The sequence below is a fragment of the Symsagittifera roscoffensis genome, chromosome 9, assembly GCF_963678635.1.
Source record: "Symsagittifera roscoffensis chromosome 9, txSymRosc1.1, whole genome shotgun sequence".
Taxonomy (NCBI): domain Eukaryota; kingdom Metazoa; phylum Xenacoelomorpha; order Acoela; family Convolutidae; genus Symsagittifera; species Symsagittifera roscoffensis.
Window position 1 is genome coordinate 6,731,278 of NC_087070.1, and position 144,179 is coordinate 6,875,456.

Here is a 144,179-nt window from a genome sequence, read left to right on the forward strand (position 1 = left end):
AATCGGAACAGCAAGGTAGTTCGAGTCGCACGGGAACTTTTTTGTCATTTCCAAAACTGTCATATCATACCGTTTTCAATGCCGTCATATTATATTGTAACCGCTACTCAAATTGACGCAATTAAAATCTAACGCATGCTTGATTCTCGAACGCTTGTTACGCGGCAAGATGAGCATGTACTAAAAACGCTTTTTTGAGTTGTTTAAAGCAAGATGCTCCTTAGAACAATTTTTTTTCCTGGTTAAAAGTTAATTTCTACGTTTAAAACTTTAAACGCCAAAAATTTCAATGCTGCTATTTTTCCAGTCTCCATGTATTTTTCCATATTAAGACAATCGTATTTCGAAAATACAAAAACCATTTTTAATTGTCTCGAAAAAAAACAAAGGCAACCGCCGGTTTTGCAAATAACAAAAAAATGCAAATTAAACTCATATCTTTATATGATATGTAATTGATCCAATTCGACATTTGCTTGCAGTACCTGATTTTGTGTACAAAAACGGCCCTAGGAAAGCCATAGTTCTTTCTCAAACATGGTCGGATCAAAAAAATATTACAAAAATTTGTAAGGGTTATATAACTTAATTACATGATAATAGCTGTTTTTGCATAAATAATCACATCAAGGATCATTCGAGGGTTGTGTTTGTTGAGTCAGACGAAGTTATAAAATTGCATAAAATTATACCTAAAAACTTCATAAACCTAACAATTTTTTTCAAGGCTTAAATTCGATGAACGTGTCAATTGATAATTCGACACTAGTTGTTACTGCCGATTTTTTCAATATCCGAATTTATGGTAAAATGGGCAATAACGACTTGACGCGACTCGAAATAAATAATAACCGCTTTAAATGATTTGTCGTTGAATCGTTTTTTTAATTAACTGCCCGTTTAATAAAGATCCCGAAAATTTGGAATAGTAACACGAAAGCTAAGGAAAAGCTGTGACTAACAATTGACGAAATTTTGGGTTATTATGCTTTTTTATGAACTACACAAACAAAGATTTGATTATAGTCGCAAAAAAGATTATTTTCAAAACGATTATTCTACCTTACATGGAATAAGATGATTTTAGGGAAAATACAGTTGTGAAGCAACAAAACTAAATGACTAGTCTACCTAAGAAAGGATATTTACTAAAGAACCTTGATTTCTATAAGTGACTAAAATTAAGCTTAATTTGGACTGCGTTAATAAAAGGGTACAGTAGCTTCAAAATGATTTTTTTGCAAGATTTAACCGATTCCACGGAGATAAAATTCAATTTTGTTTTGTTGCAGTTAATGGGAATATAAATTTACTTGCACTAATGTAGTATAAATTTGTTGCAGTTAGTGGGAATATGATTTTACTTGCTCTAATTGCATTATAAATTAGGGGGAATATAAATTTTACTTGATATAATGCATTATTGCAGTTTGGTTCTTATTACCTGATGGAAGGCGGGGTCAAGTTTATTCAATCACCCATTTAAGTCTCGCGACCTTCATGAATATTGCACTAGGAGTTCAATTATTGCACCAGTTTTTCAAATGCTGCACTAGTTTTTCAAGTATGGCTCGAAAACATATTGTTTTTTTTTTAAAAAAAGAAAGAAAAATGAGCGTACAAACCAGGTTTTTTCTCTCTTTAGACTTTGTTGAGTTACTGTGGAAGGATCTTGTTCGAATAATACTTCAATAATCATCACGAATAATATCAAACACTGTCTTCTGTTTATATCGTCCGATAATTGGTTCTTTTGGCCCATTAAGGCTCGCTGATTTTCTTTAAACTTCCAGACGCCGTTATTTAAAATTCCCGCAAGCAATAAAAATGGCATTCGAGACATATCAACAGAGTGATATATTAGGTTTAATGTCATAAAGATAGGCAAATTTTGTTTCAATTGATTTAAAAAATGAAGAAAAAGTGTGTTTATACAGCAAAATTGTTGGCTGAAAACACGCAAACCTTATCGGTTCACAATTTGAGAAATCAAACTGTTTTGACTAGATCATTCGATACTGACTGTCTGGAAAGCTACATTCATTATTTTGATATGCTTTGGTCTTTTTATCTGCCTGTTTATTGGTTATTTTTCTCATACTTTTGTCAGCAAACGTTAGTCGGTTGAATCATAACCGCAAGCAAATCGTCGCGACTATTTCTGCGAAGACAGACAAAAACAGTTTAGCTTTAAATAGGTTAAAATAACGTCACTTACCTTTTAGATCATTTGATTCCAAAATAAATATTTTTCGAAAGTTAACTTTATCGTTTTGTATCAATTCATGAATTTGCCTCACGGCAAACAAAAGTATACATTAGAGGTGGCTTATATTTTAATACAGCTCAAGTTACAGCTAAAAATTGCATGGCGTCGAATATCAGCGTTTTTGATTATTTTAGGGCAGTTCAACAACGCCGAAATACAATAGTGCCAAAAATCAAAAACTTGTTCGAAACAGTTCCGAAAATTATTTGGAATACTGTTTTTACTCATCCCAAAGGACTGACAAGTAATTATATTCAAATGGACGGAAGTTTAAAAGACATTAATTGCCATTTCAATTGATGCCGCTTGTTGAGCAAGCAGAAAATCCCTAAGCGCGGCGTCATAGGTTTTGCTGGACAAAAAATAAACTCTGCAAACTGTCAAACTTTCTTCTCAGTTTTGCTCCAAAATAAAACAGTATCACGCAAAACTGCCAACGACTCACAGTGAGAACTCAAAATCCCCGTGTATGATCCATTTTTAAATCTGTTGAACACATTTTCAGTTTCGGCTCTGTTCTACCTCGGCACTGTTGAACGCCCCCTTTTACTCCCACAAATGGGTGTTTTTTGCAGCTTAGTAATTGTATGTGTAAAAATGAAGCAAACAGAAATTTTTTTGAGCTGATCATAGGATTTGATACCCAGATAGTTTAATCTACCAAAATAAGTAATAAATTTTGAAACAAACAAATTTTTAACTCATTTTTGATCAAACAGTGAATTAGTGAAATATTTGTTCGTGGGAATGTGATTTGTCAAAAGGATTATATGACCAAAAATTAAGTCAGCGAAACAAAATTCAGTGTTCAGAAAACAAAGAAAAAATTAAAAAATTATAAATTTTTGGAGAGTTTGAAGATCTTTCATTGATTGAAAATTTTCTTGAATTCAGCCTTTTTTACATAAAAACAGCCTTCGACTGAATTGAGAAAAACCAAATCTTGTGAAAAGAAAAAATGATTTTGAAACAATCTTTTTTAGCTTTAAAAGCATTGTATATTACGCGCACTTGTCATTTCAATTGCACAAATTCACTCTAGCTATTATTTCATTTATGTTTCACCTGAGAAAACTGTTTCTGAAAGTTATATTTCGAGTTTTAGTTGAAAATTTTTCAAAACCACTGTTTTTAAAATATGGCGGTAATGTCATTATTCATTTGACTCAATTGTTGTGTAAAAACAAAACGCAAAAACTATTTGCTTATGTGGACCAAAAATTGGCAAAAACTCAACAGCGTATTTCTAAAAAAAATGAAAAACAGTTTTTTTCAAAATTTTTTTTCTTTGCGCCAGTAAAACATCATTGAGCAAATTCAAATTGATCGTAGTGAGTTACACATGTATTAAAAAAAATGTTGTTGAAAGTATAATTCATTTGATTTTCAAGAGCAACTTGTATTTTAGGGCAATGCCCTCAAGTTTGCAAGTGCCCTTAACGAGTATCAAATAGTTGTTGCTAGAAATAAATGTAAAAAACCAAAAGTTTTGAAAAAATATCAAACAAAAAAATACGGGATCATTCGCCACCCATTAATAACTTGCGTTACACTTTCAGGATCTCAAATAAAATCTTCTCAGTGATCATAAAAGGGTATTGATTGCCAAATTGGCAATTTTTAAACCCCCGGACTTTTTTCAAAATAAAAGTTATTTGATAAACCGAACAATCATCTCGCCCTAAATCGATTTCGGGAAGGGAGGTATTTACAAATTTTTCACAAGGTAACTTTGTAGAGAATGCTATATCACCTGCGAAATATAATTAACGTCGATTTCACTGTTTTGTAGCACATCAAAGTCTATTTGGTACATTTTGCGGGTTTGTATGCAATGCATAGTTTATACAGGGTAAACTTTCAGAATTATTACATGCTTGGGAATGACTTTCTACGACTTTCTACGCCCGAAAAAAGATGTCGTAAAACAAAGCAGAACTAAAGGGGTTACCTATTGAATAATGAAGGAGTTACACCCTTTTAATTTAGACAAAGTTACAGGAAGAATGCGTTCGAGGAAGTCTTGAATGAGGATTTTTGAAATTTGCCTAAAATGGCTCGCAGTTTTCTTAAATGGGTGAAATAGCATAACTCCAAATAAAGTCCAATAACCAAACATTAACAAGATTTGTAGTTGATTCCTGGAGAAAACTGATTCTTACGACTAGAAATTCTTGACAAAGTCACCAGTTTATAAATATTTTATAAAATTGAGAAAACAGAAAAAGGAAAATACATAGTTTTCCGCTCGTCGGAATAAAAAAAAGAATCTGAAAAGCGCAGTTTGATATCTGGTTTAAAAATATTAAAGAACTCAGTTTCTCATTTTTGAGGGTTATTATTTAGTAAATCATTCATTTTGGGAACGACCCTTTGAAATTTGAAATCGGCCCTTTGAAGATTTGGGAACTACCCTTTGAAATTTGAAATCAATATCTCTACAAACTCGATTTGATTTAATTTCATGCCCGAACAATCAAAATATTAAATTTTCTCTTGAGACTTTGGCATTGGTGACAGTCTGCTGAATTGGAACCACGTGTTCACTTGGTATTTTCAGGGTGGAGATTTCGTTCACAAGTGGTCCAGCTACCTTTTGTAAGTCAGAAACATTTCATGGTTTTTTGATCAACTTTGCAAACGAACCAAACTTTCGATTGAGAATTAGATAATATCACTTCCGAATTCGAGAAGAGCTTAAACTGAATTAGCTCATAAGACGCAATAAACATGAATTGTCAGATTATCTCAGAGAAATAATTCGAAATTTGTTCAAGCTTTTGATACCTAACTAGCTAGCCTAATTCCAGTAATCAATCAGCTCGTAAAAAGTTACTTGTTCTGAGCAAACTTTTCAAGTGATAAAAATTTGAATAACTACAAGTTATTCCATGTTTTGAATCGTTTTGCAAAACTTTATTTATTTCGAGTCAGGCAATTAATTCAAGCAAAAAATTTTAGAAATATTTCAAACGTATTTCAGCTTAAACAGGTTCGCAAAACTTTTCTCGGTAAGCCATTCCAGTGATGCGATTTTGACACCATAAGTCACATCAAAAGCAGTTGAAAATTGTTCTTAAGCAAGACATTCAAGCAATTAAAACTTTGAAAAATTTGTGTTTTTCATACCTTGAATCAATTTGCAGCAAATTTTCGATTTGGTTTTTAACCTAATTTTTTGAAGTTAAAGGAGATAAAATAAAATGATTCAGCAAAAATTTGAATTTTTCTTGGTAAGCTATTCGGTAATTTGGAGCTAGACTAATATAGTTTTTAACAACCTTAAAAGTTGATGATTCCACGATTTTGCAAAATGCGTTCAACGTCTGATAGAGCCGGAAAATCTGCCCCTTTTCGAGCTAGCGATTGCAAAAACATTAGAAAAATTACATGAATGATTCAATATGACACATTTATCAAAGACTAATAAATTCATAAAGACGGCTGACTGTTTGCGGTTTTCGGATAATTCTTTCAAAAAAAATCTTTGTAAGTTAAAATTTGTTATTAGTTGATTTTCTGACATTTGAGTAAACTTTCGGAAATGACATGAATACAGACGGGCAGAATCGCACAAAAAATCTTAGAAGAAAACAAGCTCGAAAGCTGAAAATAGGTAGCATTGAGCATCGCCGAAGTTGTATGATTTTTATCATTTTTCTACGAGTTTTCCAATCAATTAAATTGAACTTCATCTTCTTTGTATTAACAACTCTTGCTCTAAATTTTGAAGAAAAAACTACAGACGGCTTTTTGACTGGTCTGTACCTCACATGATCTGCCTATTTTTTCATATCCAGGAAAAGAACGTCCGTTTAAATGACCAAATACCGGTGGACATAAATTAAGTCTTCTAGGATCCAGACTCGATCTACTGGCTTCATATTCTCAGCTGATTTGCTCAGTTCCGTTGTTAACTAAGGTTTGGCAGGTTTATTCACAGGACACAATTCCAAATATGTTATGTCAAATGCTCGTAGAGGTAGACTGCCCGGGATGAGGTCCACGACTTTAAAAAAAGATAGGCGCGACGTTATTTTATTGATCGGAGTTATTTTATTGATCGGAGCTCTTTTTTCGTCTCGGGGGCGTTTTTCGCGTCAAACAATTTCGAGCGGTACCACTTTTGAAGCCAAAAATGATCCGATTGTCGTAAGTAGATTAGAAGTCAAAAAATAGCAAAAATTTGGTTTTCTTCCTACCAATTAAAAGGGAGAAAATTTTAAAGCATCAAAAGACAGATATAAAAATTATTTTGGTCGTTATGCAAAAACTGATTTCAGTCAAGTTTCGAGCAAGTAAGCTGAACGAGGTCTTTTGTTAGGCTTATAATAGTCTACCTCTTAAAATTCAAATAAAGCAGTAAAAATTCTTTAAGGCCCAGTAAAACTAGTTTCTGAAGTTTATTTTCAAACCTTTTTCAGGATATGGCTTTCAAAAGTGTGAAAACTTTTTTCTGCAAAAAAAATTTAGAAGTATTTCTGAAATCTTTTTGATCTTTTTAAAATTGTTGATTTTTTTTTCCGAGAAAAAATAATTATCGAAAGTGCGCTAATTACTCATATTATTGACTATGGAGAACTATACTAAGTTCGAGAGTTTCTTTTGTATTCTCCCAACAAAAAAAGTGTAAAAAAATCTTATAAGTTTTTTTAAAATTATTTCAGTTCAAATTTTCTGTGCTAGATGCAGTGCAACCAGCTATCCTTGTTGCATTGTAACTCTTCTTACCAAAATCTATCTGTGGTCAGGACCTCGACATCATCCGCATGGTACCATTTGAACCAACTAAACAAAAAACAAAAACTAAGCAGTCAAATTTTGTGTTTAGAAATTTACTTGCGCTGCCAATGCATTGTTTTTATCAAGAATTACTAGAAAATTTACCAAAAGTTTGATCAATTAGGTGCTTTATGGTCTGAAACTGCGCTTTTTGAATCAGTTTGTGTTATCTTGGTTGAGTTTTTCTGCTACATTAAACAATAACTTATGGTTGTTGGACAAAGAAGTAATAATAAGTATTTTTGAGAAGACATTTCACGCTTCTGAAGTTTGAGCACAAAACGTTGAACAGCTGCGTAAAGCACCACATATGAACATAAAAAAATCCGTATAACTCAAGGACGTTTTTTTTCAAGATTGAAACAAACTAACCTTTTTATCTGATACACTCGAAAAAAAAACTTTTTTCTCGTCAAAAGAGGCGAATTAAAATAAAAGGGGTGCGAGCCGGACGCCCCTTTTTCATCCCAGTATATTCTAATAGCGACGGAGAGCGCTGGCCGGAAAATGCAAAAATTTGGTCAAAAACTTCCAAAAAATGGCCCAAAAATGGACCAGCATATTTGACCAGTTTTTCAATATTTTGCGTGCGGCGCAGATAGTTTTGTCCAACTAGGGTCGCTATGGTAATGTTAGAGAACTACCAGGAAACCAATGTAGTCGAATAAAAAGGTCGATAAATTTATTCCACCACATTGATTTCTTGCTAGTTCACCAAAAACACCATAACGACCTTAGTTGTACGAAATTATCTATGAAATCAGGAGCAAATTTTTGTTCTGAGAATCTGAGAATGATATATTCTAGGCTGAACCGTTCTGCATTTCTTGTGGCTCTAAGAAAAATTTAATTCAGTATTTCAGTTTAATAATAGTTTCTGATATCACCTTATCATTATATGGTTTTCGTCAAATCTTTGCGTTTTTGCAACCAAAATTCGCGAAGATGCGTAACCAAAAGTTTTATCATTACGCCAAAAACTGCTTAATTGATGCTTTTAAAATTTTCTTGATTTTATGTTTGTTTCAAGCACAAAATGTTTAGATTTAACATAAGAGACCCCCCCCCCCACCCATTGGGTCTAATCTGTAAAGCGTAAAATTGAATGAAATTATTTTCATTTAGTGAAAAATCATTAGGCGAAAAAAGTTATTGTTCCTAATAAAAATGAAGATTGAAGCTAAATGGAAGATTCCACTCACCTATTATTCGATGGGGGTTCTCAACAAAATGAATTACAATTGGAAACTTCCCTGATGAGACAGGGGACTTGGAATTTGAATGGAACCTGTCGGTACTTCAAAAGGATAAACAGGAATTGTGAAGGATGCTATCTGAGATGAGACTGCGAGAGCAGGAATACTAAAGGATTCGAATGAATGATTGACAGCAAGCAGACAGATTTTCAAGGCGATTGGTTTTAAACATCGCACGAGCTAAATTAGAGAAAATTTAATTTATTCTACATTGAAAAATTGGAACTTCAGCTCACAATGTCGCGCCGAAAGATCAAAAAAGTTGGTTATATATTAGTACAAGGTTGATTATATAAAAAAAATAAAAGGGTAACTGCAGAATTGCTTATAAAACCAGGTATGATGTTATGATCTTGAAAAGTATCTTGTTAAGCTTGAAAAGTTCCCATTTAGGTCAAATGTTGTTTTTCGACCTAGAGTTCCGTCAGCGTATTGCCCTGCTAGACCCGACTATAACTAGAGGGGATTTGTGTGGTGTCTTGTTGACATTGCATCACTTTAGCCGCTCTGACGAACCAGATACAGTTGTTACCATCCCGTCCAAATCAATAGTCGCCCCTGTATGCCAATGGGATTAAAGCGCAATAGCCAGAGGTGCCAAGGTGCATCCAGCAGATGCAAATATGAAGTCGAAAATGAAGAAAAATGAATTTGGCATTTTGAGAGAAAATTGGCAAGTTGCACTCAAGATTTCCAATTTTTTGAATTAGAAAAAAATTTTGCTCGAAGGCACAGCGCATATTCAGTAACGTATTGGGGTAGGGGGGGCATTAGGTGGGGCATAGAAGCTTTTTCTTTTCACCTCATGAATTCTTTTTTTGCTACCCATCTTTAATCTTGACCGATCGTAAAAAGTTTGTTAAATTGTTTTGTAGAATTGGTGATTCTACTGTCTTACATGCTATAATAACCTGAGCATAAGATTGATTCGTCATTAACTTAAGTAGTATAGCAAACAAAGGGTGAGGTTCGAAATAGTTCAATCTTCGAAGATATCGTCCTTCCTATGCCAGAAAACAAAATTTGACAAAGTCGGCGAACAACCCTCCCCCCACCCAAAAAAAATCGGAACTAAGAAAGCTTATGTTATGAAAATCAGAGGAGCGATACTAGAGATGATTTGACCCGGGCATGCAAAAATCGGGACCCGTCAGACCCTTGGGGGGTAAGTGATAACGGTCCCCGGAAGTGTAAATGGCCCTATCAGAACTCGGAAATTAGCGGCGGTATTGGGCTCAAATTCTAGTATGTTGAAGGCCTAGTTGAGGGAAGCTTAAGTTTAGAATCCCAGACTCCTAGGAACCCCACTTCCGGTTTTATGTCCTAAGTAAACAAACCCACCCCTAACTTTCGGAAGTTGTTTCTCGGCCACCGATGAGCGCAGGGAGCTGAAACTTGGAGGGATAATAGGTACTGGCAAGATACATCTTGTATTATAATTTGAATCAAATCCGGCGGTTGGACCGGTAGCTATTAGCACTTGGAAAAACACCCCCTTAGACCGGAAATAGGCAATTTACGCGAAATGATGAATATGGGCATAAGTATTTTATTGCGGCAATGGACATAAGATACGGACCCCGAAAAAAAGACCCCTTGTGAGTGAAAACCTTCCGGCGACTCCTTCCGGTCTTAATAACCTTTTTCCGGAAACAGTGATACTGGACCTTAGAAATGGGATAACTTGTGAATTATTAATGGGATATGAACGAAACTTGGTAGTTAGGACCCTCATGGGATCTTGAACCCAATTTTTGAAGTTTGACCCGGGAAGTTTGATCTTAAGTAGACCTTTGGGCATTTTGACCCCAAAATTGCATGGAAAGCCCCAAGATTAGTACCGGAAAGTGGCGTATTTCCCAGCCCAACCCCTGGAAATGAGAATGGGTCACCTTGCTAAAAATTAGGAGGAAAATTTATATATTGGTAATTAGAGCAGAATCCGATATAGATACAGTCTTACATTGCAACCTTGGAGTATTGGATTTAATTCAAAATGGACTTGGTAAACATTGGGTTCAGTTTAGCCTGGCGAATGATCTATTAATAGCAGTTCAACTAGACTGAAGAAAAGTAGTACCAGAGTAATCTGATAGTAATAGGACCGCGGCATGAGAGTTAAGTTTACTAAATAGTATGAATGGACGGGGATTTTACTTGGCTCTCCGGAGGTAACTTTTTGGTTTAAATTGACCCCTATTAGACGAACTACCTTACCCTGATAGCTTGAAGGGCGTGAGTGGAATAGAGTACAGATATAAAAATTAGATACCTGAAATTAGTAAGCTACCAATGAAAAGGGTCTCCCCTTACCCTTGGGAGGTCGGACGTTAACGGAATAATTAAAATAAAGACCTTGGGAGGATTACTGAGTAAACATAGCATGGTTTGGAGGTTGAGTTGAACTCGAGAGCTGAAGCTCACCGAGTTCAGGAATTTGTTGATTAGAATCGTATGACATTTGTTTGCTTGGTCAAATTGTGACAGCTACCGCATACCGGGTATCTAATAAGTGTGGAAAGATTGATAAAAGAAACCGAAGTCGGCACGTGGCAGAGTTGACAGAAGGAGGGATATAGTCTTAAAACATGTGCGGACGGTTGATTTAGGCGGATGTCAGGACTGATAGGGAATGGCGTGGCTTAAGCAAAACTAAGAGTAAGGAAAGATAAGGAATTGGAGGGTACCGGAGAGCCTTTAAGAGTCAGAACAAGGTCAGCTACTATTGAGAATAGTTGGTTCTTAATCAGAGAAGAGAACAGTTGTTAGCTACTATTGAAAGTAGTTAGTTCTCAATCAGAGAAGAGAACAATTATTGCTAGTGAGCGAGTTGCGCTGGAACCCTAGTTTAGTACCGGGTTGAACTAGTTGTGTCGCTGCTCTACTAGAGTAGGCGAGTTTTGAATCGAGTCAACCGAAAACTGATTAGCGATTGAACGGAACGTGACGCGGGCTTCAATATAGAAGTTGCTAAATAGTAGTTAGCTCATTAAGGGCACTGTAAATTGTTTTGTTTCCTTTGCGATTGAGAAATTACTCGTTGTGTCCACGATTTGCTGAGCTAGCTAGAAGCGCAAGAGGAGAGTCGAAAAAAGCCTAAATTAAGCGGGAAGTTGCGTAATCCTTATATCGGCCGATTTAGTCTAACCACCAACATAACCCTTTCGGGATTGTGGATCACATCGTGTCTTGGTGTCCCCCGCTATTACACGGTATAAAGGGGAGAAACTCTGCGGCCGTTAAGTAGAGTGAAAGCGTGCTTAGAGGAGACGACTCCCCGGAAAAAGAATCTACATGTTTTCTACAGCAGTACGCTAAACATGAGTACAAGAAAAAACCACTTGAGATCAATCCGAAAATAATAATTTTTCCAATTTTTTTTTGTTTTAGGAATTTAACACTGTTTTTTATTAGCTCAGCAGTTCAATCTTGTCAATTCGAAAGAAATAAATTTTTTGTGGCTTTTAACGCTCAATGCGCGGTGGATAGAAGAAGCTGGTGTTATTTTGAAATCAGTAGGTTAGTGGTTCGAAACTCACCATTTTCTGTATTTATCCTTTGAGGATGAGTCGAAATCTCTTTGTTAACAAAAAATAATGATGCCTTTGGAAATCACGGGTCTTGAGTAAGGATCATCAGCCTGGTAACGTCTTTTTTTAGTCTCAAGAATTTTTTATACAAAAATTTTGAGCTTAAATGCTTACGATGTTTCTACTATTGAATATAGGCAAGGAAGTTTTAATTTTCTGCGGGTTGACGGGGCACCTTAATAAATCACTAGCAATATTGTTCTAATTGATGCGTATGGTAGTCGAACTTTACCTGGCTCTGGTCAAAGGGCCACTTAGATTAAAGAACGACAGGCACAGAATTTGAATAATTAAAATCTAGCCAGGCTGAACATGGCCGAACAATTTAAAATGGTAATTTTTGAAGATCAATAAAATCCCATTTCGCTAAGCGAAAAGTTTCAATCAAGGCAAAGGAATTTGTAATTAAACGACTTCAAAAAACTAATCTCATGTTTTTTGAGTTTGACAAAGTGAATAATGATTTGGTTTTTATTGCTCTCAATTCTACCACTAATGTTACGATTTGAAAGCACATAAACATAAAGTGAGAAAGTTTTATTGCTCGTTTGGCGGGGGGGGGGGGGCTATAATTAGCAGTTTTTCTGATTTGTACCAAAACACGGTTTAACAGACTGTAGTCAGCATATGGTCTAGTTTCAATTGACCCACAATTATAAAATAGTCAAATCTTCACGAAACACTTCAGTTCAATAGAAGTCGCATAAATTTTATTGGCTTAGCAGCTCTTTGAACCACTTCTTAATAAGTGAGTTAAACAACTTTGTGCTCACTTGAAGAGAAAGATTGAAATCAAAATTGTGATTTTTTTGTTTTTTTGTCAACTTAAGTTGAAAAATGTAGCATAGATTTGCTTCAAGCGGAAATTTTAATTTTTTCTCCATGAACAAAACTCGTTTTTCTTGGTACGGAATTCATAATCTTCAAAACTTAACAAAATTTTTTTTCGCAGATAAATTGAAAAATTATGAAAACATATTTCACCACAAGACAGAAAGTGACCCCCAAAAACAAAGAAAAAAGACGGTTGCTGGCATTCAGCTTTTTTTGTTTATTTCGTTCATAATTAATATCAGATTCCGAACAATTTTATATAATATTTTTTATCTAAAGTTTTAATAATTTGGGTGGCCTCCCAGAAAAGGTCCAGATAATTCGCTGTAAATAGTAAGTAGTGATTTAATCTTATTAACCTTAGTACTTTAGTACCGTGTCTCGTGTATATCTAAATCGCAATTGATAGGTACTTAACAGACAATTAAGCATTAAAAATGTTTATTTTGGAATTATTTGATTCATTGGCATAAAAGTAACCTGAATCTGAAGATAGTGCAGAAGTAACTTCAGTATTAGTATCGTGGCAGTAGCAATACCTTGTTAGTTCTAAATTAGCCATTTCGAATTTCTTGAGCTCTGTCGTTACCCGAGAATGACCCTAATTTGCAAAAATTTGTCGCTCAGAAAATCGTACTGCTCAGAAATATTCTGCGCAGAAATATGGTAAACATAAAAAAGTATAAATGTATTTGGTAGCAGTTTTTATATATAGAAAAACGTTAAAACAACAACATCAGCAGCCAGTGTTACTACGTTGTTTTTTTTGCAACTTTGGGACGAATATTTAGGAGTGCCCTTTAATAAACTCGCACAAGTTTACGGAGAGAAAAGGTTTAGACTTATACCTGTCTTTTTTTCCAATTTTCGAAGTTTCATTTTTTGAATATCATTTGAAAAATATCGGAGCCGAGTAAAAAATATTTCATATGAGATAATTTTTTATGAAGCTGAGCGGTTTAAAAAAATGCCAAACTGAGACAATTAACTGGCGCTTCAATTCCACTTTTCTTTTAACTGGTAGCGTATCCGGCAAAATATTCCAGCTATGAAGTTAATTTAAAATGAATCGAAGTAGCAGATCAACAAGTGGCAGACCAACAAAGTGGCAGGCCAACAAATTGAAAGGCCAACAAGAAGTGGCATGCCAACAAATTGAAAGGCCAGCAAACGAAATAAGATTACCATGCCAACAAGCCGCAAAAAATATTGTTATGCAATATAACAACAGATTGTAATTGTTGTTGAGCAATTGTTACCTAAGTCTGATGTAATTTACTTAATTCTGATGTAACTTCGACTTCAAGATATGACATTATGTAGATATGGCGGTCTGCTGAACATCTTTTTGTCAATTTATAATTTTGTCAAATTATAATTTTGTCAAAAGTTTTTAGTTGAAAAGTTGAAGCTGGATAAAAAAACATCACGTCGAAAATCGGAATAATAATGCTAAATTTAGCAGAAGTAATTACAAGCAAAACTCAACGCAATTTAAAAGTTTTGCAAATGTTCGGAATGATTTGATTTTTATGAAAAGAACTGAAAACTGAAACCGAAATCAAACCATTTCAAAGCAGAATCATGTACCTGATTCATTCTCAAAGGAAAAACTTCCTCGAATAATCTAGTTTGATTGATTTGAATGATTATTAATTTTGTTTAGGTAGAAAAAATCATTTATTGAGCTCATTTTTAAGCTATTTTTGTTATATACTAAACTTCGATTTTGATGAATCATTTTTCCTTCGAAGATATAATGTGGAAAACCCAGAGTGGCCACATTGAGTTACTTATAGCCCAAAAATTTTGATGTTATTTTGCGAGCTGCGAAAAAATTAGGTTCATATAATTTCTGAATGTAATGATGAGAAAAATATATCAAAAACAAGCTAAATGGACGCAAATTTTTTACTTAGAAATGGAAATAACTAAATTGGGGGAGCATCTTTTGAAAAAATCTATTTTGAACTTCATATTTTTTATCCAAACACTCAGAAAGTAATGGTTTTTGCAAAATTTTTGGCTTTTGCAATTTCGCAAATTACGCTGCATATTTTTGCTTTTCAAAAACCTTGGTTGGGTTTAAATTTATTGGTAGGGTTTATAAATAAATACGCTATAATTTTTTAAATTGTATATTTAAACATAAGAAAATCAATTAAAACTTATTTAAGATGTATTTAAATCAAATTTCTTCAAAATCGAAAATTTCAAATATTACCTGAGTGACTTCAAACTGTATTCTAACTTCAAACTTTTGAAATAATATAATTTATTTAGCTTTGAAGCACTGGTAAAACGAGACTTAAAAGCCTGACAGAAGTTCAGTCTTCAATTAAATTTGTAAGAACAGTCCTTGTTTCTATTTAAACACATCAAGTCTGGACACTCAATACTACAAACGTAGCCCTTGTCTAATTTAATTAATTTATCAGTCAATCAAGCGCCCTTTGGATTTCAAAGCTCATTATTTACATAACCTCATTACTTAGTACTCACCTAATAAATAACCAGTTAACAAAATAAATTACTAATTCAAAATGTCTGACCACGAAGGGCGCCTTCTGTCATCATAAAAGACCCTCAAAAAGGGTATTAATTATTTCAGCGGAATTTATTTGAAAACAACCAAATTTCAGGGGTCCCCCAATTGAGCGGATCAGCCTCCTCCGTCTAGAAATAATGACTGCAGGTGTCAGCTAACTAGGAAAAATATGAGATTATTTTGAGGGAAAATTGGTCGACCTGATTTTTTAAGGCCGACTAACCTGATTTTCTGACCACCAGAATAGGGGGGCGCGGGGGGATTGGTTCGTTACTAGGTACATAATTCACTTAATTCAAATTTGTTTGACCGTTGAATTAGTTCATTATAGGCTGGCACTTTGTTAAGATACCAAAGGGGGGGGATTAGTTCAAGAGATACAAAGATTTGTTAGTCAATTTTTTCGAATTGTTTGTCAAAACACAACAATTTTGGTCCACTGTATTTTTTTTGTGCACGACGTCAGGATTAGTATGACCTCGTGTCTAAGGCTATTTTCAAAAAAAATCTGAGATGACCCACCAAAAAGAGGTTTTGCCCACACTCAGTAAAAAAGTTGAAAATCAAAAAAAAGCTAATTTTGTGGTCTGTCTCAGTAAAATTCTACAACGCTCAATTCTTATTGCTTAAATTGGATCAATGAGTTACTAATTTTGAAAGTATTCAAAAACAGTTTTAAACAATTATAATTGATTCTAATCAAATTCTTCTTCAGTAAATTTTTGATCTTTTTTTATTAAATCATAATCGAGTGTAGTTGTTTTTCATAAGTTGACAAAAAAATTTAGAAAAAGTTTTTGGCAGTTTTCAAATCAACTCAAACATATTACCTTTGTTTCTACGTTATTCTTAATGACTAATTTCTGTTCATGATGCACCATTTTTTTAACCCCCAAAATTTGAGCACTTTAATTTAATTTGATGATTAATTTCTTTGAGTTTTTTTCGCCTACCGCGTGAAACTTTTGATATATGAAACTTTGTATTGTGGCAAAATTGTGCTAACAGATTAACAAAAGATTACAAGACATCTCAGGCTTAGAAGTTTCTTTAATGGCAGCTAAATTATAATACATTTTAAAATATACTTTTTGTGTGATACCTTTTGGCAAAATCAAAGACCGTTGTTTAATATGATTGGTTTTAAGAAGCTTACAGCAAAACTATATTCAACTAAAATTGATTATAATATATTTTATTTTCTTGAAAAATATTGTTAGTGTAATGAAATATAAAGCTTTTGCATAAATAAACTTTGCACTTATGATTAATAAGTGTCTTGTATTCGGGAATACGACTTTTTTCTCATAAACAACTTTTCTTACAAGACTTACTAATTTTTCTTATATGGTTTATTAGTGAGCCTTATGAGAATCCTTCCCTCCAAGTCTAGAGGTAAGGCCGTGGCCTTATACTTTATGAACTGGGGTTCGAATATTTATGCTTGGGGCGTTTTTTTTTTATTCAAACCAACTTTATTGAAGTTCTAAGGCGAATTATCCCTCATTCGAAATCGTTTAAAGTTGAATTGAAGCAAACTGATTGTCATTTTAGTTCGATCAATATTTGATATGAGCAGTCCAAAATTTGTAATTCATCAAAAACGTAATAAGCAAAAATTATTCGAGACCAGCTAAGGGGCAGTCGGAACATTCAGGACCTTGCCCTGTTATATAAGTTATCTTTTTTTTTGCGGGTAGGTAGTTTAAGCCAAATTTATTGCTTTATCATTTTTGTTCAACAAGTCTGAGAGAAGTTCATAAGCTCTTTTTTCATCATTTTTTAAAACTCAAATAGTTATCACAAAATGAAAATAATCAAAACAAAGACGACAAAATACAATTTGAACAAAAACAGTTTGAAATTTTTTGTTTAAAACCAAAACTGATGTTTACTATATTTTTGCACGATGAGTTACATTAAGAATCCCATTGTTAAAATATTCGAAAGAAAACCAGACGCAAAAATGATTTTTGTTATAATACTCTAGTTATAATAGGCTAGTGATTTTTAATAGATTAGTATTCATGGCGATTCTTCAAACGCGTTTCAACAATGATATTATTGCTACTTAACTTGTGGATTTTCCTATCAAAGCTACTGCTATTGTGTATGAGAACAATGAACCGAAACATGAAAGAATCTTATATCGAAATTCAAAAAATTTTATAATTTATCTTAATGATAAGTGTGAGTCGTTTAGTTCACTAGGGTTTTATAGAAAGCATTTTTCACCCAGATATACCAGACAGAAAGAAGAGAAAATTTTTCCTCTATATCAACATCCCTATTTATTAATTAGACATACTATTCAACTCTGATAGTTAGATAGAAATGAGACTGGGGGTGGAGGGGGATAGGGGGAGGTGGGTCGGGGGAAGTAGGTGGGGGTAGGTGGGGAGGGGGGGGGGACAATGGACTGCTGTCCACTTTTCAATCTGCTTTTTTCACTCTGTTCCATATCTTTCCAGCAAACCATTGCTAGTCTTTCGAGAAAAAAAAATGACTCTAGCACTGTAAATACGGTGCTAGAGTCATTGCACAAAAGTAAGTCATTGCACAAAAAAACTCAAATACAGTATAAAGTTAAAATTACAATTTATTAGAATCACTTAAACTGACAAAACTTACCTTATGATTGAATGCGTCTAAATTCAAGTATTTTAAGACGAAAGAGCAAAACTACACAAAATCACCGACAGTCTACTAATGAATGATGATAAATTCAGAGTACTAAATTAAATCAAAGTAACGCTAAAGTTGAATTTTAAAATGATTTATTGTAAATATTGTTCTCAGAAATGTCCGCAAGCGTGGGTTCCGCTCCGATAAAACCGGATCCTCCAATAAAATCTCAGTATTATTAGAAGTCTGCAAAAGCAAAATAATTAAATTCTCTCAATCTCTCTTGTAAAGAGTTGACAAAAATCATTTCAAATATTTATTAAAGTGATCGCTTTTTAGCTGCAGCAGATAAAAGTAAAGTAATCCTAATTAGCTCTCCTAAGACTAAATTAAACTGGGTTTGTTGACTTATTGACTTGATTTGAGGTTTTGAGGGGGTAGATTAAATTATGCTTTGATGTGCATCGGATTTGTCATGGTAACTTTTGGGTGGAGTTTGTTTTCAAGCTCTTCTCAAGAAGGTTTGGTATTATGATTTTGGTATTTGTTTATCATTCCGGCCCTTTTGGGCGACCCTGTCGATCATTTTCAGGTTTCTAATTCACTTTTATAATTAGACCGTCAAAGAGTTTTCTCACAGAAAAGTGAGTGCCCACGACCTTAATAAGTTTTCTTTTTGCAATCTTTACAATTTTTCTTTTTTTAGTCAACGATATTCCAAAACTTTTTTTCTCGTTCCATAATCAAACACTGAGTCGTAACATTCTATCCAAAAAATACAAAATAAGAAAAAATTATGAGCTATTAATTGTATTTAATGCCCAACTGTTGGCAATATTGGTGAACTTGAACACTTTAATTGGTCAAAATCTCTAGCATTTTAGGTTGATTAGTTTTTGAACACGGTTTTTACGTACAGAAATCAATGATAAACACAAGCCCAATGTCGAAACAATCTCAGTTTTAGGTGAGTCAACTTCGTACAGATTCGTTGACCGAAAAGGATTTTGCCAACAATTTGGCATTAATATAAAGTATAAGAGTTAAACTTGAAATATGGGACTTTTTGGAATTGTGAAGAAGTCTTCATAATTAGACAGTAAACGTTTCTTGCCAACTTGTTGGTCTGCATTCAAAGAAAACGCAGTGGATTTGAACGTACTTGTCAGACTTGGACATAAAAAACCATTGAAAGATTTTAAAAGACTCGTTAAGTTTTAATAATTCCATAAGCAAATAAAGCGATGATCTATGAAGAGTTAGATTTAACTTTGAATAAGAACTCAGCTTTCCCGTAACTGGTAAAAATTCGATTTCAGATAGGAAAAATTGCTGTTTCAGAGCTAAAATTCACAATTAAATAAGGTCATGAAATGTTAAAATAACGCTTGAATAATCTTAAAAACAAGGTACAAGGATATACGGTTAAGGCAGCTCAGAATCTTCCGACCATAAACTTACAAAAACTACAACAAAAAAGTTTTGTTTTTCAATTAGCGTCATTTTTTCGGCTAGTGCAAAAAAATAGATCGGAAAGAAAAACTAGACAATAGTTATATTCGACAGTCTTAGTACAATAAGCAAATTTAAAAACACTATTTGTAGAAAAACAATTAGAAAAACCAAAAAAAAAGCAAAAAAACGATCATTTTTTTTCATATTTGTAGTTTTTTAAAATTGTTTGAAACATTTTTGCCGACAGAGGCTCATTTTCTCGAGGGGGTATTTTCAAAAATTTTGTCTAACTTTAGGTCGTCCAAATTGATTATCCGAGCTCTCACAAAGCACTAAAAAGACCCTGTCGTGGTCAAATTTTCTGCTCCGCAGGCAAAATTTTCAATAACAGACCAAAAACAGGCCTTTAGAAAACTTTTAGAGTCTAACACCAGATATGGATATCTCAAAATTGTACAAAGGGGGGACCCTTTGGGTCGGCAGGGGGTCGAATCCCTGAAGGGGAGGAGGCGTCCGCCCCCCCCTTTATCCGCCCCTGCTAACTTGTTTCAGATTTGATTTTTTTCATGGTTGATTCAAGTGCGAACAAGGTTAATCCAGATGATACTTTCTAATCTGAAATGCAATTTTTCTTGCTTATTTAGGATAGGAAAATATCCATTATGCTAACTCAAAACTCAATTTTGGCTATTGTAGTTATTTCAGTGAATTATACTTTATACTATACACTACCAGCTCTGTACAGCATCTCCCATCGGCAACTGCTGAAATCTGTTTCCATGAAATAAGGGGAGTTGCTCGATTGTCTACAATATTTGGTTTTTGGCGGTTTGTTTATTATCTTTGAAAATATTTTGTACCAAAAAAACTAATAAAACAAGGGTGGCCGGTTGCTGCGCAAGTAGAACAAAGTGTTCCGACTTATATTCATAAAAGCTACAAAAAATGTTCTTTATTATTAATATTATCAAAACTATTCAGTTCTTCAAATTAGTTTCAAAAATTTTCTTACAAAAATTTTTTTAAAAAAAATCAAAAAATGGTCTATTTTTTTGAAAACTGTTTTTAAAGTTTTTCTTGCAAGACAAATGCCAAATACTGCTTTTTAAAATAATTTTTGTATAGAAAAATTAACATGTTTTCCAGCTAAATGGCAAATTTAATAACTTATTAGAACATCATTCTGTCGAAATTCGACAAAAAACCAAAAATATTAATTAGTTTTTTTCTCGGCGCTGGGTAAAATTTTGAAAGTATCCAATGTCTTTCGCGTATCACGACTGAAAGGGATTTAATTTGATGAATCATTCAAGCCAGTCTGATTTTTAGTTGATGATTTTTGCGGAAAAAAAAGCAAAAAAAAAAAGAAAAAACTAAATTACACCCGAATGATAGTTCCTCCCCATTTTCAATGGTCGAAAAAAAAAGGATAGCCAGCTGGTGTGCAAGTAACACAAAGTCAATCGACCACACCTATTGAAATTAAAAAAATTCAAATTCACAAAGCTGCAAAAGTTAAAGATCAAAATAAACATAATCAAAGCTAAAATAATGTCACTCTAAAATGGAAAAGGAGTTCAGTGTGATTCGTAAATTATGTGTCATATAGTCTGAAAAGCAAAACAATTCACATCCGTTTTTCTCAAAACCAAGACTCGATTTTTCTCAAAAGTGCTTAATATGATACTATAGTGGACTCTCCACCATTTTTCTATGAAATTAACCCTCTTCGACCTCTGACTAAAAACCATATCTAGCACATAGTTTCATATCACTTCGTGAAGTCATCGGAACAATAAACACACAGGCAAAGCTACGCTTCGTAAATACCAGCGAGAAAGATTGAAAAATCACGTTTAGATTTTAGAGAAGATTTTTTATTGTAGGAATCAGCCATGAATTGAGCTTTTTAATTCTTTCATTGATCAAAGTTTTGGCTGTAATATGAATTTCCACTTGATTAATTGTCTGTAAGCACAAAACATCATTTGCAAAAAACATCATTTTACAGAAAAATGGCCCACGGAGCCGGATAAAAATTTAATTCTGGCAGCTCCAACGCTGCGAAGCTTCTTTGACTTAGGGTAATTTTTCCTAGGCATTTGCAAAATCAGACAATCAGACAAACAAAAAAAATCGACAGTCCTGGTGGAATGGTTCATCAAACTAAGTTTGCCTTATTAGTTATTTTGAAAAAAAAAATTTTTTTTTCTTTAAAATTTTCTCAGTGTACAGAAAAACTGGTCTCCATTTTTGCTTATCAGATGCAAATTTAGAGAATGGCAAAATGATTTAAACATCTGTTAGAATTTGTTTCATTGTTGCCGTGCTTTTTAAATATGCATGCCTTGATTTGCTGGTGACAGGTAATTCATTAAGAAACCAAACAAGAAAAGCCAGTAGCTGTGCAAGAAACCTAGAATGTCCTGACTACGTTCAATAACAAGCAGCAAAAAGTTTTTTTGTCTTCAATCTAGTGTCGTTTTTTGTACTGCGTGTCATCAGAAAACCACACAAACGCGTAGAATTTTAGTGATTTATACACAAATGACAACAGATGTCAATCGAAAAAGTGGAAAAAAATCAAAACATTTTCTAATTGTTTGGCAGAACAATTTTGAAAATTGATCAATTTACTCGCTTGAAATTAGTCTAAAAATCAAAAGTTTCAAACCGGTTTTTTCGTCCCTGGGATAATTTTGTGAAAACTTTTTAATGTCGCTTGAATCATGACTGAAAAATCTTGAAAATGATTTATCACTCAATCCGTTCCAATTATCATTTGTGGTACATGATTTTGCGTGGAAAATATAAAAAAGAAAAACTATAACACATCTGAAGGCAAAGTTACTCCCAGTTTTTAAAAAGTCGGAAAAAACTGAAATACTGTTTCTTTTAAATTTTCATCAAAATTTTTATTTTATTTTGAAAACTTCTTAAACGCCTGTCTAATTGCAAAAGGGGGAGAATAGCTACCGTTTGTAAAAATCCGCACATGCGTAACTGTTAAATTAATTTTTAGAGGGGCGGTTATTCTTTACCAGTAACCACAGGGAGCAATTGTTAAGTAGATCTTTTTTTGCAATGTTTGATGCTGCGCTCGGAACATTTTGTGCTGTTTGAACACTGAATGGCTGTCCTCGTTGATTTCTTAAAAATATTGAAGTACGAATTGTTCATAGTTTTCTAGAGTCTTTAATGAGCGTCTTGGCTGGTCATGATGACTAATAACTTCGTTTAATCTGAATCTGAACCTTGACTCCAGATGTTTTCAATCAAAAACACACTGTAAGAATTATATTCTGAACTTTATTGAGTTTCCAAGAGGCGGATTGGCAGACAACATACATGAAAATCAAGTCAGAAAAACCTTAGCACAGTTAATTTGGAATGATTGAATTATTACCAGCTTCGAATGAAATTGGAATTTTTGCGCTTTTGGGAGCCACTCTGAAATTGGCGGCAGATATAATGAAAGTGATCTTAAGATTAGTGATATTGAAAGAAGGAATTCAATTCTCAAAAAAAGGGTTGGGTTGAAATTAAGTGAGGATAAAAGAAAGAGGAATATCATGGGAAAAATGGCCTTAATAACAATAGTTCGAACGCTTCAGGCTGATGATTTTTCGTTCCTTTTAATTTTGGGATATAGACGGAAACAAAATTGAACAAAAAATTGCCTTTCGTGAACCCGCCCAATTTCAAAAGAGTTCAAATAACGACGAATCGGCACTATTTCTTTTGAATTTCATGACTCGCTTCTCTAATCAGTGCTGCAAATTTTACCTTTTGAAACTGGGGCGAAGTTTGCAAAAAGAATTCTGTATGTCGCCACATTGAAGCAGACAAACAAAAAATTGTCGTTTTTTTGTGGCTCGACTTTTTGACAATTTTCTCAAGGGTAGATTTAAGGTTTTCTCAAAAAGTGGGAGGCGGATTTTCAAACAATTTTCGATTATTTCGCAGGTCGACCAAATTGATTTTACGAGTTCTCCCAAAAAAACCTTATTTCGTCCTGATGTCAAGACAAATTTTGAAGGAGAAAAAACAGACAAAAAATGCCGTGTAGGGCACCTTTTTTTTTGGGGGGGGGGTTGACCAAAAATTTGCGCGTTTTTGGCTGAACAACCCCCAACCTGAACAACCCCCGCGGCGTCCAAAGAAAAGTTCTATGGCTGGTCGACCAAACTTGGATGAACAATAGTACGAAAAAGGGTTCCTTTGAGTAATCAGGCGGTCAAATCCCCGACGAGGAGGCGTCTGCCTTGCGCTAAATTCGCCCTGAAACTTATCATTTGTAAGTTGTAATGTATCGCTGGTGACCCGACTTTCAAAAAAAGATGTTTTGCCCAGAATCAATTTTCAACATAAGTGGGGTTTCAAAAAGCCAATTGGCTAAAATGATATAAAGTCGCGCAAAGTTTCTAATTTTCTATAAAAATGTATGTTGTGCGGCGACAAAATCCAGCTCAGTTGTAAGTTGTTCCTTCTAATGAAAAAAATCTAAAACCAATTAAATCAAAACCAAAAACCAAACAATTTAAATACAAGCAAAAATAATTACTGCGTTACTGTAGAAAAATTGACATTACACTTGAGTGGAATGCAAAAAAAATTAAAATTTTTTCAAAATAGGAAATTAGATATAAAAAAAAATTTAATGTTCATTTTGTTTTGGTTTAGCGACTGCTCCAATTAACTTGATTTTCTAGCAAACAAACTCAAAAACATGAAAAAAAACTTGCCGGCAGTTTAAGCGAAACGTTACCAAACTTACAGCTGTTATGAATAACTTCGATTTTAATCCCCATTATTAGCCGAAATGCGCTCCAAAAACACGATCAAAACTCATCATGTGTTGATAAAAATAACAAATGATAAGTTTCAGTTTAAGTGAAGTTAACCTTTAAAAAAATATTTCAACAAAATTTTCTGTTACAACCGTCAAAATAAAGATTAGATTATTTGTGCTTGTTTAGGTTTTCTCTTCAAGTAAATTTTGACTTTTTAAGAAAACTTAGAAAACTTTTTTGGCGGAACTTTTCATACAGTCTGAAGTATATTAAGTCTGTTAGTTGCGTAGTAATTGAGAAAAAGCTTTCAAGGAAATTTTTTATACAGTCTAAAACAGTTAAAATAAATCCATGAGTTGCTTAGTAAATGCGGCAAAGTAAACTTACCAAATTGAATTGAAGTCAGCTAAATAATTCCAACAGTTTTTTCTACAAAATTGTTATTTTTATCAACACATGATGAGTTTTGATCGTGTTTTTGGTGCGCTTTTCGGCTAATAATGGGGATTAAAATCGAAGTTATTCATAACAGCTGTAAGAAAAAGATTAAAACAAGCATAATTTAAGTTTATATTAAAGTTAATAAACGAAAACAAAATTTTTATCAAAAAAATCTAAACTTTTGCTCTTTGTTTTAGTAGTGACTGTTTTTTTATTCCGAATGCCTTGTATTTGATTTAAATATTTTATTTGAATAAAATTAATCAATTTGACACATTTTATTGCGCTTTTTCAAAAAATTTGTTACATGATGAGAGGCTTGAGAAAAAACGTTAACAGAAACAAACTGAACGAGCACAACTAATTTCCGTATTTCGATATTTAGTTCGTTTTTATTAAACTCCAGTTACCTCGATTTAATCGACGGTTTTATGATAAGGCCCTGGTTAAATTAATAAATTTATTTGACTTTTTTGTGTGTTTTTCTGCTAATCCTTGTCGAGACATTGGTATTATATTCCAGGAAAGTTATGATCACCGAACAGTCTGAAAATGAGAAAACGAACTGATTCACAGCAAATTTTCGGGGCCTTTTTGATTGTTTTGTCGTCAAAAATGAGACTAATATTGCCTTAGATTAATTTTTGACAGGTAGCTGACAACTTGCTTGTCAAACAAATCAAGCTAAGTAGAAATAATCATAATGGAATTATAAAAAAATATCTTTTTAATCACCTGGAAGCTTGCATTTTATTTGAAAAGAGCTTCTGATTGATTGATATTTCCAGTTTTACGGCCTAGAGAAATTTCAGTCCACCAAAGTATCTAGCACAGAAGAAATTGAGCTTCGGGCTAATTTATGGCGCCCGGCCACAAGTAGACCAACGCGTAAACAGCCAAGGCAGTAAGCAGACAAATTTGAGAACAGTTAAATCTGCTGGCTGAAAAACTGATATCTTGTTATTTTGATATATTTACTGAAATTGGTGGGCATTTTTTCAGACCGAATTTTTTCAAATTCGATTGAAAAAAAAACAACAAAGTTGCCTAAAGTTTTGGTCGAACTTTTAAGGTTGTTATTTTTGGAAAAGAAGGTAATTGCTCGGATTTTTACAGTTGTTATTTTGCTCTGTTTTTTGCTGAGATTTTTTAGGATGTTATTTTTGGGTATACCTTGCAACTTCACGCGTACTGCCATAAGGCAACTCGTATAGGATCAAAACAATAACTGTTCCGACTGCCGTTCAGTTTCTGAAGCAGTTTTGGAAATCAAAAGCTTAATAAACTTTCGAAAAAATGTAAAAATGCAAAAAAAAACATTCCTCTCCCGCAAGTAATGACTAACAACTTGTGTTAGATTGTGTCTTATGCACTCAAAAAGAAGAACTAAATCATTTTATTTCAATTTTCGCAAATTCAACATTGACTAACATATTTTGAATAGTTTAAATCAACCATCAGTGTAGACATTGAAATCAATGTTTTGGTGCATTAAATACAAAACTTTTGGTGTTTTTTTGCTCGTTAAAAACAAAATTTTTGGTGCATTACTAGCTAAATTTTTCGAAATAGAGAATCCTAGAGAAACATTACTAAAAAGAAACATTTCATTATCTGCTTAGGGATTCGACCCCCTCACCAACCTCGCCTAAAAAAACGAAAAAATGCCCAAAAGAAAACAAAAGAAAATGTGTGAACTTTTTTTTAAAACAGTACCTGTGGCGCAAAAATTTCGGTCAAAATAGGGTCTTAATAGTGTTCCGAGAGCGTTCGAAAAATCAATTTGGTCTACAAAAAAAAATTTATACAAGTTTCGAAAATTTTTGAAAATCCGCTCCCCCTCTCGAAAAAAATAATAGATCAGCCCCTGTTGACAGTGTTGCTTGAATTTGATTGGCTATTAGTAGCCAATGATATTCAACTACAAAAACTTCAGTCGAAAATGTAGAAAATTTCATTTTGGCTTTTAATAAGTTTAAAAGTAAATTTTAAGTGTGAAATGGTAAAAAAACAATTTGTAAGTTTAGTATTTCATCAATGTTCTGCAAATGAAATCTGAAATAAATTTCAAAATTTAAAACTACTTTAATATTACAGGATTTTAGACAGGTTAAAGGGTAGTTGGAAAATATACGGCTTTGCCGTGATGATACAGTCACACTTGCTTTTGTCAATAAAACATGTACATGGAGAACAAAAGTTCATAAAACTATCTCGCGCATTACTTAAATTTCCAATCAAAAAAGGCATATGATCCGGCGACAAATTATTGCATCATTTAATTATCTTGTTTTATTTTTCCTCTAAAGAGAGTTCTATGTACTTCAAGTTTTACAAAATTTTCAAAACTTACCCGAAATATTTTTGATGTTTTATGACAGCTACGAGTGTTAGTGTTGGTGTTCCTACTTACATGCGTCCCGCTTGGCATGCTGCCCTTAGCCCAATTTGAGATGAATTAATTTTCTTATATAGCAACTGAAACTCAAACTTATGCGTGCCGCATCAAAGAGACTCATTCTTTTAATTGCGCATGGTAAGCGGCACGCATGGAAGATATGAGGAAGATTTATACTTGGGGTTTTTTAAACCATTTTAGTTCATTTGGGGGCTCGATCTCTGTACCTAAGTGTGGATTGCCTAGCACGCACACCACTATGCGCCCTTGACTTTGCAAGGTGAACCGAGTCTATCTAACCTGTTCAAAGTAGACATTGATGCAGAAAGTGTAGCGCGAACTTTTTAAGGGTGGAGAATTAGCCCGCGTGCAAAATCAATCCAAATTGAATTGAGGCAAGCTTATTGGTCGTCTTAATTTTCAAGACTTAAGTTTTACCATATAAAATTTAATTTTATCGGCCTTAAGACATTGAAACGGCAGTCGGAATATTGATGACTTTGCCTTGATTCGAGATTATGTCTTTATGTTGTTCTCAAGAACTATATTATTGGTCTCTGATGCCTCCTAAATTAAATACATCTAATTTGAAGTACTTTCCCTTTAAATAGTCAAATGATACACATTAGGCAATATAGGCACTTAGCACAGCGGTAAGGCGTTTACTTTAAAATCGTCAGATCGTGTATTCGATCCCAAGTCATGGCTATGATAGTGTGTGAGGACAAGCTCTCACTTGACCTCCAGCTTCAGGTCTACCCGAACCTGACCAAATTTGGCTGCAATAGTGATACCAAGTTCTAGACGCAAAAAAACGGCCTTGAGTCACAAATAACAGCTTCACTCAGCAAAATAACACTGTCTGGAATGAGGGGAGATAATGCAAATGGACTATCCTCGACAGGACTGGTAAGGCCTACTGATAGCTCCTCTGCGATTCGCAGGAAATACAATTATTATTATTAATTATTACCCCTTTTGTTCCTTATTAGAAACCAAACCAAGTAAAATAACCCAACTCATATGCAATGCTTGAACTTATTTAACCAGCTAAAACCCCTTTGAAGGTTGCGATGGTTCCATATAAGCTTATCAAAACTTAAAAACAAAAAACAGATAATTTCCGAAATAGATTGACGTTCTAAACCATCACGGGGTTCTGGAATTCAGTTGAATCTCAAGTAAACAAATTGCACTAATGTAAATTTTTGAGAGTTTATTTTTATTATAAACTGTTTTATAAATAAATTGTAAATCTGGCTCAGTGTGGTGCTCGTTCTGGCGTTCTGGAGTTGCACGAATAACAATCGACAATAGATTATATTGAAAATTTGACGGTATCTTTTTAACTATTTCCTCCCTTTTGCAAAATTAAAGAGATTTGATGCTAAGCACAAAATTGGCATATTTTGGAAAACATTTAAAACTGCGCTGGGAAAAAAGATTTAACCAATCTGTGCGGGAGATTTTTGAGCAAATGCGGAGAAAGATCAAGGGAGGCGTGAAAATTTATCAATATAATATGGATTTTATTCAAAAACTTTTTTTGAAATTAATGTAGGTTTTTCTTAGCTTGACCAAAGTTATTTTCCAAGCTCTCTCAAACCGCTAAAAAGTTAAAACAAAAACTTGGCCGCGGTTTACAAAACCTTTTTAATATCGGTCACAGCTCAGAATTTTTGGTTCGAAAAGTTGTTAATGTTTCGACTGTGTTCAACTGGGCAATAATTTAAACCAAGGAGTATCAAGGAAAATTACTTCGACTGTGAACGACGGAAGATATTGTGAATTGAAACGCAATATTTGACAGGCTTTGAAGCGGTAAAAGCCTGAAGATAGTTTAGAAAGAGATATTCAAGCTTATATAATCTGATGAAGTTCTTTCAGAGGCATTTTCGTAGAAATTCCATTTACAAATATTTAGATTGCTAGCAGCAGAAAAATACTCGCTGGTGCGCATAAATTGGAGTAGGTTTTCCACTTGATTTGAATATCTCAATGGGGACAGTAATTTTAGCAGAAAGATAAAATAGCATAAAAGTTTTTGAACATTTTGAAAAGATGTTCAATTACATATTAGTCAATCAGATTTCATGATACTAATACTATTCACAACATTCCGGCCACCGATCTCTTATCTTAGTTTAAAAAATTGTCTGTAACAGAGCGCAAAAAAAAAGAATTAACTTATTTTTTATTCAGGTTTCTGTTGAGAATAATAACGAAAATGAATACTTATTCATGCATCTGCCACTAAATGGTCATGCCCAAATTTTCATACAGTTTTTTCAGAACCACGATATGTATTGATCTTTCAGGTTTGAAAATTTAGTAACAAAAAGTCCGCGATAAGACGTTAATTAAGCTAATAAAAGTTTATTGCTATTTGATCTATCTGCTATTTTATGCAGCCCCTATCTCAGTATTATCGTCACCTGCTTTGACACAAGTAGGCTGTCTTAGCAGAGAATCTTCAGCTCATACTATATTATTCGCCGATGCCATACCATACGCCGACGTCACAATTGTCCCATCAGACTTGAACACCCTCGCCACACTAAGGTTCTCATTTGTCGCCAAGGCTCCTATAGAAAAATTATGCGTCGCAAAATAGACACAATTGTGTCATTTTTTGTGACACCCAATTTTTCTACAGGCGCCTTGACGACAGTTTAGTTTATAATTTACCACTAGAGCTGTCTAGAAGAAAATGACGGAATATTTGTTCTCGGGGTGTTTTTTCTCTGGACAAATTTCAACTTTTCAAATAGCAATTTTGGCGGAAATTTTTTTGTATCATTCAAAAAAATTGTTGTTTTGAGCTCAAATTTTAAAATATAATTCGCCTGGAGTTTTTTGTGAAATTATGATGGTTTAAAGATTGCGAATTTGAGACAATTAAAGCGCGATTCATTTGTGCCAATAATAAGCGAAGAATTAAATTAGTTCGTCCTAGAAGTCGTTCCAAAATAAATTGAGGCACACTATTTAGACAATTTAATTGCAAAATAACTCACTTTATACTTTTCATAGTGTGCGGGGGATGATTTTCAACATTAATGAAAAACAAAATGGAAATTTTCTCATTTTTTAAAGTTTTTTTTTCGTTTTTCGAATCAACGCTACTCTGTAAAACTAATAATGCAGTCAAAAATTTCAGGGTTGTGCACTGATACAAGCAATTTTGTCTTAATAAAATGTTTTTTACAATTTATACAATTGATCAAAAGTGATTAATTGTATACAACGATGGCTGAAATTTGATGTTTTCCTTCTTGTTTGGCCAAATTGTGATAATTAAATTGCAGTGTAACTGAATTGAAATAAAGCATTTCGTTGCCTTTTAAAGAATTCGAGACATTAAAAACATTTCTTGTTCTTTAGAAAGCGTGTGGGGAGAAAAAAACTATTTAAAAAACTTGAAACATTTTTTTATTTTTTTTTGTAATTATTTATTGACCTTAAAGTGCAGCGATCATTTCCAACACAAGTTTGAGCAAAAATCGAAAATGTGATTTCAAATTTAGGCCCCGTTTGCATATGCAACAAAAAAGACTGCTCGTATCAGTGCAAAGCCCTGAATATTCAACTGCCCGTTAATTGGTCTCGGATAGTTTTTGGTAAATTAAATATTGGCAAAACTATGAACTTTAAGCTGATAACATCAAAAATGAAGTGTTGCAGTTTCAGTCGTATATGGAGCTAATAACACCAATTAGCTGCCTCAATTCAATTTGGAACGATTTTTGTAGTGGGGGATAATAAAACAAAAAGTGTTAAACATACTTATGAAATGTTCCTATAATGGTCTGCACTCTCGGCTGGACTCATGCAGATCAAAAGATTGATCACCCGCGAGACCAGAGTTTTGTAAAAATGGTCAGAATAAAAAAACAGCCCAAACAAATGTATTCCTCATTTTCTTCGAAAGTGGGAACAAATATACGGTCATATTGCAATTTTCAAGCAAGGTTTGTTTCTATCAATTTTTAATTAATTAAAATTGTGAAAAAAAATAGAATTTTTTTGAAACTTGGTGAGTTTTGTTGCTTTTTTCATACTATATGACTCTTTGAAACATTATTTGTGGTCGTAAAATTCTAGAATTCTAGTTATACTCACATATCGTATATTGAGTCCAGAAAATTCCAGCTAGGAATCGCGATAAGACGAATGTAACAAATTGCCAAAATTTTTGACAAAGCGCCACGGGGCGAAATTGTGTTCAAGATCAAATTGTACTCAAGAGAGATCGATATAATTAGACTTTAAAGCCAAACAGAGAAATAAAAAACAAGTAAGAAATAGTCGCTAAGACTTAAACTTTATGGTTTTAAAATCAACCTGCCCTACGAAGCGTTGGTAAGAACCTCCCATTCGTCTGTAAATAATGCCATGGCAATTTGCAAACTGGAGTCCAGGTATTTTATTACCAGACGTCTGAAATCAAAATAAACAAACCCTAAGAAGTTGTAAGCCTATTTAATAAGGGATCTTGTTAACTGTTCCCCTAACCACCCCCACCACCGCCCATCCCCCCTACCGTACCTAATAGCAAATTGACGCCCCCAATAAGGACCAACTCAGCGGTTAATCGTATATAAAAGTTGTACTTAGTTACGAAATTCACCCCTATTGCAAATAATGGGCAAAAAAAGGTAGCAAGATCCTTAGTTTGAAGCTTCTGATAGTGATATATTGTCGTGTAAACTAGATAATTGATTTTAAATTAAAAGTTAATTAAAATACTACTTGCCCTCTTTTCAAAGTTATAAAATATGAAATAAATCAGAAAGTTTTTATTTCCATGCCTTCAAAGTCTGAGCTTGAGCTATATTCAGACAAAGTAAAAAAAATTACCGTTTAATCAAACAAAAGGGAGGCAAATAGTGGAAAAACAAAAAAGTTGTTGACTTTCACCATAGCTTACTTTACAACAGCTTCTGAGCGATTTTATTGGCTCGATTTCAGATATAAGAACCGGCTAATAAACTTTTTTAAAATTTTTTCAATAAAAAATTTAGCTATTTTTCATAATGGTCGTTATGCTGTAAATGTTAAATCTTCAGGTTTTGCTCTTAGAAGCTGGATCGTAAATTGTTCTTTGTTTTGTTACCGACTTATTTGCCAGAGAAGAGTAGCCAGACATCTGAAGAAATTGAATTAGATGAGAACAAAAAAGCGGAAAAAAGATGTTTCGCTTGATCCGTATTATTTAAACTGGACATATTATAATGGTCGATATGGTCTGGTATTATTGAATTACTTGCAGCCGACATTATACCTTTGAACTAAAATACAACTGGGAGCTGAGACATAGTGTTTAACACAAGATTAAAAAATGAAGATAATTAAGAAGTTAAGTCCAAACCTAATTTTGGAAATTTACACTGATCATGAACTTCAACTGGGAAACAGTAGCGCTACGTTTGGCTTCCCCTGTTCGGTTCTTTGAAAGTAAAAACTGTTTTTGGAAGGAAAATAGAAAGTGTTAGCTTAATGGCTGCAGATGATTCCGCGTGCTCAAAAATTTAAGGACAGGGTTTCAATAGGCGCTCTTGTATGCTATAAATCAAGACATTCAAAAATATTACAAAGGGAATTTTAGGCGCAGATCGACATCATGGTATTTTAGATTTTAAAAAACTTTTATGAGAACTGCAAAAGTCAATTTGGTCGATCTTATAAAAAGATAGCCAAAATCTTCAAAACATTTTAAAATCTCATCTGGAAAACTTTAGAGCCGTTTAGCCAGAATAGGTTGTCGAAAAGTAGTACTAAGGGGGACCTTTTGCAAAATATTAGAAATCAACTGAGGGGGTGGTGGGTTGGCATTTATGTTTGAAAAGTAAATGAATAGTCAATTGTAGTGATGGTCACTTTCACTTGAATCAATGAATTGCCCGGCAAAACTATTATATCTCAAAAAAAAAGAAAGCACAGAATTGAAGGAAAAACCGAGCAATTTGGCGAGATATCAATTTTACTCCCCAGTAAAGTATAGCTCTATCTTGGTTCTTTTCCTGAGAGAATTTAAAAATCGAAACGAAAGCAGTCTTAATGTCTCGATTTAAGACTAATGGAGCCTAAGTGAATTAATTCTAGTCCGCTGCTGGTTCCGAATTCTGTTTTGTTTTAGGTGAAAAATCACGCTACCTTACCCTTCACAACCATTATTTCTATAAACCAAGTATTTCTAAGTATTCAGCTGCACCATATATAGTTTCCAGGAACCCATTGATATGCACCACAGCGTGTTTCTATTTAATCACGACCCAGAAAATACTTCCCAAAATTGTTATCAAACTGATCGTATCGGTGAAGAATGATAGATGTTAGGGCCGCCCCTAGGGTTGGTATCATTTGCGCCTGGCTATGACATGCTCGGAATAGTAACCGTATCCCTGATGTTTAATTTAACCCGAGATACTTTTGGGTGCTTATGGCATTTCAACTAATTCTTTTAGCCTGAAAACAAAAAAGAGCTTCAATCAAAGCTTCGATATCTTCGCTGCATAAAAAAAGTAATTGAAGAAAAGCAATTTAAGAAGGCGAAAAATGACTTTACTAAAGAAGTTTTTTAAAAAATTCTCAAAATACATATGAAAAACATAGCACTTATATCTTTGATAAGATACAAAACCAGCTGAATAGCTCAAACTAACCTACTAATTTAAATTGTAGATTTATAATATTTTTTGATGTGAACAACAGATGCAGAATTGCTTCATCACGAACACTGGATATTAATGAAATTTAGCAAAATGAAAGCAAACTAAGAAAATATGTGAAACTAAATTTACAATTTTACCCAAATAACTTACCCAAATAACTCCACCGGTACTTTAGCGAATGTATAATTAAATAACTTAGAATGGTTTAGAATACATTATATTAAACTCATGTGATATACAAGATAATTTTGTTTGAGACGACGAACAAAAAACAAATTATGATAGACGACGAATAAAAATCAAATTATGATAGACGATGAACAAAAATCAAATTATGATGTCAAATTATAACAAAAATCAAACTATGACCAACAAAAATCAAATTATGACAGCTGATTTTAAAAAATAGTACAACTAAAAACAGCCTCAGTTTTTTCAGTTTCGTTCTAACATATTTCAAAGAAAGTTCTTAAATGAACGCTCTAAATCAAAGTTTTCCAAAATCTAATTAAACCGCGAATAAGCGTGCAACATTTTGAAACTTGGCAGCATATATTTTCAATATTTGGACTTTTGGTTTAAAGTTTTTGGTGAACCCAAGAACCCAATAAACAATTTATATTAAAATCTTTTTCACTTTGGTCAAACCTTAGCAAAACCAAACAGCTATATCTGAGTGTTTCATCGTTAACCTTAATTAGTGGCAAAATTTTCCAAAAAGGGCCTCGAATTGTTTTTTTGGCCTGTTTTTTTTCAAAATTTTGCTTATGGCGCAGATATTTTGCTTATGGCACCAGCGGGTTTAAGGGGGGGGGGGTGCGGACGCTCCTTTTCAGGGATTCGACCCCCTGCCAACCCAAAGCGTTTGATATAACTAATTTGATATATCCACTTTGGGTCGATGGACCCTAAAATTTTTCTAAAGGCGCCAATATTTACTAATTTTGAGGGGGAAGCGCGCGCCGATAAAAACGCAATGTTACGGTCAAAATTGTAGAAAAAGTGCCTCGAAACGTTTTTCGGCTTTTTTTTCAAAATTTTGCATATTGCGCAGATAATTTGGCCAAATCAGGGTCTTTTTACCGCTTGGGGAGAGCTTGGAAAATCAATTTAGTCAACCTAAAAAAAGTCACAAATAGTGGAATAAAACACTATTTTGAAACGAGTTTTTCTTACATTCCAAGCACAAGATTTTACAAAACAAGCATGCGTAAATATTTAAATAGGCCTGTGCCAGCTAATGGCTTATAATTTTAAGATCAAGTGTCTTGGCTTAAAAATGTATGTGTCCAGCCAACTATCGAGCATGTATCAAGAAAAAACGGATGAGAGTTTACTACCCATTTATCCTATTTCTCGTCACATAGAAGGCCAATAATCAAAACATCTTCAAGTCGTGGTGATATAAAACAAACAAAATGATTAAAACAAAAACGTTTAAAATTGTTCTAAGAAAATTGTCAGATAGAAGATTTCCTAAAAAAAATTTTTGTTCAATAAAACACATTATATTTTCTGATAACCAAAACCAGCACAAAAACTCACCGTTGCCGCAGAGTGAAATACTGAAAACTCATTAGTCCAATTAAACAAATCGTCACATGAGTCTCTTTTGTTTCGAAACTTTTGGTTCAAAATACATAACATTTTTCATATAAAAATGCTGAATCAATTGAAAAAACTCAAAAAATAACTTCTATGCGTAATTACGATATAGAAACACATTCAATATTAATCTGGTAATTTTTTATTTATTTTTCTAAAATGAACTTTTTTATATGGCTATCTTAGACTTTTCTTGCAAGAAAGTTGTAAGATAGCAAAAATTCCGTGTAAATAGTGTAAAAAGTTTCAAGACAGGGGAACTTTCAGTAAAATGGTTAAACCTGGGTAATGAATCAAAAACGATTTTCGCTAAAATATACACGATCATCCAAATCACCCAAAAATTTTCAAATTTTTTTAAATTTTGTTCCTTGGGTGTCAAAGAAAGAACGGTTTATCTTAACTTGTAAAATTGAAGTTTGTTAATTTTGTTGCTGAAATTTTGCCCCCGAATCAACTTCTGATTGTTTGTTTCTGATTGTTAGTTTTGTTGAAAAAAAGATTAAATAATTATCAAAAAAAACACTCGCTGATACAACAATTTAAAAATTGAACTGAAATTGCAGTTACATTTCAAACTTGATTTTATGAATATCAAATTATATTAGAAATCCATAATGAATATCAATTGAACAATCTCCTTGACCGCCCAAATAACGGTAATACATTACGTGATGACTGATAAAACATCAGTAGGTTATAGGTGAATAAATAGTACACAAGATTTTGATCGATTTATTTTTTTTCTGTTACTCGTTCAGAAAAAAGTTTAGAAAAAAGTTTTTTTTTGTTTGAGCAAGCATTGTTTCTAAGGTGGGGAGTTACCACAAAATTGATGTTCTAGCTTAGTATCTAAAAAAAATTTGATTCCTGTCATATCTGAATGTTGTGCAAATTTGCATATTTTTTTAAGGCAGAATTGCTCCACTAGTAATGATTATTTTGTCTGTTTTTTTTTCTCTTCGAAACTGGTTTTTAGATTTTGCAATTGTTTTACTCTATACTCTCTGGAGAGACTAGCGCAATTTTTTGAGTACTTGAAACTGTTTTTAACTTGCCTAAAATACCCATTGAACTATATCTACACACACGGGAGAACGTGCTCAATTGATCCCTATATTAAACTAGGAAGGATGATAAATATTTAGATTTGTATCAATGCAGAAGATTCACAATAATCGTGTTAGATTTTTTGAACTCAACTTTGCTGCGAATGAATTCAATTATTCTGTAAAAATTTAAAAAATCTGTATTTTGATAAGCTATGGGGGAGGGTAAGGGATAGTTTTCAAGACGGAGGAATCAAATGACTGTTAACTTTCAAGCAATCATAATCCGTAGAAATTCGTCTTTCGCTCAACGTTTTTTGGAGAAAACTAGCAAACTGTGATTGTTTATAATCTCTTAGTGCCATGGTAGTGCCCGCGTTTTCGCGGATAACCACCAAATGATTGCATAACCAACTTGTATCTCGGTTTTGGCGAGCTAGCAACGCGTATCAGCAGGACTGCAGTATCTGCTGTTTTTTAACCTATATGGTTTTAATGACATGACTTAATTTGCTTTCCTCAAGTTATTTGCAATTTCTTTCAGATTTTTTATTACCCAATTCTGATTGGCTGATATTCTTTTTTATCATTCGTTCGCTCCTTAATAATAGAGAAATCCTTCTATTCCAATGGTGCTTACCCACAAAGCCGCATTCCCCCTGATATCCGAAAGAAAACTTAAAATATCTGGTCAAGTAATAAGCAACGAAAAACAAAATATGACTAAAAATTACAAATCGGGCACAAAATTGAGACTGTTTTCATGCCAGCGATTAAATTATCTTGTTTATTTGCCAAACTAAGCTAACAAAAAATCCAATAAATCACAATCATTTTCTTGTGTAATAGCTTTGCTTTCATAGAATAAGTCATCAATACAATTGCGACTTTCTTGATAACCCTTTATTTTTTGTGCTATCCGGGAAAAAAAATTTCGGCTATCAGGGTATAAATTTCTTAGCTATCCGTCAAATGAAAAATTTCCGGCTATCCAATAAAAAACAAAAAAAAAACAGCTGTATTAAATACATATTTTGAGAAGGAAGCGAGAAGCAGGCGTCAAAAAATTGTACAATAAAACCTGTCGCAGAAAAATTTATCAAAAAATCTTAATAAAGTCTTCGGAATCATATTAAAAGTCGATCAAGTTTTCGATTGTTTCAAAGCATCCTGCCCCCTCCATGTCGATATTTTCAACGCATGATTTTTGGCTTTGAGTGAATCGAATTTTTTCAGCACTCTGTGAACAAACTATTTTGCGGCTTATTTTTGGCTTATTCGGCTCCGTGACACGTCACTATTTTAATGAAGACGCAGTTAAGATTTGAAGAGAACAATTTAAAATCAGCAGATTTAAGTATAATTTATAGTATCTGTAATGAAATAAAATAATTGTTTATCCTCTTTGACTTAACAGACTTTTTGAGGAGTCCTTGTTTTGAACTAAATTAAGTTAACCTTAAAATGTTTATATTGGTTTCTTAGATTTGTATGACTTTCAGTTAAGCTTCTCAGAGGGAACTTATTTTCAAAATAAGCTCTATCTGGGAGCTAGGGCAATTAGGGCAGTTAGTTTTAGAAAGGCTTTCATTTATAGAACATCAGATAAATTGAACGATTCCTTGCCATAGCAATGATAGTGGGGGTGAGCTCTCACATGAACTATATGACTCTAATTTTACCACAATATGACTGATTTCGTTACATTAGTCAAAACACGTGAAACACGCTCAAAAAAATACTCATGAGTTATAACCGAGGTGGTTAACTCATAGAGTAATTTCGGATAGGGTACACCGTCTGCTCGTCACGCTATCTTATTTTCGGCCGGATAGATTCGTGCAACTTCTTAGTCTAATACCGATCCTAATCTTACTCTTATACTATCTAGTCTCAGGGTGTTTAACTAGTCTCTGCTAGGCTCAATAGATCTAGGGTATACTGGTTTATTGCGGCTGCTGAAGTCTTCTTGGAGAGTCAACTAATTTCTAAGTTAAATTCAAATCTCTCTGGTGCTGAAATTACAAGTAATTCCAGCACTTACAAATAAGTGGGTTGTTAGTTAGATGGATCATGATTGGTTAATATTAAATACTTTACAGTGGTAAAATATCTAATTTATCCAATCATAAAATGTAGTTTAGATCAGGTTCCACTCAGTCTGGAATGAGGGGAAAATTCAGTTGGACTGGACCATACTTCGCCAGCCTGTTAAAAGGCCTACTAACACTTCTTTTGCGATTCGCAGTAGCAGATGATTCAAAAGTTTGAGCTACGGAGTTTTCCACCTTTATCTGTGAGATAAATATTGGTGTTCAATGCTTGAAACGTACTATAAGCCGGCTAGAACGTCGGTCGACACAGCTGAGAAAATCGAAACAGGTCGAGACGGTCAAAACATACGGTTTTTTGATCGAGGAAGTCGAAACATAAACAGAGCACCTCGACCCGAGATAAAAGATCTATAAAAACCTTGGGCCGTATATTATAATACTGCAGAAAGAAACTCTTACCGCTTGTGCAGATTTGTGTAACTATCTTGATGATTCTTCTGAAATCCAATTGAACAATTAAATTGGTCTGAATTTTAAAAACAAATCTGTGAATCATTTCAAATTTTAGTTCTGATATGTTTTGTTCACTCATCTAAGCAAGTCAAGTGTCTGATCTGAATAATTCCATAATCAAATTAAATCAAGTTAAATTCTAAGCCCAGTCAATTTTAAAAAGTTAAGAATAATCAAAAATTGTCATAATTGGCCAATAATAAAATATGTTTTAATTTTTCGACGTAGCTGGATTGAAACTGAAAGGATTTGATGACTTTGACTGTATAATACTTTTTGACTTGGAGTCGCAGGAAACAACTGAACAATATCTTGATTAAAAATAAATCCTGCTGCGAATAAACTGAGAAAAAAGAAGAGTTGTTTCTGTTCAAAACTGAGAGAAAAACAAAGTTGTCTGTCCTATTTTCTAATTATTGATGAATTATTTATATATTTTGTCCGTGGAAGAATATGAAAGTGGACACAATATATTCAAATGAATTGCCTAAAATTGTCAAAAATTTTCATACAAAATTGGGGCAAACAATTGTTTGGTTAAATTAAGTCAAAATACAATTTATAATTGAAAGTTTGGCCAGTATGCTTAATGCTCATTGGGTATTCTCAGTTGAAAATGATTTGAAAACTTCAAAAAAATTGTGCCACCAAATTTCAGCATGCTTAAAAATTAGGTCACTCGACTGTTTCTCTAAAAATGGATATTAGTTATGTTCTCTAAGGCATAGATTATTCTATATTTATACAGTGCTGATTTAAATTATCCGGACGAAACGAACAAAACTTGAATTTTCAAACGCGTTTTTCTCAAATTGGGTTAAGATTAGACAAAAAGTGAAGAGGACAAAAGTTGCTTAGAATTTCACCAGAATTGATATGGTGCCATTTTTTCTCCGAAATTCTCAACAAAAATTTTACTCCAAAAATGAGTCATTTTGGCTTTTTTCAATTAATCAAGAATTACGCTGAAACTACTTTGTTAATTGATATGAAAATTATATCACAGGAAACCTCTTACGCCGCTCAACAAAGTTTAAGCAGGGTTAAATCTCCAAAAATTTGCGCAAATTGTTTAAAATTTATTTTTAAACAGAGATTCTGGGTTTTATATAGTAAAAATCACATTTATTGAATATCAAGTGAAAATTTTTTCATTTATACTGGTTTTTGGAGATTTAACCCTTCTTAAACTTTGTTGAACTGCGTAAGAGGTTTCCTGTGATATAATTTTCAAATCAATTAACAAAGTAGTTTCAGCGTAATTCTTCATTAAATGAAAAAAGCCAAAATGACCCATTTTTGGGGTAAAATTTTTGTTGAGAATTTCGGAGAAAAAATGGCACCATAATAATTCTGGTGAAATTCTAAGCAACTTTTGTCCTATTCTCTTTTTGCCTAATCTTAACCCAATTTGAGAAAAACGCGTTTGAAAATTCAAGTTTTGCTCGTTTCGTCCGGATAATTTAAATCAGCACTGTATTTATGCAGTGCATGATTTGGGACGAAAAAAAAGCAATTGAAATGTCAGTGGGAAAAGTGAAATTAAGATTTTAGTTTTTATTTGCGAATTTAGAGAAGGTTCAAAAATCAGGCTTATTTTTAGCATCTGATCGACAAAGAAAAACGATTGTAAACTGCTGAAAACATTTTGAGACGACTAAAACTTCAAAAATTATTTTGAATTTTTTTCGAACAACTTTAGTGCTTCTAAAATGCTCGTAATGCTCTTAGAAAATTAACTTATCCAAAATTCCTTCATATGCTTTTTTCATTATCAAAATTTTTTCTGGATTTTTCTTAAGCAAATAAACACAAAAAAAAACAAATCTGTAAGGAACAACCTTTTTTAGTGCAAAAATTCATAGTTATTTTTCAAAATGGAAAACTTTGATTTCAATTTTTCTTTCTTGTTTGATAGTCGAGAAAAAAGTTTGATAATAAGAGTAGCATATGAGGGAATTTCTAATAAATTAGTTTTTTACCACCGCCGGAACCCCTAGTTTTGCGAATCAATATCGCGGGGTAACCTCAGCCTGTTGAAAGAGAAAATCCTTTTCAAAATGTGTTCCAGAAAAAAAAAACATTTTTCTTGTTGGCGGTTGAAAACAATTACACAATAACAGAGCTAACGAATTGCCATTACGTAAAACGAATAAACAAAATTGACTTTACCAATATGTGAATCGATTTAAGTTCTAATTCAAAAGTACGCCCTTTGAAATATTTTGACATGTTTTCCAAAACAAGTATTGTATGGCTAAAAGTATATATACTAGTTTTTTATTACCATTTTTTTGTCAGTTATTTTAAGATTTAACACAGAGTTATTGAATAAAAATTTCGAACTACCTTCATCAAAATAGAAAAAATTGCGATAACTGATTGCTTTAATGATAGCATTGTTTTCATGTTTTTTTCTTTTCTAGCACAATCTTTTTTTTTCCTCGCCAGTAAATTTCTAATTTTGAGACATATTTTTCAAGTTCTATCTTTTTTCTGAGACTTTTTTTTGAATTTCTCAATATGAAAGACTTTTCAGTCACATCGAATACTTTCTGAGTATTCTATGAACAAATGCTTCGGTTCTATGAACAAATGCTTCGAAGCATTACACTTAAAAACTGATAACAGGAAACAAGCAAGATTGCTCATACCCAGATGTTTAAGGTGTTTTACGTCACTGAAGTAATTGTTCCGTCTGTAATAGAAAGCGCGGAATATTTATGCTCCGGTTTACTTTTTTTAAAGTAATTTTTTGTTGTTTCTAATTAAGCGGTGTTTACGAAAATTTTTAATACCATCATAAAATATTTGTTGTCCTAAAAACGACCTAATTTTTTCCATAATAAATTTTTGTAAACTTTGGATATAAAATTTGGAATAAAAATTGCTAGTTTGGTCAAATTGAAATCTTAAAGGTGCAATGTTTTGCCTTTTTTTCAACAGGTGTAGACAATGGCTAATTTCATTCAACTTAGATTTGAGGCAAATCCTTCGGTCTTTTTATTAAGCTAAATAATTTACTCTAACTACAGTCCCTTTTTTGATAACGTGTAATAGGGATGATTTTTTTAAAATTATTTTTATAATATTTCAATCAAACTTTTAATTGGCCTTAAATTGCAGTCGGAACGTACAGGTCTTCGCCTAGATTTTCAAGCATTCTTATTTTGCTTTCAAAAAAATTTACCTAAACTTCACAAAAATAAAAGTTTGATGTTTTCAAATTATCCTCTTCAACAAAAAACTGGTGTCTCTTCATGCGGTTTTCGGGTCAACTAGTCTATTCCATTTAATTTTGAAACAACTTTTTGTCAAAAACGGTTCAAATCAAACTCGAAGCTTTTCTAGAGAAAAAGCGAACTGATATCAAAACAGCCGGCTACCGTGCAAGTAGCACAGAATGTTCCGAGCAGAAAAACACTGGAAAAACTTTTGTTCTTCAAAACAGTGCGTTTTTTTTCAGAGTGATATGATGACAAAATGAACAAATTAATTGAAATTCAGTGAAATGCGTTCAATTGACAAGGGGTGTCTTCAAAAAATGGATAACAAACAAGCAATGAAAAAAGTTTTCATTTTTTAATTTACTGCTTTTTTCTGTGTGGTATGATAGAAAAATATGAACAAAAAAAATAGAAATTGGGTAAATAAGACTGTTATAGTCCAATGGGGCAATTGGAAAACAGTTTATATGAATGGCTAGAAAAACGAAAAAAATGCAGAATCAATTCAAAAATCTTTCAAAATTGTTTTCTAATTTATTGCAAAGTTTTTTTGAATTTTGACCTTATCACCACAAAATTAGACCAAAAATTTCGAAACTGTTTTTCTCGACATAAGATTTGTATGTCGTTCAAATCACAATTGAAAGGGCTGCAATATGATATATCACACGACACGTTAAGATGATTTTATGCTTTCGTGATTTTGCGTGAAAAACGAGAACAAAAAAAAGAAAAAAACGAAAACTTAAGAGATTACAAAATTCCTCTACCTGTTTGAAATGGTCGGTACAACGAATGATTTGTCGTTTTCTTCAAAAATTGGATCAAACCTGAAGACTCAGAGATTTTGCTGGATGAAATACTTCTAAAGGCGAATGACGCAAAAGAAAATCAAATCAAGATAAATAATTAAACTTCAAGCTACTAAACACATGCAGTTGTCAAACTTTGGACATACCTTTGTGAAAACTCGAAAACAAAAGAAAGCAATGTGATTGAAGTTTGATTTAGAATTGATTTTTTAGCCACAGTCAAATTTTGGCAATGTGGTCTTTGAATAATGAATGTATTTGTTTTGTTGTTTGTTCTGCGATACCTGAATGTTTACAGGGGATGGTACACTGGAGGCGGGAGCCATGCCTGCAGACCGGCTTAACATTAAAAAATAATGTCTTTTAGCATAAAAAAACCGCATATTCTACTTTTTAAAATTTTGAGTTAGGTATGTAATTTTATTCAGAAAATCATACAACCGGAAATCAATCCTTCAAGTTAGCCGCACAAAGTTTTGTTCAATAATAAGGAAATTTTAAAATTTATTGATTTAGATGGATCACATACGTTCAGTTCCATGTAATATGAATTACAGCCAACAGACATTTTTAAAAATAAATATTTTTGATGGAATTAAAACAGTTTGAAATTCAAATTTATGATTAACACTTTTTTGATAAAATTAGGCCAATTAGAGAAATCTAGATTAGTAGGTAAAGTTTTCATTTCGCTGGAAAATCTGATATTTAAAATCCACTTTCAAAACTAGAAAACGATCATGTTTTTCTTGAATTTTACAATTTCGCTTTTCGATAGTGGAGCTTGCCTGCATTTTACCAAAGAAAACGAAATCAAATGTCATACCACGAAAAATATTTTTGAGGCAGAACAAAATTTAAGACATTTTATGAAAAAAAACGAAAAAAACCAGCGCGAAAAACAAAAGAGTCTGAAACACGGTCAATGAATCTTAAAAACCAGCATAAGCAGCATTAATAATCCGAGTCGCGGTTTAAGCAAAAAAATTTGCAATTTAGCAAAAAGTTTTTGAATCATTTAGCAAGCACCCATTCAATTTGCAATCATTTTTGAGCTTGCGTGAATCAAACAATAGAAATTTTGAGCGCAAAACACTTGCCATCAATAAGCAAAAACTGAAAAATTGACACAGGAAAACTATGTTTCAGACATCAAACAAATTACTTGCCAAAGTTTTGTTATTAAAAATCGAAAGCTTTTAGCAGAAATTACTGGCAAAAGCCAAGGACATATTTTTCTACAAGTTTTTCAGAGTTTGAAGCAACCAATCAAGACAGTCAACACAGATCACTGTGCAAGTAGCAGTGAATGTTTCAATCATAATTTTGAACGAAAATGATTTCAAAATACTCAAAAGTTGTAGTATTAGTGCTTTATTGAAATGAAACTTGAGATATATGAGAAGACCAGATTATAACTTGTTTTTAGTTCTAACAATGATCAAGAAAATGCAAAGCAGCAATTTCCAGTCGGTCAAAAAACTACTTTATTTGCAATTTATCATTCGGAATTGAAATAACGAATAAAAGGGCTTTCATAAGATAACCCATTTGATCTCAAACAAGCTTGTTTTGAGATATTTGCAATTCCGGGGAAAACCATTCTTTCCAACTCCTCGAGTAGCCCGAACAAACACCTCAGTGCAAAAAACTTCGATCTGTTTGCCTCTCTCAGCGTTTTTTAAGGATCAATGTGAGAAAAGGATGAAAATAAAATTAGAACAAACATTGTTTCCTTTTTCTAAGAATTGTAACCGCGAAAAAAACCTGCCATTTTCTAATTTCAACTGAGCAATGAACTTAAGTTTTTTTTTCCATTTTTTTGTCATTTCATCCGCAACTAAACAAGGTAAGTATTGAGTTTTTGAAACATATTTATTGATATATTTTGAAAGGATCTATTGGAGAAAAATTTTATTTTGTATTTGTAGATGGCTTATCAATTAAAACATGTTATAATGTTTTTTTTTCTTTTGAAATATCTTCGATTGCAGCAGAAGAAAAAAGAACTAATTTGGAAACATTTTGGACGCACAGATATTTTTCGCGAAGACAAGTAGTAATTTGACATTTTGATATTTTTGACATTTTTATATAGCGCAAAAAAATAACAAAAAACGACCTAAAAATTGATTAGACCAAAGATAAAAACCAGCTGCTTTTCACAGAGAAATTCTGCGCTAGTGATTGAAACGCAAAACAGTTTCAACAAAACAAGTGGTATTATGACTGGTCTGGCCGTGAATCGATCAGATTACAATAAACGATCATATTGGTTTATTATTCGCTTCAAGCTCTATTTGTTATTTGTTCAATGGACAAAAAGACCTTGAAATGAAAATTTTGGAGGAACTATAACCGGTTTTCTTTAGCCAGTTTTAATCATTTTAAAGTTTTAATCACTTTTAAAGTCAAAATGATCTTGTGTTTGTAAACAAATTTATACTTTTTACTAATGCTTTCGGCTTTTTCTTCTTAAAGCGCAAAAATATGTTGAGAAAAAGCTCAACTTTTAAGTGAAATAAAATTCTGCAAATAAGAACTCAAACTCATTTTGCCGTGTTCAAGGATGCTTAACAAACAAAAACACCTCAATACGAAATCATGATTGACTGAAAATCATGCTAAATTTATGCCAAATATGCCAAGTAACACCTCGAAACAAAGTTTTCAAGATTCGATTGATTAAGGTCCTTTTGAACAACTCTATCAAATAATGTCAAATTTTATATATTGTATTTTATCTGGTTACAAAGAAAACCGATATATTGTTTTCCAACGCCAAGAAAAATTTTTAAAATTTCTTAAATTTTGATTTGGTCCCAACTAAAACTTTTTTTCATTACAGATGAATTACAAACGTTTTGAATTACAGATGAGGTAGGAAGTTTCTTGGATTAGCAAATTTAAAAAATTGAATCGCATTAGTTTTACATTGAAATTTAGCTTAACTAGTTTTTTATAGTTTTCATGGCTTTGCTATTTTAACCACAACTCTAATTTTGGAGAAAAACAACGAAAGACATTAAGAAGAAAAAAAAACATTTTAACGCTTAATCTTTTAAAAGTTTTTAAGCGCGCAATGGCAAACTCTAAGATATGACGTATAATTTTTCCAAACTTTGCTTTTATCGAGAAGGGTGTGGCCTTATTGTTGGGTAAAGTACAGTGCTGATTTAAATTATCCGGACAAAATGAACAAAACTTGAATTTTCAAACACGTTTTTCTCAAATTGGGTTAAAATTAGACAAAAAGTGTCGAGAACAAAATTTGCTTAGAGTTTCTTCAGAATTATTATGGTGCAATTAATTCTCCTCCGAAAATCTCAACCAACATTTTACACCAAAAATGAGTAATTTTAGTTTTTTCAACCAATCAAAAATTGCACTGAAACTTATATCACAGGAAGCCTTTTACTTAGCCCAACAAAATTCTAGAAGGGTTGAATCTTCAAAAACCTGTATAAGAGAAAATATTTTAGCTTCGTAGTCAAGAAATGTGATTTTTACTAAATAAAACCCAAAATCTTTGTTTAAAATAAATTTTGAACAATTTACCCAATTTTTTGGAGATTCGATTTTCTAGAACTTTGCTGTTCTGGACAAGAGGCTTCTTGTCATATGTTTTCCTCATCATTTAACATTGTAGTTTCAGCGTAATTCTTGATTAATTGCAAAAAGCCAAAATGACCCATTTTTGTGGTAAAATTTTGGCTGAGAATTTCGGAGAAAGAATTGCTCCATATTAATTCTGATGAAATTCTAAGAAACTTTTGTTCGCGTCACCCTTTGTCTAATCTTAACCCAAATTGAGAAAAATGCCTTTGAAAATCCATTGTGTTCGTTCTGTCCTGATAATTTAAATCAGCACTGTATATAAAAGTTAGGCTAATAAAAAATGAAGAACTTAACTCTAAAACTGCACAATGGACAGAAAGTTATTTGTGGGGCCGTATTGTAGGATTTTGGTTGAAAAATTTCTCGGTTTTTCAAGCCAGCCATTTTGATAATTTTAATTATACCAAAACCATTAAATAACCACCGTATTTTGTGCCAAAAAAGCTATCTAAATGTTTTAAAAGTATCAAAAAGTATGTGCTAATTGGGCAGCTAAGGTCGAATTTCTGAAAGGACGGCCAAAATTTTCCCAAAACAATTTCAAGATGGGCCGAGAAAGTTATGGAATAATCTAATCTTTTGTAACCAACCATACTTTCCAAACTTACCCACATTGATGATATTATTAGTGTTTCTGACTGTTATAAGTCGCAGCTTTTCACTCCAGGAACTGAGAAATAAATGAAATAATCTGATTAAATCAGTAAAAAGTGGGATTTTGGAAATTGGACAGGTGCTATAAATACCCTTTTCTGGGAATTTATTCTGCTCTATTAACTAGATACGCATGTAATTTCCTCTTGGTTCTCAAATGACAAAAGAGTGAAATTGTTGTTTTTGTTTATTGTCGACACATAAATTCAGGGTCTTAAATGGGTCCCAATTTATAAATTAGGAGTATTCTTAAATTAGATACGTGAAAGTAGTTTATTACCTGACCCAAAAGCACAAATTAGCTGGAGGGAATAAGAATTTATCATTACCAGTAGAGAAAAAGCATTAAGATACAGGGGGTTGGACCACGTCAAAAAGGCATTAAACGTTATCGATAGAGATAAAAGTCGATTCTAACTTTCATAAGGGGCGGGTCTAGAAAACTTTTGAGGTGTGGAGGCAGATTTTCGAAAAAAAAAAATTTTGTAAAAAATTCTCAATCATTAAAAAGATACTTAATTTTGCCAAATTTTTCCAAAATAGTACCAAAAAGAGGACATTTTGGGTAGTCAGAGGGCCGAATCCCTCCTCGGTTTATCCGTGGTTCGTATAAATTTTGTCAAAATTACCGATTTTAAAAATTGGAATGGTTTTAACTCAGTAGTCTTGTCGTTAAATCAACGTGGTAAAAAAGGGAAACAGAAAATTCATCATTTGATTAGAAAATAAATTCATGAAGCTCAAGTCAGACCACTAATAAGAAAAGTAATTGTAGTCTCAATATGCTTTGCGGCTTCTTTAACATTATCTACTTTTTGCTAGCTTGTTGGTTTGAACTCCCCTAAGAAACAAAAAAAATCAGAACAAAACAATAGTTCGGCAGCAGGTATGCTGTAAGGTTTTTCTGTTTTTTTTTAAACTGTTTTTGTATTTTTTAATATAAAGCAGTCATTCCTACCTTAATTTCTAACATTGTTTTCAATCCCAGATTATTTTCAAAAAATTGCTATTTCAATTATCACCATTCGATGGTTAACCCCCTTCCCTCATGTTAAAGGGAGTGGGTTCGATGGTTCGACGGGGTGGGGTTTTTAATGGTTGAATGGGGGAGAAAAATGGTTGAACGGAGGGGGGGGGGGGCGGTGACCAGAGGCCCCAATTTAATGAACATGGGTAATGGGGAAGGGGGTTAAACCTGAGTGGACGCGGTAGTAAAAAAAACTCCCCTCTCATGGATTCGACCCCCTGCCGATCCAAAAGGACCCCCCTTTGTACTATTTTAAAAAATTCAATTTTGGTAACGGACCCTAAAAATTTTCTAAAAGCGCCTTTGGCGCCAACATAAATAAATTTTGAGGAGGGAGCGCGCGCCGAAAAAACGCAATTTTTTGGTCGAAATTTTCCAAAAAATACCTAAAAACGCCTTTTTGGTCTGTGTTTTCAACAAAATTTTGCCTGCGGCGCAAAAAATTTGGCAAAAAAAACGGTCTTTTTAGTGCTTTGATAGAGCTCAGAAAACCAATTTGGTCGACCTAAAAGAAAGAACGACAAAGGTTTTGAATTTTTTTTTGAAATTCCTCCCCCCCTCGAGAAAATCCTAGATCCCCCCTGGATCAGTTGATTGTATTTGAATTTTAAACTGTTTTGCTCATTATAACCGTACAGTTATGGAAAAAAAATTATCAAAATTAGCTTTAAAAAGATTGACTATAATCAATCATAAAGGATTATAATGGATTTTGATCTCAAAAATAATCAATTAACATGGATGGATAACCTTGACAAGAATAGTTAATTTCAATGTCAAAAATAATGGAGTATAATCAATTTTATTGAACTTTGTTTTGAAAGTAATAAATTATAATGACAATATGTTCAATTTCGAGTCCCGAATTTTACATTTATAATTGATTAAATGGATTGGTTTTGTGTTGGAAATCCATTATAATCAATTAAAATCGATGTGTCTTTGGTGCGGGGTAATTCCAGACAACACAAAAAATTAAAAGTGAAGATTTTTAATTTACTTTTCATTAATTTTTCACTTTAATCAACTTGAGATTCAACTTGAAGCCTTAAACGTAGTTTCACTCGAAGAACCAGGTCTGAATTAAATTAGCGATTGCTCTTTAATGGCGATAAAAAATTGTCTGTTAAAAAACTGGAATGAAAATTAAAACGAACAAGTCTTAAAAAGACCGGATAAATTGGGTTCAGTTTGTCAATGCCGAAAATTTTATTTTTGAAATTTTCAGCGAAAAAAGACTTATCCCAGTTTGGCAAAAAAGGAATTGTTTTTTGGTTGAAGATCAATAAAAATATTTCTCAAAACAAATTCCTGTTGGAGTTTTTAAAGTGTGGGCGGTGCATTTTTCGAGTGGGGTTGTGGGGGTAGGGGGGAGACGGAATTCAAAAAAATTTAAAAATTACTTCTCAGTTCCTGTAGTTAAAGGCTGCGAATTATAACCGTCAGAAACAGTAACAGTATCATCAATTTAGATAAATTTGGAATGAATGGTTGGTTACAAAAAATTAGATAAGAACATAAATTTCACGGCCCATCTTGAATTTTTTCGGTAAACTTTCGACCGTTTTTCAAGAAATTCGATCTACGCTGCCCAAATAGCACCTACTTTTTGATATTTTTGACAATTTTAAACGTTTAGATAGTTTTTTGTTGGAGCTAAAATTATCAAAATGAAAAAAGTCGAAAATTATTTTAACTAAGAACCCCTCCCACGGTCCCGAAAAAAACTTTCTATTCAAAGTGCAATTTGACAGTTACATTTTTCATTAGCTTTTATTTTATATACTTTGCTCAACAGGAAAACCACGCCCAATTTTTGAAAACAGCTAATATTTGGAAAAAATATACGTAATATATTAAAATTTTGGTGGTTTTTGCGCACGTAAAAACCTTGTGTTATTTAAAAAATTTAATTAATAAAAGCAGGGGCGGATCCAATATTTTCTCGAGGGGGTGGGGTTGGATTTCCATCAATTTTTCTAAATTTTATCAATTTTTTGTTGATCGACCAAATTGATTTTCCGAGCACTCCAAGAGCATTCCCAAAGACCTTAATTGACGCCCCCTTCACCACCAAAAGAGTCCATCCGTTAGTACAAACAGTATCGGATTTATGGGGGCGGGGAGCGAACGCTTCTCCTCAGTGATTCGATACCCTGACTATTCAAAGGGTCCCTCTTTGAAACTATTTTAAGACCTCCATTTTTGGTTTTCTGACTGGAAAACTTTTCAAAAGCGCCAATTGTCCAAAAAAAGCCTAAAAACGCCTTTTTTGGCCTTTTTTTAAAAAACTCCTGCGGCGCAAATCCTTTGGTCAAAACATGGTCTTCTTAGCGGTTTCGAAGAGATCGGAAAGTTCATTTGATCGACCTTAAAAAAAACATCTTTTTTCGGCCGACTATTCCTATAGTTTTTCTAATTTATACTTATTTTGAGGGGGGCACTATTTCCTGCCTAGCGACTAACTACTATTATTGAACTCATTTGCAGCCGTTTTTTGCGAGCAATCAAAGAATTGGTTTCCAATTTAAAAAATTAGGAAATTCTATCTCAGAGAAATTAGAATCATCAAAATTCAGACATCCATTCTCATTCACTCTCATAGCGGCAAATGAGTTGATTTTTTTGCGATAAGTTGCCTTTTTTTCTGGACTCCAGATTACATATTTTAAACTGAAGATATTTTTATAAGAGCATTTATTAGCTAGGAATTTTCGTTCATTTTTGGAGGTTAGAGTTAATTTGACCTGTCTCACCTTAGTTATATCAAGAAGGTTGTTAAGAAATATTCAGTAAGTATTTCGAGAAAGCGATATTAAATAAATGGTTATGGGTGTTGTTTGCACGACAGTGTTTTATATAACTTTTTATATATCTTTAACGAGCTGTGATAAAAATTGATTGAGTAGTCATAAACATAAGGGGAGCTTAAGGTTTTCCGTCACGCTGTAAATCTCAAGAAAAGCCAGGAACCAATGGGCTTTCCCAATCTCCCAGTAATTGTGCAAAAAGGGGGACTGGCTCTTAGAACAGTTTATGGTATAATCACTATAATTAAACTGAGTCTACCATCTGCCTGAAAATTATTACACCAGTGTGAAATAACTGAACAAACAAGACAACAAAGAACAAAGTGTGTGTGAACACGTGTGATCACATTTTCCCTTGCCGCCGGGGCAACTTGAAATTTTCTTGCCGCCAAAAAATTTGATTAATGCCTTCTTTAAGGATCAAATTGATGCAATTCTTATTTCCATAAATTGAAATTTCACTCAGACACTTGGATTTATATACGAAGCGATGGAGTATTGAAAAAAGCACGAGGGAATTTCCTTTCAAAAAATTTAAAATTAACCAAAATAGAATAAATTTGAAAATGAAACCTGACCGATTTTAATGAGAAACAAATGTGCCATTTTGACGCCATAAGTGCCGATCACATCTTGAATATTTATTTCCACTTCTTTGTGGATATATTCCAAAGCCATAATTGAGAGACGTTCTTCCTTATTATTAGATTGTAATTTGCGGTGGGTATTCACAAGTACTAAAATGAAAAATCTGTCCCATTTGTACCAAAATGAAAAACCAATCGCGTTGGTACCAAAAATTTTAAATTGGCCGAACGACTACTAAGTCGTCTATTTTAAGATCTTGGCTTAATGTCGCCGGTGGGGAAACTGAACTAATAATTCGTTGGCTTGCAATTCGACCAATTAGATATCGAGTTGAAAAATTTGGTACGAATGGGACCGATTTTTCATTTTGGTACAAATTAATCTTGGTACAAATGGGAGTTCACTGTTATTTGCGTTTCATCTTGGAGACGAGTCATTCGACCGGAAATGCAGTGGGTGGACCATTCGGAAACGTTAGTGGTGCACTTTAATTTACAATGGTTTCGAAGAAAGTGCAGAATATCTATGCTTGGTGTGGTTTTTTTAATTCAGTCAATTTTTGACTTGTTAACAAAGCGTTTTGACGGATTTTTTTTTCATCTGTGAGATATTGTAACTCTAAGCTCAAAACAAGAAAAAATACTTAACCTGTGCTTGTTTTTGTACAGTTACGGGCGTTTTTTGTACTTTTGAAAATTGCTAATTTGTCCATTTCGGGATAATTAAAGTGCGATGTATTGCATGTTTATAACACGCGTATGAAGCAAATTAATGAGTTCCAAGTTGAATTCAGGCCAGCATTTGAATCGCAATATCACAATAGGAGACGCTAAACACACCCTTAATATTTTCATAGCGCGTGGTGGGAGAAAATGAAGAAAAAAATGCTTATTCAAGAAAAAAATTCATTTATACCTAGTCGGAAAATTCAGGGCTTTGCCCTGGTATACGAACAGAGTTGTTTTTGATAAAATCAAATTTTGAGTTCTGTGTTGAAAAAAGAATTTTATGAAAAAAAAAAACAGAATAACTGAACTGGCGGCTCACCAAATTAAATATTGAACTTAGAACTTTATTGGGCGCTCAAAACTGTCTGCAAGCTTGAATATGGTTGAACAAAATTGCTTAAAATTTTTACTCATTAAAAGACAGTTTAATCTTCTTAAACCTTTCTCGTGATGTGTTCCCATAATTTCTACCTATTTTTTTGCATAGATTTTTTAAACTTAAATTGCGATCCTTTATATCAAGTTTGGAAACAACTTACTAACAAAACTGATCAGAAATTGTCACCAATGCATGCACTTGTTGTCATTAACTTTAAAAAATTATTTTTCGAGAAACTTTTTGAAATTATTTTATTGGTTAGAAGAAGTGGGCTGATTTTAAACTCCAAATAATTTACAAAGAGCTAAGAATTTTTCAAAACTGTTCGGCAGTTAGATTGTGAAGTTATTTGAAAGCAAGTTGAAGTTTGCCCTGAAAAACAAACATTTTGAGTTTAACTTTTCCCGATATGGGTTTTCTCAGCTAAAATTTTTAGAACTATCCTTTTAAATTCAGAATCAACTAAGAAAGTTTGATGTGATTTTCTATATTTTTCTCTGGTCTTAGTCAAACTTGTCTGAAAAACAACCCATAAATGTACGTGCTTTGATCATAAAAACCTTAATCATATATTTTCATCTCTTTTTATCAGAGAATCTGATTAACTTATTAGTTTCAAACTTGTCTCTTTTTGGAGTTTTTTTATAATTTACAATTTATAATGGTGATTTTATAATTTAAATGTAAAAATCAAGCATTTTTTGACTGAAATAAAAAAATTGTATCACAATTTATGTTATTATTGAACTCTGTGAGTCCAATTATTTCACATTTAAGTTCGTAAGTCTGGTAACAGAAAAAAAAACATTTTTGATTTTGACTTCCTAAATTTTTTTGGAAATTGAACTGATAACAAAAATTGAGCCTGAACTCAATAAATGAGAGCAACACGAAATGGAATTGTTTTGCATTGCACATTTTACGATGAAGTGGAAATAAAAAGCCCAGTTCTCACGCAAACAAAATTATGTTCAAAACAGAAGAGCAAAACTTAGTTCCCTGGTGAAATTCTGAAAACTTTTCGCAGATTTTCAGAAATAATTTTCAAAACACTTTTGATTTTTGTTACTACGAAAACTTCACCAAGTGGAAAGGAGCTATGGTATTGGTGTGTTTTTCTTGAACAATTTAAACGTAATTTTGAGCTAGAAACAGCTTATTGTCTTATTGAATCCCTCTCACCGACTAGAATTTAAGGAAAAATAAATCGTGAAAAAAGAAATCAAATCTTATAAATTGAAATATTTTTCCTTGCCTATTTTTTGCTAATTACTCTTCTGAAATTTTTGTAGTCTAACCATTCTGTGATGCATCGGAAGGAGCTGCTATCCATTTCAAATTCTGATTATAGCTGAAATTAAAGGGCAACGAAAACTCAGATATCTTGAAATTATGTCACATATCCTCGATCATCCAAGTTCATGATTATCACTTTTAAACAATGATCCTCGAATCATAAAAATTGAGAAATAATGAAATTTCATTTTCAACGAAAATATCTTAACTAACTAAGTTTTCAATTTGATAAGTTTTGTACCGGAGATAATTTAAGTCTCATATTCTATATATCCAGGGGCGGACTTAGGTCGATCAAATTGATTTTTCCAGCTCTCCCAAAGCACTAAAAAGACCTTGCTTTGTTCACTTTTTGTTCGCCTCATGCAAATTTTTGAAAAAATAGGCCAATAAAGGCGTTTTTCGGCACTTTCTTTGAAAAGTGACCAAAAAATTGAGCTTTGTCGGCGTGCTCCCCCCCTCCCTCAAATTTAGTATATATTGGCGCCACAGGCGCCTTTAGAAAATTTTTAGGGTCCGTCACCAAAAATGGATATCTCAAAATAGTACAAAGGGACCCGCCCTCCCGCCCTCCCCCCTCCCCTATATCACCCCCCTATATCCGCCCCTGTTTGAATCTCCAAGATTTTGTAAATAACTGCGCTCGTTAAGAATTGAAGAAAAAGTTCTTTTAATGTTAATCTTCTTATTAATTCTTCCAATCTCTAGGGAAAATTAAGTTAATTTTGGTTCTTGTTATTTATTAATTCTTTCAATCTCCTGGGAAAATTAACTTAATTTTGGTTCTTGTTATTCATTAATTCTTCCAATCTCTTGGGAAAATTTAATTTATTTTTAGTTCTTGTTATTGACAATCTTATAATTTTTTTGGTTCAGACCGAAAATTTCGTTGAAAGAGCGGTTCACCAACGTTCAAAAAAATCAAATACCTTGATAATCTGACTCTGTTTCCATTTACCATTCATAATTCTACCCCTATACTATTTTATTATCTTCTAGTAAGCGTTAATAGGACAATTATTAGATGATTATGGTCTAATTTCAATCAATTTGGAATTGTTTCTCAGCCGCCTTAACTGGGTGGCAACTCGAATGATAGAGAGCAGGGCCAGATTTAGGGGGGGCGGACGCTTTTTCTCTCTCCCCCCTCAGGGATTCTATCCCCAGCCGACCCAAAGGGTCCCCCTTTGAATTATTTTCATATATCCATTTTTGGCTGACGGACCCTAAAATTTTTCCAAAGGCACCTGTGGCGCCAATATGTAATTATCGTAAGGGGGGAGCGCGCGCCAAAAAGATACTTAAGGGGGAGCGCGCGCCAAAAAAAAACGCAAGCGGCGCAGAAAGTTTGGCCAAAACAGGGCCTTTTAGTGCTCTGGGAGAGCTCGGAAAACCAATTTGGTCGACCTAAAAAAAAGGGCGACCAAATCCGCCCCTGAAAATCCGCCCCTCCCTCAAGAAAATCCTTGATCCGCCCCTGATAGAGAGATCAAATTATAGAAAGGGATCAAACAGCCAAAATCATGAAAGAGCTTTTATTTTTTGAAAAGTTTGTACAGAATCAAAGTAAATAAAATTTAAATCAAAACTACCTTCTTGTGGCGTAGGATGGGCGCTTTTCGATAACCACCAAAATCTTTTCATATACATTTTCTGATTCGGAACTGGCAAGCGGGCGAAACGAGTCAGCCCGATTACTTGATCTGAGCCTTTGTGTCATTTTGCGCGTAATGTTGATTTTAAACTCCTGGATTCCATGCCTCTATGTTTGGTAACTAATTTTGAAAAGGTATTTGCTAGAGATTCGATCTGACTAGTTCAATCCAAGAGACAAAAAATTGGGCCAATATACAAGCGATACAGAAAAAATATATTTTTTTTAAACGCCAAAAAATACGACCAAATTGCCAATGTTTAGTTTTGAAAGATGCAAACTTGCGTGATTTTTTGATTGGCAATTGTGCTAATTTTAAAAACTTTGATAAAATTGTTCTAAAATGATGACTTGCCATGCCTCACTTTCGCGTCAACCGTGTCTCGACAAGATTTTACCGCATTTGATCTCTGCGCAAACTTCACCTGAGTGTTTTGCAGTTTTTTTGATTGGCTAATTTTTGTGTTCTAAATTTCGGTACGCCATTATCCATTTGCCGCTTGTTGTTCCGACTTTCGAAGATAGTGACGGAATATTTGTGTTTGGGTTATTTATTTCTCCAGACAAAACTGGAAATTTTAACTAGGAACTTTTGGCGGAATTTATAATTTTTCAGATGGAAATTTTGTTGTCCTGCGCTCAGATTTAAAAAGTATTTTAACTGAGATCAGGAAAACTGGATCAATAAAAACCCTATCAGTTTAACTTATCTCAATGCAAAAATTTACCATTTATGCTGCAAAACAAGCAAGATGTTATTTGCACAGATATTCATTTGATGATGCGAAGATTCATTCATTCCAACCAGAGCCGGATATAAAAAAATTCAGGACTTTCAAAAAACTTCAAGGACTTCCAGGACTTTTCAGGACATTTTTACATTGGTCATATTGATTTTCAGCCTCTTTCAGGAACTGTTTTTTTTTCGCAATTTTTTTCCCTTTTGTAGCCATTATCCTTTTGCCGCTTGTTCATCCGACTTTCGAAGAAATTGACGGAAAGTTTGTGCTCGGGGTGTCTTTTTTTTTCTGCAGACAAAACTCGACTATTTAATTAGGAAATTTGAAAGGAATTGTCCTGAGCTAAAATTTCAAACGACTTTACAACTACTGTGATCAGTTTTTGTTTTGAGGGTTTAAAGATTGCCAGTATGATAAATTTCGCGCTATTAAAGCGTAAGCGTAGATTTATTACTTCTCAAAAATCGTCCCAAAATACAGGATAATTGTCTTAATTTCTATGTTACTAGGAGCGAAATCCTTCAAATTGTACTTTATATGGCGAGTAGTAAGATGATTTAAAAAACTCAAAAGATTCAATTTTTTTGAAAAAAAAAAATCATCATTTTCTGAATAGAAACACTGCTTTATAGACGTTACAAGGTAGTAAGAACATTCAAAGCTTCGCCTTGATATGAGCAATCTTTTTATACAAAGCATGCAAAAACTAAACTAAGTAGCCCAAAATGCAAATTTATAAAATAACTCTTTGCACAAATTTTACCTCCTTGATTTGAACAAGACTGCTGGTATATCAAAGCAAAGCCCTGAATGTTCTGTTTGCCCCTTAATCCATATCGTTTAGTTTTTGGGAAAAGAGCATGTTGAACTATCAATTTTTGACAAAAATAGAAATCAAATGTGAAAATTCAAGCAACAAATTTAATACGACCGATTAGCTTAGCTAGCCTCAATACAAACAGTTTTGCTGAGCAGGATAGTTTGCAACAAAAACATTTGTTCGCGTTACGTTTCAAGCATAATGATTAAACTCTTCAAAGCCCGCATAATTTAGCCCAGAGCATGGCCAAGTTGGCAATTTTCAAATGCCCAAAACTTTGCAAAAGATGATTAGAGGTTAAATGGCTTAAAACAAATTGTTTGTTAAAAACTATTATTTCCATTGCCGAAAACTGAATGACCAAAAAATCACCCCGAGCAAAATGTTTTCCCTATCAAAAGTTGGAATTATAACATGGATCTGTTTCTCTAAGCAAAATATAACGAAAGATAAACCAAGGTTATATTTCATACCACAGCCAATAAAACTCTAGTTATCTACAATTCTATCAAAAATAAATTAGATTACTATATACTTCATTCGGCAAAATTTTTCAAAATACACCTGAAAATTAATTTTGCGAACAGAAAAATTGGATCATCAAGAACCCAATCAGTTTAAAATTCTTCACAAAGCAAAATTTTACAATTTATGCTGCACAACAAGCAAGATATTATCTGCACAGAGATTTAATTGAGGATTGAGGATGCAAAGATTCATTCATTCCAACCAGAGCCGGGTATAAAAATTTCTGGACTTTACAAAAATTTTAAGGACCTTCAGGACTTTTCAGGACGTTTTTACGCAGGTCATTTTGATTTTTGGACTCTTTTAAAAACCATTTTTTTTATTGAATTTGACCAAAAATAACGCTTCATTGGCAGGCTATGACCCCTCAATTTTGATAGTTTAAACTGGAGCCAAAAATGCTTTCAGAAAACCTTCAATTAAAAGTGGATGTTGTAATTTAAAACAAGGGGATGCGGTTTTCAAAGTGCTCAACCCTGCTTAAATCAGCTCTGATTCCACGCTATCATTTATACTGCACTTTCCAAATATGGATGAACATAAATCCGTCATTTGAAAATCAAACTAATTTTTTTAACTAAAATTTAGAAGAAAAAAAAATTTTTCTTTCACTACGAGAAACTTCTTGATTCAGGAGCGGATCTAGGAATTTCTTGAGGGGGGAGGGGGTATTTTCAAAAAAATTTCGAAAATTTTTTCGACCTCTTTTTAGATGGACAAAATTGAAAATTTATTTTCCGAGCGCTCCAAGAACATTATAAAGACCCTATTTTGTCCAAAAATTTTGCGAAGCAGGCAAATTTTGAAAAAAAAACAGGTCAAACATGCCGTTTTTGGTCACTTTCTGCGCGCTCCCCTTCAAAATTAGTATATATTGGTGCAGAAGGCTTCTTTATTGAAATTTTTAGGGTTATTCAGCCTAAAAGGGATGTCATAAATTAATACCTAAGGGGGACCCTTTGGTTGGCGAGGGGGTTGAATCCCGGAGGTGTCCGCCCCCCCCCCCCCTAAATCTACCCTTGTTATGACTGATGTGTTATATTTTTTTTAAGGTTTGAGCTTGATTTGGAAAAGCTCAGTGAAAGTTCAAAAAATTAAATTCCTTAAAGGGCAAACATTTCTTTTCATAATATGATATATTCGCTTCGCAAATGTCGTGTGAAAAATTGTATTTTGCTGAATTTCTGGCTTTTTTAACTCCTGCAAATTTTTCAGTCAATATTTTTTGGTTGATTGGGTCAATGCCACTTTTTTGATTAAGTGTTTTTGAAAATTTTTTTAATGCAATAAAATTAGTGGGTCTTTTTAGTTATGAAGTTATTTTGGGCGGAAAACATGTCTTCAAGTAAAAAGACCCAAATTAGTTTCCTTATTAATTAATTAATTGTTCACTCGTTCAATTCTCTCTCCAACTCCCCCCTCTCCCTTTCGTCTTCCAGCTCCATGGCCTCACAGCCCCCACCCCCCAACATGCACTCCTCGTCGAAATAGTCCTCCTCGGGGGTGCAGTAGACATCATCTATCTGACATGACACTGCCACTGGACATGTGAATTTGCCAGGGTGGTTGTCGTCAGAACACGCACTGTTATAAATAGCAAAATATTAGTACGGACCTAATTAATTAAAAGAGTGGTGGTACCAGGGGCGGATTTAGGGAGGGGGCGGATCCGGATTCGACCCCTGCCGACCCAAAAAGGGTCCCCTTTTGTACTATTTGAGATATCATTTTTTGGCTGAGTGACCCAAAAAAAAATTTTTTAAAGGCGCCTTTGGTGCCAAAATATAGTAAATCTGACATGAGAGTGCGCGCCAAAAACCGCAATTTTTAGTCGACGTTTTCCAAAAAGTGCCCAAAACGCCTTTTTGACCTGTTTTTTCAAAATTTTGTCTGCGGCGCAGAAATTTGTACTAGAACAGAGTATTTTTAATGTTTCGGAAGAGCTCGGAAAATCAATTTGCTTGACCTAAAAAAAATATTCAAAAATTTTTTGAAAATCCGCCCTCCACTCGAGAAAATCCTAGAACCGCCGCTGGGTGGGACCTCAATTCTGCCTGAAAAAAACTGCTCTTGACATGCTGAAAGATTTGAACCATTTTTTGCTACTGTCGGGAGTGTTTTATCCAAAAACAATACCAGTTCAATGCCAATCACTTTCATAGAGCAGTCTAAATCAATGTTCTTTAAAAAACATCATCTCAAATAATAAGAACATCGACGCCCTTTGGTTTTTTTAGGAAATTCCTTTTTGGCCGACCGACCCTAATGTTTTTATTGAGGCGCCTTAGGCGCCAATATATACTAATTCTGAAAGGGGAGGGCGCAAAAAAAAACGGTTTTCTAGTCGACGTTTTCGAAAACTGCCCAAAAAAGGCTTCAAAAATTTGCATGCAGCGCAAACATATATGTCCAAATAGGGTTTCTATAATGATCAAGAAACTCAGTTTGATCGACCTAAAAAAAGTTCGACGAAATTTTCACAACTTTTTTAAAAAACCGTCATCCAAAACCTCCCCCCCCCCCCCCCCCCCATCCGCCACTGCATCAATAAAAATTTTTATCTGAAATCCGTGAAAAAATTATTAGTTTATCCCTTTGAAACAAAATTTGATGATTGCTTCGAAAACATTTTTTCGCAATTGCTTGTTTTTCCAATTGCTTGAAAAAAATTGCCCCAATTCAAAAAATTGACAAAAAAAAATTTTCTTCTCACCTGAGAATTTTAACAACTAAATTTTTTGTTTGCACCATCCGATTGTTATGAAATTAATTGACTATTTAGGCCAGGGCAAATATATTTGGTTGAAAATTTATCATTGTGAACCCTCGTCCTTACACCATTAAACTGATGGTCGTGCGAAGTGAAAGGAAAAAGAGCCAAAATAACACCCGGTAGACTTTAGCCAAAAAATTGGGAAATATTTCAATCGACAACCGCGTGACCCATTCTGGTCAAAAAATTGACTTTCTCACACAAAGGCAGTTCGATATCCGGCAAACACGAGAAACAATTGACGCATTTCTATCGCTAATGGATAGAATGAACTATAAACTGAAAAGTCATCCCAGTACAACTAGTCACGCAGAGCATACTTATAGATCTAAAAAAAACATTTGATTCGGTTCATCATTTCAATTATTCTCATAGCCTCCAAAATCCATTTTCGAGGACCTGCAAGCAATAGTTTGAAATCCAACTATCAGATTTTACGAAATACGTACAATACTAAAACTACAAATTTTCACTCATTTTTGTTAAAAGTGGAAAAACGAAGGGTCCAATTGATTTTCACAACTATATGCAATTATTGTCTTGTAAACAGAAACAAAAGCAAAAGTAACTTGAGTCTGTAAGCGCACAAAACAGTCATTGAAACCAGTGAAAGCGCCTACAGTTAACAGAAGATAGTTAAACAGTGATGAATGTGATCGACAAACGGATGTCTCAACCAATCTTACACTAAGCGGTTATTATAAAACCAACACACTCAATTTTTGAAAAAGTATTAACATCTAAAACAATTTAAAAAATTGGAAACGTTTTTTACAACTGCGAACCAAGAGGCTATCAAAGATTTCAAACCGGTTTAATTCGACACTGAGAATTTTTTTGGAAATTTTTTATGTCGTTTCAGTAACACCCACGAATACAAAGTTCCTCCTTATTCTCAATGAACAATAAACAATTCTTTTTGTGCTAGAGTTTCAAACCACCTGGAATAATATTTTGAGCTATGCCAGTTTAGATCGGATTGTATGTACAAAAACGTGATGAATTATACTACCCTAAAAAACAAGAATGAAATTTGGAAATTGGAATAAAGTGATTACAAAATTTGATTCGAATTTTACCAGAGTAACTAGATTTTACTGATTTTCATGTCTTACCTCTAAAACTACACAAAACTTAACGGATCGGCTGTTAATCAGAATTTAACCAAAATGGAATGTCTGAAAGTTTGCATAAATAGATATTTTAGTGTCCGCTAGAAAAAAACTCATTGTTTTATGCAAAAAGAAAATTAGTTGAGTATTACGCAAATAAAATTGGTTCTCAAACTTCAAATTTTTAAATTAATAAATATTTAAATATTTTTATAAAAAGTAAGTAATAAAATTTTTATTTGCTCCAATTTTTGAAGGAAAATCTAAAATGTTTTTCCAGACAGGTGGTTTTTCCAGAAAAGTTTTAATTTTTTAATTCTACATTTTTTTCGGAGTATTTTAGACCAACTGAATGACATTACTCTGAAACTTTCAAAATCATAATTACATTCGTTCTGCGAACATTCGATCTAAAAAAATTGAGTGATTATAATTGGGATGATCTTGACCGCTATAACTTAAAATACAAATGCCAAATTTAAGCCACTGATTCCACCGTTCCACATTGATTTGCAACAATATACTCATTTTCATGCAAAAAGTATGTCACTTGTACTTTACATAGCATATCGGATTAAAATTAAAATTGTTCACGCAGAATTCAAGCTGCACTTTGCAAACACAATTGGGAAAGGAGAAAACGCAGCTCTTAAATTATAGAAAAAAGTTAAAAATATAGACTCACATAATAAAGTTTTGCTACGAGTCGGCTTAAACCCTCCGCAATTGCGGTTTAAAATCTCACGTCTTCGAGTTTTCATCACGGGCACTTAAAATTTTGCTTACAACAATCTTCAAGAAAGCAGCTACAGGTGTTAATAAATTTCCAATGCTATGCAGCAAAGATCCGCCAAATATAAACTGAAGGCAAACACACTAATTAAACAGATAATAAATTGCAAGTTTTAAAAAAAAGGTGCATAAATTATTCTTTTCAAAAATTTTGGGAAATTAATTGAGTTGAAAATTTTCCAAAATAAGTTTTTCAATACAATGCAGTATGAAACAAAAAAAATTCCGGTTCAATTGATGAATTAAAATTTCATCAACTGTGTTAACTATTAGAGCGTCAGAGACCAGAAAAAAACTCTCAAGGCTTCCTGTAGCACAAATGCCATTACACTAAGTTTACACTAAGTTTTGCGTGCTATGATTGAAAAACAAGTAGCCTCGTAATATCGCAAAGCGCTCTGGTTGTGTAAAAATAGATATTTTTCACAATAAAAAGTCCAAACTTTTTATATAAGTTGTTGGCTTTTTAAACAATTTTATAAGGCAAAAGGTTTTTAAGATCGTTAAAGAGCAGAATGTGTCTAATCAGGGGCGGATTTAGGGGGCGGACGGGCGCCGAACACTTTGCCCCCTTCGGGGATTCGACCCCCTGGCGACCCAAAGCATCCCCCCTTTGGTACTTTTTAAGAAATCCATTTTTGCCGACCGACCCTAAGATTTTTCAAAGGGCGCCTTCGGCGCCAATATATACTAATTTTGAGGGGGGAGCGCGCGCCGAAAAAACGCAATTTTTTGGTCAAAATTTTCCAAAAAGTGCCTAAAAACGCCTTTTTTGGAGATTGTTTTTGCAAAAATTTGCTTGCGGCGCAGAAAATTGGACCAAACTAGGGACTAAATTGTGCACAGGGATAGCTCGAAAAATCATTTCGGTCGACCTAAAAAAAGTTTCACCCTCTCAAGAGTTTGAATAGTTTGAGAAACATTTAGGTTATTTACTCAATTTTGTTGATTGTCTATAATCTAAATTGCCTTTTTTCAGAAATTTGATCTTTTTGGATGTCTTAAAAATGTTTTTAGTATATAAATTATGCATTTCCAAAATTGGTTGATGGAATAAACACACCACAGTTTTGATGACTGTATTTTCACTGACACCTCTTTTTTGGGGCGAAACTTATTTGGTTTTCGAAATTTCGCTGAAGATAGATAGAAGATCAAAATAAAGTGTTGTTAAGTGCCTGGAAAGTTTGAAATTCAACTTGAAATTGTTTGGCTTGAAGACCCATCGGCTGGTTGACTTAGAACAAAAACCTTGAGTCTCGGGAAAGTATCCGATATGTCAAACATCCGAACTAATATATTAATTAAATTATAATATGACGTTAGATCTTCAAACACAAGACATCGTTTAATTAGTCGATTCCAATTTAGTCGAATCTCGAATTATGGTCGCCTGTTTGTGGGCGCGCTAAGCGAGCTTCAACGCTTTGTGGCCATAATTGGCTCTACTTTTCACGTAGATTCTTACCCTCTGTTGACAAGCTCGCAATGCGTTATAACATTCTGCCAATACCAGATCTTTTCAGCGAAAAAATGCCGAATGTTTGCCCGAGGAAAACTGTTTTTAGGATGTTTGGCACATCTGATGTTTGCACACTGTTTCAATAAGTTGGTTGTAATCTAATAAATCTTTCAAGCAATTGAGTGAAAAAATTAACAGAAAAAGCTTCAAATTATCAAACAACAAATCATTAATAGGTTTTATTTTTGAAGATATTATTTTTAGCATGGGCGAAGCAAAGTAATCCTATTTTAAGTTTGAATCTTACTACAATTAACGTATATTTGAAATCTTTACACCAGCCGAAAAACTAATTAAACCAGTGAAACTTGCTTATTTTCACTAGACAAGAGTATGGCAAATGTGTTTCAGAATTTCTATGCTAATTAGATAGAAAATAAACCTTTTCAGTTTTGTAAATTAGATTTCATTGTTTGAGCCTTATTGTTTTGGCCTTATTGTAGATTTTAAAAAAGCATGCTATGAAATGTTTGCGCTTTACGCAACGCAAGAAGACAAGTTTTTTTGTTTCAAAATAAGTTTCGTTGCTGTGCGGCCAGTTGGCGCAGAAGATAAAAAATCAAAACAAGTTTGCTCCAAACAAATGCCCGCTTTTGTTAAACAATTTTTGTAGGTTTTGATTTTCGTATGTTTTTGTTAAAACCATCAAGTTTGGTCAATTGTGGATAATTTTTGCACGAGAAAAAGGCAGTTTTTTATTTAAGCGCACGGTAGTTGTGACGGCTAAATCCAGCTCGGAAGTCAATATTGGCGTTTTTGATAGCAAAAATTACATCAGTAAAGGGCAGTCAAAAATTTCAAGGCATCACCCTGATAGGAGCATTGGTGTTTTCTTTTATTTGTATTAATAAGTAAGATATGCTCATACTTTTCTCGGCCCATGTTAAAGATCTCTCTTCATGTCGACCAAAAGAACTATCTAATTAAAAAAATGATAAGTGATGGTAAATATCCAAACAAATAAATGACCAGTAATAAAGCAAAAACACCTCTTCCCTCTTTCTCCTCCCCCCACTCCAAAAAAATCGGTTGGGGGGGGGGTGTTGTTTTCATGTTGTTTTTTTTCTGTTTACTCACTAGTGGGGCATAATGTCCAATTCATTTGCCCCTGACAACTTGTAAGACTTGTAGGGGAAATGACACAGTCGCATGTTGACAGACAGACACACCCTCTCTATCCCTTCACAGTATTGGGGGTCACACTTCTCGAAGGAGTGCACGTCCGGGTTGAACACCCCTTTCTCGTCCACCTCCAGGGGACACCAGCTACCTCCTGCGACAAAATTTAGATATCTTTAACCACCTATGGTTCCTAATATCGAGTCTGCCCCTTTTGCAAAGGGGAAACGTTAAAGAGACATCAAAACTCGAGAAGGTGCTGTTTGGCTGATAAAAATCCGCGCTGTCAGGGACCAAATTTAAGTCGATCACAAAGTCGAAAGATACCGCGCTGAAAAGATTTGGAAAAAAAGTCGGTTTTGATAATTTTCTTTCGAAAACATCACGGCAGTTTATCTCAAAAACAGAAAGTTTAAGGAAAAAAGGGCTGAAGAAAGAGTATACGTAATAAAAATAATAAATCATGAGTTCTTTATATAAAGAAAAAATTGAACAGGTGATTAGCTTGGATGACCAAAAGAGGGTAGTAGCGTTTTGTTGTAAGAAAAAAAATTATCCCTACCCACAAATGCTGGGCCCAGAAAGCGGCCTATTTCCTCCGTGGTTGCTGGTTTGCAGGCGTAGTACTCGTTGTAGTTGCTCAGTCCGTCCGGGTTGAAGATGAAGGGAGTCACACAGAAGTTCACTTGCTTGCCTTCCAGCTCCAAAAGCCGGTTTTCCCTAAAAAATAAACAAAATTAAATTTAGTGTTGTTTTGCTCTTCTTATCTTATAACGGAGTGCAATTTTTTTAAATCTTGTTATTGGTAATTCTAAAGTTTTATTCTCACATAACTTTGATGAGTCAGTGAACAGTTGATTTTGTCTTATGAATAGTATACATGTAGAAAGTTGCAAAAGGTCGGAACAGACTGAATTTGTTAAAAAGAGCAAATGACCTATTTCAGAAAACTTCTGCCTGGAAAAGCTAACTTTTCAGACAGAAATTATGACTCAAGGTCACCTAAACGTTCGATCTTGCATGCAAAAATTGCTCTTTTTAAGTATTTCCGTCTGTTCAACTTTTTGTCACTAATTATACAGTGCTGATTTAAATTAACCGGACAAAACGAATAAATTTTGAAATTGCAAAAGCGTTTTTCTCAAATTAGATTAAGATCGGAAAAAAAATGGAGAGTACAAAAATTGCTTAAATTGGTTATTTTGGTTTTTCTAATTAACCAAGAAATACGCTAATACCCTGTTAACAGATAAAAAATTATATCACAAGAAACCTGTTGAACAGCCCAACAAAGTTCTACAAAGGTTAAGTCTCCAAAAACCTGTATAAGGGAAAATATTTTTGCTTGGTAGGCAAGAAATGTGATTTTTACAAAATTAAACCCAAAGTATTTGCTGAAAAAATAATTTTTCAACAATTTGCGCAAGTTTTTGGAGAAAAACCAAAACGACCCATTTTTGTGGTAACGTTTTGGTTGAGAATTTTGGAAAAAAAATTGCACCATATTAAATTTGGCGAAACTTTAAGCAATTTTTGTTCCCCTCAATTTTTTTTCTAATCTTAACCTAATTTGAGAAAAACGCGTTGAATTTTCAAAATTTGTTCGTTTTGTCCAGTTATTATAAACCAGCTATGTCTTTTGATTTTGCCCTTTTTTGGTTCAATTTTTTTTCACCAAATCATTTTTATTGATTTATTGATTAACTATCGATTTTACGTCCTTATTGTTCCGACCTTCGAAAAAAAACGGAGTATTTATGCTCGGCGTCGTTTTGTTATTCAGTCAATTTTCGCCGAGATAATAGTTTTCAATATAAAAAGGTTTCATACACCATTGAAGATACCGATTGCGTGAGTTCAAATTTAAAAAGATATTTACTTTCAATTATTTTTTGTAAAGTTCTGGGGGTTTGCAATTTTCTCATCATTCGAACCAATGCGATTCATGATTTACCCTGTTTGACTAATGATTTAACGCTGTTCGACCCATGATTTGACCATGTTCGACCCATGATATTTGACCCTGTTCGACCCATGATTCGACCTTGTTTGACTCATAATTCGACCCAGTTCGACTCGTGATTCGACCCTGTACGACTCATGATTCGACCCTGTTCGACCCATGGTTCGACTTCATTCGACTATAGTATTGTTCGACCGTCTTAATTTGCAACAAAAATTGGGCATCGTTCGACCGAGTTGAACACATCAGCCCAGTTAGAGTGGAAATATCAATTTTGACTTAGACACGGCCAAATTGGTCAGAGTGAGCAAATTGAATGTGAACAAAGTGAGTATTCCAAGTAGCGATCGGAAAAAAGAAGTGAAAAGAATGACCGGGGTTACGTTCATCAGGTCTGAAAAAAAATGAGTTTATCTTACAACTAACAACTTATGCTAAATTACTTAAGATTTATTGAATGTTTCCTTTTTGTGTGTCCAGCAAGAGCTCAGATGTTTTGAATTTGTCTATATTTGACTTTTTCTGAGTTGACTGGCGGCTAGGCGTCTGATTGCGCTTTGTATGAGAGTAACAAACATACACAAATTCAACTGGTTTACGCATATTACGCAAATTGTATTTCAAAATAGTTTTCAAAACTGTTTTGTCACTGTTTAAAAAAGTTATATAATTTTTCGGATTTCGAACCAGTTTAAAGCGGAAATCATGTTGCGTGTATCATATTGCGGGAATATTAATGTCTTATTTAAGTGTTATTGTTCCGACTTTCGATACGAAAGAAACGGAATATTTGTGCTCGGGTGGGTTTTTTTTCTTCAGACAAACTTCGACTTTTTAACGATCCATTTTTTGACGGAATTTTTTTATATCATTCGAAAAGTATTGTTGTCTTGAGCTTAAATTTGAAAAGATATTTCACCTGTGATTATTTTTCGTACAGTTATTACAGTTATGGGGGCTTAAAGAATATATTTCGCGCTATTAACGCGTTAGCAGAGATTTAATCCGTCTCAGAAATCGTTCCGAATTGGTTGAAGAAAGCCTATTTGCCATAATTGATTCATTACTAGGAGCGAATTTTATCACTTTGAGTTTTATATGCCGTGTGGGCGATTGAATTTCATAAAAAATCTCATATTAAAAAAAAATCATTTTTATTTATCGCATTTAATTTTTATGTTAATACTGATCCATAGACCTTTAAAGGAAGTCGGAACATTGAGGGCTTCGCCCTGATACGAGCCGTCTTGTTTACCGCGGGTTCTTAGTTGGACATGTGATCTGTGTGGCATGTGTAAACATGTCCTTGGCCTTGTTGAGGTCCTTCTCACACCACTCGTAGTGTTCCATCGGTTTCTCTCCCCCACACGGCCCCGCCTCCCCCTCTCTGCTTCCGCTCATGTCTTCAGCCCCCTCCTGTCTTCCCACGACTCTTCCTTGTTCACCCACTGGAAAAGATTTTTAACATCAGGGTCAGATCTAAGATTTTCTCGAGAGGGGGGGTTGATTTTATCGCATTTTTGAAAAAACCGGCCGAGAAAAGCGTTTTAGACCCTTTTGCAAAGTTTAGCCCACACTCTTCCCCCTCAAAATTAGTATATATTGGCGCTAAAGGCGCCTTTAGAAAAATTTTAGGGTCCATCAGCCAAAAATGCTGAGAGGGGGGTCTGTCTCCCCCGCCCCCATGCGAAACCCGCAACTGCTTGACATCATGAGTAAAATTAAGATAAGACCTCAAGAGTTCAACCTCCTCAACATCTAAAGGATTAACATTTGGCAAGATTGACCCCAAATTTTTTCATATTAATGTCAGCGCTGCTAATATATGCGAAATTTAAATAAGAGCGCGCCAAAAAAGGTATTTTTTCTTCAAATGTGTGGCTAAAAATATACTTTTGGACTCTTTTTGCAAAAAATTGCTTGCAGCGCAAAAAAAAGCATTTATAGTTTTTTAGAAAGTTTTTCAAATAGGTTTCATCAGAACATCTAAGAAAACTTCATCGATCGGGTCCCATATATTGTAACGGAACTCAAATATCCCTAAAAGATATATACTAAGCTTTTATTAATCAGCGTTGAATATCCGAATTCTGAATTAGCACAGGTTTATCATTGAACAAGAGCTAATTTTTTGAAATCAGTGAACCTTCTCGCAATCACCAATTTGCTATTTTTAAATTTTCAGAAAAGCATAAAAACGTATACATGTATCGAAGCTTCAATTTTTCTCTATCTAGCCAACTGCAGTACCTCTGTACGGCCCTTGCTTGTTTTATAATGAAACGCTGAATGTTCATAATGAAAACTCACATTAAACAAAAACGGGTTTTCATTTAACTACTTTTAAACCCTTTGGTTAATTTTGTGAATTCCAGATATGCGAGCGTTGAGAGTTTGTCTTCTGTCCTGTTTGCCCATCCTTTTGAACTGCTATGAAGTTAAACTGTTTCTAGAGCTGTGAAAATTTTGAAAAACAAAATTTAAAAAAAATAGAGGCGGGAAAGTTTAAAAAGAACGATCTATGAAAACTCCGATTTAGTTTCATTTTCAATCACGCTTTACTGGAAAAAATTTTATTGTGACGTTTAAAGATCTTTTTTTTACTGGCACACCAATTTCAGTATCTAATTCACAGATTACTCCTGAAGTTTTTTTGATGTCAATTTGGAGTTTTGCATAAAATTTTCAGAAGCGGTTCAAACAACTAAATGCATTTCGGAGTGTGGTGTTTTTTTTACACAGATCCAGGTATCTCGACTAACTTTCAGAGTAGGTCGAGTACAGTGAATTACTATCAAACTTTTAGTAGTAACTCGAGTCGTGGTGAAAAAAAAACAAAATTCTTAATTAGAGAAAAACGACTCAAATACTTTTGCTTTTCAATCGATTTTGAGTGAAAAGAGAATGCCTTAGAAATTGGATCTCCGCCGATGACATTTTTGTTAGGAGACTAAGATGATGGTCTGTAAAATAAATGAACTGTTCAAAAAAAAATCCAAAATATCTGAAATTTTTTTAGAAAAAATAGTTAAATGATTTTTTTGTGTTTGTTTTGCTAACATACTTTTTAGGCGAACTATTTTTGCTAGTCGCATTCTTATTTTTGTTGGTATTTCTTGATTTTTCATTAATTGATTTTTCATTACACACTGTATACCCTAGTCGATCAAGGGAGGTTATCTTGCAAGATCTTGCAAGATAACCTCCTTTAAAGATAACCATTTTTTGCAAGATCTTTAAAGATACAATTTTTTTGGGCAAAAGCAGCTTTACACGCGAAGACAACCTAGTAGCGTTTCTTTGGCTCATTAAAAAGCATTTTTACGAGAAGAGTTTAAATTTTACAAGTGCGGAGAAAACAAGCGGAAATTGCAACTTAAATAGCGAGGGAGATTCACTGACTCAGAAAACCACAAGTCTAGGTGGCTCATTACACAAGCTGAATCTTTTTCAGAGCTTAGCTAGGTAAGTCTCAGTTTTATAGTAGGTGAAAACGACAATTTCAAGGACCAATGGTTGACAATGTTATCCATCGTTAAAAAAGACTTCAAAATTTTAATTATCCTTGTTCGTTTAGGGTATTACCTTCATTTTGGTTTCCGACTCCAAAATCCGCGATCATTTCTGGACTGTTTGAAGTTTCGTCCCTAGCTCCTCCCAAATTATCCTGCACACCAAAATCTTTCTCTCTGTTTTCGTCCTGCAGTTGTTGCATGGGGTTGGCTTGAATAAGTCCAAACTCTCGTTTGCTCAAACCGGCGGAAGATTCACTGCGCTGTTTCAGTCGTTCGATTTTAAGCGCTTCGTACTGAGAAAAAAAATTCTTGATGTAATTCGGCATGAACAGTTCTTCATACTTTGCCGACATCGAAAGTTGAAATAATTCTCGATTTGCCAATCTGCCTTCGAAAGTCGTTACATTGACTTCAATATCTCGACTTTTTAAGTCCTCGCGAGGAAAAGATTCGCATTGTAAGATAAAATTTGGAACAAGAATTGTTGCAATTATAAATAAACTAACAAATTTTGGCCCATAACTGGGTCTATTTGAATTCGTATGCAAAAGTTGCTTACAAAATCTGGTGAAAATGCAGATTCCCGCAAACAAGCAGAGGCAGGCTTCCATTTACAGCTTCTAAATGGGTTTTTTGATGCCCTCTAATCAAGATATGTACTTGTTAGCTAAATTTTGGACAAAATTTCTGTACTTGCGCCTATATTTACCCTGGTTTTCATCTATTTTAACAATAAGTTAATTTTTGGTAACAATCTTGGTAATTTTTTCTCTGAATTTATAACCTCCCAAGTAAAGCGGGACTTTTGCGGACCCTGAACAAAGGGGATAACTAATAGAGGTTATGGGAGACAAAATTGATTAGCACGGATGGACAAAAAAGTGTGAAATAAATTCACGCTAAAAAAATTTAATATTAATAATTCCAAACGTGTAGATATTATGGATAAAATGGTATGTTTAGTTAAGAAAAGAGACGAAATTAGATTTATTCCTCCAAAATTGATGCAATTTTAGACACTGATGGTAATATTGTTTGTCTTTTCCAACCTGTTGATCATCTAATTGTATCTTGAGGAATTTGATCAATTTATTAAGAATCAGCCATTTGCGTCACAAAAGGGGCGGAAGATCTCGTTTCTATTAAGCAACACAATCTCAATGTGTTGATAATTTACACAAACTTGTACCAAAAACAGCAATCATCTTCTCCGCATTAAAAAGCTGTGGTTTTTCTGAGTTGTATGCGCATTTTCCTTATCGGTCAAAGTAGATTGAACTTCAATATAATTTAAGCATTTGGAAAAGCCTTTTTTTCTTCTTGCCAGTCAAATTGAAAACAAATCTTTTTTCAAAATTAAAAAAAAATCACCAAACATAGTTTTTTTTTCTTACAAGTTATTTAGTTTGAATATAAAGTGTCTTAGTACTGTTTTGTAGTTTTTGTAGTGACTGTTTTGATCAAAAATACTTTATATTGGTCTCAATCTACCTGTCTCATTCACTTGAACTGATTAACAAGAATGCAAATTGGTTAATTTTTAACTATTTGAATTAATTGAACGCCGAAAATTAAATCGGTTTGCGCTTTAATTGAAAAAATTGAAAAAAAAATTTTTTTAAATGGATTTTGAAACCAAAAATTATTTCCAACAGGTGAGAGACTTTAAGAGACAGGTGAAATATCCAGATTTTTGTTTTAAGTAATTGGAAATCCAACTTGTGATAATTTACGCGCGATATATTTCGTGCTACTAATCGTATTCGGAATATTAATCTATTCATCTACCTATCAATATCCCACCTTTTCAAGGGGGCGGGGGCAGTTGTTAAGTAGGTTAAATTAGGCGAATTTTTGACCATTTAAATACAGTAAAGCTCGAAACTTACATAGTACGCTTTAGTGCTAATTTGCTGCTTTTAATTATAGAGCTGTCAAATTTTTAGTAAAACTCACAGGGAGGGCGAGTGTTAAGTAGATCCTAGTCCATCTTAGAAATACAGTGCCGATATCCGGACAAAACGAATGAAATTTCAGAATTCAAATAGCTTTTTCTCAAATTAGATTGATTTCAGATAATACTTTTTGGCGTAATACAAAACTTTTCGGCGTAATATTTGATTGACTAAAAGAAGCCGAAAATGATCTATTTTAAGGTTTAGATTTTCCACCCAATTTTTGCAACATAAATTGCACCATAACAATTTTGCTGAAATTTTCAGCTAGTTTTTTCAATATCATTTTTTGTCTAAAGTCAACCCAATTTGAGAAAAGCGCATTCTTAACCAAATTTTTTCCACAAAATGGGTCATTTTGTCTTTTTCTAATTAATCAAGTATTACACTGAAAGTACCAAGTTAAATGATGAGAAAAGTATATCAAAACAAGCTTCTTACACAACCCATCAAATTTCTAGGAGATAAAACTTCCAAAAATTTGAGTAAATTATTTGAAATTTGTTTTGTCCCGATTCTTTTTTTTTTCACGTAAAATTTTGGTTGCGACGTATAAAAAATGAATTACATCGTAAAATTTTATGAGAGTTTAAACAGTTTTTTTTCTTCACTTTTTGTCTAACTCTAACCCAATTTGAGTAAAATGCGTTTGAAACTTCAATTGTTGATTGATTTAAATTAAATCATCTCTTTAGTTCCAAATTGAATTGAGGTTTGATTTTGTTTGGTCCATTGGTCCAAATTGAATTGAGCTATGATTTTGTTTGGTCCATTGGTCCAATGGCCTGTTGGTAGAGGTGATTTTACCATTAAATCGAATTTTTCCAAACCAAATGAATAACAGCCTACGATCAAAAAACTTTGAGTGAGCCAAATAAGACTGCTCATAATCAGGGAAAAAACTGACTGCTCTGTAAAGGGTCTTAAGCAATTCTGATGAAGAAGATTCTGATAAACATAAATTTTCAACAGTTTGTTTTTTGTCCCATAACAGCCAAAATGAAAGATTAAAACTAATTTTAAAATATGAGTGGAAAAAATTTGATCAATTAGCTTACCTCAACTCAATTTGGATCGTTTGGAGGGCGGAATATTTTGACTCACAAACAGCATCACATATAAAATCTTCAAAGCCCGCATATTTTTAGCACAAAATATTTTACTTGTTGCAGTTTTTTATCCCCGCGTTTCAGCAATTAGAATTGCAGGTGAAATCCTTTTGTATTTGATTTCAAGCCAGCATCTTATTTTGATCGCCCAAATTAGTCTGAATTAAAAAACCATCCCGAGCATAAATATTTTGATACGTTCTTCAAAAGTCGGAACAGAAAAAAAAGGAAACAAAACTCAAAACGTAAATTCATTAGTAATTGCCAGTTTCTTTAATTTCAATACTAAAACAAATAACTTTCAATTGAACAATACACAGAATTGAGGGGATACGATTAAAGAAATCTTCAAAGTCGAGTCTGCAAGATCGGAGAAGCAATTTTTGGCAAAAATAATTAACAATGTGTTATTTCAAGTGCAAAATTTTCAAGTTTTTTTACGCCTTTTTTATAACATCACTTGCTTATTTACGATTAAGACCATTTATCCACGGGGGAAAGGACCAGCACAAGAGCAGTACAGCTCATCACGGCGAACCGCTCTTGTGCCCCTGTTTACGGTACTGATTTGAAAAAAAAAAAATCGGACAAAACGAATAAATTTGGAAATTTCAAACGTTTTTTCTCTCAACTTGGGTTTACATATATGGAAAATTTGGACATTTCAAATAAATTATCCTTACAATATATCTAAACAAATGTTTTTGTAGGTTCATTGTTTCAAAACGACAATTTGAAAGAACGAAATCTTGATTAGCTTTGCCAGAAATTGTCAGCCCGGACTATGCTTAGATAGGAGTGATGATAAGTTAATTAATAAGCTAGTTAGTTAGTGTTCCTCTCGTTGCATATCCGAGTAGCGCCGGCACACTTCTGCTCTTGGACGAGTCTTTGGCACCTTGGCCCGACTGCTGGTTTTGCAGGGCTTCCAAACGTTCCATGGCCTGTTGCCTGCAAAACAAATATTGTCATAGGAATTTCAAAACTGTTTTCCACGTACATCCTTATTGTTTTTTTTCTATTTCAGAACTTATATAAGTAAATAGTAATTAATGATAGAAACAAATTTCATGCTGCTAAATTCATGGTATAAATTTTAAATATTTTCGAAGAAAGTACTGTTTGTGCCAAGAAAACGTTTTCTATTTATTTTGTAAATTATTTACCGTGGCTTTAAGAGATTAATCGTAAGTATTTAAGAACTAAATTACAGTGGAAAACTCTAGTTCAAACCTTGCAGTGTTCCCATAATTACTACTTCTGAATCAATAATGAAACTGTCTCGCGAAAAAATTGGAAACCGCCTTGAAAAGGATACTTTTGTTTGAAGCCAAGTTGGTTGCAACATATGTCAGAAAAAAAACATGAAAAAAACCTTTTAAGCTAATCCTATTTCTCTTTGAAGCTAAAAATGAATTTTCGATATTTTCATGATACTGTTAGGCAAGAGTCAACATTGAAAATTTTTTTTCGAGTTTTATTAAATTTGTCGACAGGCTTTGAAAATATGAAAAGATTATTAACGGTAGATTTACTTAAATGACACAGAAGCAAATTGTAGCTTCGCACTATTTGCGGTACAAAAAATCAGAAGCAATCAAAAAATTAGAAGCAATCAGAAGCATTCAAAAAACATGAACCCATAATACCTATTTCGATAAACAGATAAAAGGAAAACCTAAAAAAAAATAATAAAAAAACGAAAAACGAAATTAAATAAAATCCCAAAAACAAAGTTTTTTGAAAAACTCAAATCATTAATTTGAATAGAAGCTAAAAATCATAAACCAAAAGAAAAAACTATGTGTCAATAGTTACTACTAAAATGGCACTAATTAAATACTTTTGTGGAGCGAAATTTTCAGCTAAAATGGTGCTCATGGCAATTAGAGTCCGCCCTAAATTTTGTTTCAAAATATTTGCTGATGAGAAGGTCTTTTCAGGATTTTTGTTTTGAGTTTTTAATAAATTTGATCCCACGTTTTGAAAAATGACCAGAGTAACAGTTGTATATTTATTTAAATGGCACAGAAGCAAAGCGTAGATTACAAAAAAAAATCAAAAATGAACAGAAAATCTAGAAGCTGGGAAAATTTTGAAAAAGGGGGCCGAATTGCAAAAAAGGCCAAAAAATTGTATCCCAAGAAAGCCAATCAAGTGAACAAAACACTTAAATTGGTAAATTATGCAAAATTTTGCTAATATTTGTTTTTTTATTGTTGTTAAGAAGATGAAATTTTGAAAACTTTGAAAATTTTCAAGCGCCAAGATTTTTTTGGAGTTAACATTTTCCAGCCATATCGAAAAAGATACATTTTCTAGTTATCATTCTGAGTGAAATTTAGTCTGAGAAAAAACCTTTGTTCTTGTGTTTTCGGACAACATAAATCGAAGCGAAACTTCAAAATTTCTTCAAGTAAAACTGGTTTTCATACAATTTCCATTTATGAAAAAATGATTATCGTTTTCTCACAATTTTCTATACTTATGGAGTTGAACGAAAATGTGTGAAAATATATGAAAATTGTAAGACAAGTACTTTTGGTCAACCCGGGGTCTTGGACCGCCCTTATGAAATTAGCGCCGTTTATAGAAAACTCGACTAAGTCCAGAGTTTGGCGCGGTAATGATATTTAAAACTTTGACGCCATTGATTTAACATAGCCACGGGAAACATAGCCAGGACGCTGCTAGATCCAGACTTTGGCGCGGTAATGATATTTAAGGTTTCGACGCAATTGATTTAACCTGGGTTACATAGCCAGCGGAAAACTTGGATTTCCTGCCACGGACCATTCAGGAACCTTGCCAGGAAAACCAAGAAAACAGCAAACTTATACAAAAACATTTTTAGAAAAAAAGTTGCATGCAAAAATGTACCTTTTTTTACGTATAACGTAGTTCAGACTCAATTTTTTACACAAAAGAACTAAGAACTAAAAAGAATGTTTCGTGTGGAGCCAAAATTAGTTCTTTGTTATTCAGATAAGCCCTAATAAGACCAGTGTTGGCTGATTTAAATCAATTGATTTAAATCAACAGTAAAAATCCGATTTAAATCAAGATTTAAATCAAAGCCTTTATGGTTGATTTATTTCTAGTGTAAATTGAAATTTTGTATTTCTCGTTTTTATATTAAGCGGAAGCATCAATCCCTCTAGCGGTTGAGACAGCAATTTGAATACACGTTAAATTACAATTTAATACATTGTTCAGCGTGCTCTCTTTCAGATTTGTGTTATTTTCGTGACTAATCTTAACATGCCTGGACCAGGACGTAACGCAAACTCCGTGTGGGATCATTTTACTAAATCAACCAAGGTATGTTTTAATTCTTAATTCAACTATCACATTAATAAATCAAATTTTATACCAAGTATTTCTAATTCCATTTATTTCCATGTTCCTAATTTCTATATTTTAATTTACAGGAGGGAAACAAAGGAAACTGGGCTACGTGCAAACGGTGCGGCAAAGGACTCCAGGGTATCGTTTCGCGGCTTTTGAAGCATCGTGAAGTATGCAATGACGATCAAGACCAGGGCAGCGGCATTCCGAAGAAGGTTCAGAAAGCGCCCATTTACTAAATTTGTTGGCTGGCGACTTAAAAATTCCCAATGTTGTTGATCTCGTAAAGTCAGTTGTTAAATATTTCAAATTTACTCACAAACCCCATGGGTGGTTGAAGGAGAAGGGGTCGAACAAAATGAAGTTGCCGACCGACGTTCGCTGGAACAGTGTTTGCGATACTTTAAATTCTTATTTGAATTGCTGGCCTACTTTGCTTTCAATAGTAGAAGAGCATAGATCGGAAATTAAACCGGAAATTTACCGCACGATTACAGATATTTCCCTGAAACGAAACGTCGAGGACTATGTCAAACTACTAAAGCCTGTGGCAAGATCATATGAAAACATAGCATTTTCTATGTGGCTAGATGGTTTCTACCTAGAAAAACGGTGTTTGAAAATTTTAAAGGTGCTCTTCTGTCTTATTATAAGACAGAAGAGCACCTTTAAAATTTTCAAACACCGTTTTTCTAGGTAGAAACCATCTAGCCACATAGAAAATGCTATGTTTTCATATGATGTTGTCAAGATGTTTTGTGAAATTATCAAAGTTTCCTTTTAAGGGTGAAAAATTGAGAGTTTCTGCGAAATTTTGACAAACAACCTACTGGTTCTTCTAAATGAGAAATCTTTTGGTTTCGTTTGTTTTCGGACAAGTTCGCAAACATTCAAAAATTTGAGAGTTTAACCATGATGGTGATGATGATGATGATGATGATGATGATGATGATGATGATTGCTCATGAAAAAACTTTAAGCACTGGTTGGCGATGACTCACCTTGGACTTGATAGCAAATTGTTCAGCTTCCTGTACAAGTTTTCACGTGCTCTACTGTACTGCTTCGAGTTGTTCAGCTTCATTTTGTCAAACAACTTCTCAATCGTGAACGACTTTGAAAGCACCTGTCGATAAAATAACGAAAAACTACAAACGTTGCTTGAAAAGCAAATTTAATAGAAAGAATAATAAGTTTCGATATTGCATTGGAACATCAAATTGCAAACAAACAGATCAGACTTTATTATAAGTCCAATTTTCAGAATAAAATCTACAATATCGGCTCAGTTTGACATCTATAATGTATACAAAAACTCTTTAAAAAAGTTTTTGACTCTTTAAAATTCGCCCTCATTATCTTATCAAAAACAGCCTAGCGTTTCAGATACTTGCGCTAAATTGTGGTAATTAGTTTAGCCGCAAGGGCGAATTTGGTGGGGGGTGGGGGGGGGGGGGGGGGCGCACGTTTCATCTTCTCAGAGATTCGACCCCCTGCCGACCCTTTATTTTTTTTTGAGATATCCATATTTGATGACGGACCCTAAAAAATGGCGCCAATATATACTAATTTTGAGTGGGGAGCGAGCGCCGAAAAAGCGCGAATTTTTGCTTAAAATTTTCCAAAAAGTGCCAAGAAATGCCTTTTTTTTTGGCATTTTTTCAAAATTTTGCCTGCGGCGCAGAAAGTTTGACCGAAGCAGGGTCTGTTTAATGCTTTGGGAAAGCTAGGAAAATCAATTTGGTCGAACTAGAAAAAAAATTAAATCCTTTCTCGAGAAAATTCTAGATCCGCCCCTGTTTCGCCGTCTTAGTTATTTTAGTTAAGCATGTCATAAATATTTAGGTATTTTGATGAAAAAAGTTCATGAAACAATTTTTTCTGATTATTTTTTTAAATCATACCAAAAGGGCGCCGTGGATGCCTAGTCCGTTGAGGTTTTTGGCCTCTGCCTCGAAGTTCTGTTGCTTGAGGTACTCGAAGAAGCGGTCATTGCTCCAAACTATGGGGTCACTGTCCCAATTTCTACACGACAACATCCGTTTCTTCAGAGTCTGAAATGAAAACATGGATCATTGATCAGCGCGAGTAATTGACCAAACTAAACTAGAAGTTCCATTTTTTGGATCTATTTAACATACCCCCTCCTCTTCGGTACCTATAATCTAATCGCCTCACTTAAGGAACTAGTTCAACGATTAAGCATATTCGAATAGTGTACCTATAGTAACAAGTCCCCCTTTTGCTGTACGTCTGATGATTTCACTTGGAAACAATTTATTATTTTTATTAAAAGGGGATAATTCATTCAAGATATCCCAATTTTCGTGGTTATTAAAGTAGAACGCGAATTGCAGATAATCTATTCAAAGCTGTTTGACCTAACTAAGGATAATCAGTTTGCTGTTACGTAATTTAGACTCTTGTTTTCAAGAGCAAAAGTTCTTTTTTTGCGACCGAAGGTGTAGGTACATAGATCATAAAAAGTCAAACATAGTTAGTTGATCCGACTTTCGACGAAAGTGCGGAATATTTAAGCTTCGGGTCGTTTTTTTATCAGTCAATTTTCGGTTTCTTAACTAAGCATTTTTGACCAAATTTTTCAATACCCTCTAAAAAATATTGTTTTCTTGAGCTGAAAGTTTAAAAAATATATATATTTTACATGTAATCTTTTAAACTAAAGTTATGAGGACTTGAAAACGCTAATTTGACCATTTTGGGATAATTAACGCGCGATATATTGCGTTCTTATAACACAAGTAAGTGGCGGATTAATGCGTTCTAAATTGAACGGAGGCACGCTATTTGGTCTTATTAATAGGATTTAAGACGTTAAAAACATCCCTTGTAGTTCACATTAGCGCGTGACGGGGATAAATTAAAAAAAAAATTTTTTTTTTTCAATTATTTCGTCTACTGTTCAACCAAAAAAAATCAAATTGACCTTGAAGTACAATCGGAACTTTAAGAACTTCGCCTTGATATACGAGCAATCTTGCTTTAGTTTCATTTAAGAGCTTGTAGCCCTTTGTCTAACTCTTTGTTTCCGAGGAAAATAAAGATTTATTAACTGTTTTTTTTTCATGCACGTTCGAGTACCAAAATAACAAATAAGAAAGCATGTGTATGTATCAGGGCGAAACGCTGAATGATTCAACTCCTTTTTAAGACCAACATCTTAATAACATGACCAAATGGCTTGCTTCAAAGTTCAATTTGGAACGCGAAAATCCGCCGCTGACTCTCGTATTATAAGAACGTAATGTATCGCGCGTTAATTATCCCAAATTGGCCAAATTAGCATTTTTCAAAACTTTAGGAAAAATAATCACAGGGAAGATTTTTTTAATTTGAGCTCAGAAAAACAATATCTTTTAGATGGTGTAAAAAAATTATATCAAAAAAGCTTAAATAAAAAGTCAAAAATTGACTGAAAAAACCACCTCAACCATAAAATTTCTGCACTTTCTTCGAAAGTTGGAACAAAAAGTTTATTTGAATCAAGTGGTGTATCATTTTTTGTATCATGTATATGCGCATTTAGTTCAATCAAAAAAATTAAAAGAAACTAACATTTTTTTCATTCAAATTGAGCAGTTAATCCGGATCTAGGTGCGCACTTATTCTTTCAACCGTCTCGAACAAAAACTACGTTTCCACCGTGCTCGACCAAAAATAATTCGGTATGTTTTGACTGAGCTAGACCGAAACAAATGAGCTCGACCATGCTTGACCTAAGCAAAACATGTTTCGACCGTGCGCAATCGAATTCAGTTATGCTTCGAATTTCAAACAACACGCGTTATCCAAATTTCAACTATATAGTTTTTGCTTTTCGGGTAAAATCTTTGATGCTTTAATCAGAATGAAATGATTAGAGTTATTCGCAATTTAAATACTTTGTGGAAATGAACCATTTTTGAGCTATTTTTCTATCTTATAGAATAGTGATTGGCAATTTGCGTCAAAAATCTTTTAAAATTGTTGATGTTTGAAAGAACTTTTTCTTTTTGACTCCAAATTACCGCGTGATAATCGGTATTTTTTGACCTGGCTCGAGATATGTTTCGACCGTGCTCAAGGTATGTTTCGACCGTGCTCGAGGTATGTTTTGACCATGCTCGAGGTATGTTTCGAGCGTGCTCGAGGTATGTTTTGACCGTGCTCGAGGTATGTTTCGAATTTGTGCTCGGCCCACACAAATTTGTGCTCGAGGTATGTTTCGAATTTGTTCGAATTTTTCGGTGGTCAGTTCCGCGCAAATGCGCACCAATGTTGCTTTAAAGTATTGAAAAATGAATTCCGTCAGTACTGATATAAGACCATGGATTCCGTCAAGACAATAATACTAGACCATAGATTCCGTCAAGACCATGATATTAGACCATGGATTCCGCAATGACCATGATATTAGACCATGGATTTCGTCAAGATTGTTGTGAGTTGTTCATTTTGCTTAATCTTATGAATTTGGTTTTGATTAGATACCTGCCAACTATGCTATGAATCGACCATAAGTCGATCACTTCACTGTTCGTGTTAGTTTTAGAACAGACATTTTCATATAAAGATTCTTATTCTTATTCTTTTAATCTATGAGTTAGTGCACATAGACTGATCATATATTGATACTTCATCCCTACATTTTTTTATGGCGCAGTAAAATGAATCGAACGTTTAATTAATTCCTGCGTTCTGACCGAACCACACTATGGAGCCGCAACATGTATAAACACACCGGAACGATCATTCCAGTTGGCGATTGTAGCGAAGGAGAATCTGGACATCGACAGACTGAGTGGACGAGAGGTCGCAGAAAACCAGATTACCATCTTGGAACAGTGTACAGGAAGCGAGCTGGAAACGGAGAGAGCCAGTTGTGAGCCATGGAATAAGACTGCAATGAAATCCTACGAAGCCGTCGAAGAGAAGCGGGTCAAAAGAATTAATTTGGCGGGTTGAGAAGAGCAGAAGCAGATAAGAAGTTAAGATTAATCCTATCTTTAGGCAAGAGCAATGAAGGGGAAAATATTCGCTCAGAAAACCCTAGGTAAAATCTTTGTCCATCACTTCTAAAGAAGTTTGAGACCTCTTACAGCTAGCCTTTAAGAAACCTCCAAATGTCACCGTAGAGATGTACAAACTTTCAAATCGGAAACAAAGAGACAGGAAACTTTTCGAACAGTTCTGGGGAGCATTGACGGACCTGACCAGCACGTGTAATATTAGAGAGTCGGACAAAGCAGAATGGATTAGAGATATAATTATTTGCAACATGAGAAACAGCGAGACCCAACGGAAACCGCTATCGGCAACCATCAGTCCCTCGGAAGCTTTAAATCAGGCCCTAATAGACGAAAAAGGTTATTTTAATCACCAGAAGCTAAAAAAAAAATATGGCAAAATTGACAAAAGGGTCAACCTTCAAATCATTTAATGTAAATAACCATGTAAAGAAAGAACCTAGCCTCAACGTCGAAAGAAGTAACATGTGTATGAACTGCGGAAACCCATTTACAGCAGGATATCTAAATTTCTGCCCAGCCAGAGAAGTCAACTGTCAAATTTGTAATTATGAAGGATACTTCGCGAAACTATTTAAATCAAAGACCAAACGACCCAGTGTAAATATTGTAAATGACTCTGTCCATACTGAAAATTGTAAATACGTCCAGTCGGAAGATTCCTGGAGCAGTAAAGAAGAAAAATGTGGAGTAATTAACGCCTGGAACCAAAGCTGCCAGAGTGACGACGACGATTATTCAGTACTAAGTGTGAGGACAAAATTTAACTAAACTGGACTGGAAACCAAGAAATTATTGAACACAGGACACGGATGGGAGATGATTGTAAATATGAAGATACCTGTAGATTCGGCAAACCCAGTTATCTTCCTAACGCAAAACGTGGTGCACAAGCTGAAACTAAGATACCCAAACTTGAAGATACACTCAGTGGAGAGGAGGACTAAACAGTTATACTGCAGTTTTACAGACAAAACAATCAACATTTGGGCAAAATCTTAGTCAGAACTCAATCTAACGTGTGGATACGCGAAGAAAGCCCTTTTCATCACGAGAGGACAGGAAAGAAATATCTTGGGTGATGCAATTTTTAAAAGCTAGGAAAAGGATTTAGGTAGAAGAACACTTTGAGCAGCGGTTAAACCTTTTCACTTGTTATAAGGACTCCACTAAAAGATATTGCAAAAAATGTTTTAAAAAATGCAGAAAATGAAATATTGTAAAAACTGGTTTTCGTTTTTTCGCTAGTAACTAAATTTGGTAATATTTTGTATCAACATTTAGTTCAAAGATCAGTTTTTAGATCTTTTGACAGCTTAACTTGAATCTTTTTCCTCTTCTCAAGAAATTGGGCAAAAAGTTGGAAAAAACTGAAACTTAAAAAAAATCCTGTTTTTTTTGATTTTTGACAAAAGCTAATGGCCAATCTAGCTATTCCGACCACTCTAGAGTTTTAAAAGAACTACGGATTAGGATCTGTTTCGAAACAATTTTTCGCCAATTTGACTCTCACAGGGAAAACTTGTACGGGTCAAGTGTGGTATTCTATTAAAGCACTATTGGTAGTGCTTTAAACCAAATTCGGAAAATTTGTCTATGTCAACAAAAAAGAGTCTGAATGTTTCGATTTTAGACCAAATTAGACCAAATTTGACGAGAAGCTGAACTCTCAGCTTTAAATCCACTAGAATTTTAATTCTATATTTTGATGTCTATCTTTCTTGTCTTTTTCGTCTTATTTGATCGCATTTTATAGAAAAAAAAATTATTAAACTTAGACTACAAAATAGCATTAATGAGTTTCTTGATCAATTAGAAATTATCGAATAACTCGCACCTTTTCGTCGTACCGGAGAAGTTTCATGAGTTGCCATCCGTACCAGATGCTGACTGCACACTGCTTAGTGGCCTTGCTGCTCTTGCCCTCATTCTGAATCACGTACTCTATGTCGTCCGCACTCATCCCGTTGAGAAACACCCCGTCCACCCGGCTACGCAGGAACTCCCTGGAGAGAGAAGAGAAAATAGATGAAATTGAGAAACACCCCCTCCCCCCTCTCTCTCTCCCACTTTCATCTCACTTGCACGCTGCCCAATGCCAATGAGCACCCCACCCCAGATCGATACGTTTTTTTTAAATAAATACCCCTATATGAAAGAAAAACGAATCGGTTATTAACTACAACTTATCATAAGCTTAGAGCTCTAAAAATTTTATAATTTAATGTCTCATCACATTGTCCTGGTGATTTTGATTTACATTAAACTATTTGAAATCATAAACCCTCCAAAATTTAAAGACCAGAGTTTCGGGGGCAGATCTTTTTAACACAGAGAGTCTATCAAAAACTGTTCATACTGCCAGTTCCCGCCGCATTCAAGTAATTTTGTAGATTACAGCTTTTTGTTCGTAATTCAAGGCCTTTTGGCGCCGTTTTTAAAAGAATTTTTTTCACGTGGCCAAGAGAATACCTTCTGTATTCGGCTAGCCCGACAAACTCTAGGAAGAAGTCGCACATCCAGTCATAGTCCAGGTGTAACAGGTTCCTCATCTCCTCGTTAGCCGGAACCCGACTGAAACCCAAAAAAGCTGTCAAAAACCTGAATTTCCCTGAAAACCAAGATTTACAGAGCTGAGGAGAACAAAAAAATCTGGCTCTTGATCCCCCCACCTGCAAATTTTTACAAGTAAATTTGTTGACCACCTTGTCAGATTGTTATGAAAGACTAATAAGTCCACGACAAACATGTTTGGTCTTCAACCAAACCACTCGTTACACCAAAAAAGTGACGCTAGGGTGAGGTGGGGGTGGGGGGGAGAAAGCTAATTATCCGAGTCAGTCCCTATAATTTTAAGAGGGTTTGAAAGCGGGACTGGCCTATTAGCTTGCATGTCGCTTAGTATGCGGCTGCTAGCGCAATTAGAACTGAGTTGGTGTACTCACATTTGCAACACCCCGGTTTGAAAGCATGAAATTTTGTTTTGAAAAAGATGAGAGTAAATTCGTGACAGATTGGGGACTGTTTTTTTATCAACTTTTTTGACCTTGTTTTTTTAGAGCCGGCATACATATTTCTGGCAAAGTCTTGTTTTCCAAAAAGGTTTCCGGCATTTTTGGCACGCTTTTATATCAGAGCTCATGTATAATTGACGGCTGCTATTTTCATGCGCGAAAGGACCAATTGGTCAAAATTTGCAACCAATGAATTCCCTATAAACTGCCGAAAACTAACATAATTTTCTGCTTATTTCTTTCGCTTTTTTGAATACTGAGCTTCGATTAACAGTTTCGCGCATTCGGTTTGACATTGACAGCAAATAATGAACAAAACGGAGTGCGGTCTGTCATACCGCTAAGTCCTCAAGGTATGATTTGCTTATTCCTGAATCCGTTTTGATAGATAATCTCAGACGCGAGAGAGAGAGAGAGAAGTTAAAAGAACTAATTAATGTTAACGTTAATTCTTCTCTGAACCGTAGTTCACTTTGACCGCCGTTCTCGTCCTCGCTATCAAGGTCAATCGACCAGTACACATTAACGTTACACAATATCAAAACATAAATGATGAATAAATACAAAATAAGTTTTATATGGAGTTTTATCTATCCATGCCGGATGACATTCCCCCTCCTCGGGAAAAATGATAAAGTTTAATTGAGTTTTTAGTCACCGTGGGACTGTTTTGTTCCGACTGTTTATTTTTCTCTTGGGTCCGTGGTATTATCTGTTGTCGTCCATTGTTCCGTGCTCTTCGTCATTTTGTGGCTGTTTGTCTTCCATTTCTTTCATCTCGGTGTCCTTCGTATTCACGAACAATATGTCATTGCTTTCCATGGTTTCGTCTTCTGCTTCAGTTGGTGATGTTAAATCGATTACGTCGCTTGCGGTGGTCAGTTTGTGTTTTGGGCTAATAGCCTGTATAAATTGTAAACAAGCCTTGTACTCGGGGGTTTTCCGGTAAATCCCATCTCCTGTATCAGAGATTTTAAACTTGGGGAGTCTTGTGCTGATTTTTCTGGTGGTGAGTCGATTTCGAACGTCTTTTTCCTGGATGCACTTGCGATTGGTATTGTGCTGATTGGGATGGGGTTGCCGAGTGCTGTTGCTAAGGTCGCCTGTCGGTTCTAGTTGACTTTCTCGTTGCGGCTGCAGGTGGTGTGTTCTTTTGATTCTGTCGCTTTGGTGACGGTGAGATGGGCTCCTCCGACGTTGACGACGAATCATCTTCTTTCTCAGGGCTCTTGTTCGTTTCCTGTTCAGTCTCCGTTTGGAGGCTCATCTCCGGTGGCGTTTGTAGCTTTCTTGTTGGTTTTCCTCCAGTTCTCTTTCCTGTCGCTTTCCTTTTTGTGGGGCTGCTTTGACTTTTGCTCAGTGATGCCTTCTCCTGTCCTGATAGTTTGATTGGGAGCCCCGTTCTAGTGTCCTCCTTGAACATGTGGAGCCTGCTGGTTCTCTATGTCTAAAAAACGTAGACAAAGGTCCGGTTCTCCGTGCGGATTTATACGCAACATAATCGCTTAATCGAGAAGGTCTGCATGGTCCGTATATTACAGGATTAGGAACAAATGCTGCACCGCTATCCTCGGTTGTTTGCCAAAAGTTTGTACCCAAGCAGTGTGTGGTGTGTAGGTTTGGATTTTTCCATCTATAGTCTTATATTTTTGCTCAAACGTTTTTGGATTCTTGACTTTTGTTGCTAACCTGATAGTTTTCCGTGCCACTTGTTCTATTCGTTTTTCAATGTTTTTGTCTAGTGTTCTTTGTACTCCCTTGTATTTTATGTTAAGTTTGGTTTTAGCTAGTTCTATAGGTCTTGAATGTGCACCTGTTTCTAGTTGTGTCGGTGAATGTGTGTTAGTGAGCGTCCTTGGTAATGATTTATTTGTGGCGCTAGGTGGTGATTCCTTGTCTTGTCTTGTCTTGTTTCCCATTTACGCCCTGGGGCCTTGGGTTCGGCGATCTTGGCATCCGTGTCGCGTCATATGCTTGGTCAGGTTGTTCGATGTGATAGGCGTACCGCAACCTGGGCACTTCACTCTAGATCTGAGACCTGTGTATTTGTTGGTTGTGATTTCGTCGTTTTGTTCGTCACGATTTTTGCAGGTTTTGTAGTGGTTGGTGAGCTGGGCTTTTTCCGGAAAGGCTCGCTTGCATCCGGGGCACTCGAATATTTTTCCCGCCTGGCGGTGACTGCGTCTCTCGTGTGTTGCTCTGCCCGATTTGCTTTTGCAGATTCTACCGCACCCCTCCACCCTGCATTTCAGTCCATCATCCTGTATCTGCTGCTTTCTATTTACCACCTCCTGTTTCCTACCATGTTCCGCTACTGCTTCCTCCCATTTCAGTAGGTATTTATGTTAAGTTTGGTTTTAGCTAGTTCTATAGGTCTTGAATGTGCACCTGTTTCTAGTTGTGTCGGTGAATGTGTGTTAGTGAGCGTCCTTGGTAATGATTTATTTGTGGCTCTAGGTGGTGATTCCTTCTTCTGTATTTGCACTTCGTCCTCCGACCATCGCTGTAGGTCATGCATATTTTCCGCTGGCAGAGGTGGCTTCGTAAGATTCTTGCGATCTAAACATGCATGTTTTGCGCCCTCCCAATTGAGATTATTTGACGTGCTATTTGTGGCTATATTTGATAGTGGAGTATTTGGTTTTCTGCCCATATGCGCCTCAAAAGGAGAAACTTTTGTGACAACGTGTGGTGTGATTCGTAGTGTTTTTTTTTTATTTCTACGACATCTGAAGCTAGTTTATATGGTGTATTTGACAGGTCTATTTTCATTACCGCCAACCTACGTTTGATTGTCTGAATCATTCTTTACACGACCCCTATAGCGCTGTGATCATCTACTGGTGCAAATAGTAGTTTTATATTATTTGTCCGACAAAAAATTTGGAATTTGGTAACGGTGACTTTTGATGTCGAGCTGCCTCCAAAAATGATTTTCGGAAAGTTTGATTGTTTTCATTTTGTTATCAAATCCCTTGCGTCGGTTGCTGCCGCGGTTGAAGTGGATGCTGTCGGTGACTTTTTCATTTGCTTTCCCTTGGTTGGTGGTCGCTTGTGCCACCTTGGGTAGGAGAGACTTTCTTCCAGGTCGGATGCGTTTTGCCAGTCACGCGAAATTTTTGCACGACCGCGTGTTTTGGTTGTTTTTAACTCTGGTGGAATGAATCCGCCTGCGAAATTTCTCGTTTCTTTTCTGCTCATTGTTTTAAAGTTGATCGCGTTGATCGTAGACTTGCTGCAATTGAAAATTTTTGAATGCGAGAGAGTTGACTGTTTCTGCGCAGAATTTGAGTTAGACTGAATTTTGTTTTTGGGAAGCAATTGACCGCTGTTGGAATGTTTGGAATGTTTAGTTGTTAATTGAGCGTTTGAACTAGCCTCTACTAACCCTTTATTTTCCGCGCGCTTTTTGATCAGATCATATGGTGCTTTGTTTTGATGGGCCAAGTTGTTTAGAATGACGTTGTTAATCATTTCTAGGTTGTTTATGAGTGTATTAATTGACGCCACTACAAATTGCTCATCGTACTCACTGGGGGTATTGGTAATCCGACCGGATTTCGTGACATGTAGTCTATTAGTCCCACTTTACTCCCTGCGAGATGCTTAATATCAAAATGAAATGGTTTTAATCTATCTATCCAGCAGGTGAGTCGGCTTCGACTTGTCTTTGATCGTTCGCTTGCGTTTAAAGCGCTGATTAAAGCTTGACGGTCGGTGATGACGGTAAAACTTTTGCCGTATAGATAGTATTTGAAGTGTTCAATTGCTCATACGACCCCTAATAGTTCTAGTTCGTTGACTGAATAATTTTCCTCAAGGGAGTTTAAAAACCGTGACGCGTATGCTATAGCCACCCAACCCTCTGCTGAGTGCTGTTCTAAGGCTTTTCCTAGCCCTGTGTTAGATGGATCGCAGACAATGCGCGTATCTAAATAATGATCAAAATGTTTATTTTGTGTTATTTTAGCTACCAGTTGTAAAATGTTTTTGAAAGCTACGTTTTGTTCTGAAAATTCTGCGTTTTTTTCGGTTGTTCTGTTTTTCAGTGTTTTTTAGTAGAGGCCGTAGGGCTGCCGCTGTTTGTGCTAAATTATGTATGTATCTTGTAAGGTGATGTATTGAACCCATGAAACTTTTAGGTTGTTTGAAAAATTTAGGAGGCGAATATTTTTCAATCGCTTCAGTTTTCTTTGTAAGTGGTTTTGTTCTTTCACTGCTGATGTTGAAACCTAACCACTCGACTTGCTTGCATGCGAACTTACACTTATCTAGGGAAATTGCGAGATTTTCATCGTCGAGTTTCGTAAGCACCGTTTGGAGTTTTTGTCGGTGTGACTCTATGGATCCTTGCGTTGCGATTAGGATATCGTCTAGATATGCATAAGTTTTATTACAGTTAGTAAGTGTTAAGTCCACTGCTTTCTGAAACTCTGCCGGCATATCCGTAAGACCGTATAATCCCGTCTGGAACTGGTATGTTCCTGTAGCATTACCGCCAATGAGTTTGAAGTTATATTGTTCTCGTGTTGCTTTATCCAACGGGATTTGTGAATATGCGTATCGTAAATCGAGAGTGAAGAATAATGTTTGGTTTGACTTGTCTGATTTCACCACTAGCGCGATGTTATCCAGGAGTAAGTCGATATTGGGCATTTGGTATTTGTTTTTATGAATGTATTTGTTTATCTTGTTGGAATCTAAGGCCAGTTTAACTGTTTGATCCTTTTTAACTGTGATAACGATTGGGCTGATGAATTGTTTGTCTGAACACTTGTGGAGATTGATGACGTGTTTTTGATCAATCAACTTGTTTAATTCTGCTCCTACCCATTCTTGTAGATGTATTGGTATACGTCTACCCTTTTGCTGTACCGGTTCGACTTCTTTACTGAATTGTGTTCTCATTACGTGGTGTTTTGACTTTCCTATGCGTATGCATAACTGTTAAAAATTATCCTTGACCCATTGTTTATTTTCATGATTCGACTCGTCGTTTCGTTGAACATTTAAAAGCCTGTGTGTTTGTTTTTCCTGAATCAATCTAATGCCGATGCGTGGTAATAGGTTCCGTCCTATTATATTTGCCTTGTGATTATCCACTATGATGAACGGGGCTGTTTGTATTTTCCATCCTCCCGACTCAATTGTAATTATCAATCGTCTTTTTGGATTTATTGGTTCGCCGTTCTAGCATGCTAAACTTCTGGCAGTATCCTCCGGCGGGATATTATTAAAAACTGCCGTTTGATCATTTTGTTGTATTCGTTGAGCGTTTTATTCGTTTAAGAAAGACACCGGACTGCCCGAGTCAGCAATAGCAAATAGTTCTGTTGCATTCGTTTTCAATTTAACAATATGTCCATTTAGATTGTCTTCCGATAGTGTTTTTGTGTTTTTTATTTCGAATGACTCCGATATTGCTATTACAGAAAATTCGTCTATTTGATAGTTCTCCCAACCATTGTTTGTGGAGAATTCAGCATATGCGACAGGATCAGTGAACGTTTCCGTGCTCTCTATTTCTGTTTCTTCTTTCTGTTCATCATTTGTGTTTCCTAAGTAATTTACGTTTGTAGAGCGACAAATTTTTGCGAAGTGTCCGCGTTTTGCGCATTTTGAGCAAATTTTATCTTTTGCCGGACATGATTGTAGATGGTTCAGGCCATATTGATTCCTACACTTATAACATTTTCTTGAATTTGCGTTTCGTTGTTGTTGATGCTGTTGACCTCTTGTGTTTTGTGATCCATGTGGATACGGTCGGCCGCAAAAACCACCCCGACCTCGCTGATGGTTTTGATTGTATTGTTGATTTTGTCTGCCACGTATATTTACGTAATGAACTGGCTCTTATTTTGTAGTCACTGTTTGGCCTCCGATCGGATTTATTTTCATTGTACGACTGTGTTCTATCCCTTTTTCTTGTCGTATCGCGTACTCGTATGCCTCCTGCGGGCTACGTGTTTGTGCCAGCAAATCTTCTGCAATTTTTTCATTGTTCAAGTGAGCGGGAAACATATCCTTTACCCACTCACTTTCTCGGTCGCCGCAGTCAGCCCTTGAAGCTAGTTCCACTAGATCAGCATGAAATTGTCCTAAGCTTTCGGCTTTCTTTTGTTTTTGACAGATAAAATTATACCTCTCAAAAGCTATAATGCGTGTCGTGACGAATATATCTTCTAAAACAGTCGTGAATTCTAGTGTAGTTACCGTGTGTAGTTGAAAATTCGGTCGTTTTTTTTTTGAATTTGGCGATGTCCTTCAGCGTCGAGACACAAGAAAAGATAGCTGCGTACTTTTGCGTCCGCTTCGTCCCATCTGAATGAGTTACACAAAACTCCTTTTTCACGAATTTTGATCACGTGATTTTCCCAGCCCACTCTTTTCTCCTGATTACGTACCTCTGGGTTTTTCCTTTGGGCTTCCGTTTCACCGGTTGTTTCCACTTCATATACTGGTTCAGATGGCTCTACTAGTTGCGGTCTTGTTCGTAAAAGGTTTCGAATTTCGAAGCCGTCTTTTGCGAATACTGCCATTTCCAGTATTTCCGCCCATTTTGTCCACTCTAATGGGGGTTCGGCCGATGCTCGTTCCCAGAATGGATTTATGTTTAGCGGGATCTTCAAAAATCCTGTTGGTTGCGCCATGTCAAACTGCTAAGTCCTCAAGGTATGAATTGCTTATTCCTGAATTCGTAAGGATAGATAATCTCAGACGCGAGAGAGAGAAGTTAAAAGAACTAGTTAATGTTAACGTTAATTCTTCTCTGAACCGTAGTTCACTTTGACCGCCGTTCTCGTCCTCGCTATCAAGGTCAATCGACCAGTACACATTAACGTTACATAATATCAAAAGATAAATGATGTATAAATACATAATAAGTTTTATATGGAGTTTTATCTATCCATGCGTGATGACACGGTCAAAGAGTAGACAACCTTATTTCAAACTCATAAAAAAGTAGAAAAATATTGATTTCGAGTAATCAAAATTGAGTGGAAAAAACGAACGTATGCAAGAAAAATTAGGAACTATTTTGAACGTTTTTCTTGTCTCGATTCTGATTGGATAATAATCATAATAATAATTATAAATTAGTCTCCAAGTATATGCAAACAAATATACTTGGGAGAACGTCAAAGGCGTTTGGTCTGTCGAGTGACGCCACAAGAGCAAAAATAATTAAGCTAATCAAAAAAGCCTAAAATTTATAATTATTTCATTACACAAAAATGCCTATCTAAACCCAAAAAAATAAGAAAGAAAAACAGAAAACATTTTGTTTATTTACAAGTTGATTGTAGAAAGCCAAATAAAAAATAAAGAACACTCACCTGAATAAATCCAAAACGTTTTTTTATTATCTATCATACAAAATTCTCGAAACTGATTGCATTAAGTTTTCCACAACTTTTTGGGTCGTTGTTGTCCTTGTGTCCACTAAAATTGATTTATCAAAATTTTTCAAAAAATTTTTAAGAATTTCTGATCCCGAAGCTAAAGGTTCTGTTTTGATAGGTATCGGCTTTTGTCTTCGACTTTAGCCCTTTGTTCTTATTAGTCCATAAAAAGCAGGGCTCAAACTCTTCCACATGTATACAACTGTAATGCTGTTAAAAGTGTGTTGTTTTCTCAATGCTTTCAGTAATATTTTCATTAGTTCATATATGTGAAGTTCACTACAAATAAATAATTTGTATATTTTTTTCACTATTCGTAGAGTGTCCAGTTTCTTAGGTTAAAAAGAATTCGTAAAATTCTGTTCTGCGCTATTTCAAAATTTTTTAAATCAATTTTATTTGCCAGACCATATAACAGCACTCTATATTGTGAAACTGGTTGAATGTAATCCTTACGTAGTTTTAGAAGAGATTTTTGACTCAAAACAGAGTTTTTAGTGATAGTTTTTGCCCGCGTGTGATGATTTATTAGGCAATTTATAATTGTTTGTTTTTAAGAGTGTTGTTTAATAAAATCTCTAGATATTTCATTTCAGTTTTTCGTTCTAATGTTTTGTTTTTCAATTTGATTTTACAGTTTAATTTTGGCTTGAACAGGAGAACTTTAGTTTTACTTTCAGTTACTGTAAGTTTATTGCTCTCCATCCATAACGACTTGCGCTGTTATTTGTCGGACCTTGATTTACCTCCATCTTAACAGTTCCAAACAATGTTGTCGCATCTGCGAAAATGGTTAGTTTGTAATTGGTACGTACTTAGGAAGATCGTTCACATGAAGCAAAAACAGTAGCTGACCAAGCACCGAATTTTGGGGCACCCCACACCCTATCGAACGTATCTGTGATAACTGCTTTTCAATATCAACATATTGGATTTTGTCTTCAGGATATGACTTCAGAAATCCATGAAATGCGTATCTAAAGCCATATCGATGACATTTTTCAAGAAGAATTGAGTGATCAACGTATCAAGTGTTTTGGACAAACGAAAAAAGGTAGATGCGACATCATCTTGAGCTGATAAACGTTTGACAATGGTCTCAATAACATTCAAAAATACACTACCGTTGATTTTTTTTATTGATATCCAAACTGATTTGGCGTTAAAACTTTTTGCGATAAATTAATTTTTTAAATTCTGTTACAGATTAGTTTTTCAAGCACTTTATTGATTACCGAAAGAGGAGAAACTGGTCTGCAGTTTCCACACTTATCTTGGTTTCCACTCTTGAAAATCGGCATTAATCGGGCAACTTTCACAGCTCGAGGAAAGTGCTGCTGCTCAAAGCAACGATTGAACAGCCTGGCAAGATAACTACATAAGGCGGTATTTCTTAATTTCAACAGAAAATTATTATAGCCTTCACAGCCCGCTGATGTTTTTTTTCAACGTTATATAACGCAAAAATTTTCGTGAATGCTTGCTTTCTGAAAGAACATTGACTCAGTCACTGTGTTTACGGTTTCTAAATTCCCTAGATTAAAAAATTAGTCGTTCGTGTTACCGGGATCGAACTCTGCTCTCTGATTAGTGTGAACATCAACAATTTCTTTGGCGAACTGGACCAAACTTTTTGAACTGTCCTTTGATTGATCTGTAGTGTTTTCGTACTAAGTGGTTTAAATCGTCTTGATTAACACTTTTGGTTGATTTTTACAGTTTAAAAACGTTTCCCAAGCTCCCTGAGATCTTTCACTTAAACACGTTCATAAAGATCTTTTTTTCTTGCTGCTGTATTTTTCCTCCGATTGTTCGCGCAACCAGGATGGAAAAAATTTTCTTTTTATTTCGTTCATTGCTGATAGTAAACTTTCATTTAATTTAGAAGTTAGGTCATCAATGAAACAAGAGAAAATTTTGCTTTCCATTGACTAAGTTTTTGTGAATCAAAAAATAGAGGGCAGTTTTTTTTCGATTGGGTCTGTTCAATTTCTTTAAGCGTGAAAAAGTCATTTTTGTTCTTTTCACTCAAAGCCTCTTCAGTTTTGAAATATAATACCTGATGATTTGATAATGCGGTAACTATTGTTCCAGCTGATCTAGGAAAACTTTCTGAAAAAAGCATCTATATAGATCTGTCAATTAGCTGTTTCTCTAATTGAGTTGCCCTTTAACTTGTCCAATTTGGCTGCAATCCTCGAATTTATGGTCTGTTCACATGTTTTTTTTGTGATTTTGTTGTCTTCAATCATATATATAATTATATCTCCGCAAAGTACGTGTTTGCAAGTAGTTCGGCTTTTTTTACACTCAGCATCTGTTCTTTTAGAAAGTTTCAAGTTTCATCTATTCCAACGTTTGCTGATTCGTAAGACACAGTTAAAATCATTTTTTCCCTCTCTCAATACTTTTACTGTAAAAATCAAATTTGTTAATGATGGTTTGTAGTCCACTTTATGATTTGATAATCGTGTTGTCTTTTGAAATATATCCCTTTGCCCCCATGTCTTTTTGCTCTACTGCATGCAGTAATTTTTTGATAACCATCAAGAACTAGCGCATTTTCGTTTGAATTTTCGTTGCGCCATGTCTCTGTTAATGCTTTTGCAACTGGTTTGCTTTCCGGTTCTGAAAGAAAAACTTTCAATTTACTAAAATATCTATATAGTGATCTAATATTTTCTTGAAGAACGAGCCGAGACATGCACTTTTTAAGAGTAATCAATCCGTTTTGTCCCCAGTGCGATTTCTTTTTCAATTTTCTTTCCGTTTTTTCCCTAATTTTGTTGAGTTTTGTATAGAATTTGAGACGAATTTGTAGTCTTACCGCGAAAGTCGGAGTTTAACCTATTGAGATTCTGACAAAACCAAGAACTCACACACTCACACACACACACACACACACACATGTATTTCAAAACTTATACGCATGTCTTCTGATGTCTGCCTGAAGCAACACCGCGGAAGTCGCATTTAAGGCTTCAAACTCATTCTGATTAGTTGATTATTTTTTTTTCTTCTTTTTTCTCCTTTTTAAAGAAACTTCATAGAAAGAATTTATACATATATATGTAGTAATATTCTAAGATAATAGGATAATATAGTATTAGTCTACTTTCTGGCCTGTGTTTTATAAGTACGTAACCGAATAAAACATCCATGGCGGGTGTTTTGTACCTGTTGGGAGGAGTGTACTTGTTGAGAAATGAGAGGGCACAGTAGACTCTTTTCCGCTCGAACTTGTCTGTGATTCCCAGGATGGATTTGAACTCATTTTGCTTCACACGCAGCAATGTCTATAAAACGAGAAAGTATATATAATTGGAAAAGAGATAGTTCCGCTGTTGGTAGTTTTTTAAATTAGTTTACAATAAGGCCTACAATTTTCTTGTCTGGGAGAGCCCCATTGGACCTACAAGTCCATTCACAGGTGTCTCAAATAAATAGGTGCTCGAATATAGCCACCAACCCCAGAGATAAATTGTAACTATGGCTTTTAAAATCCAACTGATTATCCGTGGATGGGGTAGACTAATGATAAGGCAGTATGTATAATTAATGCCAAATTGTTGGCAATATCGATGACCTTGAGCAGTTTAATCGGTCAAAAACTATAGCATTTTAGGTTGATTAGTTTTTTGGACCTGGTTCTTACGTGTGGAAATCAGTGAAAACAGAAATCCGACGTCAAAATGAGCAGTTTTAGGTTAACGAATTTCGTTCAGATTCGTTGACCGAAAATGATATTGCCAATACTAACAGGGGCATCCTTGACATTTTTGACAAAGTTGGCGATCACGTGTTCGTTCACTTTGAGGTCAAATTTGAGCCACTCGTGCGTAAAATCTGAGGACCACGTGGAGATGTGGGTGTCGAGTTTGACCTTGACAAAGTACTCTGAGGATGGTTGCTGTTGTTGCATGCTGGAAAGAGAGGTAGATTGACCCTGCTGCTGATTGTGCGCGTCTGATAGAGACAGGTTGTCTATGAACATACAAACAGAAACAATTTAGATCTTTTTTAGACAGTTTGAAAGCCTCATAGATCTTTCGATTCTTCAGAAAGTATGATTTTTTGGTGGTGAGTTCCGCACAAATGCGCACCAATGTTGCTTTAAAGTATTGAAAAATGAATTCTGTCAACACTGGTATTAGACCATGGATTCCGTCAAGACAATGATATTAGATCATGGATTCCGTCAAGACAATTATAATAGATCATGGATTTCCTCAAAATCATTATAAAAGACAATAAATTCCGTGAAGACAAAAATATTAGATCATGGATTCCATTAAGACCATGATATTCAACTATGACATCCGTCAAAAACATGATATTAGACTATGAGTTCCGTCAAAGTCATGATATTAGACCATGAGTTTCGTCAAGACCATGACATAAAGCCAGAGATTCCGTCAAGATAATGATGTTAGATCATGGATTCCGTCAAGATAATGATATTAGACCATCAATTCCGTCAAGACAATGATATTAGATCATGGATTCCGTTAAGACCACAATACTAGACCATGGATGCCGTCAAGACAACGATAATAGGCCATGTATGCCGTCAAGACTTTGATATTAGACAATGGATTTGTCAAGACAAGTATATAAGATCATGAATTCCGTTAAGAAATGATATTAGACCCTGGGTTCTGTCAAAACCACAATAATAGACCATGGATTCCCTCAAGATCATGATATTGGACAATGGATTCGTCAAGACAATGATATTAGATCATGGATTCCGTTAATACCATGATATAATACCATAAATTCCGTCAAAACTATGATAATAGACAGCGAGTTCCGTCAAGACTATGACATAAAGCCATGGATTCCGTTAAGACAATGGTACTAGATCATGGATTCCGTCAAGACAATGATATTAGACCATTAGTTCCGTCAAGACAAGGATATTAGACCATGGATTCCGTCAAAACTATGATAATAGACAGTGAGTTCCGTCAAGACTATGACATAAAGCCATGGATTCCGTTAAGACAATGGTACTAGATCATGCATTCCGTCAAGACCATGATGTTAGACCATTGGTTTCGTCAAGACCATGATATTAGACCATGGATTCCGTCAAGACCATGATATTTGACAGTGGATTCTGTTAAGACCATGATATTAGACAGTGGATTCCGTCAAGAACTTGGTATTAGAACACGGATTCTGTTTAAGGTTATACCATCTGTTCCATAAAGAGAATGATTAAACAAAAAAAATCAATTGTGGAATTCACGACAACCAGAGTTTTTTTCGCTGATACGAGTTCGATGGCAAATATCGCTAGCAGAAAACTAATGCCTAGTGATGCGTTTGTAGGAAAAACTCCGAACGGCTTATCAATCAAAAGGAACTGGTTTCTGGTTCCATTAAAAATGGGAATTAAGAATTGCATTTGAATCAGCCAAATGCAATTCTTGCTTCCCATTTTTAACGTTTTTTATTGATAAACTGTCGTCTCCTTTTCTCGAGTTTGGCCTATCCTAGGCCCCTGTTTGGCTTTTAATGAGAAATACGCGGAATCAACAAACAACAGTCATTATAGAAAAATATTTTTAAAGGAATAACCGCTCATCAAATTATTAAGATAAGTCAATTAAAATTCAACAAGTTAAACCATTTTTTTCTTGCAGATACATTTCAGAATTGTTCATTCATTCAAAAGGAGTTTATTAAAATCTATTGAAGTTTGTGAAAAACATGCTTTAACACGACTTACACACTGATGACGAAACCGAATGTCGTCTCGTGTCTCTCGGAGTCCGAAGAGCTGCTTCGAAGTTAGACCCCGCGACACTCGCGCGGCCGGGTCTCGGAGTCTGAACAGTGCTGAAATGATTCGGACTCCTCATTGGGTCGAAGGCTCCCATAGTCGAATAGGAACCAGCTGGACCAGCACTTGAATGTCGGTTTTTCGTCCTAATTCCCGTTGCTCCAGATGCAGCTAGAAGGGCAAGTCTGTCGTGCTGGAGTGAGTTCGTTGGGAAGGGACTGAAAGCGGCGATCTGTTCTGCCGAAACTGACTTCTGACTTGTGAACGGAACTGGAAGCTGTATTTCAAAAAGGACTTATTCAGCGATTATTATTTACAATTTTGTTATAAGTTACGAATTCACCTTTTTACAATGAGAAGGGGGTCTTCAACAGATTTGTATTCATAAGCCAACTTGCAGCATTATGTATGTTTACCTGGCCAGGGTGATTTGGCATTGGCTGCGTGTAGTATGGATTGTATGAGGGGTGCATCATTGGGTTAGTGTGATGGGGGTGGGACTGGTTCATCATGAGACTGGTTCCCTCGGAGGAGTAGGGGGAGGAGGTGGTGTCAGTGACATTGGGGTTGAAGGGGGCGGAGCCCAGAATGCTAGTCCCCGAGGCAGACATACTGGGGGTCGAGTCAACATCTGGAGCAAAAAATACAAAAAAAATCACTTTTAAATATTCAAGTTTCTAGTCGAAAAAATAGTCATTTTACAGCATATGATGAAGGAGTTCCAATGTTTTTTTTATCAATTCATATCATCAGAGCATCATTTGTATGAACATAAAAGTTTGAGAACCTTTCGAATTGAATTCTGTGGTTGATATCGAGTAAAGTGTTAAAATTATTGCAATAAGTTTTAGTGATAATTCATGTAGTTTTGAAGTTTGAAATTTAACAAACCTGTGTTGGCGCAGGAAGACTTCTTTGAACCCATAGGGGTGTCTTCAAAATCAGCCTCCACATCCAGACTTCGAATCCCTGGAGCCACTCCGTTCTTCCCAGATCCTCGTCCCTTCATTCTTTGAGATCCAGAGCCTCCCAAAAAGTCCCCGCTTTTATCCTGGTCCATTGAATGCTGAGATGACACGTTTGACCTGTACTTCGAAGAAGGACCCAAAACTTTAGTAGATTGAACAGGAGTCGTGACATCTTCAAGAGGCGCAAGATGAGAACCAACAGAGTCCTCGTCGTCATTTTCGTCGGGATCCTGGTATGCGTTCCTCCGTCTGTTCGCTTGAGATTGTACAATAGATGCTGTTTTAACATGTTTGGGAGTCCACGGATTCTGTTCTACAAAGCCCATTGGGATTTGCTGAAGACTTCCGCCCTGAAAATCAATCTTCAATTCAAAAAAAAAATTGGCCATTCTTTCAATCCTAGAATGGTGTGCGCGAAGGACTTCTTTGACAGGGTGGGTTTTTAAACTTTTTTGGGCTTTTCTAGCAGACATCTGAACTCTGGGACTTTTGGAAGCCCTGCCGACCAAAATGTTCCCCCCTTTGTACTAACTTGAGATATCCATTTTGGTTGACGGACCCTAAAATTTTTCTTAAGGCGCCTTTGGCGCCAATATTTACTAATTTTGAGGGAAAGCACGCGCCGAAAAAAAAACGATTATTTGGTCAAAATAGGCTTCACGCAATTCTCGGCCCATGTGATTAATCTCCCAGCTAAAATTAAATGGCAAAATTTTCAATTTGTCATTGACCGCCGCAAAATTGGGACAATCACGCAGTGAAAGAAGCAAAATATTGCTTCATTTTAACTGAATGGCAATTTTTTACTCTCTAAAAATTGACTTCCGGCTAATTTTGTCTTGTTTTTTTTGCCCATTCGGCCCTTTGAGCATGAGAATAACCTCCGATTAAGTTTTACTCATGTACTTCTTGTCATATTGTTTTATATAATTAAGATCCAACTCAAAAGTGTCGAATCTCATCAAAAGTTTCTATTAAAAAGTTCTAGGAAGGAACTTTGGATTCGGGTGTGCTTACAAGTAGTCAGAAAATGAAACCCATTACCATTTTATAACTTTTACGCCTTTTTGAATCTTTGAACTTTTTTCATAAATTCAAATTATACTAAAAAGTGTACATTAGGTTATCAGCCCCTGCAATGATGTTTGAAGTCCAAAATATGAAGCAATCGTTTTTAATATGTTTGTCCTCACTGTGAAATGAATGCATTATACTCTGTATTATACAACGCAAAACGTAGTAATGACACAAGCACGATTGGTGCTCCAATTATTCTCAAAGCAGATAGACCAAATAGCAGAAAATTTCCAAAAAGACGCCTTTCAACTTTCCAATGATGAAATTCGGAAGGAATTGCATTGCATGCAAATGCTCTTTCATCCATTTCTACAAATTCTGCTTTTTGATTGGCCAGGGATATCCCCCCAGTATTTATTACGTCAGTAAACGGGTTTAATTTCAATTCAAAAATCTGAATGATTTAACGAGTACTTAACAAATTTCGACAATTTAAAAGATCGATTTAAATTTTAGCGCATTCGGTGCTTCTGCCAAAAGTCTATTTCTTCTGTTTTTGCGATCAGGAATTTTTATCTAAATTCATAGCCGAAAAACTTCGTCTCTGATTAGTAGAAAAAAGTCTTGTTCCTGATTAGCCGAAAAAATAGATTGCATGCCATGCAGGTCGAATGTCGAAAGTATTCGATAATTGTGCAGTGATTTCCGCTAATTTCGAATCTACCCAGGGCTAAAAACCGGACCAAAGTCAACAATATCTTCTCCCCCCACCCGTCCCCACCCGTCAATTCAGTTTCAGGGGAAAAAGTTCACTTATGAGATGCTTTAGTAGATGCCACGGGGGGGGGGAGGGGCGGCGGCAGAGATTGTTAAGTAGATTCCAATTAATGAAGGATGGGGGGGGGGGGGGGGTGGGATCTTATGCACAAAATGGCCCGAAATCAAAATCTTTATATCTTTTAGCTAAAATAAATGCGGCAAAATTTGATTGGCTAATATTAGCCAATCAAATTCAAGCAACATGGTCAGGCATGTCAATCAACTGTTCCAGCAGAAAAAATATTAGCCGAAGTAATTGAGAATGTGAATCTTTGTCAAATAATAAACCTAATTTCATGTTTTTTTTTGTGAAATTATACCCAAAGAAAAAAGTTCAGTTTTCAACGCGAAAAAATTTCTATCGTTTTGGTCATTTCGGCCAATAGTTTTTATCTTTAAATTTTAATTGAAATGCCGGACCATGTTGTTTGCATATGATTGGCTAATGAACCAATCAGATTCAACCATATATTGACTTAAGATCAAGATGAAGACCCGGGGGGTGGAGTGTGACTCACGTGGAAGTGGCAGACGCATTTGCTTCTGATCATGCTGTTCTCGTACTGCAACATCCGCAGAGTCTCGTTCAACTTCTGGTTGTCATCTTTCAGCGCCTGATTTTCCTGCAGATGGAAAAATAAAAATTAAAAATGAGACAAATTGGGTCTTGGATCTTGTTAACTATCCAAAATAACGCGAAGCAAACGACAAATAACGCACTTGGTCTCAAATTAACGAAATTTATGCGGAGAAAACAGCAAAAAAAATAGAGAAAAGATCCAGTTTTAGAATAAATTAAGTAAACTGTCTCGTTTTGACCAGTCGCACACTAATATACAGCCTTTCCTAGTAATGTCGATCCTCGTTTTGGCCCATGTGTGACCCACCCCCTATCTCTCCAACAATAAATAAAAGACAAGTAACAAAGTAAAAACCAAGTGAACAATCTCCCCACGAAATCAGTTTTTAGGGGGAGAGAGAAATAGTTGTTTCCATTTTTTTGGTGTAAAATTTTTTGTTTTTAATTTCCATGATTAATTGGAGGGAGATGCATAACCAAAAAGATCCTACAAATTTTATAAATGAGAATTTAAAATTGAGTTCAACTAGATTCGCCATTTTGAACATTTTGACTAGTTTTTGAATTCAAAATTTTGCGTAAGAAGGGAAAAGAAATTTTTTTTTTGCAAAAAAGGATCGTTTATTCTTAAAAATGCTGTGCTGATATCCCGAGCGTTGAATAATTTGAGAAGTTAACAAAAAATACGAGTATAAGACAATTATAAACGCCTTTGGGCTCATATTCATGAAAATTTTCGGAATAGAACGCCAAGAAAAAAAGAACATGAATGCTTGTATATCAGGGCGAGGCCCTGAATGTTCCGACTGAACTTTATTGCCAATTAAAAAGTTTTAGATTTAATTGACGGAATAATAAAAACAAAAGATTTTTTTTTTTCAATTTTTTCTACAGTTTATCAACCCCACCCACATGCTATCTAAGATACAAAGGGTCTTTTTAGCGTCTTCTATTGTTTTAAAAGAATAATTCAATATTCAATTTGGAACTCATTAATTTGCAGCTTACATGTGTTATAATGTAAATTGGCCAGTTCCCCCTTTCGAATTAGCAGACCCCTTATTTTGATGACAAGTGAAAAATCTTTTGAAACTTGAGCTTAGGAAAACAATATCTCTCAGAAGCTGTAAACCAATTTATATCTCCAGACAAACTTTGACTTTTTAAATAGCCTTATTTGACAAAACTTTTTTTAGCAGCCAAAAGCTATTTTTATCTTCAGATCGAAATAAAAAAATTTTTACCTGCGAATATTTAGGCTCTTTTCCAGTTCCCCCTTTCAAATTCAATTTTGAAAAGTCTATTTAACGTTGTCACAATGCAATGAAATTTGGCGTGGTGAACAAATCGACAACTGTGAACAGATTTGTTCTTCATACTTTAGAGCGTAACATCACGCATTTAGCCGTAATAACACATAAAACAAATATAAAACTCGGTATTTTGAAAAGGGGGTAAACTGGAAAAGAGCCGTTATTTATTTTCCGTAAAATTATGGAGGTTTAAAGATTGATAACTTTTTCCAATTTGAGTTATTAACGTGCGATTTATTTTGTGCTATTAACGGCTCTTAGAAATCATTCCAAATTGAATGAGGCATGCTATTTGATTTATTTAATACTAAGCTATATGCCAAATGTATTACTTTGTACTTTGCATAGCGTAAGGGGATATGATATTTGCAAAATAATCTGAAAATAAAAACTTTCAAATTTTTTTTTGAAAGTTTCGTCATTTTTTTCTAAAGCGAACTCTACACCATAGATTTTTAAGGCGCAGTGACAACATTCATGGCTCTGCCCTGATATGAACATTCTTGTTAGTATTATTGATCCACATTTGTTGTAAATTGTTCATTTTCTTTTTTCATTATTTAATTGGGTATAACCAAAAAATTAATTGATTTTGCCGATTTCGCTAGAATTTTTTTTGAAGTTTCCGAAAAACACTAATTTAAAAAAAATGATATTTTCTCATGACGATAGCCAAATTCTTGGAACTGATAAATGTGGAAAGGAAACATAAGTCGCATTTTAAGCAAAATAAAACAATCAAATATGTTCTTAAACTAATTAATTAGTTAAAAAATGCTTGACCGAATAATTTTACACAAAGTTTGAGAAGTTTGAGTCATTTGCCGCCCCATAAATTGTTTCATAACGAGTCGACATCCCTTGAAACAAGCAGGTCCGGCCAAAATTTTAGTAATTTCATTAAAGTTTTTTTAACATTTAAAACAATGTGGTCTCAAAATCGACCCATCAGAATTCTAAAAGATTTTTTATGGAGCTAATGCGACCAAATTTTTCGGGATGCTAGGGCTAATGGGAATTTTGAATATCGGGACTGTGCTAAATAAAAAAGACGGCAGGACATTCTGTTGCTGAGCAAATAGTAAATTACGAATTATAGTTTCATATAATACAAGTTTGAACCACAGTTGAAACCAAGGACAATAGCCTAGCGTATACACAGGACGTCCACTCGGAATCTTTGCAGGTTCGAATCCCGCCGAGGTTACTTCCTTTCTGCGTCCAATTCAAATGTGCGTGTTTTAGAAAGTAAGTACGCTCAATAACCAGGTTCGAGCCCCCCAAATGCCCTTTTCTGTTTTGTTTAGCTTTTTGAACTAGGTTCATAAAACGGCCTTGGCCGACCTTGATTGACAGGTTTTCGTCTGTCAAAAAAACTATGTTTTGCCAAAGTGTAAACGCACTCACACGCAAAATATGGGTGCTCTGTGACAGAATTTGAGTCTAAATGATAAATGCAAAAAAAAAATCCGTTACTTTGTACGAAAATTGCACTTTTGAGCACTTTTCTAAACGGCCAGAAGCAACAGAGCAGCACTCATTCAGACGACAAATTAGCTATGAAGACTTCAGATGATCTATTGGAATTTATGCAGTTTATGTTTCTCAGAAACACAATTGGGGAATTGTGAGCAGGGTCCTCTTAATTTTCCATCAAAATCGACTGCCATCGTCACAGCTACCGTCCTATTTGCGATCAAATTGCGATCAAACAGGGCGACAGTGGTACGAACGGTAATTGAATTCAGCAAATGTTTGCGACCATCAAAACAAGCATCTAATTTTACATCTAGCTAATGCATGAAGAAGACACTATCATTTTTATGCCCAAGCAACTGATTGATGTATCAGAATTGTTCTATGACTTGTAAAAGTTAAAAAATGACGGTGAAGCAGTATGTCCATCGTTTCCAAAAAAAAATAATTGGACCTCAAATATTAGACCCAAATATTAGAATTTAGAAGGACTTTTTGTTGATTGCCTTTTCATATAGGTCAACTTTGCGAGCTCTCTCAACAAAATTAAAAAATCGACTGCTGCAAACATAATCTGTGCCGCAGGAAAAGGTTTTCAAAAAGAAGCCAAAGGCACCTTTTGGGAACTTAGATAAGAAATAGCCTCTTTTTTGGCGCCCGCTCTCAGTATATTGTAAAATTCTAGGATAATCAGCAAATAATAGATGTCGCAAAAAAGTACCAAAAGGGCAATATAACTGACAAGTTTCTTGACAACCTTTACACCCAAAAATCTAGAAATGGACGACGAGTTTTTCTGTGTTTTACCCATATTATTTCACGAGTTTGAAAACTACTCAACTATCTTTGCAAACTTGATTTGACTAAAACATAACAAAAACCTAAATTAAAAAATGAATTGGACGAGCACCGTTTAATTTTTGTGTACACCAGGTTAGGCTGGTTGTTTTAACTAATTCCGTCAAAAAAGGAAAGACACCAGTGCCAAATCTCAACAGTGCTGAAAGACACAAATTGTACAAACTATGCCGAAATTAAAATCAAATCATTAGATTTGAGCCCATCTAGCTCTTTTTCACATTTTGGCCTTACAAATCCGGGTGAAACATGTGAAAAATTCCGAGTAATTTTCTCTCTCGTCAATCAAATTATCGACACCCTTAGTGAATTTTGCAAAGCCTTCTAACGCAATTTTACTGTTCTAAAAAGGGGTTCCAAAGAGTATTTCAGGCGATTCTCTTGGTAATTTGCCTGCTGTACTGAATTTATGGCAAAATAGGATCTTTTGATCCTTTTCGGAGAGCTTGGTTCATCCAGAAAGAGTTGGCATACAAAATGTTCCGAATAATTCATCGGTCCAATGGATTTCAATATTTGGACATTTCCACGGATAAAAATTGTCAAAAACATCAACCGTCCCGTGAGTACTGGATACAACCAAGCACAAAACTGGCTGATATTCACGCATATTTCTCTCAAGATTTCGACTGGAAACTGAATTATGATTTTAAGACTTATACTTTTGGAAGTCAGTCTAACAAATTTGAATATTCAGTCGGCGCGAGCTGGAAAATTAAAAACATACCCGCACTGAATAAAATGCTCCTGAATTGACTCAAGCCCGTTGTAAATTGAATTTTAATCTATCTAAATTGATCAAAACTGTACGCATTTAAATCATAACAAAAATTACGAATCGGTTTTACTGCCTTTGTATCTACTGAAATCCATCCAAATCTTACCGAAATTAGAGTAAATAAAATTTTGGAGTATTAAAAAAAAACTGCGCGTATCAGGGTGAAGCCCTGAATGTTCGAACTGCCTTTTTAAGGGATATGCAGAAGTAGTCACATGAAATGATTCAAAAAGTCGAAATATTATCGAAAAAAATATTATGTTTCCAGCACGGCTTGAATGCCTTATTTTGGACCCTTACTCAAATGTAATACAGATGTTTTGGATTTTTGTTCCGACTCTCATAACGAAAGTAACGGAATATTTGTGCTCGTGTGGGTTCTTTTTCTTCGGACAAATTTTGACTTTTTAACTAGCGATTTTTGACGGAATGTGTTCTGTCATTCGAAAGGTATTGTAGTCCTAAGCTTGAATTTGAAAAGATTTTTCACCTGTGATCATTTTTCGTACAATTATGGGGGTTTAAAGATTGCCATTTTGGCCAATTTGAGACAATTAACGCGCGATATATTTCGAGCTATTAACGCGTAAGCGGAGATTTAATCCGTAGAAATCGTTCCAAATTGGTTGAAAGGAGTTTATTTGCTTAATTGATTTGTTACTAGGAGTGAAATCAATCACTTTTTACTTTTTATGGCATGTTATAATTGTTTTCATGTTATAACTGCTCCATAGACCTTAAAAGGCAGTCGGAACATTCAGGGCTTCGCCCTTATACGAGTAGTCGTGTTTTGTAAGACAAATATTTAGGAGGTGATAATTAGTAACTTCAAAGAAATTTTTTTAAATTCGAGTTTTAAGATGAGAAAATATGATTTTTTTTCTAGTACAACATCAGCACAAGAGCTCAACAAGTCAAGAAAGTTTGTATATAATCTGTATACAATGATAAGTTTAAACAAGAAGGATTATAATTGATTTAATCTACTTAAATATCATCAAAATAAGGCTGGGAATTTCTACTTATCGACTTTTGAATTGAGTATTTACAAGCCTTGATTCGACCATGTTTAACACATGATTCTATTTTGTTCGACACTTTTGACACTGTTTGACTCATGATTAAATTTTGTGCGACCCAAGCCTTCTTTCGAGTGCTTCAACTTTTTGTCTAAAAGCGGGCACCATTACACCGTTTTGTCGAATCATGAGTTGAGCACCCCGGATCAAGTTAACATCCCCCCCCCAAATAGACCAAATTAAGATCCTCCACCCCAGCGCTTAATTTAAATTAAATTTGCTAAGCGCTGCATGGAAAATGCTCGATTCTGATTGGCTAAAAAATCCCAACTTAGAATTAAGTTAACATCCTCCCCCCCCCCCCCCCCCCAAACGGCTTGGGGGGGGGGGATGTTAACTTGGTCTAGCACCGTGAAAGAAAAAATTCTAGAATTAAGTCTTTTTAGAATTCATTTAAATTAGTTTTCTTGGCATAAATTTTAGGTCAATTCAAATCGATTTTTAGTCAATGTAAATCAATATTTTTGTATAAATCTTTTTTTTGTCAATTAATTGGCTTTCAGCTTTCAATGTCAGTGCGGGTGTCAACGCATGCAGGTTCAGATATCGTGTTTCAAATACTACTGCTATTTCATGCAGTTTTGTTCTAACTACTCGACTTCTAAGCAATGATTGCGACTTACGCTTAGCAAATGACTGAATAAGGCTAGTTGCCTTTGTTTCTGTTCCTAAAAATGGTTAAACACTCCATTAATTTATCAGGAATAATTGTTATTGTAGAATCGAACTCATTAATGAACTAAAAATAAATAAAAATTGAAAAAAGGTGCCATTTAACGTTTTTAAGAGCGTTTCAATAGTTTTTGAACAATTTTGCTGTACCATGCTATATGTTTCGAAAATTTTCTAAGCGCCAGTTACATTTTGCATTTTGTTTTAAAAAAATTTTTGATTGTGTTTCGAAATTTAGTGTCTTTTTCTTTCGAAATTTTTCATTTTTTTTTCACAAAAGTATTTTTTTCAAAAGTATTTTTTTTATAAAGAAAAGGGTTGGGAGGAGGGTACAAAGAGGTGTACGTTTAACCAGTAGAGCGATCTATTGGATTTAAGACGTTAACTATTTTTTCTCTGCTTAATGAGACAAATGAAAACGGGGCGTGCTGGCTTAATGGTGTTCGTTCTCCCGTACAATCTAGATTTGTCTTTGTAATTTTTTATGAATAACTCTGTAACTAGATATCGTTTCGAAACAATTTATTATGATTACTTTTTTATTATGGTTTCTGAATTTTTATTATTAAAGTTTCCAAATATTTTTTTCAAAATGGTCCAAGTTTTTTAAATTTCCAAAATTTTACCACATTTGTTCAGAAATTTCAATTTTCTTACCTGCCCTAGTCTCTCACATGTATCGCTCAGTGTTTTTCTCTCATTTTGAAACTGCTCTGATTTGTCCTTCAGGTCTTTATCTTTCGTTTCCAAATCATCTTTCAATTGCGTCAAGCTTTCTTCCAATTCTCTAACATGCTGCCTTAATTGGTCGACTTCTTCGTTCAAGTTGTTTTCAACAAGGTTATAGACATCATTTATGTCAACGCAGTTTGAACGCTGCAAAGATCCGGAGTCCTTTGCCGACGTTGAGGATCCAGATATGCGGCTCCTGCCGATGTTGTCGACTCCTGGCGACGCCAGAGACGGCGGATCCCCGTCGACCAGGTGTTGCTCGGAGTCAGTTATTACGACACCAATTGGCGACGCTTTCAACGTTGCTTCGCGACTCATGTTAGCTCCGAACGCCTGAGCACCGCTGATACTTATGTCATCGGAATCATTTTCAGAGTCGCCATCATCGATGATTGTACTTTTATGGGAAGCACGCGTGAATTGATTGCTGTGTTCACACAATTCGGTCTTGCGACTGCTAAAAGCAGCTGTGATTTTACTGTTTTCTGTGACGTCTGATAGTGCTGTTATACTGCAAAGAACCGATCGAACAAGTTGGTTTGTTTTTTCAGCGTAGAGCTCTAAAAATAACACATGATGATGACTTGATGTTCGAATACAAACAATATGTGAAAAGTATTTACAATCTCTAAGGACAAAGTAGTCTGTTTTATAAAATAGTAATGCTGTGATTTTCTGATTGGAAATTGAGCTGAAAATGTTTGTTCGATCGATCAGAAAGTAATCGTCTTATACCTTTTATCACGCGTGATATCTTTTCGAATAGTTACACTAGCCCGAGTTTTTGAATTTGTGAGTTCTCAACGGTTTTCGACGTCTTTGTTGAGATATAGTATTTCTTAGAATCGATTTGAGAGAGTACTATCATCCTAAATTTCCTGAGAGCGCCACTGGCTATGAAAGCAAATTGACTCCAGCTCCAGATTTTTTCCCAGACCCCGATTTAGCCTAATTTTTGATTTTAAAAAAAACTTAGGTTATTTACCGCTAAGTTAAAAATATATAATAAACGAAACCTTTTACATCGTCCAAAAGCTCTTTCACACTTTGTACTTCAGAGTCTAAGGTCACATTGAACAGTTCTGGATCCAATTCCAGCATCTCATAAATGACACTATTAGCCAGAGAAGACCGGCTCGAACTCTGCATTTCACGTGACATATAACCCCCGTATACTCCAGATGTCATAGGTTGAGCTTGCATTCCGAAGAGCCGACTGTCACTTAGTTGCCAGCTGAACATCCCGACACCACCCATCGACTGTGGAAGAAGTCCGCCGGGTATAGTCCCCCCTCCGTTAACACTTCCCGGTCCGCCCGAAAAACCACTGCTAGGTATCCCGTGAGTTGCCTGTTGCGTTCCGGGAGGACCCGGTGGCGATTGTGTTGCCGGATTAGGCAGCGAGATGTCAGAATATCTTCGTGTGTGTAGTGAGTTCCAACTTGCGTGCTTCGCGATCTTCCCACCGCCGCCGCCGCCGCCCACGGATCCAGTCGGAGACGAGGAGCTTTGGTGTTGTTGTTTAGGCGAAGATTGATTCGAGGAGGAAGAGTTGTTAGGCTGGAATAGGCGGGTGGTTGATTTCCGGTCTGGAACTGGGGGAGTTTGCAGCTTGCTCTGAGAAGAGAAATGATGGCCTTGAGTCTGCCCAACGGGTGAACTGTTCATCTAGAAAAAATAAAGCTAATACTAAGACGGCATCTTGTTAAACTATTACCTTTTCCGGGTATCGAGCTCAATCGCATATTTTCGAATAAAGGATTCGGAAAGAGGGGATACGATCTAGGATTTTCTCGAGGGGGTGGGGGTGGATTTGAAAAGAAATCGAAAACTTTGTCGACTTTGATTAAATTTAAATTTTGCTATAAAATATACTATGCTCATACAAAAAATTGCTGAGAAAAAGACGTTGGTGGATTTTGTTTTTCAAAAAGAAACACTAAACAAGGAAGCAAAATGGGTGTTTTGGATTTGGGCTTTTACCATAAAAATCGAAAAATTATTATTCAAAAAAAATCAAACTTGTCATTTAGTGAGTTTTATCTTGAATTTTTCAATAAAAAAACAAAAAAGTTTAGTTCAGTTTGGAAAGGTAGATATGGGAGGTTTTTCATGACGCCAACCGGAGAAAAGTTCATCGATTTACTAAATTTCTTTGATTAGTACTGCGAATGTACTAATATATGTATATTTTTTTCAATATTTTTTTGCAAACTTTTTGAATTTTTGAAATTTTAGATTCCCAAAATGACAATAAAAATCTTTAAAAAAATCTACTCGAGTAAAACTAAAAATATGCATAAAAATTTTTAGTAAACGGCCTAAATTCAGCTTTACTCGCTCGAGTTTAGACAAAAATCTAAAATTTCAAACCGATTTTTCTCGACACCAGGAAAATTTTTGGGAATTTGTTAGGGTGATTTAAATCACGACTGAAAAGGCTTTTTAAGGATATATCACTCAACCCAGTCCAATAATAATTTGTGGTACCCATCTTCGCATTGAAAACAAAAAAAACAGAGAGAGAGAAAAAAAAAGAAAAAACATCCGAATACAAAGTTCTTCCCGAATTGTCATTGAATAATTGAAACGAATTGTCATAATAATTCACCGTTAAAGTTAAATAATAGAGAAAACTGGACCAGGTGCCATCTCCTAATTGAGTGTAAGAGTGACGAAAAAGGCAAGACTGCTCGCATATCAGGGCGGGGCCTGAATAATCGGAATCCACTTTAAGGCCAACCAATTTTGTTGTTGATTATTTGACGAAATAATCGAAAAAAAAGATTTTTTCTTTAATTTCACCTACTACATGCTACGTAAGATACCAAGGGTGTGTTTAGCGTATCATATTGTTTTAAAACGAATAAATTGCAGCCCTCGCTTCAACTTGGAACGCATTAAATAAGCTTACGTGTGTTATATCACGCGGTTATTATCCCAAATTGACCCAATTAGCCATTTTCAAACCTCCGTAACTTTTTGAAAAATGATCACAGGTGAAATATATTTTTATATTTAACCTCTATACAACAACATCTTTCAGTTGTTATTAAAAAATTTTTATAAATGCGTAGGTGAGAAGACGAAAATTGAATGAATAAAAATCACCGCAAACATAAAAGCTCGAAAGTCGGAACAAAAAAAACTTTTTCGAATTCCGAAAAGCATTTTAAAAACAATTTGCTAAGAGTTCTGGAGTAAAGAAAAATGTGTCTGTAAAAATTAAACCTTTAGCAAGAATAACTGCGAAAACTTCTAAAATTGTTAGCGGCATCCATCAAACGATTTTACTAGAGGGAGGTGATAAACTTTTAAAAACTAACAATTACTAAAACTAACAATTAAAAACTAAAAACTAGCAATTGGAAAAACATTTATGTTAAATAAGCCACAATTAAACCTATTTTAAAGTTGAGAATTAAATAAATGATTCCAAATGTTATCCAATCTGAATTACTTTTTCGTTTTTGATACACCTAATTGCTCTAACCTTCACCCTAAATCAATTAAGGTACGAAATTAGTCTCAAATTTAAAAAAAAAATTCATTCAATCAGAATTCTTCTGCATTCGGCATGTTAGTTTTTTTGATGAAGTTTCCTATTGAATTCTCGATGTGATCTTTCACATGGTTATTTCAGAATGGAAAATGGTCGTAGGGACCATAAATCTTTATACATTAAATTTAATTCAACAAAACTGTGAAAAAGCACTCCCTATTAATTTTGCAGCGATGATGTATAAACTAGCCAAAGTACAATCTATCTACCAAGCTAGCCATAAATGTATAAATGGTGAGGCAAAATTTGGCGACAATCGGGGGCATTTCAGAATGCGGCAATTCGCGGTAGAGCAATGAAGCATAACAAATAGAAATTTACTTTGAACTTATTGTTCCGACTTTCGATACGAAAGTAACGTAATATTTGGGCTGGGGGTGGGTTTTTTTTCTTCAGACAAATTTCGACTTTTTAACTAGCCATTTTTGACGCAATTTTTTTAAATATCATTCAAAAAGTATTGTTGTCCTGAGCTCAAAATTGAAAAGATATTTCACCTGTGATCATTTTTTGTAAAGTTATGGGGGTTTAAAGATTGCCATTTTGGCCAATTTGGAACAATTAACGAGCGATATATTTCGCGCTATTAACGCGTAAGCGGAGAGTTAATCCGTCTTAAAATCGTTCCAAATTGGTTAAAAGAAGCTTATTTGCCATAATTGATTGGTTACAAGGAGCTAAATCTATCTTTTTGCACTTTAAATGGCGTGTGGGGGGATGATTTTCATAAAAGTTTTAAATTAAAAAAAAATTTTTTTAAATTTTATTACATTTAATTTTTTAATGTTATTACTGCTCCATAAAACATTAAAAGGCAGTCGGAACATTAAGGGCTTCGCCCTGATACGAGCAGTCTTGTTTGATTTAGAAATGCACAACAACTAAACAACCTGGCATTAGAGTGATGCACTTTATATGGAATGTTCCGCAAAACTACTCAGTGATTATTCCTGAGTCAGTTGATTTGCGGCGAATAGTCGCTTGCTACGAACTGTCGCCATGCCGGTAAATAAGTAACAATATTTTAACAGTTCGAAAAATAACCGTTCGATCGGTTCAAATAATCTGTAGATTTTTGAACTGGTTTATAAATTAGCTGGTTCCTTTACACTTTTGTTCAGCATCTCAACTATACCGGGTTGACCAAAAACGCTAATCTTATAACTTTCATATCTGGAAAAATGCTAGTCATACAGTTTTCATTCAATTCCATCGATACAGAATATTGCATGAAAAGTCTATGATTAGTCATTTCTTATATATTTTATCACAAAGTTGTTTGACTAGCATTTTTCCATAAACCAAAAAATTTGATTTTTTTGCATTTTTTTTCTCAAAAATTTTAGGTTGTGTTCGGCACTGAAAAAAGAAAAAAATGACAAAAACCTTGGTTTTCTCAAAAGTAGTGCCGCCAAAACTTTGAACGTCTGGCATTAAAAGTTTTTTGGAAACGTGCCTTATTGTGGCAGAGTGCCTTATTGTGGGAAACGTGCCTTATTGTGTCTTATTCAAATGATATGATGAAAGTACTACACTTCAAAGTTTTTGCAAAAATATCTAAGTTCATAATTTTTTTCAATTTAAATTTTTATTAATCAGGCATTGATGAGGCCAAAGACAAACGTGTTCAACAAAAAAGGCGTGTTGCGCATTCTTGAAAAAATGAATCATAACAATTAGAAATTTAGCTTGAAATAGTTTGATTTAGTTACGCACAGCAAACAAACGACCATCCATTAGCTTGATGCAATTGATATGGAATGTTCCGCAGACTACTCAGTGATTAATCCTGAATCAGTTGATTTGCGACGAATCGTCGCTTGCTACGAACTGTCGCCATGCCGGTAAATATGTAACAAATAGTAAACAGTTAGGGGAGTAACAGTTCGACTGGTTCATCGAATCTGTAGATTTTTGGATTGGTTTATAATTCAATTGGTTGTGTTCAGGGGCGGATCTAGGATTTTTTCGAGGGGGGGGCGGTTCAAAAAAAATTCCAAAATTTTGACGACTTTTTTTTTTTAGGTCGACCAAATTGATTTTTCGAGCTCTCCCAAAGCACTGTTTTGCCCCTTTTTTGGCAAAATTTTTTGCGCCGCAGGCAAATTTTTGAAAAAACAGTCAAAACAGCCGTTTTTGGGCACTTTTTGAAAAATTTTGACAAAAAAATAGCGTTTTTTTTGGCGCGCGCTCCCCCTCAAAGTTAGTATATATTGGCGCCTAAGGCGCCTTAAGAAAAATTTTAGGGTCGGTCGGCCAAAAATGGATTTCTGAAAAAGTATCAAAAGGGGGACCCTTTGGGTCGGCAGGGGGTCGAATCCCTGAAGGGGAGGAGGCGTCCGCCCCCCCGCCCCCCCCTAAATCCGCCCCTGGTTGTGTTTATAATTCAGCTCCATAGACCAAAATATTCTATTTTCGGTCTATGGAACTCAACCCAGGAGGATGACTTGGCCAAAAATAATAGTTTGTTCCCACTTTTCACGCAATTATCACATGCACACCTCTTTGTACTTGACTTTGAAAGTCAAAAAATTATATGATCATCTCAACCCGGGCAATTTTCAAAACTTTGCAAAAGGCAATCGAACAATTATTTAAAAAAACTTCTGAACTCCACTTGAAAGATCAACTAGTTCAACAAAAAACTAAATGCAAAACGAATCTAATAAAATTAGCTGCAACAGTTTACTAACCTAAGTTGAGGCTGAATAATTGTCTGTCGTTAGTTTTCTTGTTTCAAGACAAGCCACGCCCACAAATAAAAAAAAGTTTGCCCAATAGACGACTTCAATCTTCTTTCATTGCTGGAATAAAACTGCAGCTCGATCAAGTTTTTATCGTAATTACAATTACGTCACATCTAGCTGACGTTACGTAATGGGTTATGTAGAAAAAATGTCTCTTTCTTTCTATAACGAATGCACTTGTACGGTTTCGAAACAAGAGGGTAACGAAAAAGATAATACAAACCCGTTAGTTACGCGCAATTGAACTAATTTAATAACCCGCCTTGTTCTGATAACGTTATGGTCTGGTATAAGATATAAGCATACAGGTTAGGGATAGTTGCATTAAAAAACCATCCGTTCAAAACAGGAAGGATAGCACTGCTGGATTTCAACAAAAATGGTATAAAATGCGGATTCTAAATGTCACAACATGATATAGATTTTTGAGACGGAAACATTTCCATCAAAATTGGACCTCAAGCTGAGAAGAACTCGTTAGGTGCAACTGATATGATGCAATTTAGAAAAAAGTTAATTTCATCTAAATCGATGTTCAAGAATAAAAACAACAAATCTTGATATTGTTTTCAACAATTGAATCAATATTTACAATATGATTCATTTATATTTGTTTCAAAATTAACGGATCTCAAAAAATAAATAACGTTTTGTTCATAAAATTATTAAATTTTAATTGTTTCGAATTCTTCGAGGTTTTGAAATACTTTTGGGTTCAACGTGCCATTAAAACGATTTATGCAAGATTATGAAGATTTAAAGATCACTTTATAAATAGTTAACGAATAGATTTCTCATTCAAGTAAATGGCTTCAAATAATTTCAAAAACAAATGGATGAAACACCTTTAGTTTCTGAATTTTCAAATAAAGTGTAAATAATGTTCATTTCAAGTTCGGTTTATGTCTTGCAACAAAACAATTTGAACCACTTAATTGGTCTCTATTTGCAGAACGAAAGGTCACATTAATGTGGGTACATAGGTTAGTTATAAGTAAGTTATAGCCGACAAATAACCCATGATTGTTTTCTGTATTTAACATGTCATGATATATCTTTCTCAGTTGGTACAGTACTTTTAAGTAGGATGGTTCTAGCTTCTAATCTCTAAACGAAGCTTGATCAAATTGGAACAACAGGATTGCAGACTCTACTGAGAAGCCCAAAAATAGAAACCTTAAAACGAGTTTTTGCTATAACAAGGCCCATATGAACAAGTTCCCTCTTAAAACCCTTTAACCAATGGGAAGGTGAGTTTGTTCGGCCCTAAAAATAACAGTAGGGTTGGATAGTATAAACCTAACATGCTAATTTTAAGCAAAGAACGCAACCTGGGTTTCTAAAAGATTTGAGCGGTTTGAGCGGTTTTCCAGCAAGATTTGAGCGGTTTGAGCGGTTTGAGCGATTTGGGCGGTTTTTTTTGGAAAAACCGCTCAAACCGCTCAAATCTTGCTTCAAAAACCGCTCAAAAACCGCTCATTTCTTGCGGTGATTTTTGAACGGTTTTTCAAGCAAGATTTGAGCGGTTTTTGAGCGGTTTTTGAGCGGTCTTCTCGGGTCGAGGTCCCAGACTCATGTCCATACTTTCGCGACCGAGGTGGAGCAAACTAGTTTCAAGCTCAAAGTGCGCTGTTTTTTTTTTGAGATTTTGTTCCTGGTTGATACTTCTTGGCTTTCTCACTCCTCTCCCTCCCAGTGAGAGTTTTCAAAGTTCTGTTTTCTTAGTTTAGTTGTTTCAAACGTTAAAAAAATAAACGCAGAAAACTTTCTTGTAAGTTAGCTGGAAAAATTATTGTCTACGTTTTTTAATTCGTTGAACATGTCGAACTTCTTTAGCTTATGAAGTAGTTCAAATGTTTTTCCAAACTGAAATTCTAATGTAGAAGATGCGATTGTGTAGAATAATAGTAAGCTGCGCGACACTATTTTCAGGGCAGCATGGGCTAACGGATAATGCGTCTGACTTCAAATCAGATGATCGGAGGTTCGAATCCCTCTGTGTTCGAAGTTTTATTATTAAACCTTGCGCGGTTTATGAGCGGTTTTTTTAGATAAACCGCTCAAAACCGTTCAAATCTTGCGCGGTTTTTGAGAGGTTTTTTTAGATAAACCGTTCGAAAACCGCTCAAACCGCTCATTTTGAAGCAAGATTTTGAGCGTAATTGTCTAAAAAAACCGCTCAAACCGCTCAAATCTTGCTTCAAATTGGGTGAAAAATCTCGACTCGGGCTGCGTATTTGGACACGACGCAAAAAAGTCTCCGAAAAATCAGTGATTAGAAGTCCAACATGATTCGTGCTCTTTGCTTGTTTGCTTCAGGGATAGAAAACAAACTTTTTCTTCCCAGAAAGTAACAAAAAGTGTTCACGGATGTCCTCAAGAAGAACACAGAGAGCGGTTCGCCTAAAGGAGCTGAGCAGCTCGTATATGTTGGTCCATTCCCTACTAAATAAATATAAATAGTTCTCATAGTTCTCTCCCCCCCCCCTCCCTCCCCCGAACCCTCCTCACATACGCACCGATTTATGCTGTAACCACGGATTTTACAAGGTTAAAAATGCAGACAAATTGTCTGTCATGGCCTAATTAGTCTGCATGTCAATTTTTCGCCGAATCTGTCAATGTGAACTAAAAAGTTAAAAATTCGCAGGTGCGGCGTGGGGGGGGGGGGGCTTATGGAGGTAACACTAGATTAAATGATTATGGCTGTAATTGAATTTTTAAGGGTGATCAGCTGAGGTAAACAAGTGTATTCGGGATTGTTTTTGTTGCGATCCTAGAATTGTCTAATTAAAAAATCGGGATTCAAAGTTAATTGTGCAAAAACAGAACAAAACGCGTAATGAAGATGATATCTCTGATAGATTTTGATTGTGATAGGATATTGCTGTTGCGTCATAAAATAATTGTTTTAAGTGTAAGTTCTAAAGAATAATGACTTCGATTCGAAACTTATATTTGCCGTAAAATCTATTATAATACATTACGAACCCTCCTTCTCAGTTATGAGTCACTTGAACTGGCGATTCAACTTTAAAAATACTGAACCGAAATGAAAACTATTCAAACCTGCTATTTTAATAATCTCCGATAAATTTGAGGTTTCGACGGAGATTAATAAATATTGTTGCATATGGCTGTTTCATTATCATTTTGAATGTTCATAACACCCCTACCCGTTATAAAACGAATTTTTTTTTACTAGGTATCAAATCCGCTACGCGGATGCCCTTCCTCAGGGATTCGACCCCCTGCCGACCCAAAGGGTCCCCCCTTTGGTACTTTTTAAGAAATCCACTTTTGGCCGCCCGACCCTAAAACTTCTCTGAAGGCGCCTTTGGCGCCAATAGATACTAATTTTGAGGGGGGAGCGCGCGCCGAAAAAACGTGATTTTTTGGTCAAAATGTTCCAAAAAGTGCCTAAGAACGCCTTTTTGGACTGTTTTTTCAAAATTTTGCCTGTGGCGCAGAAACTTTGGCCAAAACAGGGAGTATACAGTGCTTAGGGAGAGCTTCAAAAATCAATTCGGTCGACCTAAAAAAAAGTTCGACAAATTTTTCGAAAATTTTCGAAGATGTTTTGAAAATCCGCCCCCCCTCAAGAAAATCCTAGATCCGCCCCTGATGGAGATCCCAATTTTTCTACAAATTTGACATTCAAGACTATTTAAGATCAAGTAGATCAGAGAAATTTTCAGTTACAATTTAGCAAAGAAGAAATGGTTACTGTGCAAAATTCGGGCACCTTTAATTTTGCACCTTCTTTTTTAGAGAAAACACGACTGCTAGTAAATCAGGGAGACACCCTGAATGTTCTGACTGCACATTGAGGCCAATTAAATTGTGTTTTCTTGAAAAATTGACGAAAAAATTGAAAAAAAAGAAGAAGAAAACCATTTTTTTTCGTCATTTTTTTTTCAATTTAGTCCCCCACACGCTGATATGAACTACAAAAGAATGCATATAGCGTCTTTCCTAATAATGAACAAATGGCTTGCCTCAACTCAGTTTGGAAAGCATTAATCCGCCACTTACGCGTGTTATAAGAACGCTATGTACCGCGCTCCAATTATCCCAAAGCAATTAGCAATTTTCAAACCCCCATAATCTTACATAAGATCATCATGTGTGAAAATTGATTTTACGTTTGAGCTCCGTATAACAATATCTTTTAGATAGTAAAACAAATTTTTGTCAAGAATGCATAATTAAAAATTCGAAAATTGACTGAATAAAAAAACTTGAATTGACTAAATAAAAAATCTTCGAAAATCGGAACAGAAAAAACTGCTTGTTCTTTATGACAAAATCATGAGTTTTCCGACTTCATTTTGGAACCAATTCAAAAATTTTGCTAGAAGAATTGATAAAAAACGAGAAAAAAGTCACGGTTTATAACAGAACTTTTATCAATTTTTGGTGTAATGTTAATGAAAAAACAATAAAATTTTACTGATTCCTGCTTTAAACATAATACATTTTTAACAAACAGAGCTGACGCACAGAAATGTTGTAATAAAACTCAAATCTTTTATTTTTTGAAATTTGCAGCTGAAGTTTTTTGAAATTTGCAGCTGAAGTTGCTTTAAATTGGTACCATTGTTGGCGTTTACTAAATACTTGCTTCATTGTTGTCCCTGATGAAAAAAGTTAGTTTTCTCCTAATGGCCAGTTATTGTGAGATAATGAAGATTTTTCATCTGAAGTTTTTTTTGGTTGAAAAACTTTCTTGAACGCAAATTTTTCTCACTAAACATTCGATTGCTAATTTAAAGTTAAATAATTTCGTTTGAAATGTATATCAACAAAAAAAAACTAAATGATTTGCCTCAATTCAATTCGGAGAAATATAACCTAGACTTTGTTCGAAAAACGCATTTTATCAAGCGTTACTTTTAAACTCTCTTGACCGTAAAAAATACTATCAAAAACGCTTAGTTAAAAAGTGGAAACTGAACTGATTAAAATAACTAACCCAAGCATATAAAATTGGTACTTCTGCCACAGTTTAAAAAAATCATTTTAACAATTGTAAAAGACACAAGCATTCCCTGTTTAAATAAGATATTTGTATTACCGCAAATTGATTCCCGCTTTAAATTGGTTTGCAAACTGGAAAAATTTACCATTTTTGTCCACAGTGACAGAATAATTTGAATTTTTTTTGGAAATTCAACTGCAGTTGGAATTGCTTTTAAATGATATCATCCTTTACTCTTGCCTCTTGCAAAAGTTTTGACACCCTGTTGATCCTTATGAAAACGTTTTTGATCTCTTTTTTGTCACCCAAAATCGAAATGCTTTCAGCTTTATTTTCATCTTCGAATTAAAATAAAGAAACTTTTTGAAAGCAAAACTTTTTTCAACAAAGAAAAAAAAAGTACTGAAAAATCAGTACGTTTGAAAACTTGCTTATATCCTCAATCATGCAATCACGCAACCATGCAACAATTTTTGTTGCCAATTTGCTAGCCAAACAGCCAGAAAGATTCTAATTGCGTATGTTTTTTGATCTCAATTAAGCCCAATCAACAACCTAATCAATCAGTTCGCGAAAAGACAATTTTAAATTTAAACACATCAAAATCTTCTCGACTCGTGATGCATACACAAAATGGAACAAGACTGCTCGTATCAGTGCGAAGCCCTGAATGTTCCGACTGCCTTTTAAGGCTTATGGAGCAGTTATTTTAAATAAAAAAAAATGTAAAAGAATGAAATTTTTTTTTTCAAAAGTTTGAACTTTTTTTAATGAAAATCATCCCCCCGCACGCCATATAAAATACAAAAGAATAGATTTTGCTGCTAGAACAATCAATTATGGCAAATAAGCTTATTTCAACCAATTTGGAACGATTTCTAGAACGGATTAAATCTCCGCTTACGTGTTAATAGCGCGAAATATATTGCGCGTTAATTGTCAAACCCCCATAACTTTACGAAAAATGATCACAGGTGAAATGTCTTTTCAAATTTGAGCTCAAGACAACAATACCTTTCAAATGATATTAAAAACTTCTGTAAAAGATGGCTAGTTAAAAAGTCAAAATTTGTCTGAAAAAAAAACCCACTGTGGTACGGCACTTACTGCAAGTGCAGTAGTAATCGTTGCTCTCTCTGATCACTGACCGTGGGACATATATTGTTATGTATGATTATGCAGTCCTATTGTTATTGTTTTATTACCAAGGTCATTGGATGTTGATCATCGTTTGACTTCATTATCATTGATCTGAAGCTCACGTACAGAATGATACGGTTCTCGAGCTGGTTCATGGAACCATAGAAAATAAAATAGATTCAAAGATTAAATTAACTCTTTGATAACAGATTTGTTTTGAACCGGAGTTATACAAATCTATCACTTATCACATGGCGCAGCCAGCAGGATTCATGGCACAGGATAATCGCACTGACATGGGTATTCCAGTATTCTGGACGTCGGCTAGTTCGGATCAACCGTGGAGTTTTAAAATTTGGTTGGATCAATTTATGTTAGCTGTGACTGTGAAGGAAAACGTGAATCCGGAAATCATATTAGAAGAACCTAAAGAAGTGGTAGACGAACCAATGCCTCGTCCCGAAACACCGGGAGAAACAGAAACAGCTCAAGCAGTAAAGGATCGGGAAAACAGAGATAGGCTTAGGAGAGACAAAGTGATACTAGAAAATGAGGAAAGAAGAGAACGTGGACCTAAAGTGAGACATAATGTGTTCTACAATGAGGTTCAGAAAAGACTTACGTCTCGGCTATTTCTGGCATTAGGTACGGAGGGGAAAAAGAAATTCGTACAAAAGAACCCTCATGCTGAAGTGTCAAAACTCGAATTCAGAGAAATGGTGGCAATGGCAAAGGCACCATTTGAAAAAACAAAGAACATAACTTACGAACGATATAGGCTATTCACACGAGCTCAAGAACCCGGTGAGTCGATGGAATCATTTCACGCGGCACTTACTGCACAAGTAACTACGGCCGAACTGGGTGGATTAGAAGAAGAGTTGGTTAGAGATCTCTTTATATTTAGAATGAGTAATACTGCATTACAAGATACACTGACGTTTGAAACTTTCACTCCAGATGAAGTACTAAGACGGGCCATTAAATTTGAGCATAGTAAGCAAACTACTCAAGCGTTTCAAAGGCCTGGGATCGGAAGCTCCGGAGTGTGACAATTGTGGTAACCTCAAATCATGATAAAACAGGAACCGATAATGGCCGTGGGGAACAAAAATTCAAACTACAAAAAAAAACAGAACAAAAACCAGACTCAAAAGAGATGGGAAGATAATAAAAATGCAAACTTCAAATCAGATCAAAAGACATGCACTCGTTGTGGAAAGTTTTTCGGTCCAGGGCATTTGAAGAATTGTCCAGCAATGTGAAGGAGTTGTAAGATTTGCAACCAACTGAATCATTTCGCAAAAATGTGTAGATCTAATCAAGTAAACGAGATTAGCGAAGAGAAATCAAGTTCAGAAGAGGAATGCAATCTAATTCAATGTTTCTATTCATGCGATGAATTCAAAATAATGATGGTGGACTCAAAGAAGAAAACAGGTGGAAGGGAAATGACAGATAGTAAACTCAGGGGAAAGAGTGAAAAAGAAACTAATCAAGAAATCACGAAGATCGACATTCGGCGAGATCCAAGATCACATAAGATCAAAGCGTTGACGGGGTTGGTTAGAAACAAAAGAACAAAAGTCAAATTATCAATATGGCAATTGATACGGGAAGTCCAGTGTCCTTCCTCAATTGGACAACCGCAAAGCAATTATTGGATGGATCAGCGGAAATTAAATTTGTTCCGGCAGAAAAATTGACTTTGACAATGCAATTTGTGGATTACAATAAACATCCTATTCAGATACTGGGTGCAGTTTGTACAAATATTCGTTGTGCGGGTTGGGAAGTTAAGGATGCCTATTTCCTGGTTACAGAAAGAAGAGCTAGATGTATACTGGGTCTGGATCTACAAGGGAAATTGGGGATTCATACATCTCGGAAATCAGCTCCTGTACATAGATCCAGGTTTGACGTGCTACTGTGCGAGCAGTCAGAAGGTATGAAACATCAATTTTATACAAAATTTCCATCTCTTTTCGATCGACAGGGAATATCAAAACATCATGGAGTCAACACAAAATTCAAATACCCGTTTTGTCCGATACAAGAGAAAGGTAGAAGAATACCTATTCACATTCAATAAAAAGTGCAGGATGAACTTGATAAATTGTTATCAGAAGGTCACATTACAAACTTAGATAAGTGCACAAGCGATTGTTTTATTGCTCCGATTGTAATCACGGCGAAAAAGGATGATTCAGTCAAATTGGCGTTGGATGAAAAACCGATAAACAGACAACTGAACAGAAATAGATACCAAATGCCTAATGTTGATGAATTGATTGATGGGGTTAGTCAAATAGTAACGGCAAAAACACTGGGCACGCTATACTTTACGGTACTTGATTTAAATTATGCGTACAGCCAACTTCGTTTAAGCGCAGAAACAGCAAAACAGTGCAATTTTAACATACGCGAAGGCCAAGCTACGGGTACGTACAGATTTTTGACAGGGTTTTACGGACTAGCGGACATGCCCGCCGAATTTTCAAAAGGCGATGGATCGTACATATTAAACCAGGCGAAAAACACATTTTGTTTCTTGGATGACATACTGATTGTTTCAAAAGGAGATAAAGTAGAACACGAGAAACTGGTATTAGATGTACTGAAGAAACTAGATCATGAACATCCGAAAACACTGAACTATTTGAAATCGTTTTTGGGTAGTATAAATCATTTATCGAAGTTCATTCCTAACGCAGCGAGTTTAACGGATCAACTAAGACCATTACTCAAGGAAAAAAATGAGAAGAAAAAATTGAAAAACATCAAACTATCGGTGAAAAAATTCAAATGGGGGGAATAACAATCCTTCATATTTGAAGAAATAAAAAAAAGCGGTGGCGAAGATCGCTCAAATAAATTATTATGATCCTCAGAAAGACACTAGAGTCAAATGCGATGCAATTCATAGTGGTCTTGGGGAAAAATTGGAGCAATCGACTGATGAGGAGTATTGGATCCCGATTGCATTTGCATCACGTTACCTTAATGTTCAAGAAAAGAAATATTCAACAAATGAACTAGAACTGCTGGCAGTGTTTTGGTCAGTGGACAGATTTAAAAACTATTTGCTGGGGAAAGAGTTCATTTTAGCAACGGATCATAAAGCTCTAACATCAGCGTTGGTGGAACAAAATCTAATAAGATTTATCAATCTAGGCTTACGAGATGGGTAGATCGACTGTTACCTTATCAATTCAAGGTAGTTCATATACCAGGTAAAGATATGGTATAGTGGATTATTTGTCCAGAGAACCTAATGGGGAAACGTGGCCGGAGTCAGAATTAGATGCAAAGTTTGTGGTAACATTGATTGATCAATTTCATACGGCTCTTGACTGTTTGAACAGTAGGCTTGTAGATACAAATACTTTCATTGACGACGCAAACATTCTAGAATATTCTGAGCGAAGAAGCACGTTGGACGAATTATCGAACACGTCATCCCCTGGTTGCTATAGCAACCGTTCTGTTCAAAACCAAACAAAGCTCGACCGGAACGAAAACTGTCAAAGCTCACGTTTTCGCAATATCGTTCAAAACAGTCTGAACAAAAGCTCTCATTGCGTACAGTTGATTCAAATTGATAAGAAAAACAAAAGAAATTCGAAACAGAGCAGGTCGAAGAATTGAGAGACAGGTCGATGGAGAAGAAGTTAAAGAAGTCAACAAAGATCAAAAACAAGGCGGGAAAACAAAACCAATTGCTGGAAAAAATTATGGAAACAACATTTCCTCGAACACGAACTTTACAAAGGGGGACACAGGGACACGAGAGTGACGGATCAGATTGGGACATGCCACAAGTTGAATGGAAGAAAGTAACGCCACTAAGACGGAACGAAAAGTACCAACAGTCAATAGCAAGGGAGGAACCACAAAAGTTATGGTCCTTCTGGGATCTTGTGGGGTCTGAGCGAACGGATAACATCAGACCAGAGAACATGCTCCAGCTAGAAGCATCGTCAGAATGGGGAAGTCCCCAAGGAAACTCACCGAGTACGAATGTCCAGAACATTGTTGAGGTGGACCTCACGGCGGATTCAACCTCAGAAAGCCCAGAGGTGAGCTTAGTGAATAAAAAGGAGAGAAAATCTGTTCAAAGTGAATTCAGGCAAGCGGAGAATTGGGAGGATAACAATCTGCTTAATCTTTCCAACTTTTTCGACAAGAATCTTCTAGCGGAACTCACCGCTGAAGGCACGTGGATGGATCGGTTAAGAAGAGTCGTTGAAAGAAAAGACAGGCACAGTTTTGAGCTGATGGGACCGCACACAAATCCATTGTGGCATCAGATGGCAGTAGTGGACTACTGTATTGTTGTGGACGGAAGATTGGCAGTACCAGGACAATTGCGACCAGCTGTTTTTAAACGAGTACACCGCGGGTACCCAGGTCAGGAGGCAATGCTGGATGTCTCTCAATACTTGTGGTGGCCCACATGCACAAGGATATTGTAAACATGGCGGAGGATTGCCAAAGTTGCACTCGCTACGGTAAGAATGCTAAATACGTTATACCTAAAAACGCATCAAAACCGCTTCCAGTGCTCTCGCAGCCAGGGGAGGAATTACAATTAGATTACGCGGGACCATTAGAAGGTACCAAGGGAAGAAAAATTTACCTACTTGTTGCCATAGATAGATATTCGAAGTTTCCATCGGTAAAAATTACTAAATCAACTGGGGGTAAATCTTCTGTGAAATTTCTCAGATCTTACGTAGACACACATAGGATTTCAGAATCCATCAGAACTGACCAATTCTCGGGGTTTAAGGGGAAAACGATGCAAAAATTTTGTGTTGATCATAATATTGTGCTAAAATTCTGTCCCGTTGGTGATCATCGTGGTTGTGGATTAGTGGAAAAAACAATTCAAACGATAAAACGAAGATTGGGAGTTATGTTATTGGACGAAACTGTAACATCAATAAAACTTGCACTAAGTACAATAATTCGAGATCTCCGATGGATCAAGCAAAAAACGATTCAATGTTCACCATTTGAGGCGCATTTCGGGCGGCTCCCAAAAACTGAGTTGAAAATACTTAGAGACTCATTAAAAATTCTGATCGTTTAGATAAAGAACAACTGGGGCGTTCAGCACTCACAGCGACACAATTAAAGAAAAGAATCGACCAATCGCGAGACAACGTGAAGATAGTTAAGAAAGGGGAAACTAGTCGGGAGGTGAGTCCGTTATTCAGAACCGAAGTGGAGTCAGCGCAAGACAGGAGCAGGGCAACAGCGTTAAAGAAGTTGTTGGAGGCAAACGCCAGATGGAACGAGGCGAGAAGAGACACCTGAAAAAATGATCTCAGGAGAATAGTAGTCAAACCGAGTACTATAAACCCAGATCTCTATAAAGAACTTTTTGTACTCGTGGCAGTACGGGTTCATTGAAGATAAAACCCAGGAGGATACACTGCCAGGATCATCCACACTGTTAAGAAAAAATGAGAACAGAAAAATTGGAAAAGTACTTATGAATCCGCTCAAGCGGAAGGTGCAGTCCGAGTCACCTCACAAGGTGAAATCAGCTGCAGGAGCAGTTTATCGTAAGAGCGATATCGCAAAGGCGAAGATAGTCATAAATGAGCCGAAAGAAAAGCCCCCGAAGAAAGTTAACACCAATAGGAGTCCACACGGCAACGAACCCAAAACAAAGTCGAAGAAGAAGGAAGTAGTAATTCAGTCAGAAAATAGTGATTCAGATGATTTATCAGATGTACCAAGAGAATCAAATGTGAAGGATGTGGAAACACCTTTTCAGGACAGTCAACACTATGTCACATCAAAAGACACAGAAGTTAACGGAGGCTTGAACCTGACAGGAAAGCGCGCAAAATCGAACAACGCAGGTCCAGTGTTACAGAACCCAAAGACTAACATGGGGGAGAAGCAAAACGCTAAGAGACAATCAGTACAAGAGTCAAGGAAAAAGAAAGCTGGGGAGACAGCTGCAGAAGCAATCATGTCACGTGATAATGACCTCGACATATTACCAGCACCGGTAGAAACAGGACTACCTAGTACATCCACACCGAGAGAATCTTCGAACGAAAGTAAAGACATAACGAGACATAAGCCAGATGACAAAATTGGTGATCCTTAGTATGATAGTGGTGCATTAGCAAGAAAAACGGTGGTACATGATAGCTTGAGACTGGGGATGGGCTCCCAGTCAAAGTAGCTTGCTCGGTGTGGATGATAGCAAGTGAGAGTCAGTGGTGCATGATAGCAAGAGAGAAGGTAGCCAAACAATAACAAAAAGTCCTATTGTTATTATTTTATTACCAAGGTCATTGGATGTTGATCATCGTTTGACTTCATTGTCATTGATCTGAAGCTCATGTACAGAAGGATACGGTTCTCGAGCTGGTTCATGGAACCATAGAAAAGAAAATAGATTCAAACATTAAATTAACTCTTTGATAACAGATTTGTTTTGAACTGGAGTTATACAAATCTATCACTTATCACAAATATTCCGTTACTTTCGTGTCGAAAGTCGGAACAATTAACAAAAAGTATTGTGTAATTTAGCGTAAACTGTTAAACTTCTGATAATATCGATTTTCCATTTCAAGAGTACTAAAGTAATAACACTTAAATAAAACATTTATATTGCCGCAATATGATACACGCAACATAATTTCCGCTTTAAACTGGTTCGAAATCCGAAAAATTATTTAACTTTTTTTTTCAACGGTGACAAAACAGTTTTAAAAACTATTTTGAAATGCAATTTGCGTAATATGCGTATTCCAGTTGGCTTTGTGTATGTTTGTTACTCTCATACAAAGCGCAATCAGATGCCTAGCAGCCAATCAACTCAGAAAAAGACAAATATAGACACATTTAATAATTTTCAGCTCTTGATGGACACAAAAAATGGAAGTATTCAAAAAAATCTTAGATAATTTAACATAAACTGTTAGTAGTAAGATAATTTCTTTTTTATTCAGAAGCAACGGACGTAACCCCGGTCACTCTATGAATAATCACTCCGCTCCCTTTCACTTCATTATTCTCGATCACGATTTGGAATGCTCTCGTTGTTCACATTCAATCTGCTCACTGTGATCAATTTGGTCGTCTCTTAGTCAAAATTGATATTTCCACTGTAACCGGGCTGATGTGTTCGACTCATGATTCGACCGACACGGTCGAACGATATCAGTAGTATGCATATAGTGCGTTAGGATCGGGGGGGGGGGGGGGTTTGTCATACATGGATGACCATTAGGTATAAATCATAATGGTCACCATGTATTAAATGATCAGCAATGGTCACTATGTAATAATCGTAATTGTCAACATGTATAATTTTATACCTAATGGTCACCATGTAATAATCCTAATTGTCACCATGTAATAATTATAATTGATAGTCCCCATTTGATAAATGCCCATGTTTATCAGCAACGTTCACCATGTAATAATCCTAAATGTCACCATGTTTTTTTTAAACCTAATAGTCCTCATGTATTAATGCTAATTGTCACCATGTATTAAGTTTTAGCTTATATCCCCATGTAATCTGCAAGGTTTCTATTTCCAATTGTCACCAAGTAATTTATGAATTCAACTTGTACCTAACTTGTTACTATAAAATTGAAGTGGAACAAAATTTCTTGGGTTTCGAGTGGAGGAAAACGCATGGCGCTCGACTCTCAGTCGAAAGGCGGCGTTTCGAAACCCGTCCAAAAATTGTACTCAAAGGAGGCAACAGTTGCTGGTATGCTAATCGATTTTGTATTTTTTTTCTTACTTTGATAAAAGCTTAACTTCTCGGATTACTGCTATTCAGTTAGCAATTGGGTAAAATTTCAATTACTAAAAGAATGTAGTGTTCAAGGGGAAGGTGCAGTCCGAGTCACCTCACACGGTGAAAACAGCTGCAGGAGCAGTTTACCGTAAGAGCGATATCGCAAAGGCGAAGATAGTCATAAATGAGCCGAAAGAAAAGTCCCGAAGAAAGTTAACACCAATAGGAGTCCACACGGCGACGAACCCAAAACAAAGTCGAAGAAGAAGGAAGTAGTAATTCAGTCAGAAAATAGTGATTCAGATGATTTATCAGATGTACCAAGAGAATCAAATGTGAAGGATGTGGAAACACCTTTTCAGGACAGTCAACACTTTGTCACATTACAAGACACAGAAACTAACGGAGGCTTGAACCTGACAGGAAAGCGCGCAAAACCGAACAACGCAGGTCCAGTGTTACAGAACCCAAAGACTAACAAGGGGGAGAAGCAAAACGCTAAGAGACAATCAGGACAAGAGTCAAGGAAAAAGAAAGCTGAGGAGACGTCACGTGATAATGACCTCGACATATTACCAGCACCTGTAGAAACAGGACTACCTAGTACATCCACACCGAGAAAATCTTCGAACAAAAGTAAAGACATAACGAGACATACGCCAGATGACAGAATACTGGAAACGTTCCAGAGTCGAGACCTTTCCACAAGGATTGGAATAAGTTGGCGGATCAAGTTTTGAAAAGGGGGGTTCAAAAAGCTGCGGAAGAGATTTTAAAATCCTCCGTTGCGGAAGAGGAGATTCACATTAATGATCCCCCAGGATTTTCAGACGAGTCCGGAGATGGTGAACCTCAGATCAGACGAAGTGATCGGGCAACTAAAAACAAAGGTTCAAATATTTATGGGAACCCATACAAACATTCAATGAAACTAGTTTCATCCGAAGAAGATCTGGTAGACCTCAACAGGGCATCTCTTGAGGCATATTGTATCAAATTGGCTAATTTTCGGGCAGATGTAAATAAACCAGAGGAAAGCAAAATGGGACTGTTGGAAAAACATCTGTTTAGGAGAAAATTCGGGAGTGAGGCGTTAGATGTGTCAAAAAGGTGGAACGCATCATGGCGAGTTCCACTAAATTTCGCAAACAACAGACCGCAGAAATGAGTAAAGTTTGACAGAAAGACAAAAAGAGAAGAATGTATTGTCTTTCAAAACTAAATAAACTGAGTGCAAAACTCCTAGCTATTTATAAAATTTTATAATGTAGTATATAAAAATTATTTATCCCAAGGGGAGTGTGGTACGGCACTTACTGCAAGTGCAGTAGTAATCGTTGCTTTCTCTGATCACTGACCTTGGGACATTTATTGTTATGTATGATTATGCAGTCCTATTGTTATTATTTTATTACCAAGGTCATTGGATGTTGATCATCGTTTGACTTCATTGTCATTGATCTGAAGCTCATGTACAGAATGATACGGTTCTCGAGCTGGTTCATGGAACCATAGAAAAGAAAATACATTCAAACATTAAATTAACTCTTTGATAACAGATTTGTTTTGAACTGGAGTTATACAAATCTATCACTTATCACAAATATTCCGTTACTTTCGTGTCGAAAGTCGGAACAATTAACAAAAAGTCTTGAGTAATTTAGCGTAAACTGTTAAACTTCTGATAATATCGATTTTCCTTTTCCAGAGTACTAAGTAATAACACTTAAATAAGACATTTATATTGCCGCAATATGATACACGCAACATAATTTCCGCTTTAAACTGGTTCGAAATCCGAAAAATTATTTAACTTTTTTTTCCAACGAAGACAAAACAGTTTTAAAAACTATTTTGAAATCCAATTTGCGTAATATGCGTATTCCAGTTGATTTTGTGTATGTTTGTTACTCTCATACAAAGCGCAATCAGATGCCTAGCAGCCAATCAACTCAGAAAAAGACAAATATAGACACATTTATTAATTTTCAGCTCTTGATGGACACACAAAATGGAAGTATTCAAAAAATCTTAGATAATTTAACATAAACTGTTATAGTAAGATAATTTCTCTTTTATTCAGAAGCAATGGAAGTAACCCCGGTCATTCTATGAATAATCACTCCGCTCCCTTTCACTTCATTTTTCTCGATCACGATTTAGAATGCTCTCGTTGTTCACATTTAATTTGCTCACTGTGATCAATTTGGTCGTCTCTTAGTCAAAATTGGTATTTCCACTGTAACCGGGCTGATGAATTCTCGGATTACTGCTTTTGAGTTAACAATTGGGTAAAATTTCAATTACTAAAAGAATGTAGTGTTCAAAATTAAATTGAAAAGTGTGTAAGTCAGCCATATTAAATAGTTAGTTAATGGGTAAGCAAGTGAGTTAGGGAACGTTTCAAAACATGATCATTTATGTAAGCAAAATCAGAAGCATCACCATTAAAGTTTTCATCATAAATCAAATGTGCAATATAAATACAAAAAGAACCGCACATGGTAGAGTATGAGTCTTGCATGGGAATTTTTGTCATCTATTCAGTCACCTGATGAAATTTCTCGTTCAATCGTTTATACAAATTGGTGTACTGCCAAAGAGGAAGACCGAGAGGATCAGCAAAATATAAAACATTTCTTTTGTTGCATATCACAATCCAATGTGTCCCCGGAGAATCTGATTTTGAAGTGTTCACAATCAGAAAGATATTGTTTGGGACGTGAGGTGGAAAATTGTCGGCTGCAAATACTCCAAAAAAGTTATATTTCAGATGTTTACAATTCTGAATGAGGTCCTGCAACTAAATTTCATCCATTTTCAGACTGTCGAAATGGGAAGGACGTTCTTTGTAACTTTGCGGTCGGAGATAATAAATACATTGGATGAGCAAATACCCCAAACAAAAATTTCCAGGTTTGCTGTCAAAGCGTTTGAGAAATGAAGATCGAGTGAAAATGAGCAGTTAGTAAGTTCTGGATGCAAGAAGTCATGAGCTGCCTGCTGTGTGCTAGTGAGATCAAAACACATAATAAAGTGCTGTTGGTAGTTATCCAGAGAGATTCCCAGCCCGCAGTGCAACAAACCCAGCGCTGATAGTGTGTTGAAGAAGAGACGTTTTTGACCTTGTGTACTTACTGGTGTACTTGCTATTGGTAAACAGTTTTGTCTCAAGGTAACTTGCTCCAGTCCAAACTTTTGATAATGAAAAGGATTCGTTCGGTTTGTTCCTAGAAATGCATTATTTGTGTTCAATGCTATTATAATTTATCTCACCGGTTCACGAACAAAAATATCATCCCGTTGCCAGCTGCGCTGACCAGCTGTTGCGTTGCAATAAATGTTTTTGTAATTTCTTCTTGATATGGGTAGTTCGCAGGAGTTTTGAGCAAAGTTGATTCAATGGCAGAGAGCACATGGTCGGTCACAGTCATTTTTCTAACATATAGGTTCGCTTCGAGTATTTGCAGCTTGTAATGCTTGGCAGCATCTTCAGACATAATGAGAAAGTCTTCATGAGAACGTCTGTAGGAAAGTCTGAGGGTAACACCGCTCAACAAATGCTTGTCACATGGGAAAAAATCAACTCCATTGGGTCCATAGAACCAAATTTCCCTCGATTCACGGACCTATTGCAGCGGGATTGTTTTCAAAACGATATCCCTGACACTTAAGCCATGAGTCTTTTGCTTCTTTGCTGTAAGAAAACTCTGTTCCAATAAAGCTTTTATGCGCAAAATTACTATTGGCATTTGAGATTTTGAGTCCATTAGCATAGAGGGTACAGTCAGAGAAAAGGGAATACAGGGAGTTGTTTACGAGGAACGGTGAATCAGACACAGTAGGATCAGTGTTGTCGTATCGCAGATCAGCTCCATTTGATTGCGTTACTTTGCATCGTATTTCCATATAAATTTTTTGCAGCTCAATTAAATTATTACGGTCACCGGTGATTTCAAATTTAAGCCTTGGTCCATTAGGTGAACAGACAGGTCCAATTTTTTGATCGAAAGCGTTTTCAAAAGTAATCAAAAGGGGTGTTTTTTCAAACAAATCCAGAGAGCTATGGGTGGCTTCATTGGCTAACAAATTAGCGATCATTTTTTATGTTTGAGAAAAAATCTGCTCGACTTCTCACTGGTCTGGTTTTTCTTCGAATGGTTTTTTTTTTGTTTTTCGAGCCCCTACCGACCTTCTTCTTCGTAATCCATTCACTGGTGTCTTTCGACGACGTCTACCACCACCGAATTGTTTTCTTGCAGTTTTTGTGACAATGTTTTTCAATGCTTGTTTAGGAGACTTCTTTTTCATAGCGACATCAATCAGTTCTGGCGCTGCACTCATCAAAAGTTCTCTGCCCAGTTTTTTCGCAGCCGGTAGAATAACCCGTCGTGCAAACGGTATAGCAACACGACCAATACTAGCAGCCAAAGCGCCAAATCCACTGCCGCGTTGTCGGTACTGTCCAGAGAAATGAGGAAGTGAAGCTTGCTTTGCATAATGTTGTTCCATTGGTTTTCAATCAAAGCGCTTGAATTTTAGAGTCAACACAACTTTACCAGTTCCTGCAAAGGGCACTAGTCTTCCAGTTTCTGTGCGCAACTATACCGATATTGATTGTACAGATGAAGTGAATAATTTTTTGTATTCTAAATTAGTGAAGTTTTTTCGATGATTAGGTTCAATGCTGCAGGCACTACCGTTTTTGATGCGTCTATTTGAATCAATGACGCGTAACAATGGAGCCTTTGCATCTCCAACAGTTTGGTTTTGAATAATGTCAATATAGACAAAAATTAGACTTGTCCCACTTGATAAGTCATTTGGGAAATGAGATTCGTACAGTTCGTTTCCCTCATAAGATGCATCGAAGGAGGGTATCATTTTGTAACCAATGTGATATTCCCCATTCTTATCAAGCTTTGCTTTTTAGCCTAACAGACTGGGTATTTGGGGACTTGGGAATGAGATTCCTTCATTTGCGTTCATCCAAATGCTCATACTATTCGTGATTTCTTGAGGACTCGCATCGAAATGAATTTTGTCTTTGAGTTTTGTTCTTATCTCATTAATCAATTGTTCTATAAAAGTGTACTCTCCTGATTTTATAAAAAAATCTTCGCCATAAGAAGGTCTGAAAACTTTATTCCGATTGCCAGCGTTGGATATACTGGCTACTACTTCGGATGCTCTGAAGTACGTAAATTCCTCATCAGTAACAATGTTTAATTTTGTGGGGAAAATTATTTCTGAGAGAGCAACTCTCCAATCTCCGTCTAAAGCTATTTCTTCTTTACAAAAATTTTAAAACTGGCCAAAGTGTTGTATGGGAAATAATCCATTGATAGTGTTGAAATCAAATGTACAGTAAACTCATCACTGCCCATTTTTGTTATAATCAGCTTTGTTTCCAATTAAACTAAGTTCTTTTTCATAAAATTTTCCGCTGATTTCTTCCTTTTCCGCATCAATGAGACTGTATGTTGGAGGGTTTACAGTAGGAATGGCAAATAATTCAAAAACTTCGTCTGTAAAAATCTGCTTGTAACCTTTTCTAAAAGGCAAGTCAGTTTTCTCTGTTCGCACATAGTCACCAACATCAAAAATTTTGGTTTCTGTACCAACTTCGATGAACTGTTTGCAATTAATGAAACTAAAGGAGGTATATCTTTTCTTGTGACCTTGTTTGGAGCCAATTTTGTTACTCTATTAATGCGTGAGTTAATCGTTTGAACAAAACTTTGTAATTTTTCAATATAACTGTAAGTCCATTCAAACTCCAAGTACTTGTAGATAATACTTTTCAGCGATCGTATGTTTCTTTCGGCAAACGCTGATTTTTTTCACTGCGAGTATTGTATTTGATGTTTTCTCGTTTATTGCATAATTTTTCGAACTCCCCTTTAAACTCGGTGCCTTTGTCAACCCAAACTTTTTTTGGTTGTTTTGTTTTGATCATTTTTTTGAAAGCTTCGGTTGTTTCTTAAGCATATTTGGTTTCCAGGGGTTCCTTTTCTAAGTAGCGAGAGAGAGAGTATTGACAGCAACTAACAAATATCGTACCCCTCGGTTATATTTAGCCAATTTATCAACATAAGCCAAGTCAAGAGACCAAATTTCGTTGATATCGTTAACAATCACTTTTAGCCGAGGATATGTTTTACGAAACAATCCATATTTTGTATGTGATGATTGAGATCTCAGAAAATTTTTTAACTTTTTTTGGTGAGTGTTGACTAGCATTTGTTAAATTTTTAACGCTACCAAATGCAGCTGGACCTTTCGTGTAGAGTATTTTGAGTTTCTTTTCTTCACTGATAGTAGAATTTCCATTCCTTTGTTGAAGTCGTCGCAAACGATTCTTTACTGCTATAGTTTTTATCATCGTCGTCATTGTCGTCGTTGGTGGGGAAAAATTCTTTTCTTTTGTCGGATTGGTTGGTTTTGGGTTTAAGAGTTGTCAATCGATTCTTCGACGAGGAGGGTTTTGATCTCTTCGAATCCTCAGTTGTCGGGTTGTCGGAGACGAAGGAGGAAGAAGTTGACGGTTTAGCTGCTTCGCTCTTAAGCGAGCGGAGAATCTGTTTGGCATAAGTGTTGGACACTAAAATAGGATCAAGATTCAGTTATTTCAAAATTTGTGGATAAAAAACACCCTCAAGTTTTGCTGTGTATCGTACAAAAAAGATTAATTTCTAACGAGTGTTGGTTTTCCTTGAATTAGAACATATCCGTCAACGTCTAAAGTCAAGGATTCAACTTTGAACTACTGATTTATTACTATGTTTGCCCATTCCAATTCATTAGCTTCCAATAGCTCTTGAATGGATTCCATAAACATTCGAAACACTTCAGCGGTTTTTCCATTACTTTTTTCATCGTTTTTTTTTTATTCTCTTTGAACTTGTCTGCTGCAGAAAATTGTATGATTCAACATTTTTTTCTGCTTCATCATCACCATCACCACTGAAATTAGTATGTTCAGATAAATTTTTTTTTCGAAGATTTGGTATACATTACTAGGGGTTAAAGGAATAGAAGATGTTGGACTTAATGGTGGTGGAGAGTCACGGCTGATATTTCGTTCTCGAAATCGCTGTATGTAATTGAGTTGATATGTTTTGTCATTAATTAATGGATTATGAAGGACTTGAGATTGTGGTGCAGTTTTCTCATCTGGAGCATATGTTTTTCGAGGAACGAGGATGAATTCTTCAGCATACATGCCTAAGGTTCTAGTTATTTAGGTAAATGTAACACGATTCTCTGATTGATTTAACCAGTGAAATATTGTTTGCCAAAATTTTTCGTTTTTCTTGGTTACTAAACTTAGGGTCAACAGTTTTTTCAAATGGTACTTTCTTACTCTCAATGAAACTTTTGTTAGCTGGAACATGACCCAGAAAAATATATACAAAACAATCGCAAAGAAATCTAATAAAATTTGAATCAGCTCCTGTCAAAATTGATCTGCATTGGTGACTATTGAGCATTTGCTTCAATATACATAATTCTTTCTCTTTCATTTTCAAGAGATGTCATAACTGCTTTTGAGGATGGTAAATAGAAAATGTTTGGTGATGGTGTAACTATGTTTGACAAATAACGAAGACATTCTGAAATTTTAGGATCCAAGTCTATCAACAGATAACCGAAATCTTCTTTCGTTGTCAACTGATACGCATGACGGAGGAATTTGGCATTATTCAATTGTCTGCCTAAATAATCAATTTGTTGAATGTCTCGAGGTGATTTGAACAAAATTAAGTGAGTTGTATTCAAATCTATTGTACGTGATTGCTTACTTTGCTGAAATAAATTGTGCTTGACATAATTAACATGAACATTTTTATGTCGGCCTGCTGTAGCTAATATAACAAAATCTTTTTCATTAAAAATTTGTTCACAGGTATCATCAAAGACAATCATGCAATCCCCTATGTTATTAACAATTTCAAAGCTGGACAATTTTATAAATTCAATATCAAATTTGTTGTGAGAAACAAAGGGACGGTGTTTGGGCTGATCGTGAAGATAAAAATGAAATATCTTGTTATACGATGGATAGAATGTACCTTTAAGAAGCATTTGAAAAAATTAACAAGTGTTGCCAGATCTCGAGGACATAAACAGACGATCTTTTGTTGAAATGATCTTATTCATTATTACAACTTGGGATTGGGTAACATGTAGACAACTGTACGGGATTGAAAGCCAAATGGCAGTCTCGTCACAACTAAGGTTGTAAAAAGACACTTTTGAAATAGATCAAGAGAGCAAAATGAAAATGAAACCTCCTTGTGTGAAAAAAAAACAACTTCTGCAGACGGAAGAGAAACAGAATTACAAAATTTCCAAGATCTGTTTTCGTAAGATAATGACTGTTTGGCACCACCAATGTCTACAAAGTCGCAATCATTGTTCTCGACAGTAGTTTCATCATTTTCCATGTTTACTGGAAGACTTTTTGCTTATTTGTATCAAGGTTGATAGTTACAACTGCATACCAGTCGCCTTTTTTTCTCTCTGATCTATTGCCGTTTGGTTTGTATTTTATTATATATCTTGCTATGTTTTTGTCTGTCAGAAGTACCCGAACAAGTTTTCTACGTTTCCGGTACTGATTTCATCTAATAACTCTTTTGGTAATTTCTCACCTGTTAAACTCACATTTTGTGTGTTTTCTATTGGCAAAAATAATTTTTTGAAATTTTGAATTTTCAAACACGACATGTTAGCAACTAGTAATCACACAAGATCAAAAGAAAATGAAAACAATCATTAAATATATTTATTATGATTCACAAAACTTGGCATATATATATATGTGATTCATCATTTCGGTTCAACAGGCAAATCAACTCCTCGTTCAATGAAAAAAAAACTCATATTTTGTGAATTTGTCATGGTTACAATTAGATTTGAATTTTACAACAAAATGAGCAGCAACTCTGATAGTGGCTTCAACTAAATGTATTTCCTCAAAGTTATCAGTTTTGACTAATTTTTCAGTTCAGCTGGAAGCTGATGGTCATTCAAATGGATTTGTCTTCTCTCTCCCAGCTGAGGTTGCAGCCCTTCCAGGTTGAGATTGAACAACAGAAATGAATGGCAAAAATCCTGGAGTCTGGACATTGTACAGGTGAAAGTAGTCAAGGACTGTAAAACATTTCCGTAAATTATCGATTTCGATATCGTTCAGTGTAATTCGTTCGAGTTTTTGCAGGAGAGGTTTTCCTCGACAATCTAATATGCCTGTCCGCGTAAGAGTAACTTTAATTCTTGGTGTTAAATTGTTTTCAGGACTCTGATTAGTCATTGAAGCGTAAAACACCAAACTTGGAGATAAGGTTGTTTGCATCATTGGACAGTTCATTTTGTAACCAATCGAAAAAACTTTGGACTTTCTACGGGTACAATGCTTTAATAATTGATGCGAGGGAAGTAAATGAGAATGTCGTTTGCAAATAAGTTTTTCTTGACCCAAGAACTGTTCAATCTTTGGGCAGCCAATATCTTCCAAATTTGTCACGGGTAATTTCAAGTATTCAGCTAATGAAACAGATTTTTGTGTACCTTTAGCAAAAAAATGGGAATTTGGGGTCCTCAAACGAATGCTGTCAAAAATTTGATACAAGTATGATGAGTAAGGGTATTCACCTTCATCCCAACGAAGCTGTGTAGAAATTTAGATACCCAATTGTAAGCTTTTTTTCTTCTTTTGATAAATTGTTGAATTGAACTGGTGGCAGAAAATGAATTGTATCAATTGTATTAGCAGAGCAAACGAAAAATTCCTTTATGATCAAAGTTTTCTTGCCATATTTAAATCCTTCAATATTTAAAATAATGAGATGGTTGAAAAACAATTTTTAATTTTTCTTTCTTTGGGTTAACATGACTTTCACTCAACATTCCAACAAACGAAATAACTTTGGTTTGGATGCTTTAAGAAATAAGCAAAACGCAATACCTGTCACGTGACCCAGGTAACAGTTTTTTATTGGACAAGGAAAAATATATGTGTACCCAGGACCAGTATGATTTTTTTTCTTGCAAATATCCTGCTGCGTCATGCAATATAGCATGTATTCTAAGAAATTTTAATTGTTTCAAGTGTTTGTCGAGCGACGAATTGTCTATTCCAATCAAACCACCATATGGTCTGTTTTTCAAAACAAAATTCAAATTAATATCAGCATTCAGATACAAACAAATGGCTAAAAAATACTGAAATCTGAGAGATTTGTCTGGATATTAAGATTTTAAGTCTATAAAAATTTCATGAATAAGTTTTAAATCGAAAGTTGCACTCATGTTTACTGAACTCAATATAATAAAAAAGGAATAATGAAAAGTATCATTTGAAACCTAATTTTCTCTTCAACAATAAATTTCACACATAAAACATCAGTATCTACATCAAGTTTTCCATATCCGCTTGTCAAAATTATTTTACAATAGGCGGCAGAATGGGGTCCATTAATTGAACTTTCAAATCTTTTTAGAATTTCTGTTTTCATCTCATCTGTTTGAACATGTCTGCTTTCTGTGTGTTTCTTTGAAACTGAAGTCGAAATTCTTGCGGATTTGTTTGACGTCGACAATGCAGCAGGCGTAACTGTATTATCAATTCGTTTTTGTCCCCCAACGGCCGGAGATTTCTTGCAAACGTTTTGATTTGGTGAAGTTTGTTTGTTAGATGATAATGCAGAAAGCATTCAATTGGGTAAACGTTTTTTGATTGCAGTGAAATCTAACAAATCGAGATTGGCTGCAACAGGTTGTGCTGAATAAGTGAGAGCTAGTTTAGGCTTGTCAAATACCTCACCGTTTCCTTTGACATCTTTAGCAGGAGAAACTAAGTATTTGAAGCAAGTGAAAATACAAGGAACACTGAAACATTTTTGGGAAGGAAAAAATTGGTTTAATTGTTCCTCTGAATCTACTTGAATCAATATATGGTAATGAGTTTTATTTTCATTCTTGACTGAAAAAGGGCAATATTCAGATTTGAATTGGCTTCCAAAAGCATAATTTTTAAAATTAGGAATTTTTTCAGTAATAACAAATTTGAAATTTGTTTGAAATTTTTTGAAATAGTTAGGCAACACAACTTCAAACATAGCTTCTGCCATTTTGTAAAGGAAAATTTATTCGATTCGTGCTTGAAATCGTTTGTGTTTGAGGAAAGTTGAGATTTCCTGGCTCGTTTACAGTTAGACTGTGGTTTGTCTTTGTTTTCAGTAGTATCAGAAATTTCACTTGTTTGCGCTCGGATTAACTTTCCCGATATTAATAATTTTGAAAGTTCTTCGCTGCTCAAGGAAAGTCTTTGTACACATTCAAATTCAGCGCCTTCAGTTGCTTTTTTGAAAACTTTCAGGAATACATAAGTTCCAGTTTGGTCATATGGGTCAATGTAGCACGCACTAATCTTTTACTGTTTTCCGAAATATCAAAATAGCAATAGCCAAAATCCTTATCTGCATTTGCTGTAATGCTTGTTTTGGTTTTATTCATTGTAACGAGTAAATTTTCAAAGTAACTTGATCCAAAACTGAAAAGAAAGAAATGGTTCCGATTGCTTGTATATGTATGCAAAAGAAAGCGTTGTATCTATTTTAATTTATATACACATGTACTTTATGTCGCAAAGATATTGGATTGCAATTTGGTTCAAATGGATAAGTATTTCGTGCATGTACAACTGATAAGAATTTTAATGGGCGTTAAAGGTCACAATGTTTAGACGTTATTTTTGATACAAGCTATATGCTTGAATGCAATTTAGATAAACATAGAATTCCACGTCAGGTAACATAAATATTTTACACGCCCTTCCTTATTAAACTGATCAAAAACTACATAGGAGGTCTGGAAATTTCTAATTTTAGAAGAACCAATCCCTATTTTAATCTCTTAAGGCGTTTTCACAATTCATTTCAGTTTCATTTCTTTTCGCGTTACAATTGTCCTTTTCTTCCAACTTTTCTTCAAAAATGCCTTGTTATATTATTGCCAGATATTCCAATCACGAAAGAACAATTTTTTATGAAACCGTTCACGGTAATTTTGTAGCAATAATTAACGAAGAAAAAAGTTTCAATTCTGATGAGTGGACTTGTACACATCACATTATGATTCCCGAAATTTTTTTACATTTATTCAGTAAATTTTCCTTAAAAAAGTCAAAGAAAGACGAAGAACTGAATATAAAGTATTTGAGTAACCTTACAAATTCTGGTAAATATACGGATCCTGACGAGCCTCTTGCTCTTCAGGTTGATATTTCAACTTTTCAAAACCAGTAAAAAATTTTTTTGTATAAATACGATTGTGATGTTACTCCGATGTGTGAAAACCAGTTAGAATACTTTGAAGAAACTGAATTTTTTGAACGTTTATGGGGAATGGAATCACCATCAGTAGTTACCGCGAAAGCTGATCCTTCCCCTGCAGTGTCACGATGGCTTGACAAACCGGGTTGCTCAACTCCAAAGCGTACCCCTGAGGCTACTGTAAGCAACCACATGGAAAACTTAACGCCTTCTCTCTCTCTCATGCGCCAAAGAAAAAACGGAAGCTAACAACAATAAAGAAAGCGCAGGAGTGTTTGGAGCTTATATAACTTTGAAACTGAGGTTGAGTTTTATTGATTTTTGTTCGTTTTTATTGTGTATAATAATTAAACTTTAAAATTGAGTTTGAGTTTATATCTTGTGTTTGTTCAATAATTATCAGACGATTGTTCTCTGATTAAAAATTTAGTATAAAAACCTTTAAAAAACGAAGTTAAAAAAATCAATTATTTTTTAATTAATTGACTTATTTTTTTTTTCAATTAAAAACAAAAAAATATCCGTAAAACTTTCATTTTTTCCACAAATAGGAGTTAAAATTTAACAATGAAGTTCTTATTTACATTAGTGATCTTGAGAAAAAAGTTGAGAAGCATCGATATATATGCTAATGTTTAGAAAACAAGATAAAAAAATATCAATTTCGTTTTTTAAAAAACTGTGAAAAAGTAATTTTGGATGAAAACTTAATTTATTATATGTTTATTCATTTAATTATCATGCAATTTAAACCTAATGAAAAATAGTATAAAAGAAAAACCAATTTTTTAATAAAAATATATATTTTTTTAATGTTTTTTAGTTAAAAATTTGATTTTTTAATTACAAAAAGGAAAAAAAATGCATTAAAATTTTCTTTTTCTACAAATTGGAGTTACCATATGATCATTGATACTGTTGTCTCTAAAAATGATCAAAATAAAAAAAATACAAGTATTCATCATCATGCTAAAAATTTGAGAAAAATGATAAAAATCAAATTTTTAATTGATGACTCAGCGTTTTTTCATATTTCCCGAAAAAATTCGATTTTCAACCAGAAGACGCAATTTTTTATTATGAGCAAGTGGTGTTATTATGAAAGTGCAATGAGGGGCACGACTAATGAGAATGTGGGAGTAGATGTTTTTTCAATAGTCTTCGAGAAAACGTTAATCCCTTTAATCCCCCCTAAAACAACAAACTCATTTTTCTTTACAGAAAAGTTTTTTTTCTGACTTTTTTTAATATCGAAAGACAATTGAGACAAACTCATGATGACATGGACCGTGCGACCGCTCCGTGATTGACATCTTTGATAACAATGCGCCTGGAAAGTTAAAAAACTGTCATTTTTCAGTTTTTGCTTTACTTGTTCATCATTTTAACTGTTTTTGATGCAAATTTTGACATTTTTATAGGATATTCTGTCCCAATGACAATTCGGATATTTAGAATTTATCATGTGTTGTGACATGCTTAACTTTTATTCACCATCAGTTTATAACTTGAATTGATAAAATATAAAACTAAAACTTGATCTCTTGGCTCTAAAATCATTTTGGATTAAAATTTAGCTCAAACTTGGTTGTTTTAGATTAGTTTCTATCGTTTGTAATAATTATTAACGTTTCAAACAACAATTTATCTGTTTCGTCCAATCGATATTGAGTTTGCCAGTTTTGGCGGGAAATTCAAATCCAATTCAAATTTTGGCGTGAATTTTAATTCATATTCAAAATTACGCGCGCAAAACACGAACCCTTTACTCTGCAATTGGTAGACGAACAGTTATGCTTCCCATTTACTGTTGTTTCTGAGTGTAATTTGAGATCACTTGATTCTTTTTCTTTTCCTAAAATCAATAGCCTAACTTATTTCAAAAAATGTTCAAATGCAATTTTTGTCCACTCAATTATGCAAATAGGAGCAATAGAAGTCGCCATGAGCGTGACAAACATTTTGTTGAAATAGGGTTTATTGTTTATTGATGCAATGAGTGTTCATTCACGGCTCAAATGCTCTCAAGTTTACAAAAACATATTCTTCACACTCATATTCAACTTGGAGTTGTTTGTGATTATTGTCATTTGGGACTTCATTCGTCCAAAACTTATCAGCTCACTTACTAGCAACCCATGGTCTTCCTGTTATAAGAGCTGCCTCTGCTGATTTAGCCACTACAAGTGCCGCTGCTGATGCTACTCTCGGTGATGTGCATGCTGTCGATGAAGACGAAATCAACGGCACCAGTCTTCAAAAAAGTGAGTCTGCTTTTTTCGGTGTTCTTGAGACGTATGTGATCGGCGGAAACCAACCCATGGATGAAAATCAGCCGATTGAGCTTTTGCAGTTTATGCAAGAGAAAAAAGATGAAATTCAAAGGCTCATAATTGATCGAGTTGCAGAACGACCTAGAAAAGTTCAGTTCAGCGCTAATTTAAGTTTGGTAAAATCTAAAGTAATAAATGATTCTAGTAAAACTGAGCACGACGAGCGATTGACATTTATGCAAACTCTGATATGAAATCTGTGATGAGCTTGGGATTAGAAGATGACAAGTTTTTTGAAATGGTCGAAAAAATGCAAGCAGTTTTGGAGACTTTTGCATCTTATGGAAGCGGTTGGGTTTTGCAACACGTAATTCAAGTTTTTGTTAAATTTGCAAAGTTTTCACCAATCCGTGGGTCATCTTATATTGACTTGCTTTTTCGAATTCGAATGTCCCAAAATTTGATAAACATTAGAAATCACGAAGATAATAATTGCTTCGACCTTTGCTTTACCGCTGCTTATAGTCTGAAGCATGGTGTTGACATACTTCTAACTGATCAACAAAAAGCGAACCCAGCAGCTGCGCGGACACCACCTGATATATACACTGCTGAAAGTGCACACAAAGCCCAAGGTAATTTTGATTCACCCATGAGTTTCGCTTCAATTGGAAAATTTGAACAACTTAACGACGTGCGGGTAAATGTGTTCCAGTACCACAAGGGAGATTTTTTGCCTATGTATATATTAAAACGACCAAAAAAACCAAGATAGCAGCACCCAAACTGAAGCATTTGACATGGACCTGCTTCTCTTGTATGAGCCTGCAAAGCATCACTATGTACT

At 34.9% G+C, this 144,179-nt stretch overlaps 4 protein-coding genes across 4 annotated transcripts in view; all 4 read right to left on the reverse strand.

The window, feature by feature from the left end:
* Nucleotides 1-4,184, reverse strand: part of LOC134853963 (trace amine-associated receptor 8c-like) — a 9,089-nt gene extending 4,905 nt beyond the window's left edge. Inside the window, exon 1 of the mRNA XM_063869981.1 lies at nucleotides 4,023-4,184. Within this exon, the coding sequence (XP_063726051.1) occupies nucleotides 4,023-4,109 (87 nt within the window). The 5' untranslated portion in view covers nucleotides 4,110-4,184. The remainder of the gene's footprint in view (nucleotides 1-4,022) is intronic.
* The window catches only part of LOC134853961 (uncharacterized), a 192,383-nt gene extending 160,902 nt beyond the window's left edge, over nucleotides 1-31,481 (reverse strand). Inside the window, exon 1 of the mRNA XM_063869979.1 lies at nucleotides 31,470-31,481. The gene's annotated coding sequence lies outside the window, so the exon portion shown is untranslated. The remainder of the gene's footprint in view (nucleotides 1-31,469) is intronic.
* Nucleotides 31,482-59,029: 27,548 nt separating this feature from the next.
* LOC134854119 (uncharacterized) lies at nucleotides 59,030-71,538 on the reverse strand. Its single transcript, XM_063870238.1, has 5 exons — nucleotides 70,634-71,538; nucleotides 68,304-68,496; nucleotides 65,648-65,805; nucleotides 65,044-65,239; nucleotides 59,030-59,351 (listed from the first exon to the last, which is right to left on the reverse strand). Exons 1-5 carry the CDS (start codon nucleotides 71,172-71,174, stop codon nucleotides 59,156-59,158), a joined length of 1,284 nt encoding a protein of 427 aa, XP_063726308.1. The 5' UTR covers nucleotides 71,175-71,538; the 3' UTR covers nucleotides 59,030-59,155.
* A 2,772-nt stretch (nucleotides 71,539-74,310) lies between these two features.
* On the reverse strand, nucleotides 74,311-115,578 carry LOC134854120 (liprin-alpha-like). Its single transcript, XM_063870239.1, has 15 exons — nucleotides 115,519-115,578; nucleotides 114,758-115,274; nucleotides 109,519-110,170; nucleotides 108,428-109,062; nucleotides 101,533-101,637; nucleotides 99,102-99,528; nucleotides 98,627-98,841; nucleotides 98,157-98,487; nucleotides 96,180-96,403; nucleotides 95,597-95,715; nucleotides 84,475-84,576; nucleotides 83,840-84,008; nucleotides 78,880-79,029; nucleotides 77,977-78,101; nucleotides 74,311-74,578 (listed from the first exon to the last, which is right to left on the reverse strand). The coding sequence occupies exons 3-15, from the start codon at nucleotides 110,168-110,170 to the stop codon at nucleotides 74,449-74,451; spliced, it is 3,384 nt and encodes a 1,127-aa protein (XP_063726309.1). The 5' UTR covers nucleotides 114,758-115,274; nucleotides 115,519-115,578; the 3' UTR covers nucleotides 74,311-74,448.
* Between the last annotated feature and the right edge of the window lie 28,601 nt (nucleotides 115,579-144,179).

Excerpts from the sequence above, each read along its gene's own strand:
- LOC134854119 (XM_063870238.1), bottom strand. The coding sequence starts at position 71,174 with ATGGAAGCCTGCCTCTGCTTGTTTGCGGGAATCTGCATTTTCACCAGA. Across the intron at positions 68,497-70,633 it reads AGTCGGAAACCAAAATGAAG|TGGGTGAACAAGGAAGAGTC; the intron begins GTAATACCCTAA and ends AATCTTTTCCAG. Across the intron at positions 65,240-65,647 it reads TCTGGGCCCAGCATTTGTGG|GAGGTAGCTGGTGTCCCCTG; the intron begins GTAGGGATAATT and ends ATTTTGTCGCAG.
- LOC134854120 (XM_063870239.1), bottom strand. The coding sequence starts at position 110,170 with ATGAACAGTTCACCCGTTGGGCAGACTCAAGGCCATCATTTCTCTTCT. Across the intron at positions 84,577-95,596 it reads AAGTACACTCCTCCCAACAG|TCGGGTTCCGGCTAACGAGG; the intron begins GTACAAAACACC and ends TTTGGGTTTCAG. Across the intron at positions 78,102-78,879 it reads GCATCCACGGCGCCCTTTTG|GTGCTTTCAAAGTCGTTCAC; the intron begins GTATGATTTAAA and ends TTTTATCGACAG.